This window comes from Muscardinus avellanarius (genome assembly GCF_963383645.1).
Source record: "Muscardinus avellanarius genome assembly, chromosome: 21".
In the NCBI taxonomy this organism is placed as follows: domain Eukaryota; kingdom Metazoa; phylum Chordata; class Mammalia; order Rodentia; family Gliridae; genus Muscardinus; species Muscardinus avellanarius.
In genome coordinates, this window is record NC_137807.1 from 14,276,608 (window position 1) to 14,418,646 (window position 142,039).

Genomic DNA, 142,039 nt, shown 5'->3' on the forward strand with positions numbered 1-142,039 from the left:
CAACCCCAGTACCACCAAATCAATCAATCAATCAATCAATCAATCAATCGAGCTGGGTGTGGTGGTGCACGCTTATAATCCCAGCATTGGGGAGGCTGAGACAGGAGGATCATGGTTCGCAGGCAGCCTCAGCTACGTAGTGAGGCCCTTTGCAACTCAGTGAGACCCTGTTTCAAAATAAAGAATAAAAAATAAGGCTGGGGGGTGTAGCTTAGAGGTAGAATGCCCCTGGGTTCCATCTCTAGTATCGCAGAATAAAATAGAATAAAGATAAATAAATAAAATAAAATGTTTGGAGGTATAGCTCAGAGGTGGAGTGCCCTAGTGGTTTAACTCCCAGTAGCGTGCGCGCACACACACACACAGAAGAAGTTGTAACTAACATTTTATGAAGATATTTTCCATGAAAGCCAGGCGTGGTGACGCATGCTTGTAATCCCAGCATTCGGGAGGCTGAGACTGGAGGATCATGGTTCACGGACAGCCTCAGCTACTACTTAGCGAGGCCCTCTGCAAGTTAGTGAGACCCTGTTTCAAAATAAAGAATAAAAAATAGGGCAGGGGTTGTAGCTCAGAGGTCGAATTCTCCTGGGTTCTATCCCCAGACCCGCAAAAAAAAAAAAAAAAGATATTGCCTATGGAAACAGATTACTGATCTCTCTTCTCTTCCCTTCTCCCTTTCTTCCTCCTTTCTTCTTGGTACTGGGGATTGAACAAAGGGGCATTCTACCTCTGTGCTACACCTCCAACCATATATATATATATATATATATATATATATATATATATATATATATATATATATATATATATAATTTTTTTATTTATTTTTGCAGTACTGGGGATGGAACCCGGGGCATTCTACCCCTGAGCGACACCCCCAGCCCTATTTTTTATTCTTTTTTTTTTTTTTTTTGGTGGTACTGGGGTTCCTGGAAACCCTTCTACCTCCGGGCTACACTCCCAGACCTATTTTTATACTTTTTATTTGGAAACAGGGTCTCTTAAGCCAGAGAGGCTGGCTTTGAACCTGCGCGATCCTCCTGTCTCTGCCTCCCAAGCGCGGGGATTACAAGCGTGCGCCACCACGCCCGGCCTCCCTAGACCTATTTTATACTTTATTTGGAAAAAGGGTCTCAGTAAGTTGCTGAGAGCCTAAGTAACTGAGGCTGGCTTCGAACCTACGCGATCCTCCTGTCTCAGCCTCCCAAGTGCTTGGGATTACAAGTGTGTGCCACCACACCCGGCTATTCTTTATCTTGAAACAGGGTCTCACTAAGTTGCAAAGGGCCTCACTAAGTAGCTGAGGCTGTTCTCGAAATGAGATCCTCCTGTCTCAGCCTCCGAAATCCTGGCATTTCAAGCGTGAGCCACCATGCCCGGCTTTATTTTTAGGGGTGTAGCTCAGAGGTAGACTGTCCCTGGTTTCAAGTCCCCAGCAGCACCAGTAATACCACCAAAAAAAAAAAAAAAAAAAAAAAAATTATAGCCTGGTGTGACGTATGTTAGTACTTGAGAAGCTGAGACAGGAGATCACAGGTTCTACACCAGCCTCAGCAAATTAGGGAGATTCACCAGCCTCAGCAAATTAGGGAGATTTGTAGCAACCTAGAGACTTTATTTACTTGTTTATTCCCTCAGAGCTATCTTAAATTTTATTTTGAAACAAGGTCTCACTAAGTTGCTGAGAGCCTCACCAAGTAGCTGAGGCTGGCCTCTAACCTGCGCAATCCTCTTGTCTTTTACCTCTCAAGTACTGGGATTACAAGCATTCGCCACCACGCCTGGTCATGTGACTCTATTTCAACACAAACAATAAAAAGGTCTTGGAGGTGTAGGTTGGAAAAACGCCCCTGGGTTCAATCCCCAATACTAAAAAAAAAAAAAAAAAAAAAAAGATTAAAAAATTTTTAAGAATAAAACAGCATAAATTTGTAATTCCAGAATTCAGGAGGCTGAGACTGGAGATCACGGTTTGTGGACAGCCTCAGCTACTTAGTGAGGACCTCTGCAACTTAGTGAAACCCTGTTTTGTTTTATTTTACTTTTTTGTGGTACTCAGGTTGGAACCCAGGGGCTGTTCTACCTCTGGGCTATCCTTCCAGACCTATTTTATACTTTATTTGGAAACAGGGTCTAAGTTGCTGAGAGCCTCACTAAGTAGCTGAGCTTGGCTTCGAATCTTGGGATCCTCCTGTCTCAGCCTCCCAAGCACTGTGATTACAAGAGTGCACCACCATGCCCGGCTTTGAGACACTGTTTTAAAATAAACAATGAAAAACAGGGCAGGGAATGTAGCTCGGAGGTCGAATTTTCCCCTGGGTTCCATCCCCAGACCGGCAAAAAAAAAAAAAAAAAAAAAAAGCAAGCAGAGGGCTGGGTTCAGATCTCCAGTCCAAAAGACAAAAAAAAAAAAAAAAAAAAAAAAAAGACAGCAGAACATTAAACCAAGTCCGAGGACCTCTCCTGTGCGGCTGCACTTGTGACTTCCCCAGTGAAGCCAGCTCTGTTTCAGAAATAACCTTTTTTTAGCACCGGGGAGGCCCCTTCGGTCAAAATCCGCAAAGACTTGGGGTGGGGGCGTGCGGTCCGTGGAGAGGTGGACGCCTAACTTTTTTTTTTTTTCCTAACTTCTTGAGATAGGCCTTGGGACAACCTCCGTGCATATACAATCACTTCTCTAGGTTCAGGTAGAAGTTCCCTAACCCTAAATCCTCCAGACAGTTGGGGGGAGTCCTCGCGACCCCGCCCCGGTTACACCTTCCCGGTGTGTGGGCCTTACCTCGCGTGGCGGCCCATTGCCCGGGCAACCGACGCCGTGAGCGGTGCATTGTGGTCTGCAACAAAATGCGGGAGAAAGATCCTGAGGGAACCATTCAGACCTCGGACCAATAGGAAAGCTCCTGGCGCCGCGGTAAGCCAATAGAGGCGCGCGGCGGGGGCGGGGCCGCGGAGCAGGGCGGGGCTTGGCCACTAGGCGGCGGCAGCTGGCGTGCGGCTGCTTAGATGCGCCACGGCTTCGGTAGCGACGGCAGCTGTCTGCGAGCTTGAGCCGCGCCAGCACCTCCCCCAGGAGACCGTTGCAGCCCCTGCCTCACGGTGAGGGGCTCGGGAGGCCCTGCTACCCGACTTCGCCCCCCTCCCCGGACTTTGTCCGCTCTGCGGTCCGTGCGACCCGTTCCCTCCCTAAGAAGCGGGGTGGGGGGCGGCGTCCGGCGTTGCGCGGGCCGGAGTGGGGAGCTGGTGTCTCGGAGGTGCCCCCACCCCAACGCCTCGCCCTTGTCCCTGCCTCGTCCCCTAGGTAAACATGTGCGACCGAAAGGCAGTGATTAAAAATGCGGATATGTCGGAGGAGATGCAACAGGACTCGGTGGAGTGCGCTACTCAGGCGTTGGAGAAATATAACATAGAAAAGGATATCGCGGCCCACATCAAGAAGGTAAGGACCCGGCGCGCGTCACAACCCGGCCCCTTCTCCCCATCCCGCTTCTGGGGGCACGCAAGCTTGTTCGGGGCTTAGAAATTTCTAGAAAGAACGCAAGTTGAATGTTGGGCTTTCTCGGTTAGACCAGACTTTTATTGCCTTAAGTTTTTTTTTTTTTTTTTTTTTTCCGTAATTACCCAGCACCTTGGGGGAAAGCGCCACCTAGCAACGGTTTCCAAGCTCAGGGAGCAGAGAGCTGTCCCCCTTCTGTAGGATTCCTGCGCTGAGGATCCATCTGGGTGTTCCGGAGGAGGGAGGGAGCTGCGTGGGTGTTTCCAGCCGGGCCAGAGGGTGATTTTGCCAGTCTTCCAGTGGGGAACCAGTCCGCAGTTAAGGGAAAGTGGGTGGTAGTAGTGCTGTAGGAGGTTGGGGTAGGGCGGGGGCTTGGTAGAAGGTAGTTGGTAGAAAGCTGACAGGAATGCCGGGATTCTCCAGCTCTGTGTGCAGGAAGGGAAGGAAGCTGTCAGCCAAAGCCGGGGGAGGGTTCCAGTGGAGAATGGGAGGATGAAAAGCCTTCAGATGGGGAACAGAAATCAATACCTTTTGTGACAAACGCAGCAGTGTGCGCATCTAGCTTGTAAAACACATATTCCCCTTAATGGACTTCTAAAAGGGGATTTCAGCCGGGCGCCTGTAATCACAATATCTGGAAGGCTGAAACGAGGATTGCAAGTTTGAGAGTGAAACTCGGCAACCTAGTGATGAGCCAGTTTCAAATTAAACCAAAAAGGTTGTGGCTTGGAGGTAGAATGCCTATGGGTTCAATTCCCAGTAACACGCACACACACATGCAAAAGAGGTTTTCACACTGCATGAAATATAAGAGTAGCCGATTTATTTACTTATTTTGGTGGTGCTGGGGATGGAGCCCAGGGGCCTTCTACCTCCGGGCTACACTCCCAGACCTATTTTATATTTTCATTTGGAAACAGGGTCTCTTAAGCCAGCAAGGCTCCTCCTGTTTCTGCCTCCCAAACGCGGGGATTACAAGCCTGCGCCACCACGTCCGGCCCCCAGACCTATTTTATATATATTTTGGAAATGGGGTCTCTTAAGCCAAGCCAGCTGAGGCTGGATTTGAACCTGTGCAGTCCTCCTGTCTCAGCCTCCCAAGTGTGGGGGATTACAAGTGTTCACCACCACGCCCGTTTGATTTATTTAATTTTTTATTGTGGTGGTGGGAATTTAACCCAGGGACATTCTACCATCAAGTCACATCTGCAGCCCTTTTATTTTTATTTTGAAACAAGATCTTGCTAGTTTGAGAGTCTCATTACTTGCAGAAGCTGTCCTCCAATCTTGGATCCTCCTGTCTCAGCCTCCCAAATACTGGGATTACAGGTGTGCACCTCCATGCCCAGTTAAAGTAGCCAAATTTGTATAGCTTGCTATAAAGAACTTTTAAGAATGTTATGGAGAGATTATCTTGGGTCCCTGCCTACCTATTCACCTAATGAAAACTAATAGAGGTTTTGTAGTCCTCTCATCTCCAACAGGGTTTTTCCTTGCTAACTTTGAGGACTAGGTAATACATTAGGACAGATGTGGAAAGGAGAATTATTTAAACTATAATTAAGTATAAAATCTGACAAGTTGTCTACAAATTCTGCTTCCACAATTCTTTTTATAGGAACAATGGTGTGTTTAAGTGTCTTGTCTCCTTAAATCCAAATTTTGATTTGCAGTTGTTTGGCTTAGATGTGAACTGAAGTTTTGTCCTTTGGAAGTCTTATAATAGTGCAGGAGTACTATTAAGGTCTTTACGATGTAGAACAGGCTAAATTTTTACCATTTTCTCGGGTTTTGAGAGTGTAGCAAATATGTGTTTACCCAGAATAATGAACTTTAACTGTTAATATCACCTGCTGTTAGTGAATAAGGAAAACATAGAAGGTAGGAAGGTAGGAAGTATGGTTACCATTATAACAGTGCCTGTCTCTGAGGCCTGACCTTTCTGTCTTGACCTCCTCAGCCCCCACTCCCATTCATACTGCAAGCATGTTTGCATTAATGCGCTGTGTGGGCGACTGGGAGCTGGAGTCCATTCTTTCAGAGAATTTACAGATGCCATTGTTCCTCCTCTCAGCTTATACAGGCTCTGGTTTAGCACTAAAATCCTAGTGTTTCGTTTTTTTCTTCTTTCCTAGGAGTTTGACAAGAAGTACAACCCTACCTGGCACTGCATTGTGGGGAGGAACTTCGGTAGTTACGTTACACATGAAACCAAACACTTCATCTACTTCTACCTGGGCCAGGTGGCCATTCTTCTGTTCAAATCTGGCTAAAAGCACAAACTGTGCCACACACCCAGTGATCCATCCAAAAATAAGGACTGCAGCCTAAATTCCAAATACCAGAGACTGAAATTTTCAGCCTTGCTGAGGGAACATCTCTGTCTGAACATTTATTGTGTTTCGTACAGGGCATTCTCTGTACTAGTTTGTTGTGGTTATAAAACAATTAGTAAACCAGCTTTACGTTTGTATTTATTTTCTATTCCATACTTCTGTGCCCCATGTTTTTTTTTCCCCCCTCTTAATCCATTCCTTTAAGAAATAAATCTGTTGGAGATGTATATGTGTATGAAGTATAATTTGTTCAAATAACAGGGTTGAAGGTGGCCGACCAATTGGGTTAGGTTAACTAAGGTGGTGGGAGTGAGTCAAAGTTTTCCTGGAAGTAGCAATTTTTCATTCTTGACTCAATTCTCACTTATCCTGCAAATGTTAGGCATATTAAATGCATGGCGGAGGCATTTTAGAAACTTAAACCTAATCTGGAAGAATAAAAAAGTATTGGATAGACAGGGGCTTCAGGGGCTTTTTAGGCCTCTAGAGGTGTTGGACATCTTGTAAGCAGACTTGAGATAGACAAGTTGCTGGGTTGGACACCACTCCCTCTTCCTGCCTTGTCCCAGAAGGCTACTCTTAAAGGTATTTGTGAGATCGGGCTTGGGGGTGGCGCACACTTGTAGTCCCAGCACTTGGGAGGCTGAGACAGGGGAATCACGCAGGTTCGAAGCCAGCCTCAGCTGAGTGAGGTTCTCAGCAACTTAGTGAGACCCCGTTTCCAAATAAAGTATAACATAGGTCTAGGAGTATAGCCCAGAGGTAGAAAAGCCCCTGGGTTCCACCCCTAGTACCACACACACACAAAGGCGGAGGGTGTAGCTCAGAGGTCAAATGTCCCTGGGTTCCTTCCTGACTCACAAAATAACAGGTAGAGTGGCATAGTTTGGAAGTAGAATGCCCTAGGTTCAATGCCCAGTATAAAAGTTTTTTTTTTTAATGGTTCTGAGGATTGAACCGAGGGCTCCCGTAAGTATATAAGTCACTTTCTTTACTACTGAGCTACATAGTGGCCTGGTAGAACACCTATGGGTTCAATCCCCAGTACCACAGATAAATGTGAATTGAAGCCTTTTTATTAAAGGACTCAAAGTTGTGGATAAATAGCCATCAAAGGGTTCCTGCTATCAATTTAAGGGAAGACTAGGCATAGAAGAAAGGCATGTATGGAAACAGCTTTTATAGGTAGAAAGTATTCTAGAGGTTGAAGCAACCCATACTCTTCTTGAGAAATTGCAAGGATCCTGTCTTATGGGTTCCCTATGGTATTTTCTTTATTTCTTTATTTTTTTTTTTTGGCAGTACTGGGGATGGAACCCAGGGGCATTCTACCTCCAAGCTATACCCCCAGCCCTATTTGTTATTCTTTGGTTTGAAACAGGGTGTCACTAAGTTGCAGAGGGCCTTACTAAGTAGCTGAGGCTGTCCATGAACCTGATCCTCCAGTCTCAGACTCCAGAATGCTGGGATTACAAGGGTGCACCACCACAACAGACTCCCCTGTGGTATTTTCAAAGGAGGGTAAAGCTTTTTGTTTTAAACCTGGGTCGATAAGATGCAATTCAGATTTCTGAGCAACCAGGATACTGCGACAGAGAGGGTGATGGATTTGAATTGATAGGTGATTACCCCACCTTAAGAAAAGCATTAGCTCAGTATCATCTTTGAAAGCCTAAAGATATAAGGCTGAGGCTGATCTCAAGCCTGAGTGCCGAGCCAGGTGTGGTGCCTCATGCCTGTAATCCCAGTACCCAGGAGGCTGAGACAGCAGGATCAGAGTTTCGAAGACGGCCTCAGCAAGCAGACGCTCATCGACCTAGTAAGACCGATTCAAAATAAAATCAAGTAGGGCTAGGTGTGTAGCCAAGGAAGAATGTCCATCCCCAGTAATACACATTCCTGTGATCCTCTTGTCTCAGCCTCCCAAGTACTGGGATTATTGGTATGTGCCAACACACTGCAAATTTATATTTCTCTTGAACTTGTGATTTTAGTGGTCCTAGTAAAATTGTACATCAGGACTGGGAGGGTTTCGGGGAAGGGGGTTCAAAAACCTATTATGGCAGTTACTAAGTGTTTTCCCCCCAAACCCCTGCTGTCTGCAGGAAAAAAATCAGGTATTGTGGAACAGGAGACTGTAATAAGGGTGATTTATATTTGTATTTATGTAAACAGACTGAAAATGTTCCCATGAATCATGTCTTTTCTATCCCTTTTCTTCTCAGGTGATCTGGCTGTGTCTATTTGCAGCTCAAAAGGAATTTGGCCTCTAAAGCTGTATCTTGTTTAGTCAGGTCTATTCCAGAGATGATCTGTCTTGACCTGGGCATGATGGTATAATGCCTTTGATCCCAGTACTTGGGAGGCCAAGACAGGAGGATTGCAGGTTTGATGCCAGCCAGCTTCAGTAACTTAGCAAGGACCTCAGCAACTTGGTGAGACCCTATTTCAAAATAAAAATAAAATAGGGCTGGAATGAGCCAGGCGTGGTGGTGCATACTTTTAATCCCAGCATTTGGGAGGCTGAGACCGTAGGATCGTGGTTAGCGAACAGTCTCAGCTACTTTGCAAGGCCCTTCGCAACTCAGTGAGACCCTGTTTCATAAAAATAGAGTCTATAGCCAGGCGTGGTGGCGCACGCTTGTAATCCCAGTACTTGGGAGGCTGACACAGAAAGATCGTGCAGGTTTGAAGCCAGACTCAACTACTTGGTGAGGCTCTCAGGAACTTAGTGAGACCATTTCCAAATAAAATATAAAATAGGAGCCTGGAGGTAGTAGAAGGCCCCTGTATTTCATCCCCAGCACCAAAAAAAAAAAAAAAAAAAAAAAAAAGCCCTGTCTTTAACAACACACCTTAGAGCTGACTAAAGACAATACAGTTGAACACTGGGTTCTCATCTAATTTGATCTGGCCCATATCTATTATCACAAAGTTCAGTCTTTTGTTTTTTGTATAAGAGATTGAACCCAGAGGCATTCTACTTGAGCCAGGACTCCAGGCCTATTTTTAAATTTCTATCTATCTATCTATCTATCTATCTATCTATCTATCTATTGATCCAAGGGGTATTTGACCTCTGGGCTACACCCCCTGCCCTAATTTTTATTCTTTATTTTGAAACAGGGTTTCACTGAGTTGCAGAGGGCCTAAGTAGCTGAGGCTGTCCATGAACCGCGATCCTCCCGTCTCAGCCTCCCAAATGCTGGGATTACAAGCGTGTGCCACCATGCCTGGCTTCAATTTTTTAATTTTATTTTAAAGCAGTGTGTCACTAAATTGCTGAGGCCGGCCTCTAACCTGGGATCCTCCTGTCTCAGCTTCTATACCACCATGCTGGCTCACCATTAAATAACACCCCTATTAGAATCTCCTGTCCCACAACAACTCAATCTTCTCAAATGCTTTTTCTTCTTTTTTGTGGTGCCGGGGGTGGAACCCAGGGGCTTTCTACCTCTGGGCTATACTCCCAGATCTATTTTGTATTTTATTTGGAAACAGGGTCTCACTAAGGTGCTGAGAGCCTCACTAAGTAGCTGAGGCTGGCTTCCAACCTGTGTGATCCTCCTGTCTCAGCCTCCAAGCGCGGGGATTATAAGCATGCGCCACCACGTCCGGCTTCAAATGCTTTTAAGCTGCTGTTCTTTGATAATATTTCTCCCTGTTTTGTGTGTATGTGTGCAGGGGCATTGTACCTTCAAGCTATACTTCTAGCCCTTTTTATTTAAAAAAGTTTTTGTGTGTGTGGTATTGGTGATTGAACCCAGGAGCGTTCTACTTCTGAGCCACACCCCCAGCCCTATATTTTTATTTACTTTGAAACAGGGTCTCACTGAGTTGCAGAGAACCTCACTAAGTAGCTGAGGCTGTCCATGAACCTGTGATCCTCTTGTCTCAGCCTCCCAAGTGCTGGGATTACAAGTGTATGCCCAAGTGCTGGGATTACAAGTGTATGCCACTATATCCAGCTACCTTTTTATTTATTTACTTTTCCTTTTTTGCGGTACTGGGGATAGAACCCAGGGGTATTCTACCTCTGAGCTACACTCCCAGCCCTATTTTTAGTCTTTAATTTTGAACCAGGGTCTCACTGAGTTGCAAAAGGCCTAAGTAGCTGAGGCTGTCTGCAAACCATGATCCTCCTGTCTCAGCCTCCCGAATGCTGGGATTACAAGAGTGTGCAATACCATGCACAGCTCTGAAGCCATTTCAAATAGCATGTTTTAATATTAAAAAAAAAAAAAAGAAAGAAAGAAAGAAAGCCGGGCATAGTGGTGCACGATTGTAATCCCAGCATTTGGGAGGCTGAGATCAGAGGTTCGCGGAAAGCCTCAGCTACTTAGGTGAGGCCCTCTACAACTCAGTGAGACCTGGTTTCAAAATAGGGAAGGGGGTGTAGCTGGGAGGTAGAATACCCCCTGGGTTTTACCCCCAGACCCACCAAAACAAACAAACAAACAAACACCAGGTGTTGTGGCGCACACTTGTAATCCTAGCATTTGAGAGGTGAAGACCTGAGGATTGCAGTTCCCTGACAGCCTCAGCTACTTAGTGAGGCTCTCTGCAACTTAGTAAGACCCTGTTTCAAAATAAAGAATAAAAAAATAGGGCAGGGGATGTAGCTCGGAGGTTGAATACCCCCGGGTTCCATTCCCAGACCCGCAAAAAAATTAAAAATTAAAAAAATAAAAATAAATTAAATTTTAAAAATGTGGAGGTATAGCTCAGTGGTAGAGGACCCCTCGGTTTAATCCTTATTATCACATATACACAAATAAACAGGGTCAGGCCGGGCGTGGTGGTGCAGGCTTGTAATCCCCGCGCTTGGGAGGCAGAGACAGGAGGATCGCGCAGGTTCGGAGCCAGTCTTGCTAGCTTAAGAGACCCTGTTTCCAAATAAAAAAATATAAAATAGGTCTGGGAGTGTAGCCCGGAGGTAGAAGGGCTTCCAGGAACCCCAGTACCACCAAAAAATAAACACACAAACAAGCAAACAAACAAACAAGGTCTCACTAAGTTCCCAGGCTGGCTTCACTTGCATTCCTCCTGCCTCAGCCTCCAGAGTAGCTGGAATTACAGGTATGTTACCACTGTACCTGGCTGTGAGTAGTTTCTTTCGGACAGAAACTGAGAACACAATAGTGGTTTTTGGTGTAAGTAAACTGAAAGAATGATGAAAAAGTTTTTTCCCCTTACCTCCCTTTCTCAAAAAAACAAACAAACAAAAAAAAACACCATGACAAATAACACCAAAATTGTAAACTTATTTACTGGTTCAGCCTACAGTTCTCATTTTTTTCTGTTGTTTGTTCTTGGAAGAGGCTGAGTATGGAGGCCAGGGCCTTGGGCACATTCAACCCCTGAGCTATACCTCCAGCCACAATCTAGCCTGACTGTTAGCCCTCTGATTTGGGCCTTGGCTTTTGGCCCTAGATTCATTCCGTGATGAAAGGCTAACTCAGGTACAGTTTTCTGGTTCAAATCTTCATCAGATTCAAATGATCCACTGTCCCTCTGGAAGGCAGCAGTTAGAGAAGCTAGAGATACTTCAAAATTGCACCAAGTACATATCCTTAAGAGGAGACGCTCAGCTGCTGCCTCCTCTGCCAGGCTGCCCTTCAGTTCCAGGTTTTGAACAGGATGTTTCCATGCTGCTCCAAGTCAAGAAAGGACTTAAAGTTTGAAGGCAGAATGAATGGCCACAATGCCGGAAGTTAGACTTTCATAAGTCACCTTCTGAAAACCCGCATCTTCTATCATCTCCTTGAACTCTTCCTAAAACACAAAGAAGGAATCAGGATGGACGGTCTAGATTTCCACCTCTGGTCTCTGTCGTATGCAACAGAGATACTGTACCTGCGATGGGAACTTTCGGATGCTTTCTACAAGGTACTGATAGGACTTCCAGTCTCCTGCAATGACCTCTCCCAGAACAGGAATGACCTGGAAACTATATAGATCATAAAGTCTAAGGAAACAAATAAAGGCAAAATATTAAGATTAGAACATGCCTTGGGTTCATTCCCTGGCCCTTCTTTTATTTTTATGTTTTGGTAGTGCTGAGGATTGAACTTAGAAGCATTCTTCCTATGAGCTATACCCCTAGTCCTATTTTATCTTATTTTCTTTATTTCTTTTTGTGGTATTGGGAATTGAACCCACAGGCATTCTACTTCTGAGCTATACCCCCAGGACTATTTTTTATTCTTTATTTTGAAACAGGGTCTCACTAAGTTGCAGAAGGCCTCACTAAGTAGCTGAGGCTGGCCAATAATGAACCTGTAATCCTCTTGTCTCAGCCTCCTAAGTACTGAGATTACAAGTTAGGCCATCATGGCCAGCTTATTTTTATTTTGAAACAGGGTCTCACTAAGTTATGGAGGGCCTTGCTAAGTTGCTGAGGCTGGCCACAAACCCGCGACCCTCCTGTCTCAGCCTCTCAAGTCCTGGGATTACAGGTGTGTGCCACCACGCCTGACTCTTCTTCCCCGGCACCACTCTCACCACCGCCATCACCACCACAACAAAAGCAACAACAAGAAGCCCTGAATTCTCACAATAAGAAGCAAGTCTAAGCCTGGGTCACGAATGCCTATGGAAACTTGAAATATGGGAAGTGGGCCAAGTCCAAGACCAAGAGATACGGTGCCAGGTACCATAAAAGCAAGAAGCACCAGTCCCTAATTAGTTCTGACTGTTGCATACGGCGGCACAGACCTCCCCAGGGTTGCATGGATGTCAGATTTCTACATAAAATGGATACACTTCTAAGATTTTTTCTTTTTTTGTGGTACTAGGAATTGAACCCAGGGGCATCCTACATCTGAGCTATACCCCCAGCCTTATTTCATTTTTTATTTTGAAACAGAGTTTCACTAAGTTGTGGAGGGCCTAAGTTGCTGAGGCTGGCCACCAACCTGTGATCCTTCTGTTTCAGCCTCCCACGTATTGGGATTATAGGCATGCCAAGTATTGGGATTATAGACATGTGTCACCATACCTGGCTAAATCAATTTGTTTGCTTTTTTTTTTTCAGTACTGGGAATGAAACCCAGGGGCATTCTACCTTTGAGCTATATCCCCAGCCCTATTTTTTATTCTTTATTTTGAAACATGGTCTCACTGAGTTGCAAAGCACCTCACTAAATACCTAAGGCTGTCCTCCAACTGCGATCCTCCTGTCTCAGCCTCCCAAATGCTGGGATTACAAGTGTGTGACACCACACCCGGCTAAATCAATTTCTTAAAATATCATGAGTTGCTGGGGCGTGGTGGCACATGCTTGTAATCCCAGCATTTGAGAGGCTGAGACAGGAGGATTGCTGTTTGAGAACAGCCTCAGCTACTACTTAGTGAGGCTCTTTGCAACTCAGTGAGACCGTGTTTCAAAAAATAAAGAATAAAAAATAGGCTGGGGGTGTAGCTTGGAGGTAGAATGGCCCTGGGTTCCAGTTCCAAGACCAAAAAAAAAAAAAGAGTTAAATAGAGCTGGGTGTGGTGGTGCACACTTGTAATCCCAGCATTTGGGAGGCTGAGACAGGAGGATCGTGGTTCGTGGACAGCATCAGTTACTTAGTGAGGCCCTCTGCAACTCAGTGAGACTCTGTTTCAAAATAAAGCATAAAAAAAATAGGGCAGGCCGGGTGTGGTGGCGCACGCTTGTAATCCCCATGCTTGGGAGGCGGAGACAGGAGGATCGCACAGGTTTGAAGCCAGCTTTGCTGGCTTAAGAGACCCTGTTTCCAAATAAAATATAAAAAATAGGTGCCTGGGAATGTAGCCCAGAGGTTGAAGGGTTTCCAGGAAACCCAGTACCATCAAAAAACAAAACAAAACAAAACAAAAAAAACTAGGGCTTGGGGTGTAGATCAGAGGTAGAATGCCCCTGCCCCTGGGTTTCATCCCCAGTACTGCTAAAAAAAAAAAACAAAAAACAAAAAAAACCAGCTGGGCGTGGTGGCGCACGCTTGTAATTCCCGCGCTTGGGAGGCGGAGACAGGAGGATCGCGCAAGTTCGAAGCCAGCCACGCTGGCTTAAGAGACCCTGTTTCAAAAATATAAAATAGGTCTGGGAGTGTAGCCCAGAGGTAGAAGGGCTTCCAGGAACCCCAGTACCACCAAAATAAAAATAAATAAGTAAATAAATAAATAAGTAAATAAATAAATGAATAAGTAAATAAAATACATACTTAATATGGGCCAACTTGAACCTCTGGTTACCAGTTTAAGACTTTTATGGAACCCAGGGGCATCCTGTATTTGAGCTACACCCCAGTCCTACTTTTTTTTTTTTTTTGGTGGTACTGAGGGTGGAACCCAGGGGCCTTCTACCTCCAGGCTATACTCCCAGACCTATTTTTTATACTTTATTTGGAAACAGGGTCTCACTAAGCTGCTGAGAGCCTCACTAAGTAGCTGAGGCTGGCTTTGAACCTGCGCAATCCTCCTGTCTCAGCCTCCCAAGCGCGTGCCACTACGCCCCTCTTACTTTTTTTTTTGTTTTCACTGATTGCAAAGGGCCTCACTAAGTAGCTGAGGCTGTCCACGAACCGCGATCCTCTTGTCTCAGTCTCCCGAATGCTGGGATTACAAGCGCGCGCCACCACGCCCGGCCAGTTTAAGACTTTCTAGCACAGGTATTGTCACTCAGAACTGGCTGATCTTTTTGTGAGTATGTGTGGTACTAGGGACCGACCCAAGGGGCATTCTACCTCTAAGCTACAACCCCAGCACTATGTTTTTTTATTTTTATTTTCAAACAGGGTCTTGCTAGGTTGATGAGAGTCTCACTACTTGCTGAGCCTGTCCTCAAACCTGTGATCCTCCTGTCTCAGCCTCCCAAGTACTGGGATTACAAATGCCACCACACCGGCTTCTGGCTGACCTCTTGAGGCAGCACATCCTTCAGGGCCTCTGGGAGTCTGGATACCTTAAGTTCACGCTTATAACTCACTGCCTAATTTCTCTCTATTCTGGATGGGAAGTTTGGGGCTAGACAATGAGGATGGGCTGTTATCAGTACTGACCTGGATATAAGGGGATTGTTCACTTGGCTAAACTCCAGACAGAGGAACCGTCCTCCTGGCTTCAGGACTCGATGGGCTTCCTGGAGCGCCTGAGAGAGACAAGGACAACAGGAAACACTCAGCCGATCTCACGCACTTCTCATGGCAGAGGCAGCATTAGCTTCTGTGGGGATCATAAATATTAACGCCTAAAAATCTGTTGTTTATTCTCAGTTGGGATTCTTTTTTTTTTTTTAACGGGTCTGGGGGCTGGAACCCGGGGCATTTGACCTTCAAGATACACCCCCTGCCCAAATTTTTATTCTTTATTTTGAAACAGGGTCTCACTAAGTTGAGAAGGGCCTCACTAAGTAGCTGAGGCTGTCCACAAACCACGATCCTTTGGTCTCCACCTTCCAAATGTTGGGATGACAAGCGTGCGCCACCACGCCTGGCTCAGTTGGGATTCTATAACTGCAGAAATAACTACATCTCTTCTCTTTTCTTGTCTACAATTCTTTCGCTTTCCTTCCCTTCCCTTCTCTTCTCTTTGTGGTGCTGGGGTTGAACTAACAAAACTAGACAATAGGCAGGCATGGTGGTGCATGCCTGTATCCCAGTACTTAGGAAGTTGAGACAGGAGGACCGCACAGGTTCGAAGCCAGCCTCAGCTACTTAGTGAGGCTCTCAGCAACTTATTGAGACCCTGTTTCCAAATAAAATAGAAAATAGGTCTGGGAGTATAGCCTGGAGGTAGAGAGCCCCTGGGTTCCACCCCCAGTACCACCAAAATAAGTAAATAAATAAATAAATGAAAAAGAAAAAGAATAAAAAATAAACTGGGCATTTTGGTGCAAGCTTGTAATCCCAGCATTCGGGAGGCTGAGATAGGAGGATTGTGGTTTGCAGCCAGCCTCAGCTACTTAGTGAGGCCCTTTGCAACTCAGTAAGACCTTGTTTCAAAATAAAGAATAAAAAATAGGGCTGGGGGTAGCTTGGAGGTAGAATGCCCCTGGGTTCCATCTCCAGTATTGCAAAATAAATAAATAAATAAATAAATAAATAAATAAATAAATAAATAGGGGTGTAGCTCAGAGGTGGAATGCCCCTGGGCTTAATCCCTAGTACCACAGACAGACAGACAGACAGACAGACAGACAGACAGACAGACACACACACACACACACACACACACACTAAAAAAAAAACCTCAACGCTTAAATATAGTCAATCCACTCAAGTGCTGGGACCAGAAAAGAATATCTTTGTTTACTCCAGGATCCACTCCAGGAGAACTGATATTCTGAGTCACAGGACCTGGAGATGCAGGCATTCATACCCGATCAACGTGGGTGACATTCCGGATACCAAAGGCAATGGTGTAAATGTCAAACTTGTCATCGTCAAAGGGCAGTTCTTCAGCATCTCCCAGTACCCATGAAAGTCCTAGAAGACAAAATCATTTCTGGACTTCAATCTGGAGAGCTGTCTCCCATGCCTGTGAATTAGTCAACCTGAAAAATTTCTAGTTAGCCAGGCAGGAGCAAAACCCAATTTTTTTTTAATATGTGTATGTGGTAGTGGCGATTAAACTCAGAAATGTTCTACTTCTAAGCTACATCGCCCTGGCCAGCCTGCTTTTCAGTTTAAAAAAAAATTTTTTTTTTTTTTGGTGGTATTGGATATTGACACAGGGTCTCACTAGCTGAGGTTGGCCGTGAACCTATAATCCTCCTGACTCAGCCTCCCTCTCAAGAACTGGGATTATGAGTGTGCACCAACATGCCTGGCTTGGATCTCACTAAGTTGCGGAGGACCTCACTAAGTAGCTGAGACTGGCCAAATCCTCCTGTCTTAGCCTCCCAAGTACTAGAATTACAACCGTGTGCCATCACACTCAACTCCGACCTTTTGTTTAGAATATAAGGTGTACCTAGTGGTGCGGGCCTGTAATCCCAGTATTTGGGAGGCTGAGACAGGAGAATTGCAGGTTTGAGGCCAGCTTTGGCAACTTAGCGAGACCTTCAGCAACTTAGTGAAACTCATATAAAATAAAAAATAAAATGGGCTGGGGGTCTAGTTCAGAAGTAGAACGCCCCTGGGTTCAATACCTAGTACAAAGAAAACAAAACAAATATATAAACTAGATTACTGGAGATTGATAAAGCAACAAGGAAAGAAGACTGTGCAGCAATAGTGGTCCCTAAGCAAGTGCGTCTGTCTTAGCTATTGGGAGAGCTTGAAGGGCAGGCCATGTTATGAAGAGATGATTCCAGAAAGGGAATGATACTTATTTCTTTTCTTTTTTTTCCCCTCTGTGGTACTGGAAATTGAATCCAGGGGCATTCTACCACTGAGCCACACACCCCCAGTCCTATTTAATTTAATTTATTTATTTATTTATTTATTTAGGTACTGAGGGTGGAACCCAGAGGCTTTCTACCTCCGGGCTATACTTCCAGACCCATTTATATTTTATTTGGAAACAGGGTCTCACTAAGTTGCTGAGAGCCTCACTAAGAAGCTGAGGCTGGCTTTGAACCCGTGCGATCCTCCTGTCTCAGCCTCCTAAGCGCGGGGATTACAAGCGTGCACCACCACGCCCGTTATATTTTTATTTGGAAACAGGGTTATACTACTAAGTTGTTGGCAACTTCACTAAATTGCTGAGGCTGCCTTTGAACTTGGATCCTCCTGTCTCAGCCCTAAAGTACAGGGATTACAAGATGTATAATCCCCACAACACCTGACACATACCTATCATTTCAATATCTTTGTTTTCCTTTTTTTTTTTTTTTTGGTACTGGGGATTGAATCCTCAGCCCAATTTATTTTCACTTGAAACAGGGTTTTGCTAGGTTGCTGAGATCCACACTACTTGCTGAGGCTGTCCTCGAACCTGTGATCCTGTCTCAGCCTCCCAAATACTGGGATTAGAGGTGTGTGCCTCCACCCCTGGCTTGTTCTCTATTCTTTATGGCTGAGCACCAGAGAGAAAGAAAATATGTCCGTCAGTAGGAGTAAAACATGTGCCTTTGTCTAAAAGTAGCAGTGACTGTCTGTCTTCTGATGGTTAACAAAAGAGCCTTTCATGGTGGGGCCAAGGGGACTGCAGTTCGTCTAGGAAGCTCCATATGGGGCAGAAAGAGGAGGAGGAAAAATTGGGCTAAAATAACCACAGACCCTCAGGCGGGGGAGGGGAGGGGGAAGCTGATGTTCTGAGGTGCTGTCTTCCTCCTACCGTCACCGCCCCTTGTGATGCCTGCAGTGCCTTTCCAGCTGCCAGGGAGGTGGCCCTGAAAAGCTAGGTACGTAAACAGGGTGCAACTTCAATTTGAAAAAATTGAGGTGAATGCATTTAAAAGTATAACTTAGTGAGGCCCTTTGCAACTCAGCGAGACCCTGTTTCAAAATAAAGTATAAAAAAATAGGGCTGGGGTTGTAGCTCAAAGGTAGAATGTCTCCCTGGATTCCCTCCCCAGTACCGAAAACAAAAAAAAAAGTCCTGGGGGTATAGCTCAGAGGTAGAATTCTCCTGGGTTAAATCCTGGGTACCAAAAAAAAAAAAAAAAAAAAAAAAAAAAAACCAAAGCCCCCCTCCCCACAAAGATAGGAACTGTTCCTTGATAATCATATGACTTCCTGGATAAGGTGATATGCATCAGTAATCCTAGTATTTGGGCAGTTGAGATAGGAGGTCCCAGATTCAGGGCAAGCCTCAGCAACTTAGTGAGACCCTAAGAACCTAGAGAGACCCTGTTTCCAAATAAACTATAAAATCAGCCCAGTGTGGTGGCACACGCTTGTAATTCCAGTACTTGGAAGGCTGAGACAGGAGGATTCTGGTTGAGGACAGCCTCAGCTACTTAGTGAGGCCTACCACAACTTTAGTGAAACCCTATTTCAAAATAAAGAATAAAAAATAGGGCTGGGGGTGTAGCTCAAAGGTAGAATGCCCCTGGGTTCCATTCCCAGTACCAAGAAAAAAAAAAAAAAAAAGCCGGGCATGGTGGCGCACCCTTGTAATCCCCGCTTGGGAGGCTGAGATAGGAGGATCGCACAGGTTCGAAGTCAGCCTCAGCTACTTAGTGAGGCTCTCAGCAACTTAGTGAGACCCTGTTTCCAAATAAAATAGAAAATTGGTCTGGGAGTATAGCCCGGAGGTAGAAAGTCTCTGGGTTCCGCCTCCAGTACCACAAAAAAAAAAAAAAAAAAAAAAAAGCAGAGCTGTGCGTGCTAGCCTACACTTATAATCCCAGTACTTGGGTGACTGAGACAGAAGGATCACAGGTTTGAGGAAAGACTCAGTAAGCAGTGAGACTCTCATCAACCTAGCAAGATCTTGTTTTAAAATAAAATAAAAATAAGCCGGCCGTGGTGGCGCACACTTGTAATCCCGCACTTGGGAGGGTAAGACAGGAGGATTGCGCAGCTTCGAAGCCAGTCAACTGCTGGCTTAAAGACCCTTGTTTCCAAATAAAAAATATAAAATGGGTCTGGGAGTGTAGCCCAGAGGTAGAAGGCCCCTGGGTTCCATCCCTAGTACCACCAAAATAAAATAGAATAAAATAAAAATAAAATAGGGCTGGGGATATAGCTCAGAGGTAGAATTCTTCTGGGTTCAATCCCCAGGGCCAAAAATTAAATTTAAAAAAGTGTTGTGTGACTTGAATAAGACCATCAACCTTTTTGGGCTGTATGTCTCTCCTCTGTCGTAGAGGTCATCTAGCTTAGTGATGAAATGAATGTATATAATTCCAGATAAGCTAACGAGGTCCTCAGCAACTTAGTGAGACCCTGTTTCAAAAATTTAAAAATTAGCCAGTGTGGTGGCACATGCTTATAATCCCAGTACTTGGGAGGCTGAGACAGGAGGATCACAGGTTCATTTTCGGCCAGCCTGAGCTATTTAATGAGGCCCTCCACAACTTAGTGAGACCCTGTTTCAAACTAAAAAATAAAAAATAGGGCAGGGGTGTAGCTCGGAAGTCAAATGCCCCTGGGTTCCAGTCCCAAACCTGCCAAAAAAAGAATAAAAAATTATTTGAATAAAATTTATTCAAAATAAATAAAAAAGAATAAAAAAGAATAAAAAAAGTTTGGCGGTAGAATGCCCCTAGGTTTAATCCCTAACACCACACACAAAAAAATTAAAAAAATTAAATAGTGTGGGGAGTGTAGTTCAGAGGAAGAATGGTCTTAAGTTCAATTCCCAATACCAGAAACACACAAAAAATTCAAGGCCAGCCTCAGCAAGCAGTGACAGTCTCATTAACCTAGCAAGACCCTGTTTCAAAATAAGAAAGAAAATAGAGATGGGCGTGTAGCTCAGAGGTAGACTACCCCTGAGTTCCATCCCCAGTACCATATACACACACACAATTTCCTCTGTGTAGGACTCACCAGCTTTGTACCCTCTGTCCAAGGCTTTTTGCTTTCCAACCTTTAGCATCTCCCTGTTGATGTCACAGACCATGACATGGGAGCCACCCAGGGAATCTTCTTCATCCTGGTACTTCTTGGCAATTTCTTCCCAGGATAAATTTTGTTGGGTCCTTACCTGCCTCTTCTGCTTTTGCTGATGCTGTCCCTGAATGTACTTAAGGAACCGGAATGCAATGTCACCTGTGGGAAGACAACAGGAAGAAAGATGCAAACCAAAGCCAAAGAATGAAAGAAAAAACAAAGAAACAAAAAACCCCAGGTACGCTCAGCCCTATTTTATTTTTATTTTGAAACAGGGTCTTACTAGGTTGATGAGGGGCTCACTACTTGCTGAGACTGTCCTCAAACCTGCAATCCTCCTGTCTCATCCTCCCAAATATTGGGATTACAGGTGTGTTGCTACCATGCCTGGCTTAAACAAAAAATTTATGAAATAACTGCTTAAGTAATACAAGGACACATTTTTATTATAAAAGATTAAGCTGGGTATAGTGGCGCATACCTATAATCTCAATACTAGGGAGACTGAGATAATAGGATTGCAGGTTTGAGAACAGCCTCATCACTGTTGTAGGACTCTTAGCAGACTACGGAGATCCTGTTTCAAAAATAAAAAGGGCTGGCCTGGCGTGGTAGCGCACGCTTGTAATCCCTGCATTTGGGAGGCAGAGACCAGAGGATTGCGGTTCGCTTACAGCCTCAGCTACTTAGCGAAGCCCTTCGCAACTCAGAGAGACCCTGTTTAATAACTAAAAAAGAGCCGGGGGTGGTGGCGCACGCTTGTAATCCCTGCGCTTGGGAGGCTGAGACAGGAGGATTGCACAGGTTCGAAGCCAGCCTCAGCTACTTAGTGAGGCTCTCGGTAACTTAGTGAGACCCTGTTTCCAAATAAAAATATAAAATAGGTCTGGGAGTATAGCCCAGAGGTAGAAAGCCCCTGGGTTCCACCCCCAGTACCACAAAAATAAATAAATAAATAAATAAATAAATAAATAAATAATAAAAAATAAAAAAGACTAAAAAACAGAGCTGGGGGGTGTAGCTCAGAGGTAGAAGGCTCCTGGGTTCAATCCCCGATGCCGCAAAATAAATAAATAAATAAATAAATAAATAAATAAATAAATATAAAAAGGGCTTGGGAAAACCGGGCATGGTGGTACACTTGTGATACCAATACTTGGGAGACAGAGACAGGAGGATCACAAGTTCGCAGTTAGCCTTAGCTACTTAGTGTGGTTCTCTGCAACTTAGTAAGACCCTGCTTCAAAATAACGAATAAAAAATAGGGCTGGGGGTGTAGCTTGGAGGTAGAATGTCCCTAGGTTCAATCCCCATTTCAGTATGGCAAATCTAAATAAATAAAACTAAATAAACAAATAAAATTTACATAGCTTTGTTTTTGTGTTTGGTGCTGGGGTGGAACCCAGAGGCATTCTACCTTAGCATTACACCCCCAGCCCAATTCTTTTTTTCTTATTTAGAAACAAGGTCTCACAAGGTTGATGAAAGTCTCACTACTAGCTGAGGCTGTCCTCAAACCTGCGATCTTCCTATTTCAGGCTCCCAAGTACTAGGATTATAGGTGTGCGCCACGATACATGGCTACATAGCATCCCCCTACCCCCCGGCCCGTACTAGGGGTGGAACCCAGGGGCATTTGACCTCTGAGCTACACCCCCTGCCCTATTTTTTATTCTTTATTTTGAAACTGGGTCTAAGTTGCAGAGGGCCTCACTGAGTAGCTGAGGCTGTCCATGAACCATGATCCTCCGGTCTCAGCCTCTTGAATGCTGGGATTAGAAGCATGCGCCACCATACCCAGACTATTTTTTATTCTTTATTTGGAAACAGGGTCTCACTGAGTTGGAAAGGGCCTCACTAAGTAGCTGGGGCTGTCTGAAAACTTCGATTCTCCTGTTTTAGCCTTTCAAATGCTGGGATTACAAGCATGTGCCACCACGCCCCGCTTAGGTTTATAATTTTTGTAGTACTGGGAATCAAACCCAGGGCCTTGTACATACTGTCAAATGATTTATTACCAAATATACCTCCAGCTCCTTTTTTTTTTTTTTTTGTGGTGATGGGGATTGAACTCAGGCATTCTACCTTTGAGCTATACCTCTAGTCAATTTTTTTTTTTTTTTTTGTGGTACTGGGGATGAAACCCAGAGGCATTCTACATCCAAGCTACAGCCCAAGCCCTGTTTTTTATTCTTTATTTTGTAACGGTCTCACTGAGTTGTAAAGGGTTCACTAAATAGCTGAGGCTGTCCTTGCACTGCAATATTCCTGTCTCAGCCTCCCAAATGCTGGGATTATAAGCATGTACCACTATGACCAGCTTCCCAGCCCTACTTTTTATTTATTTATTTACGTGTGTGTGTGTGTGTGTGTGTGTGTGTGTGTGTGTGTGTGTGTGTTATTAGGAGTGAAACCCAGGGGCTTTTCTACCTCCAGGCTATACTCCCAGACCTATTTTACACTTTATTTGGAAACAGGGTCTCACTAAGTTGCTGAGAGCCTTACTAAGTAGCTGAGGCTGCTTTGAACCTGTGTGATCCTCCTGTCTCAGCCTCCCAAGCGCTGGGATTACAAGCATGCGCCACCACGCCCGGCTACTTTTTATTCCTTACTTGAAACAGGGTCTCACTGAGTTGCAGAGTGCCTCATTAAGTAGTTGAGGCTGGCCACAAACTCAGATTCTCCTGTCTCAGCCTCCCAAGTACTGGGATTACAAGTATGCATCACTATGCCTGGCTCCACACTTTTATTTTTTTTTTATTTTGATTAATTTCTTTGTGGTGCTGAGGATAGAACCAGGGCCTTACCACATGCTAGGCACCAACATCTGTGTTAGAAACCGATGGCATTTCCCCCCCAAAGTCCCCAAAGTGCAAGTCATAAACCAGTGTGTAATAACAAAGGGCCATGCATAACAATTAAGATTTGATACTTGTTGTGACAGTGGATGTCATAAAAAATGTGATAAAAGATTCCCACTAATACAGAAGGAAAGTGGGTTAAAAGTGAAATAGAAGCCAGGCGTGGTAGCGCACGCTTATAATCCCAGCATTTGGGAGGTTGAGATAGGAGGATCGCGGTTTAAGAACAGCCTGAACTACTGAGTGAGGCCCTTTGCAACTCAGTGAGACCCTGTTTCAAAATAAAGAATAAAAATAGGACTGGGGGTTTAGCTCAGAGGTAGAATGCCCCTGGGTTCCATCTCTAGTACTGAAGAAAAAAAAAAGTGAAATAGAAAATAAGACAGATAGGCTGGGGTGGCTCCATGGTAGGGCCCTTGGCCAGCATGTGGGAAGCCCTGTTTCCATCCCTAGCTCCAGAGGGGGTAAAAAAACAAAGAGAGAGGTACAGCCGGGCGTGGTGGTGGCGCACGCTTGCAATCCCAGTGCTTGGGAGGCTGAGACAGGAGGATCCCACAAGCTCGAAGCCAGCCTCAGCTACTTAGTGAGCAACTTAGTGAGACCTTGTTTCCAAATAAAGCATTACACTGGGGTGGGAGTAGAGCCCAGAGGTAGAAAAGCCCCTAGGTTCCACCTCCAGTACCACAAAAAAAAAAAAAAAAAAAAAAAAAAAAAGAGAAAGAGAAAGAGAGAGGTACAATTTTTTTCTTTTCTTTACAGTGCTGGGGATGGAAAGCAGGGCCTCCAGCCTGGAAGCAAGCATTCTACCACCAGGCTATACAGCTAGCCTTATTTATTTATTTATTTATTTATTTATTTATTTATTTATTTATTTATTATTGGTGGTACTGGAGGTGGAATCCAGAGGCTTTCTATCTCCGGGCTACACTCCCAGACCTATTTTATACTTTATTTGGAAACAGGGTCTCACTAAGTTGCTGAAAGCCTCACTAAGTAGCTGAGGCTGACTTTGAACCTGTGCGATCCTCCTGTCTCAGCCTCCCAAGCGCGGGGATTACAAGCGTGCGCCACCACGCCCAGCCAGCCCTTTTTATTTTTATTTTGATGTGAGGTTTCAGTAAGTTACCCCTGTTGGGATTCAAACTTGTGATCCTAGCCGGGCATGGTGGAGCACGCTTGTAATCCTGCGCTTGGGAGACAGAGACAGGAGGATCGCGCAGGTTCGAAGCCAGCCCCGTGCGCTGGCTTAGGAGACCCTGTTTCCAAATAAAAATGTAAAAATAGGTCTGGGAGTATAGCCCGGAGGTTGAAGGGCTTCCAGGAACCCCAGTACCACCAAAAAACACCAGAAAAACAAAAAACAAAAAACTTGTGATCCTCCAGCCTCAGGCTCTCAAAACGGAATTACAGAAGTGTACCACCACTCCTGACTTAAAGGTACTCTTTTTTTGTTTTTTGTGGTACTGGGAATGGAATTCGGGGGCATTCTACCTCTGAGCTACACCCAGCCCTATTTTTTTTTTAATCTTTATTTTGAAACAGGGTCTCACAGAGTTGCAAAAAACCTCATTAAGTAGCTGAGGCTGTCTCTGAACCGCGATCCTCCCGTCTCAGCCTCCCCAAGGCTGGAATTACAAGGGTGCGCCACCAAGCCCAGCTTTTTTTGTTTGTTTGTTTGTTTTGTTTTTTGTTTGGTACTGGGGATAGAACCCAGAGGCATTCTTCCTCCAAGCTACACCCCCACCTTGATTTTATTTCTCATTGGGAAACAAGGTCTTGCTAGATTGCCGAGAGCCTTGCTAAGTTGCCAACACTGGATTTGAACCTATGATGCTCCTGTCTCAGCCCTCCCATGTACTGGAATTACAGGCATGTATCACTGAGCCTGGCTTTAAAGTTGTTTTTCTTTTTGTGTTTTTGCAGGTCTGGGGATAGAACCCAGGGGAATTCATCTCCAAGCTACACCCCCTGTCCTATTTTTTATTTTTTTCATTTTGAAACAGGGTCTCACTGAGTTGTGAAGGACCTCACTATGTAGCTGAGGCTGTCTGCAAACTGTGATCCTCCAGTCTCAGCCTCCCGAATGCTGGGATTACATGCCCGGCTAATGTTGCTTTTTTTTTCAAAATTTTTTTATTTTTGTGGGTTTGGGAATGGAACCCAGAGGCATTCAATCTCCGAGCTACGCCCCCTGCACTATTTTTTTTTTTAATCTTTATTTTTGGAAACAGGGTCTCACTAAGTTGCGGAGGGCCTCACTAAGTAGCTGAGGCTGTCCGCGAACTACAATCCTCTGGTCTCAGCCTCCCAAATGCTGTGATTACAAGCGTGCGCCACAACGCCCGGCTTCTAATGTTGCTTTTGATTGATATTTTTGCCAGCTTTCCTCACAAGTTATAACCTTTTCTGATTCTTCAGTCTAATGGTAGGTAAGCTACTTCATTCAAACAAGACACAGTGATTCTTGTAAAGGATGCTCAGTGGTACCCAAGGACTCGACATTACCTGTTCCTCCAGCAACGTCAAGCAGTTGGGTCCCAGGTAGTGGGTTCATCTTCCAGAGCAGCAAATCCTTCCAAACACGATGGATACCAAGACTCATCATATCATTCATTATATCATACTTCTTAGCCACACTTTCAAACACCTGATACACTGATATGGAAGAAATATATATAATTGTGCTATTAGCAGGATTAACTTACTTGGTATTAAATAAATACTTCTTGCTTGGTGTGGTGATGCATGCTTGTAATACCAGTACTTGGGAGACTGACAAGAGGATGGTAGGTTTTAGGACAGTCACAGCAAGTAGTAAGACTTTCAACAACCTAGCAAGACCTTATTTTCCAATAAAAATAAAATAGGAGCCAGGCGTGGTGGCACACGCTTGTAATCCCAGAATTTGAGAGGCTTAGACAAGAAGATTGTGGTTTGCAGCCAGCCTCAGCTACTTAGTTGCCCTTTCCAACTCAGTGAGACCCGTTTTAAAATAAAGAATAAAAAATAGAGCTGGGGCCGGGTGTGGTGGCACACACTTGTAATCCCCGCGCTTGGAGGCAGACACAGGAGGATCACGCAGGTTCGAAGCCAGCCTTGTTGGCTTAAGAGACCCTGTTTCCAAATAAAATATAAAATAGGTCTAGGACTGTAGCCCGCAGGTAGAAGGGTTCCATCCCCAGTACCACCAAAAAAGAAAAGAAAAAAAAATTGAGCTGAGGGTGTAACTGAGATGTAGAATGTTCCTGGGTTCAATCTCCAGTACCACAAAATAAATAAATAAAATGAATGAATGAATAAATAAATAAATAAATAAATAGGGTTGGGAGTATAGCTCAGAGCTTCAATCCCCAATACCCAAAATAAATAAATCTTTCTTTTTTTGTGGTACTGAGGTTTGAACAAAAGGTCTTTCTGCCTCTAAGGTACATCCTCATTCCTTAACCTTTATTTTTAATTTTTAAATATTAGTTTTGAAGCCGGGCGTGGTGGCACACGCTTGTAATCCCAGCATTCGGGAGGCTAGGACTAGAGAATCGTGGTTTGCGGACAGCCTCAGCTACTTAGTGAGGCCCTCTGCAACTCAGTAAGACTTGGTTTCAAAATAAAGAATAAAAAATAGGGCAGGGGTGTAGCTTGGAGGTAGAATGCCCCTGGGTTTCATCCCCAGACCCATAAAAAAAAATAAAAAAAAAAAATAAAAATTTAGTTTTGTGTGTGTGGGGGGGTGGCGCACGCTTGTAATCCCAGCATTTGGGAGGCTGAGACTGGATCACGGTTCGCAGACAGCCTCAGCTACTTAGTGAATCCTTTGCAACTCAGTGAGGCCCTGTTTCAAAAGAAAGAATAAAAAATAGGGCTGGGGGTGTTGCTTGAAGGTAGAATGCTCCTGGGTTCTATACCCAAACCCAAAAAAATTTTTTTTTTAGTTTTGAAACAGGGTCTCAAAAGTTGAGACTGGCCTCAAACCTGTGATTATCCTGTCTGTCTCCCAATATTGGAAGTACAGAGGTGAACCACCACCCAGACTGATATTTGTTTCTTAGAGGATGGGACTAGGGGAATGGGATCTCTTTTTTTCCTTTATTTGTTGTGCTGGGGTTTGAACTCAGGGCCTCACAAATGCTAAGCAAAAGCTTTACCATCCCTAGCACAGAAATTTGGAATTTTCTGTTTGTTTTTTTTTTAGTACTGAGGAATGAACCCATAAGAATATCAGCCAGCTCCCTACCTACCTGCCATAAGGCTGAACTAGCTGAAAAAGAGGAGATCCTTTGAGCTCCTCAAAGAAAACGTGCTGAAGACATGGAAAGCATTACTGTCCTCTGCTGAATCAGACCTATATAGTTCCTGCTGAACTGAATCTACAATGTTTATTCTCAACTCTGGGGTCTCTAAGCTTGCTGTTTGCATTAGAATATCTTTTGGGGTAACTAACAGACACTAAGATTCAATTCACAAAGTACAGCAATACTTGTTTGCATGGTTTCAATACGTATGAATTTCAGTTATTGTTGTTTAGTTAATACCAATCTCCCAGTACTACAAAAATTATAAACCTAAGCTGGGCATGGTGACGTACGCTTGTAATTCCAGTACTTGGGAGGCTGAGACAAGAGGATCACAGGTTCGTGGCCAGCTTCAGCAACTTGTGAGGCCTTCTACAACTTAGTGTGACCCTGTTTCAAAATAAAGAATAAAAAATAGGAAGCCGGTCATGGTGGCACATGCTTGTAACCCCGGTATTTGGGAGGCTGAGACAGGATTACGGTTCGTGGATAGCCTCAGCTACTTGGTGAGGCCCTTTGCAATTCGCGAAACCCTGTTTCAAAATAAAGAGGGCTGGGGGATGTAGTTCAGAGGTAGAATGCCTCTGGTTTCCATCCCCAGTACTGCAAAATAAAAAAAAAATTAAAATTTTAATTTTATTTGCAGGTCTGGGGATGGAACTCAGAGGCATTTGACCTCCGACCTACACCCTCCTGCCCTATTTTCTATTCTTTACTTTGAAACAGGGTGTCACTAAGTTGTGGAGGGCCTCACTAAGTAGCTGAGGCTGTCTGTGAACTGCGATCTTCCTGTCTCAGGCTCCCAAATGCTGGGATTACAAGCATGTGCCACCATGCCTGGCTTAAAAAATTAAAAAAAAAAGAAAAAAAAAGAAAAAAAAAAGGGGCTGGGGATAAAACTTGGAGGTAGAATGCCCATGGTCAGCAGTTGGGAGGCTAAGACAGAAGGATCACAGGTCAGCTTCCATTACCATAAAAAAATAAATAAAATAGGGCTGGGGGGTGTAGCTCAGAGGTAGAATTTCCCTGGGTTCAATCCCCATTTTCCCCACACACATTGGTTTATTAGCTGGGCATGGTGGTACACACCTGTAATCCCAGTCTTTGAGAGGCCGAGACAGGAAGATCACAGGTTCAAAAACAGCCTCAATAACTTAGTGAGACTCTCATCAACCTAGCGAAACTCTTGTTTCAAAATAAAAATAAAAAATAAGACCAGGGCATGGTGGCATATGCTTGACAGGAGGACCACAAGTTCAAAGCCAGCCTGGGCAACTTATCAAGGCTCTCAGCAATCTAGTGAGGACCCTATTTCAAAATAAGAAATCAACCCAGGTATGGTGGCCTATGCTTATAATCCCAACATTTGGGAAGTAGAGACAGGATAAGAATTAGGGTTTGAGAACAGCCTCAGCTACTTAATGAGACCCTTGCAACTCAGTGAGACCCTGTTTCAAAATAAAGAATATAAAATAGGGATGGGGGTATAGCTTTGGAGGTAGAATGCCCCTGGGTTCCATCCCCAATACCTCCAAAGAAAGAAAGAAAGAAAGAAAGAAAGAAAGAAAGAAAGAAGGAAAGAAAGAAAGAAAGAAAGAAAGAAAGTCAAATTGGGCTAGGGGTGTAGTTTGGAGGTAGAATGCCCCTGGGTTCCATCCCCAGACCCCCCACACACAAAAAAAAAAAAAAAAAGAAAAAGAAAAAAAAAAAGAAAAAGAAAAATAGAGCCGGGGGTGTAGTTCAGAGGCAGAACGTTCCTGGTTCAATCCCCAGCACCACAAAAACAAAAACAAAAAAGTCTCCCAACCTCGCCATTCAAATACAATAGTAAACTGGGCCTGGTGGCACATGCTTGTAATCCCAGTACTCCGGAGGCTGAGACAGGAGGACTGCAGATTTGTGGCCTGCCTCAGCTACTAAGTGAGGCCCTACACAATTTAGTGAGACCCTGTTTCAAAATAAAAAATAAATAGGGCTGGGGGTATAGCTTGGAGGTAGAATGCCTTTGGGTTCAAACCCCAGTACTGAAAAAAAGAAAAAAAGAAAAAAAAAGAAAGGGAAGTGTCAAAAATCTGTAAGGTCAGGCCAGTGAAGTACTTTTTTTTTTTTTTTTTTTTTTTTGGTGGTGGTACTGGGAGTGAAACCCGGGGGCTTTCTACCTCCAGGTTATGCTCTCAGATGTATTTTTATATTTTATTTGGAAACAGGGTCTCACTAAGTTACTGAGAGCCTCAGTAAATAGCTGAGGCTGGCTTCGAACCTGTGGAATCCTCCTGTCTCAGCCTCCCAAGCGCGGGGATTACAAGCGTTCCCCTCCCCGCCGAAGCTTTTTGTTTTTTGTACTGGGGATTGCACCAGAGGAATCCTACCTCTGAGCTAACTCCAGCTCTTTTTTAGCATTTATTTTTGGTACTGGCTATTAAACCCTGGTGCATTCTACCTTCAAACTATAATTCCAGCCCTATTTTAGTTTTTTGTAACAGGGTCTTGCAAAATTTTTGAGGCCGGCCTCGAACCTGTTATCCTTCTTTCTCTGCCTCCCAACTACTGAGATTACAGGAATGCACCATCACGCTGGATCCTTATTAGTTAATTGATTAACTTTTGTTTGTTACTGAGGATTGAACCCAGGGGTATTCTAGCTCTGAGCTACACCCCAGCCCTATTTTATTTTTTTATTTGGAAACAGTTAAGTCTCACTACTTGCTGTAGCTGTCCTATATCCTGTGACCTTTCTGTCTTAACCTTCCGTGTACTGGGATTACAAACGTGTGCCAGCACGCCCGGCTTGGTTTTTACTTGGAGACGTTGCTGAGGGTATCAATAAATTGCTGAGGGTGGCCCCAAACCTGTGACCCTCCGGTTTCAGCCTCCCAAGTACAGATATTACAGGAAAATACTTCTTGGAAGTGAGGACTACACAAACTGCAGCACTGGAACTAAAAGGAATTAAACCAACCCTCAGTTGTGCAGAAGAAACTAGATCGCGGCGGGGCAGATCCGCCACCGCCCTCTCGCCCCTTTCACCTTTGCCCCCCTTCTCCTCCTCCGACACAGTCTCAAACCCGAAGTGCGTTTCCGTCGCTCGCTTCTCTTGGGACAGGAGCCTCGCACTCAGCTGGCCCCCAGGCCAGGAGCCACGCAACCCCGGGAGCCCGCAGCTCCGCAACGCGCGCGTCCACCGGCGGCCGCAGCAGCCTGCGAGAACGCGGGGCCCGGGGGCAGCCATCTTGGCGGAGGGCGGGCGCCGGAGAGGACTTCCGGTGACGTCACCAGCAGGCGACGGAGGCCGACTGGAGTCAGGATTGGTCCAACGCGCCCTGCACCTGCTGTCGAGGAGCCAGGCTGATCCAGCGATGCGGGAACCCAGGCCACTTGGTTTTTTTTTTTTTTTTTTTTTCTTCCCAGTACTGGGGATTGAACTCAGGGGCATTCTACCTCCAATCTACGGGCCCCGTCCTGTTTTTAAAATTCTTGATTTGAAACAGGGTCTAACTAAATTGCGGAAGGTGTCACTAAGTAGCTGAGCTGGCCACAACCTTGTTATCCTCCTGTCTCAGCCTTCCAAGTTCCCCGGCTCTCCATCTGGGAGTACAAGCGAGCGCCACCATGCCTGGTTCCCCTTTTATTTTTTGTTTGAAAACAAGTACTAGAATTACAGGCATATGCCACCATGCCTCGTTTTACCAAAGAATTTTTTTTTTTTTTTGGTGGTGCCAGGGATTGAATTAAGGGCATTCTACCTCTGAGTTATACCTCCTAGCCCGATTTTTTATTCTTTATTTTGACACAGGGTCTCACTGAGCTGTGGAGGGCCTAAGTAGCTGAGGCTGGCGGAGAAAGAACCTGCGATCGGCCTGTTTCAGCCTCCCAAGTACATGCGGAGTTTACCAAAGACTTTGAATCAGTAAATCTGGTATGTATTCCTGAAGAGTGTGTGTGTGTGTGTGTGTGTGTGTGTGTGTGTGTGTGTGTGTGTGCGCACACACGCTTGCATTGGGAATAGAACTCAGGGTCTTGGAAGTGCTAGGTATGATTTTTTTTTTTTTGTACTGAGGATGGAATCCAGGGGCACTTTACCTCAGAGCTACACCCCAGCCCTATGTTTTTATTCTTTATTTTGAAACAAGGTCTCACCAAGGCCTCATTAAGTAGCTGAGGCTGTCTGCAAACCACAATCCTCCTGTCTCAGCCTCCCAAATGCTGGTATTATAAACATGTGTCACCACACCCAGGTAGGTATGGAATCTTTATTTTTGTGTTACTGGAGATTGACCCAGGGGCATACTACATCTGAGCTACACCCCCAGTCCTTATTTTTGATTCTTTACTTTGAAACAGGGTCTCACTTAGTTGTGGAGGACCTCACTACGTAGCTGAGGCTGTCGAGGAATCTACGATCCTCCTGTCTCAGCCTCTGAAGTACTGGGATTACAAGTTTGTTCCACCACAATCCAGGGGCATTCTATCTCTAAGCTACACCCCCAGCCCTTTTATTTTTGTTTGCTTTTTGGTACTAAGCATTGAACCCAACATCATTCTACCTCTAAATTCCACCTCCCACCCCAATTTATTTATCTATCTACTTATCTATTTTTTTTATTTATTGGGAATGGAACCCAGGGGTGTTCTACCTCAGAGCTATACCTCCAGCCCCTATTTCATTGTCTTTTTATTTTTTATTGGTATATTATATTCATACATCATATTGGGGTAAAAAAAAAAACTTGTGTGGACATACATGTACACATCACCCAATTAGCCCCTACCCAATTCCCACCCCATTGCCTCCCCATCCCTCCTTCCCTTGCTTGGCTTAGTGGTTGACTTCGATATGTTTAACTACATTGTGTGTTTTAGAGAATTTCCTTCTTCCCCCCTCCCATCCCATCATTTAGGTTGTCTTGTTTGCTCCTCTATAGGATTTCCTTTTTCATCTAGAGTTCCTCCTATGACCCATTTCTCCCTAACTCTCACATATTAGGGAAAGCATCCGATTTCTTATTTTTTGTGACTGACTAATCTCACTTAGCATAATGTCCTCCAGTTGCATCCATTTCCCTGAAAATGATGTAACGGAGTTGTTTTTGATGGCTGAGTAAAATTCCATTGTGCACATATCCCACAGTTTTGTAATCCATTCATCTCTTGATGGACATCTTGGCTGGTTCCATAGTTTGGCTATGGTGAATTGTGCAGCTATGAACATAGATACACATGCATTAGTTTGGTAGTTTGGTTTCCTTTCTTTTGGGTAGATACCCAGAAGTGGTATTGCTGGATCAAATGGTAGATTTGTTCCCATTCTTCTGAGGATTCTCCATACGGTTTTCCAAAGTATTTGTACTAATTTGCAATCCCACCAACAATGTTTTAGAGTTCCCACTTCTCCACATCCTTGCCAGCATCTGTTGTTTGTGTTTTGTCTTTTTATTTTGAAATGGTCTCACTGAGTTATGAAGGGCCTCATTATGTAGCCGAGGCTGTCCGCAAACTGCGATCCTCCAGTCTCAGCCTTCTGAATGCTGGGATTACAAGTGTGCACCACCATGCTTAGCCTCTTGGCCCTATTTTTAATTCTTTATTTTGAAACAGGGTCTCACTGAGTTGCAAAGGGCGTAAGTAGTAGCTGAGGCTGTCTGCGAACCGTGATCCTCCCATCTCAGCTTCCCAAATACTGGGATTACTCAGTGAGGCTCTCAGCAATTTAGTGAGACTCTGTTTCCAAATAAAGTATAAAGTATAAAATAGGTCTGGGAAAGCTGGGCATGGTTGCGCATGCTTGTAACCCCAGCATTTGGGTGGCTGAGACCGGAGGATTGCCTCAGCTACTTAGTGAGGCCCTCTGTAACTCAGTGAGACCTGGTTTCAAAATAAAGAATAAAAAATAGGGCAGGGGGTGTAGCTCGAAGGTCAAATGTCCCTGAGTTCCATCCCCAGGCCCGAATAAACAAATAAATAAATAAAATAGGTCTGGAAGTATATTCCAGAGGTAGGAAAGCCCCTGGATTACACCCCCAGTACCAAAAAATAAAAATTAAAAAATAAATTAAAAAAAGTAGTGAGACTGCTGCGCACGGTGGCAGACACTTGTAATCCCAGCATTTGGGAGGCTGAGACAGGAGGATCGCGGTTCAAGGACAGCCTCAGCTACTCAGTGAGGCCCTTTGCAACTCAGTGAGACCCGGTTTCAAAATAAAGAATTAGCCGGGCGTGGTGGCGCATGCTTGTAATCCCCGCGCTTGGGAGGCGGAGACAGGAGGATCGCGCAGGTTCGAAGCCAGCCGTGCTGGCTTAGGAGACCCTGTTTCCAAAAATAAAATAGGTCTGGGAGTGTAGTCCGGAGATAGACGGGCTTCCAGGAACCCCAGTACCACCAATAAATAAATAAATAAATAAATAAATAAATAATTAAAAAAAAAAACAGGCCTGGGGGTATAGCTCAGAGGTAGAATGCTCCTGAGTTCCATCCCCAATACAATAAAAAAAAAAAAAAAGTCGCGATACTCAGCAACCTAGGGAGACCCTGTTTCAGAAACAAAATCTACGCCGGGCGCGGTGGCGCGCGCTTGTAAGCCCCGCGCTTGGGAGGCGGAGACCGGAGGATCGTGCAGGTTCGAAGCCAGACGCGCTGGCTTCAGAGACCCTGTTTCTAGATAAAATATAAAATAAGTCTGGGAGAGTAGCCCAGAAGTAGAAGAGTTCCATCCCTAGTACCACCAAAAAAAATAAAGAGAGAGAGAAAGTGGAGGTTGTTGAGTTTTGCTTGAATTTCTGTATGTTTCTGCTTTAATTCCTTTTTAAAATGTATATTTTCTGTAAATATTTCACAAGGAAAAAGCGCCAAGGATTCAAAGCAACTATTTTGAAAAAGACGACTCTTCCTGGTTTAATATAGCCTGGCATATGGACACCTACTGCACTGGGGTTTCTCTTTCCCTCTCTTTTATTTTTATGAATGATGGGAAAAAAAGATTCATCCACATACTCAGAATTCTCTTGTCTTAGCTGGGCGTGGTGGTGCTCGCTTGTAATCCTAGTACTTGGGAGGCCGAGACAGGAGGATCACAGATTAGAGGCCAGCCTCAGCTACTTGTGAGGCCCTCCACAACTTAGTGAAACCCTGTTTCAAAATAAAAAATAGGGCAGGGAGTGTAGCTTGGAAGTAGATTGTCCAGTATTGCAAAAATAAAAGATTTTTACTATATTTTCCACATATAGTTATATATAAGAATATTCTCTACATATAGTTAAGAATACAACTCAGGATTTGGGGCTGTTCCTTCTGGATTAGTTCCCAGACTAATAGTATGTAGTTATTCTCTCTCTCTCTCTCTATCTCTCTCTCTCTCTCTCTCTCTCTCTCTCTCTCTCTCTCTCTCTTTTGTGGTACTGGGGTGGAACCCAAGGACTTTTCTACCTCCGGGATATATTGCCAGACCTATCTTTGGAAACAGGGTCTCACTAAGTTGCTGAGAGCCTCACTAAGTAGCTGAGGCTGGCTTCGAACCTGCGCGATCCTCCTGTCTCAGCCTCCCAAGCGCGGGGATTACAAGCGTGCGCCAGCTTAGTTATTCTCTATCTTCAGTATATTTACATAAAAGTTTTATATACCATATGCTGACTAGTAAGAAAGCAAGAAAATTTTAGAGAATAATTCATTTTTTGCCGGGCGTGGTGGCGCACGCTTGTAATCCCCGCGCTTGGGAGGCTGAGACAGGAGGATCGCGCAGGTTCGAAGCCAGCCTCAGCTACTTAGTGAGGCTCTCAGCAACTTAGTGAGACCCTGTTTCAAATAAAATATAAAATAGATCTGGGAGTATAGCCCGGAGGTAGAAAGCCTCTGGGTTCCACCCCCAGTACTACCAAAAAAAAAAAAAAAGAATAATTCATTTTTTTCTTAGTACTACAGATTGAATATAGGGCCTCTTAATTCATTGATAATTGATATACTACTGGCTATGTCCCTAGGCCTTTAAAAAAGTATTTCTTTAATTTTGAGAGAGGGTCTTCCTAAATTGCCCAAGCTGGCCTCAAACTTGTGATTCTCCTGTGTCAGTCTCCCAAGTAGCTGGAACTACAAGTGTAAACCACTATACTATGCCCAACCATTCATTCATTCTCCTTTGCTTTTTTTTTTCAGGTCTGGGGATGGAACTCAGGGGCATTTGACTCCTGAACTACACCCCCTGCCCTGTTCTTTTATTCTTTTATTATTTTTTTTAATTGAAACAGGGTCTTACTAAGTTGCGGAGGGCCTCAGTAAGTAGCTGAGGCTGTCCGCTAACTGCGATCCTCCGGTCTCAGCCTCCCAAATGCTGGGATTACAAGCGTGCGCCACCATGCCCGGTTGTATTTTTTAATCTTTATTTTGAAACAGGGTCTAAGTTGTGGAGGGCCTCACTAAGTAGCTGAGGCTGTCTGTGAACCGCGATCCTCGATCCTCAGGTCTCAGCCTCCCAAATGCTAGGATTAAATTGCTGAGGCTGGCAGTGAACCCCAAATCCTCCAGTCTCAGCTTCCCAAGTACTGGGATCATAGACATGTGCAACCATACCTGGCTCAAAATGTTTGAGGAAGCCAGGCATAGTGTCCCACATTTTTAATCCCACTACTTGGGAGACTAAGACAGAAGGACCACAGGTTGGAGGACAGGCTCAGCAAGTAGTGAGACTTACATCAACCTAGTAAGAGCCTATTTCTTTCTTTCTTTTTCTTTTTTTTGGGGGGGACTGGGGTTCCTGGAAGCCCTTCTACCCCCGGGCTACACTCCCAGACCTACTTTTACATTTTTATTTGGAAACAGGGTCTCCTAAGCCAGCACGCGTGGCTGGCTTCAAACCTGTGCGATCCTCCTGTCTCTGCCTCCCAAGAGCGGGGATTACAAGTGTGCGCCACCATGCCTGGTTTAAGCGCCTATTTCTAAATAAAAATAAAAGACAGGGCTGGGAGTGTAGCTCGGTGGTAGAATGCTCCTGTGCTCAATCCTCAGTACCCCACACACACAAAAAGAAAAAGTATGGAATATTGTTGTAAAACACCTATTGAGTTAGGTTAAATGTAAGAAATGTAAGGTACTGTATTTGTTACTACTTTTTTTTTTTCCCCGCGGGTCTTAGGATAGAACCCAGGGGCATTTGACCTCTGAGCTACACCCCCTGCCCTGTTTTTTATTCTTTATTTTGAAACAGGGTCTCACTAAGTTGTGGAGGACCTCACTAAATAGCTGAGGCTCTCTGACCACGATCCTCTGGTCTCAGCCTCCCAAATACTGGGATTACAAGCAGCGTGCGCCACCACGCCCGGCTTCATTGTTACAACAGAAAAATGGCATAGATTTATTGGTATTAAATACTAGGATAAAAACCATATCAAAGGAATTTATAAAATTATGAGTTCCACAAGTATTTCAATGTTTGGCTGCATTGTTATTAGTATCTATTATTATTACATATATTATAAGTATACTAAGAAGGTGTGGGGAGCTCCAGGCCTGTAATTCCAACTATAAAAAAATCTCAGAGCCGGGCGTGGTGGCACACGCTTGTAATCCCCGCGCTTGGGAGGCGGAGACAGGCGGATCGCGCAGGTTTGAAGCCAGCCGTGCTGGCGTAAGAGACCCTGTTTCAAAAATATAAAATAGGTCTGGGAGTATAGCCCGGAGGTAGAAGGGCTTCCAGGAACCCCAGTACCACCAAAAAAAAAAAAAAAAAAAAAAAAAAAAAATCTCAGAGCTGGGCCTGATGGCACTTGCTTGTAATCCCAGTATTCGGGAGGCTGAGACCGGAGGATCGTGGTTCATGGACAGCTTCAGCTATTTAGGCCCTCTGCAACTTAGAGAGACCCTGTTTCAAAATAAAGAATACAGCCGGACGTGGTGGTGCACACTTGTAATCCCAGCAACTGGGAGGCTGAGACCTGAGGATCGCGGTTTCGCAGACAGCCTCAGCTACTTAGTGAGACCCTGTTTCAAAATAAAGAATAAAAATAGGGCAGGGGATGTAGCTTGGAGGTCAAATGCCCCTGGATTTTATCTCCAGACGCGCAAAAATAAATAAATAAATAAATAAATAAATAAATAATACAAAATAGGGTCAGGCATGGTGGCGCACGCTTGTAATCCCAGCATTCAGGAGGTGGAGACCAGAAGATCATGGTTCTCAGACAGCCTCAGCTACTTAGTGAGGCCCTCCGCAACTTCAGTGAGACCCTGTTACAAAATAAAGAATAAAAAATAGGGCAGGGGGTGTAGCTCGGAGGTAAAATGCCCCTGGGTTCCATCCCCAGAACCGCAAAAATAAAATAAAATAAAATAAAATAAAATAAAAATACAAGATAGGGCGGGGAGCTGGCCATGGTGACACACGCTTGTAATCCTAGCATTTGGGAGGCTGAGACCAGAGGATCGCGGTTTGCCGACAGTCTCAGCTACTTAGTGAGGTCTGTTGCAACTCAGTGAGACCCTGTTTCAAAATAAATAATAAAAAATAGGGCAGGGGGGGTGTAGCCCAGAGGTTGAATGCCCTTGGGCTTCATCCCCGGACCCACGCCCACACATAAAAATAAATAAGTAAAGAAACAAAGAAAGAAAGAGAGAGAAAGAAAGAAAGAAACTTCCAGCAGGAGGATCACAAGTTTGAGGCCAGTTTGGGAATTCTGGGATACTCTGTTCTCAAAATAGAAAATAAAAGGATGCAGGTGTAGTTAAGTTTGTAGAGGGCCCCTAGGTTCAATACTTGGTACTATCACACACACAAAAAGAAATAAAAAAGATAACTGCAAGACAGATGTAATACCAGTACTTGAGAGGTTGAGACAGGAGGATCACAGGTTCAAAGCCAGCCTCAGCATCCTTATGAGGTCCTTTGCAACTCAATGAGACCCTGTTTCTTTTCTTTTCTTTTTCTTTATTTTTTTGTGGTATTAGGAATGGAACCCAGGGACATTCTACCTCCGAGCTACACCCCCCAGCCCTATTTTTTATTATTTATTTTGAAACTGGGTCTCATTGAGTTTCAACGGACCTAAGTAGCTGAGGCTGTCCGAGAATCCCGATCCTCAGGTCTCAGACTCCTGAATGCTGGGATTACAAGCGTGCACCACCACGCGCGGCTAGAGACTCTGTTTCAAAATAAAAAATAAACCAGGTGTGGTAGCGCACGCTTGTAATTCCAGTACTTGGGAGGCAGAGACGGGTGGGTCGCAGGTTGGAAGGCAGCCTCCGCAGTTTAGTGAGGCTCTCAGCAATTTGATGAGATCCTTTTTCCTTTTTCCAAATAAAATATAAAATAGGTCTGGGGGTATAGCCCAGAGGTAGAAGGCCTCTGGGTTCCATCCTCAGTATCACCAAAAAAAAAAAAAAAAAAAAAAAAAAAAAAAAAAAAATTAAACAGGGCTGGGGGTGTGGCTCCGGGCTAGAAGCTCCAGGGTGCAATCTGAAAGAAGGGAGGGAGGCTAGAAGGAAGGAAACTACAAGTCCCACAGCCCCACGCGCCTTTTCGGCGTGGCGGAGAAGCCACCGGACCCGGATGTAGGTAAAAAACTATAACTCCCAGAGTGCCTCGCTCCGGCGTCTGTGCTATATATATAGTCCATCCGGGTTCTTCGAGATGCTGTTTGGCGACTCGTCGCCATTCCCGGAGCTGCTCGGCCTCGGCCCGGAGGCGAGTGTCGGTCGCCGTGTCGGAGACACCTGTCCCCGACACCCAGACAGCCAGCCCTCTCTCCTGCCCCGCGGCGGGAGAGTGCGTCCGGCCGGCCGGCGGGGCCCGCTCACCCCTCGCCTCCCCTTCCCCGCAGCCTCCGCCCCGCCAGGCCCGGCCCGGACCCGAGCCCCGCCAGGCCTCCACCTCCTGTTGGGTCAGCGCCGCCGGGCCCCACAGCCCCGCCGACCGCTTCTCCGCCCAGTTTGAGAAGCCGAGGAAGGAAACAGGGAAAAATGTCGCCATGAAGGCCGAGAAACGCTGCCGCCGCCGACCCCCGCCGGCCCTGAACGCCATGAGCCTGGGTCCCCGCCGCGCCCGCTCCGCTCCGACCGCCGCCGCCGCCGAGGCCCCCGTTGATGCCGCAGAGCTCTCCCAGCGCCGCCGCCACCGCCTCCGACATGGACAAGAACAGCGGCCCCAACAGCTCCTCCGCCTCCTCGGGCAGCAGCAAAGGGCAGCAGCCGCCCCGCTCCGCCTCGGCCGGGCCGGCCGGCGAGTCTAAACCCAAGAGCGGTAAGCGCTCGCCCGGGTCACCCGGGGACCGGCCGACCGTGTCGGCCGCGGTGGTTCCTGACGCCCCCTTCCCGCGGCGCCCCTTACTTCCAGTTAAGTCCATTAGCACCGGGCCGCGAGCTCAACGGGAATCCTTGCGTTGATACTCGAAACAGCTGGTGAAATAGTTTTCTTATCCCCATTTTGCAGACAAGGGAGCTGAGGTTCAGGAAGGATAAGGTCATCCAGCCTGTTAAGTGCCTCGTAGTGGGCACGTACCTTGTTTGTCTGATCAGTCCACATGTTAGAACTCGGTTTGTTCTGGCCTTTAAATGTTGATCTAGCATTAGCTAGCGTTCGCGTTTAAACAAGAGAGGGTGGGGCCCAAGGGCTTTTCAGACTATTTAATAACCTGGCCTCGGATCTAGTCTTCTGTTGGGACTCATCTTTGAATGGGTTTGTTCTGTGCAATAGTAACTACAAGTGCCGACTCCGGATTCAGTCGTTTTAGGTCCAGACTTGAGTGAATGTCCGAGATTCCATATTTGGAAGGGTGGGACTAATATTAGACTTAAAAAAAAAGTGAACTAAGCTTAGAAGAGTAGCTGACAGCTGTTAATGCACCAAAAACATTACACCTATATTTCTTACACATTAGGCTCCATAGTGTGTGTGCTCGTGGGGTGACTGGGGGATTGAGCGTAGGCTTTCTACCCCTGAGCTCCATCCCCTGCCTCTTCTGAGTTCTATTTTGAGACAGGTTTTCAGTAAGTTGATCAAGCTGGCCTCAACGCTTTGTCTACTCCTGCCTCGGCCTCCTAAACAGCTGGGATTACCGGAGCAGGATTACAGATGTGAGGTATAATATTACTCTAACAGGGAAGATTTCCGCAATCATGCTTCTTAGTATTGTTTTTTCCATGATGAGAATAGCTGCCATTTATTGAGAGCTTACCACACATCAAGTACTGGGCAGAGCTTTTACTTATATTAACCTGCCTGGGTGAAATTGTTCATATTTAAAGAAGGAACAAACAGAGGGTGGAATGTTAAGAGTTGGCATTCTAGCCGGGCGTGGTGGCGCAGGTTTGTAATCTCCGCGCTTAGGAGGCTGAGACAGGAGGATCGCTTGGGTTCGAAGCCAGCCTCAGCTACTTAGTGAGACTCTCAGCAACTTAGTGAGACCCTGTTTCCAAATAAAATATTTAAAAAATAGGTCTGGGAGTATAGCCTGGGGGTAGAACGTCTCTGTGTTCCACCCCCAGTACCACCAAAAAAAAAAAAAAAAAGAGAGTTGACATTCTGGATTTCAAATGCGCTGTGTGTGTGTGTGTGTGTGTGTGTGTAGAGTGAAACCAGGGGCATTCTACCTCTGAGCTACACCACCAGGCCTATTTTATTTTTATTTGGAAGTGGCCTCACTAGGTTAATGAATCTCATTACTTGCTGAGACTGCCCTCAAACCTTTGATCCTCCTGTCTCAGCCTCCCAAGTACTAGGATTATAGACCTGCAAATTCTGTGTATTAATTTTGCTGTCTTTTGTATTTTCATTATGTTAACAGTGATAGGAAGGTGTTTTGGGGGTGTGGCAAAGGGAAACATTTGGGGTTTCTAAATGTAGAGATCCATTTGCTTAGTATTTAAGATGAAAAACTATGGCTAAATCGGGTGTGGTGGCGTAGAGTTTGTAATCCCAGTACTTGAGAGGCAGAGAAAGGAGGCTAGCAGGTTTGCAGCCAGCCTCAGCTGTTTAGTGAGGCACTTTGCAACTTAGACCCTGTTTCAAAAGAATAAAAAAAAGGGTTTGGGCTGAATCTCCGAAGTAGAATGCCCTGGCTTCAATCCCCACTATGACAAAAAACAAACAAACAAACAAACAAACAAACAAACAAAAAAACTACAGCTAAATTAAAAGCAAACTGTAAATCTTACTGACTTGAGTTCAGAGTTTACTATCTGGGTACAATAAAGCTTGTTTACAAGGTTGCCTGAGGACTTATAGTAATAGCTTATGGAACTCAGGTGGAGACTAGTTAGTTGTTTACATGATACACAAGTGCTTTAAATATCTAAGCAAGGATTAATGTGAACTCTTAGGCCAAGTCAGAAATGTAGACTAATTTTGGGGTTTTACACATGTATATCTTTATAGATCTTTTTTGTTTTTTGCGGTTCTGGGGATTGAAGGGGGGGGAGGGAATTCTACCTCTAAGATACACCCTCAGCCCTATTTTTTTTTTTTTTAATTTTTTTTTTTTTTTTTTTTTTTTTGGTGGTACTGGGGTTCCTGGAAGCCCTTCTTCCTCCGGGCTACACTCCCAGACCTATTTTATATTTTTGAAACAGGGTCTCTTACGCCAGCAAGGCTGGCTTCGAACCTGCGCGATCCTCCTGTCTCCGCCTCCCAAGCGCGGGGATTACAAGCGTGCGCCACCACGCCCGGCTTTTTTTTTAATTTTTAACAGTCTCATTAGTTGTAGAGGGCCTCACTGGTAGCTAAGGCTGGCTGCGAACCTGCCATCCTTCTGTCTCAGCCTACCAAGTACTAGATCCCTTTAAAGACAGAGAATAGTCAGTTCTCTTTGCTGGAGTTTGAATTGTTTTAGAGTGGTCTTAATATTTCTCAAGGCAGTTGATAAATAGCCTTACTTTTTTACACATTATTTTCAATTGTAAAGGTTTAGCTTTACAACTATCTGAATTCTCAGTTTTTCTAGGGACATTCTTTAAGCTGCTAATGTACATTCATGAGTCATCTGCAACAAATATCTTACGTTTATTCCGTAGTAAACTGGGTTAGAGCTTGTGACAAAGAAACTGAGGTGTTTAAGCCGGGCGCTTGTAATCCCAGTGTTCTGGAGGCTGAGACAGGAGGATCACACGGATTCGAAGCCAGCCTCAGCTATTTAGTGAGGCTCTTAGCAACTTAGTGAGGCCCAGTTTCTAAATAAAGTATAAAAAAAGGTCTGGGAAAGCCGGGCGTGGTGGCGCACGCTTGTAATCCCCGCACTTGGGAGGCTGAGACAGGAGGATCGCACGGGTTCGAAGCCAGCCTCAGCTACTTAGTGAGGCTCTCGGCAACTTAGTGAGACCCTGTTTCCAAATAAAATATAAAAAAGGTCTGGGAGTATAGCCCGGAGGTAGAAAGCCTCTGGGTTCCACCCCCAGTACCACCAAAAAAAAAAGGTCTGGGAATATAGCCCAGAGGTAGAAAAGCCCGTGGGAGGAAAAAAACTGAGGTGTTTTAAGACATTTTGCTTGTGTCCTTTACATTGAGTCTGCTGTTTAGGGGAACAGATTATTGATCAATATGTTACAGAATTCTGCTGTAGTTTGACCAAAAGCAAATAATTGTCCATGTTAACATTTTGGACTTTTTTTTATTATGGTACTGGGGATGGAACCCAGGGGCATTCTACCTCTGAGCTACCCCCAGCCCTATTTTTTTATTCTTTATTTTGCAACCGGGTCTCACTGAGTTGCAAAGGGCTTCACTTAAGTAGCTGAGGCTGTCTGTGAACTGCGATCCTCTCTGGTCTTAGCCTCCCAAATCCTGGGATTACAAGCATGTGCCATCATGCCCAGCTAGCATTTTGGACTTAGATAGAATATGGTTTAGTTTCTCTTTATTATTTTATTTATTTATTTATTTTTGCACTGCTGGAACCCAGGGGTTATTTTACCTCTGAACTACACCCCCAGCCCTATTTATTTATTTATTTATTTATTTATTTATTTATTTTGATACTGTGAATGGAGCACAGACATTCTACCTACAGCTACACCCCTAGCCCTATCTTTTTTTTTTTTTTTTTTTTTTTTTGCAGGTCTGGGGATGGAACCCAGGGGCATTCGACTTCCAAGCTACATCCCCTGCCCAATTTTTTATTCATATTTTGAAACCGGGTCTTACTGAGTTGCAGAGGGCCTCACTAAGTAGCTGAGGCTGTCCGCAAACTGTGATCCTGAGACCAGAGGTCTCAGCTTTTCCGAATACTGGTATTACAAACATGCGCCATCATGCCCGGCTCCTTGCCCTATTTTTTATTCTTTATTTTGAGACAGGGTCTCACTAAGTAGCTGAGGCTGTTCATGAACCCTGATCCTCCAGTCTCAGCCTCCCAATGCTGGGATTACAAGCCAGCACCACCACGCCTGGATTTTTTTTTTTTTAATTATTTATTTTGAAACAGGATCTCACTGAGTTGCAAAGGACCTCATTAAGTAGCTGAGGTTGTCCTTGAACTGTGATCCTCCTGTTTCAGCCTTCTGAATGCTGGAATTACAAGCATGGGCCACCATGACTGGCTTCCAGCCCTATATTTTATTCTTTATTTTGAAATGGTCTCAACGAGTTGCAAAGGGCTTCACTACGTTGCTGAGGCTGTCTTCAAACCGTGATCCTCCTATCTCAAGCATATGCCACAACGCCTGCCTTAGTTTCTCACTTTATAAAGTGACTTTATTTTTATATATTTGTTTATTTATGGTACTGTAGGTGGAAACAGGGGTATTCTATCTCTGAACTATACCCCCAGCCCTCTTTATTATTTATTTATTTAAGCTACAGCCCCTGCCCTATTTTTATTCTTTTTTTTTTTTTGTAGTACTGGGGGTGGAACCCAGGGGCTTTTCTACCTATCTCTGGGCTATACTCCCAGACCTATTTTTTTTTTTTTTTTTTTTTTTAATTTGGAAACAGGGTCCCTTAAGCCAGCGAGGCTGGCTTCGAACCTGTGCGATCCTCCTGTCTCAGCCTCCCAAGCATGGGGATTACAAGCATGCGCCACCTTGCCTGGCCCAGACCTATATTTTATATTTGGAAACACGGTCTCATTAAGTTGCTGAGAGCTTCACAAAGTAGTTAAGGCTGGCTTCAAATCTGTGCGATCCTCCTGTCTCAGTCTCCCAAGTGCTGGGATTACAATATTCTTTATTTTTTGAAATAGGGTCTCACTAAGTTATGGAGTATCTCACTAAATAGCTGTGGCGATCCGTGAACCGCGATAGACTGGTCTCAGCCTCCCAAATGCTGGGATTACAAGTGTGCGCCTTCATGCCTGGCTTATTCCTTATTTTGAAATAGGATCTCACTGAGTTGCAGAGGGCCTCACTAAGTGGCTAAGGCTGTCTGCGAACTGTAATCCTCCTGTTTCAGCCTCCCAAATGCTGGTATTACAAGTGTGTGCCACCACGCCTGGCTGAGTGATTTTTTAAAATATGGTTAAATAGTATAAAGTGCACTTAGAATACTTTATTTTTTCCCTATTTATTTATATGTTCGGTACTGGGATGGAACCCAGGGGCATTCTACCTCCAAGCTACACCCCTAGCCCTAGTTTCAATTATTTATTTTGAAACAGGGTCTCACTGAGTTGTGGAGGGCCTCACTAAGTAGCTGAGGCTGTCCTCGAACCGCAGTCTTCCTGTCTCAGCCTCCGAAATGCTGGGATTACAGGTCTGTGCCACCATGCCCGATTTGGATAATTTTTATTTATTTTTGTGTATCACTGGGGGCATTGAACCCAGGGGCATTCTACCTCTGAGCTACACCCTCAGTTCGATTTTTTTTTCTTTATTATTATTTTTTGGTGGTACTGGGGTTCCTGGAAACCCCTCTACCTCCGGGATACACTCCCAGACCTATTTTATATTTTTTAATTTGGAAACAGGGTCTCTTAAGCCAGTGAGGCTGGCTTTGAACAGTGCGATCCTCCTGTCTCCGCCTCCCAAGCGCGGGGATTACAAGCGTGCGCCACCACGCCCGGCTTATTCTTTATTTTGAAACAGGATTTCACTAAATTTCAGAGGGGCTTGCAAGTTGCTGAGGCTGACCACGAACCTTAGATCCTCCTGTCTCAGCCTCCCAAGTACTTGGATTACAAGGGTGTGCTGGCATGCCCAGCTGGCTAATTTTTAAAGTTGAACTAAATGCCTTAACATGTGGGGCCAACAAGGAGGTGTCTGTAATCTCAGCAGCTTGGGAGGCAGAGGCAGTGGGCTAACAAGTTTGAGGCCAACTTGGGCACAGCAAGATCCTGTCTCAATAGCTGAGTACTGTGGCTCATAGGGAATTACCACCAGTACTGCCCCCCAGAAGACCCTGTCTCAAAAAAAATGGGATTGAAGGCATGGCTTGGAGTAGAATGCCTGTGGAATCACTTCCAATCACCAGACCCCCCCCACACACACACAAAAAAAAATTGCAGCTAAAACCATTGCTGCTACAACAATATTCAGGACTTCTCATACAGTGACTCTTGATGTGGTTGTGTATGGGATTCCGCATAATTTTGCAAGAGTTTCTGGGAAGCTGTCAACACCTGGTGTAGTTGTTTCTGCTAGAAATTGTTGAAGCCAGGTGAGGTGCGCTTGCTTGCTTATAATTCCAGCATTTGGGAGGCCGAGACAGGATTGTGGTTTGCTGATGGACTCAGCTACTTTAGTGAGTTCCTTTGCAACTCAGTGAGACCCTGTTACCAAATAAAAATAAAAAATAAGACTGGGGTGTCCTTGGGTTCCATCCTCAGTATTGCCAAAAAAAAGAAAGTGTTGAAAGGATTTTGAATTTCAGACTGACTTGAAGAACGGGAAGGGTAAAGTGAAAATATATAGCTTGCCATTCTTTTTATCAAGGTAAAAGGAACAAGTTTTGCCAGGTGTGGTGGTGGCCTCTTGTAATGCCAGCATTTGGGAGGCTGAGACAGGATCGCACAGGTTCGAAGCCAGCCTCAGCTACTTAGGGTCTCAGCAACTTAGTGAGACCCTGTATCCAAATAAATTATAAAATAGGGCTGGGGGTGTAGCCCAGAGGTAGCCCCTGGGTTCCACCCTCCAGTACCACCCAAAAAAAAAAAAAAAAAAGGGCTAGGGATGTAGCTTGGAAGTAGAATGCCCCTAGGTTCAATTCCTAATACCACAAAACAAGTTAAGTGCTTAAATATTTAATTTTCTTCTCTCCCTTTCCTACCTCATGTGAGGAAAAACTCTGGTTTCTATGCTCTAAACTGTCTTAAGACTTAAATGGTCATTTGCTTCCTGGCTACCTGATTTAATACACTTGAGTCTTTGTTTCTGTGGCTGGCTTGTCTTCATTTGTACACAGGAAACATGTAAATTTACCTAGTGGGATTTTCTTGATCTTTCCAGCCATCTGTGGCATGCCATAGTTTCTTTACCTTGGCTAATTACTTCAGACATTTACCTGGATGTGTTCCTACAGCTTTATTTTAATAGGACTTAGATGCAGTTTTTAGAACAATTTAATGGTGAAGAGCTCATGAATATAGCCCAAAAGAGAGATGATATGGGGGGGGGATCATTAGGAAAAGTAGAGCCAGGCGTGGTGGCGCAGGCTTGTAATCCAGCATTTGGGAGGCTGAGACCAGGGATCGCGGTTTGTGGACAGCCTCAGGTACTTAGTGAGGCCCTCCGCAACTTAGACCCTGTTTCAAAATAAAGGAAACAAAATAGGGCAGGAGGTGTAACTCAGAGGTCAAATGCCCCTGTGTTCCATCCCCAGACCCACAAAGAAAAAAAAAAAATGGAGAAAGTAAGATGAGGCAAAAGGGAGGCTAGGTAATTTATAGGAAAACAGTTGACCGTGCCTAGGAACTAGGCTCTTACCCCATCTCCTGGACAGATGATACCACCACGGAGGTTAAGGGAAGGTCAGGTATTATGAAGCAGTTATTTTGGGGTTGGTGACATGAAGCACTGTCTTGACACTTCCTGTTATTCCAGTATCAGAAGTTAGGTTACTAGGTAATCTGCTCTGAAGAACGCCTTTGAACTGTAATGGGCCTGGAGGTGTAGGTGTAGGTGTGTGTGTGTGTGTGTGTGTGTGTGTGTGTGTGTGTGTGTTACTGGGGATTAAATTCAGGGACACTATTTTTTGCAGTACTGGTGTTTGAACCCAGGGGCATTCTACCTCTGAGCTACACCCGCAATCCTGTTTTTTTTTTTCCCCCCACCAGTACTGGGAACGGAATCCAGGGGCATTTTACCTCCAAGCTATACCCCCAGCTCCATTTTTTTTATTATCTATTTTGAACCCGTCTCACTGAGTTGCAAAGGGCCCCATTAAGTAGCGGAGGCTCTTCGTGAACTACAATCATCCTGCCTCATCATCCCAAATGCTGGGATTATAAGTGTGTGCCACCACACCCAGTTTATTTTTATTTTTGAAACAGTGTCTTGCTAGGTTGATGAGTCTCGGAAATTGCTGAGGCTGTCCTTGAACCTACAGTCCTTTTTTTCTCAGCCATTCTAAGTAATGGGATTATAGGCCTGCCTGTGCCACCATTCCTGGCACTGGATCTGGAGGTTGTTTTATTTTATTTTTGGTACTGGGGATGGAACCCAAGGATGTTCTTCCGAGCTACATCCCCAGTCTTTTTTTAAATTATTATTATTATGATGATTTTTTTTGTGTGGTACTGGGTATGGAACCCCAGGGCATTCTACCACTAAGCTACACCCCCAGTCCTATTTTTTATTTTTATTTTTGAAACAGGGTCTCACTGAGTTGCAAAGCACCTTGCTAAGTAGCTGAGGCTGTCATTGAACCGTGATCCTCCTGTCTCAGCCTCGCAAATGCCAGGATTACAAGCATGCACCATGACGCCTGGCCTTTTTTTGGGGTGGGTTGGAATTGGGAATGGAACCCAAGAGTGCTGCACGTGCAAGGAGGTGCTTTGCCACTGAGTTACAATCTAGCCCTCAAGGATCTGGAGGTTTAATGGCCCTGAAAGTTGAGGTGATTTGAAGCCTTCAGTAAAACCACTTAAGAGAAGTTACAAGAATTTTAGGATCTAATGGTTGAAGTTTGGTTTATTATGTGGCTTAGCATGTTGGTAGTTTAGTGGGTGTTTTTATTTGTGTATGTGTGTGGTACTGGGAATTGACCCAAGGGCATTCTACCTCTGAGCTGTACCCCAATTCTATTTTATTTTTTTTGTGTGGTTACACTGGTGGTTGAACTCAGAGCACTCTACCTCTGAGCTACATCCTTAGCCCAATTTATTCTATTTTATTTATTTATCTATTATTTATTTATTGTACTAGGGATGAAACCCAGGGGCAGGGGTTTCTTTTTTTTTTGCCGGTCTGGGGATGGAACCCAGGGGCATTTGACCTCTGAGCTACACCCCCTGCCCTAGTTTTTATTCTTTAATTTGAAACAGGGTCTCACTGAGTTGTAGAGGGCCTCACTAAGTAGCTGAGGCTGTCCGCGAACCGCGATCCTCCAGTCTCAGCCTCCCGAATTCTGGGTTTACAAGCGTGCGCCACCATGCCCGGCACAGTTTGTACTTTTTTTTTTTTTTTTTGGTGGTGGTACTGGGGTTCCTGGAAGCCCTTCTATCTCTGGGCTACACTCCCAGACCTATTTTATACATTTTTGTTTGGAAACAGGGTCTCTTAAGCCAGCATGGCTGGCTTCGAACCTGCGCGGTCCTCTTGTCTCTGCTTCCCAAGCGCGGGGATTACAAGTGTGCACCACCACACCCAGCTTTTATTCTTTATTTTGAAACAGGGTTTCACTGAGTTGCAGGGGGCGTCACTAAGTAGCTGAGGCTGTCTGAGAACTGCTATCCTCCTGTCTCAGCCTCCTGACTGCTGGGATTACAAGTGAGCCACCATACCTGGCTATTTTATTCTTTATTTTATTTTTTATTATTTTTTTTTGGTGGTACTAGGGGTGGAACCCAGGGGCTTTCTACCTCCAGGCTATACTCCCAGCCCTATTTTATATTTCATTTGAAAACAGAGTCTCACTAAGTTGCTGAGAGCCTCACTAAGTAGCTGAGGCTGGCTTCAAACATGTGTGATCCTCCTGTCTCAGCCTCCCAAGCACTGGGATACAAGCTTGTGCCACCACGCCTGGTTTATTCTTTATTTTGAAACCTGGTCTTAATAAGTTGCAGAGGCTAGTGGATTCTCTTGACAGGAGTAATGTATTTATTAATAATATGCTTTCAAACCAAAGCAACTTTGTGCTAGTCACTATCATAGGCATTTTCCAGAAGTTTTCTCTTAATTCTAATTATTGTATGAGGAAAGAGCTTAGAATATTAGCCTTGTTTTACTGATAGTCAAGCCCAGGCTTAGAGGTGTTAAGATATTTTGAAGTAATTCTTAGGAAGTCTTAGGTTAATATGCTTTGTATAATAAACTCACTTAGCAGCAGGTAACTTATTGGCACAAGTACCTTCTTCCTTTCATCCAGAATTACTAATCTGAGGTAAGGCCAGTTGTTGCTCCTGTGGAGGTGCTTGTCATCCACTCTGGGTGATGAGTAAGCAGTTTGCTTGTGATTACAGCATGAATCAGCAGCAGAAACTTCCTGGCTGGTATTCTGACCTCTAGGTTGTGCCACCCTTTAGAACTAGAGCTGGAAATGTTGATGCTAAATAATTAAACTAAAGAACTTGCCGGGAGTGGTGGCGCACGCTTGTAATCTCAGCATTTGGGAGGCTGAGGCCGGAGGATCATGGTTCGCAGACAGCCTCACCTTAGTGAGACCCTGTTTTTTTTTTTTTTTTTTTTTTTTTTTTTTTTTTTGTGGTACTGGAGGCGGAACCCAGAGGCTTTCTACCTCCGGGCTATACTCCCAGACCAATTTTCTATTTTATTTGGAAACAGGGTCTCACTAAGTTGCTGAGAGCCTCAGTAAGTAGCTAAGGCTGGCTTCGAACCTGTGCGATCCTCCTGTCTCAGCCTCCCAAGCGCAGGGATTACAAGTGTGCACCACCACGCCCGGCGAGACCCTGTTTTGAAATAAAGAATTAAAAAATATGGCTGGGGATATTGCTCTGAGGTACAATGCCCCTGGGTTCCTAACTCAGTACCGCAGAAAACCAAAAGACAAAACTTGTGGCCCTTAATTTGGAAATGGGGGAGGAGACTGAACCATGCCTACTATTACTTGGCAGAGACTTTCCTATTGGGGAAATGCAGAATAACTAAGATACTGGATTAAGATTTTTTTCTTTTTTGGTGGTACTGGGGTTCCTAGAAACCCTTCTACCTCTGGGCTACACTCCCAGACCTATTTTATATTTTATTTGGAAACCGGGTATCACTAAGTTGCTGAGAGCCTCACTAAGTAGCTGAGGCTGGCTTCGAATCTGCGTAATCCTCCTGTCTCAGCCTCCCAAGCGTAGGGATTACATGCGTGTGCCACCACGCCTGGCATTATTTTTTGTTTTTTGAAACAGGATCTCACTCAGTTCCAAAGGGCCTCACTAAGTAGTAGCTGAGGCTGTCCGCGAGCCCTGATCCTTCTGTCTCTACCTCCCAAATGCTGGGATTACAAGCGTGTGCCACCACACCCAGCTCCTATTTCTTTTTTTTTGAAACAGGGTCTCACTGAGTTGCAGAGGGCCTCACTAGATAGCTGAGGTTGGCAGTGAACCTGTGATCCTTGTGTCTCAGCCTTCTAGTATTGGGATTACAAGTGTGCACCACCACTCTGGACTAGATTACGGCTGGATGTGATGACACACACTTGGGATCCCAGTACTTTGCTTGGTAATTTCAGTACTTCAGATTCTGAGATGGGAGAATCCCAGATTCAAGGCCAGCTGCAGCAATTTAGCAAGATCTTGTTTCAAAATAAATTGGGCTGGGGGTGTAGCTCAGAGGTAGAATGCCTTTTAGTTCAATTCCCAATACCACAAACAAAAGTACCTGGGAATTATAGGCATGTGCCATTGCACCTGGCTTGAGGACTTTTTTTCTTTTCTTTTTTCTTTTTTTCTTTTTGTGGTATGGAGGGGGTTTGAACCCAGAGGAATTCTACCTTCGAGGTGTACCCCTAGCCTGATTATATTTCTTATTTGGAAGTAGGGTCTCACTAAGTAGCTGAGGCTGGCTTCAAACCTGGAATACTCCTGTCTCAGCTTCCCAAGTACTGGGATTATATAAGCACGTGCCACCACGCCTGGCTTCTTTTTGGTTTTTAAAGTCTGGATTGGGCCCTTGGGTCCTGGGCATTCATCATCTTAAAACTGTGAAAGTGACTGATGTACAGCCAGGATTGAGACCATTATGCTGAGACCTCAGACTTCATTATAGCCAAGTGTGATGGTGCATACTTGAACACTTGAGACGAGAGGAGCACAGGTTTGGGGACAGCCTCAGCAAATACTGAAATTCTCATTAAACTAGCAAGACCCTGTTAAAAAATAGAAATAAAAGAAATAAAACAGGATTGGGAGTGTATCTTGGAGGTAGAATGCTCCTGGGTTCAATCCTCAGTACCACGATTAAAAAAAAAAAAACAAAAAAACTTTAAAAGAAACAAAGACCAGAGAGAAACAAAACTTGATCATAGATGTTTTTCTCAGGACCCCCTCTCCAATTTAAAATAGATCATTTTAGCTTGTTCCCGTGGCTCGTGCCTATAATCCCAGTACTTGGGAGCTGAGACAGGATTGCAGATTCTAGACCAGGCTCAGTTATTTAGCAAGGCCAGTAACTTAGAATCTGTAAATACAAAAAAAACCTCAGGTTTGGTGGCACTCACCTGTAATTTCAGTACTTAGACTGAGGCAGGAGGATCACAGGTACAGCTTTAGTGAGACTCTCAGCAACCTAGTAAGACCCTGTTTCAAAATAAAATTACAAATAAAATAGGGCTGGAAGTATAGCCCAGAGGTAGAAGCCTCTGGGTTCAATCCGATGCTCACGCACACACATATGAAATAGTTTGTTTCACTGCTCCTATCAGAGGTTGAAGGTTGAATTCTGTCCCCAAGTTATTCACATATATATCATGGCATGTTGTCTATAAAACATCCCCCAAAATAGTAGTTTTATCTCTGGGTCCCAGGCGGGACAGTTCCTTCAATCCTTAGCTGCCTGGATTTGGAGATAAGAGCCAGTCTGTCTTGAGAGGTCAGGCCTGCACTCTTAGGTAAGTGGAGAGGAGAGAGTTGACTTTTTTTTTTGGTCCTGGGGTGGAACCCAGGGGCTTTCTACCTCCGGCTCTCCTCCCGGACCTATTTTATACTTTATTTGGAAACAGGGTCTCACTAAGTTGCTGAGAGCCTCACTAAGTAGCTGAGGCTGGCTTCGAACCTGCGTGATCCTCCTGTGTCAGCCTCCCAAGCGCGGAGATTATAAGCGTGTGCTACCACACCCGGCTTTATTCTTTATTTTGAAACAGGATCTCACTGAGTTGCAAAAGTCTCACTAAGTGGCTGAGGCTGTCCGCAAACTGAGATCCTCCTGTCTCCGCCTCCCAAATGCTAGGATTGCAAGCATACACCACCATGCCCAGCTGAGAGTTGATTTTAACAACTAAAACCATCCATTATATGGTTAGGTGTTGTAATCAGATTTAGAAATGACCAGCTCACTGTTGACCAGAGAGCAGTTCTGTAAGCATTATGAAATAAATGGTTACCTTGCCAGTTTGGTAATAAGTGAAGAAATAGAAAACAGCCCTCTTGCTGAGTGTTAGTTTATTTTCATAAGCCCTTGCAGTATAGAATATGACTTTACCTTATACAAAGCATAAGGTACCTCTCTTGAGGACACCCCCCCCCCTTTGTTTTGGTACTAGGAATTGAACCCAGGGCCATTCTACCACTGAGCTATACCCCCCAACCTTTTTTTTGAAACGGGGTCTTGCTAAGTTGAGGCTGGGTTTGAACCTACAGTCCTCCTGTCTTAGCCTCCAAAGAGGTGGATGCTCTGCCCCCATCCACCTTTTTCTTTTTTTTTTTAAATGGTGCTAGGAATCAAATCTAGGGCCTCAACTATACCAGTCAAGTGCTCTACTGCTTGAGCTACATCCACAGAAAGGTGACTTTCTTAAAAACAAGTCAGGCCGGGCGTGGTGGCGCATGTTTGTCATCCTAGCATTCAGAAAGCTAAGACCAGAGGATCGTGGTTCTCAGACAGCCTCAGTGACTCAGTGAGGCCCTCCTCAATTTAGTAAGACCTCCTTGTTTCAGAATAAAGAATACGAAATAGGGCAGGAGGTGTAGCTTGAAGGTCAAATGCCCCTGGGTTCCATTTCCAGACTTGGGGGAAAAATACAAGAGTCAGAGGCAAGATCATTCTGAAATAGCCCTGGATAATAAGATTTGGAGCTATATTTTTTTTTTTTTTTTTTTTTTTTGGCAGGTTTGGGGATGGAACCCAGAGGCATTTGACCTCCGAGCTACACCCCCTGCCCAATTTTTTATTCTTTATTTTGAAACCGGGTCTCACTGAGTTGCAGAGGGCCTCACTATGTAGCTGAGACTGTCCGAGAACTGTGATCCTCGGGCCTCAGCCTCCCAAATGCTGGGATTACAAGTGTGTGCCACCATGCCCAGCTATATTTTCTTTTTATTTCTTTGTTTTCTTTTTCTATGCTGGGAATTGAACTCAAGGCTTTCTGCATGCCAGACTGCTACCACTGACCTATACCAGCTTCTTTTTGTGTGTGTGCTACTAGGGATTGAACCCAGGGGCATTCTACCTCTGAGATACACCCTCAGCCCTTTTTTTTTTTTTTTTTTTTTGTGGTACTGGGGATGGAACCCCAGGGGTATTCTACCTCTGAGCTACCTACCCTGCCCTATTTTTTTATTCTTTATTTTGAAACAGTATTAGTGAGTTACAAAGGGCCTCACTAGCCGGGCGTGGTGGCGCATGCTTGTAATCCCAGCGCTTGGGAGGCTGAGACAGGAGGATCGCACAGGTTCGAAGCCAGCCTCAGCTACTTAGTGAGGCTTTCAGTAACTTAGTCTGGGAGTATAGCCTGGAGGTAGAAAGCCTCTGGGTTCCACCCCCAGTACCACCAAAAAAACAAAAACAAAAACAAACAAAAAAACAAAGGGCCTCACTTAGTAACTGAGGCTGTCCTTGAACCATGATCCTCCTGTCTCAGCCTCCCAAATATGCTGGGATGATTATAAGTGTGTTCCACCACACCTGGCTTTTTTTTTTTTTTTTTTTTTTTTTTAAAAAGAGGGTCTCGCTAAGTTGTGGAAGGCCTTACTAAGCTGAGACTGGCCAGGAACCTGCGATTCTCCTGTCTCAGCCTCCCAAATACTGGGATTATAAGCATTTGCCACCATACCCAGCTCATACTTTGAAACGGTCCTGCTACATTGCAGAGGCTGCCTTGAACCTGAAATTCTTCTTTCTCAGCCTCCCAGGTACTTGAATTCCATGCACCACCATGCCTGGTTCTGGCTCGTGTTCTTAGAGCACAGCTTTTGTCAGTTGAGTAGCTCCTCAGAAACCTTGTTTTGTTTTAAGTTAGGGTGTGACTCAGTGATAGAATGCCTGTGTAGTGTGTGAGAGGTCTTGGGTTCACTCTGGCACTACACACACACACACACACACACACACACACACACACACACACACGGCATACTTAACTAGGTGTGGTGGCATGTGCCTATATTCTTAACTGTGTGGGAGAATTGCTTGAATCTAGGAGTTTGAGGCTAGCCTAGGCAACATTGCAAGACTTGCCTCAAGGAAACTAAAACAAAACATTATTTTCTCTGAATACATTCTATAGCTTCAGCCAACTCCTTGCAGTACAGGAGTTCTGACTCTGCTGTAGTCTTCTGTCCTGCCTGCAGTTAAAACGCTTTTTCTTAATGTAGAATGGCTGTACCCTTTCCTATTACTGTATCTGAATTTATTTTTACAAGAGCAGTGCTTATGTTTGTAAAAAGATATTGTAAACTAAGAATATTTGTGGTTTGATGTATAATGTATTTTTCTTTAGCAAGGGGCCCCTTAGGCTTCATCAGTAAAAAACAGCAAAAAACCAAAACCTTCCTTTTTGTGGATTGTCTTGCTTGAAGCACTAACGCCAGCCTAAACCTAGATTTCTTGGAGGTCATGAAAAGACCTATTTTCCCTTTTTATTTATTTATTTTTGCGGTACTGGGGATGGAACCCAGGGGCATTCTACCCTCTTGAGCTACACCCCCAGCCCTATTTTTTATTCTTTATTTTTTTGAGGGTCTAAGGATGGAACCCAGGGGCACTCGCCCTCCAAGCTACACCCCCTGCCCTATTTTTTATTTATTTTGAAACCGGTCTCAGTGAGTTGCAGAGGGCCTCACTTAAGTATCTGAGGCTGTCCGCGAACCTCTGGTCTCAGCCTCCCGAAGGCTGGGATTACAAATGTGAGCTACCACGCCCGGCTCTTTATTCTTTACTTTGAGACTGGGTCCCACTGAGTTGCAAAGGGCCTCACTAAGTAGCTGAGGCTGTCTGAACAATGATCCTCCTGTCTCAGCCTCCCGAATGCTGGGATTACAAGTGTGCGCCACCACGCTTGGCTCCATTTTTTCCTTATTTAATCAGTTTTTCTTTTTTCTTTCTTTCTTTTTTTTTTTTTTTTTGGTGGTACTGGGGTTCCTGGAAGCCCTTCTACCTCCGGGCTACACTCCCAGACCTATTTTTACATTTTTATTTGGAAACAGGGTCTCCTAAGCCAGCGCACGCGGCTGGATTCGAACCTGCGCGATCCTCCTGTCTCTGCCTCCCAAGCGCAGGGATTACAAGCATGCGCCACCACGCCCGGCTTTAATCAGTTTTTCTGAGAGATAGAAACAAATTGGCCAAGTTATATTGTTTTAACTAATTATCTTGTTTTTCTTGTTTCAGATGGAAAGAACTCAAGTGGATCCAAGCGTTATAATCGCAAGCGTGAACCTTCCTACCCCAAAAATGAAAATTTTAGCAACCAGTCCCGTCGCTCCAATTCACAGAAAAGCAAAACTTTTAATAAGATGCCTCCTCAAAGGGGCGGCGGCAGCAGCAAACTCTTTAGCTCTTCTTTTAATGGTGGAAGACGAGATGAGGTATGGAATTGGAAGATGTCCTTTCTAGAACATAAACTGGCATTGGATTTTTTACTTTGCAGTTTCGTAGCTGAGGAAGGGGGAACAAAAGGTAGCAGAATGGATAACTAAAACTATCTCGAGTAATTAGGTTAACTAGTTTTGTTTCTCTTTTGGTACTGGGGTTCCTGGAAACCCCTTCTACCTACGTCTGGGCTATACTCACAGACCTATTTTTTATATTTTTATTTGGAAACAGGGTCTCTTAAGCCAGCATGGCTGGCTTTGAACCTGCGCGATCAACCTGTCTCCGGCTCCCAAGCGTGGGGATTACAAGCGTGTGCCACCATGCCCGGCTTGTTTTTATTTTCTTTCCTCTGAAGGTTATGAAAAATTTTTTGGAGGAAGATATCATGGGTTGTGAGAAATTATCACTATTTTGCGTAATTATATTTCTTTTTTGTTGTTGTTGTTTTGTTTTTTTTGGTGGTACTAGGGGTGGAACCCAGAGGCTTTCTACCTCCAGGCTATACTCCCAGACCTTTTTATATTTTATTTGGAAACAGGGTCTCACTAAGTTGCTGAGAGCCCCACTAAGTAGCTGAGGCTGGCTTCAAACCTGTGCGATCCTCCTGTCTCAGCCTCCCAAGCGCGGGGATGACAAGCGTGCACCACCATGCTCGGCTTGCGTAATTATATTTCTATAGTCCATTTATTCTCATTCTTTTTCTTTCTTTCTTTTCTTTTCTTTGCGCAGTACTGGGGATTGAACCCAGGGGCATTACACCTCCGAGCTACACTTCCATCTCTATTTTTTATATTTATTTTGAAACAGGGTTTCACTAAGTTGTGGAGGCCTCACTAAGTAGCTGGCCACGAACCTGTGATTGTCCTGTGTCACCCTCCCGAGTACTAGAATTAGAAGTGTGCGCCACCACACCCAGCCCCTTTATTCTCATTCTTGAGTTTTAGGTACCCTTTGGAGCATTAATAAAATGACATTAATTAGTGATGTTTGCCATTATAGTATCTAGCGAAATATAAGATGCTTATATTTTTAGTCTTGAGTATCTTACTTTTTAGGAGTTTCTTTTTTTTTTATTTTTTATTTTTGCAGTACTGGGGATGGAACCCAGGGACATTCTACCTCCGAGTGACACCCCCAGCCTATTTTTTAATCTTTGTTTTGAAACTGGGTCTCACTGAGTGCAAAGGACCTCATTAAGTAGCCGAGGCTGGCCACGAACCACGATCCTCCTGTCTTAGCCTCCCAAATGCCAGGGTTACAGCTTGTGCCACCATATCCGACTAGGAGTTTCTTAATAACTGCATTAAAAACTTACTTATGATCTGGGTATGGGGGCACTCACCTGTAATCCCAGTACTTGGGATGCTGAGACAGGATCTTAGGTTTGATACCAGCCTCAGAAACTTGTCGAGACTCTCAGCAACTTAGTGAGCCCCCCCCCCTTTTTTTTTTGGCAGTGCTAGGGATGGAACCCAGGGACATCCAAGCTACACCCTCACCCTATTTTTTATTATTCATTTTGAAACAGGGCCTCACTGAGTTGCAAAGGGCCTCCCAAGTGCTAGGATTACAAGCGTGTGCCACCATACTCGGCTGAGTAAAGCACACACATACCTATATACCCCCAACAATTTATGTACAAGGGTGTTAACTAATTGTTGGTAGACATAACTTTTAGGAAACAACCTGAATATGCTTATCAACAATACTGGCAAAATTTATTATTCTGCTGTTTGAATCTCTTAATGTAACCATTATAGAATAAGATTTAGTGGATATACTCATGGGAATTTTCTTATTCAAAGCCCATGTGGGGGTGTGGTAGCACATGCTTGTAATTCCAGTATTTGGGAGGCTGAGACAGAAGTATTGTGGGTTCTCGGCTAGCCTAGGCTACTTAGTGAGGTCCTCCACAATTTAGTGAGACTCTGTTTCAAAAAAGAATAAAAAATAGGGCTGGGGTGTAGCTTGGAGGTAGAATGCCCCTGGATTTAATCCCCAATACTGCAAAAAATGAAAACTCTCATTCATCAAAAATGTAGTCCTAAACCGGGCGTGGTGGCGCACGCTTGTAATCCCAGCATTTGGGAGGCTGAGACCGGAGGATCGCGGTTCACGGACAGCCTCGGCTACTTAGTGAGGCCCTCTGCAACTCAGTGAGACCCTGTTTCAAAATAAAGAATAAAATTTGGGCAGGGGGTATAGCTTGGAGGTCAAATGCCTCTGGGTTCCATCCCCAGACAGGCAAAAAAAAAAAGAAAAAAAGAAAAAAAATGTAGTCCTTACCTACTTTGCACCAAATACCATTTAGGAGTTTGAAATACAGCATTAAACAGAACATTGTCTTTGTTTTTTAGGAGCTTATATTTTCACTTGGAGAGACAATATACCAGTATATAGTCTGATGATAAGTACTTACTGGATTAAAAATGCAGATCCAGAGAAGAAATGATGAGCAACAAGTAGTACAGTATTAGAAGGTGGCTAATGGGGTTGGGCGTGCTGGATACTATGATACCAGTACTTGGGAGACTGAGGATTTAGCTCAGCAGTAGAAGACTTGCTTGGCATGAATGAGGCCCTGTCAAAAAGAAAGAAAAATAGTTGTAGGTGCCCAAATATTTGTGCATAAAGATATACCCACAGTTTTTATCAGAACATCATCACTTTTTTTCTGCATAGTTTCTCCTTAGTTATCGACCTTAGACTGTAGAAGTTGTAGGACTTTGCAGGGTCAGACAGGAAGCCTAGATTCATCTCCAAGTTGTACTTGGAAAGGGACTCTATGTCACAGGATGGGGCCCTATGCTCCCTGTGCCTCTTGAACAGAGCCCACAGAGCTCAAGGAGACTAGCCTACAGGGTGTCCATGTTAGAGTGTTATTTTGTTACAGTAAAAAGTTAAAATCTGTGTCATTACTGTAGACAGTATGATATGCACATATTTTGTAATGGTACATTACCATTTAAAGTGATGGCATATAGCCGGGCATGGTGGCGCACACTTGTAATCCCCGCGCTTGGGAGGCTGAGACAGGAGGATCAAAGCCAGCCTCAGGTACTTAGTGAGGCTCTCAGCAACTTAGTGAGACCCTGTTTCCAAATAAAATATAAAAAAGGTCTGGGAGTATAGCCCGGAGGTAGAAAGCCCCTGGGTTCCAACCCCAGTACCACCAAAAACAAACAAAAAAATAAATAAATAAAGTGATGGCATAAACTGGGCATGTTGGCACAAGTCCGTAATCTTAGTTATGGAAGGCTGACACAGGAGGATCACAGGTTTGAGGACAGTCTCGGCAAATAGACTTGTCAACCTAGCGAGACCCTATTTCAAAATAAAATGAAAAGGTTTGAGGATAAGCTGGGTGTGGTGGCGCATGTTTGTAATCCCTTTACTTGGGAGGCTGAGACTGGACGATCACACAGGTTTGAAGCCAGGCTCAGCTACTGAGTAAGGTTCTCAGCAACTTCGTGAGACCCTGTTTCCAAACAAAAAATATAAAATAGGTCTGGGAGTGTAGCCTGGAGGTAGAAAAAAAATTCATTCCCATTAACACACACACACACACACACACACACACACACACATTTGAGGATAGTCTCAGCAATTTAGTGGGACAGACCCTTGTTTCAAAATAAAAATTAAAGGGCTGGAGGGTGTAGCTTAGAGGTAGAATGCCCCCTGGGTTTAATCCCCAGTACTCCTACACACACACACACACACACACACACACACACACACACACACGGTTTAATCCCTAGTACTCTATACACACACACACACACACACACACACACACACGGTTTAATCCCCAGTACTCTACACACACACACACACACACACACACACACACACACACACACACGGTTTAATCCCCAGTACTCTATACACACACACACACACACACAGAGTGTGATGTCATTAATCCGGTGTGGCACTTGGGAGTCTGAGACAGGAAGAGGATCATAGGTTCGAAGATAGCTTCAGCAACATAGCAAGATTCTCAGTAGCTCAAAGGTTGAATGTCAGTTCAATCCCTAGTATCCAAAGTAAATAGATGGCGTACTAACATTTAGTGAGATGGAAAAGTGTTTCTAGCATTAAATGGGAAAGTGGGACTAGGAAATATGCTAGCTGACTTAGAGCACATGTTGTCTTTTTTTTTTTTTGGTGGTACTGGGGTTCCAGGAAACCCTTCTACTTCCGGGCTATACTCCCAGACCTATTTATTTATTTATTTATTTATTTATTTATTTATTTGGTGGTACTGGGGTTCCTGGAAGCCCTTCTACCTCCGGGCTACACTCCCAGACCTATTTTATATTTTTTATTTGGAAACAGGGTCTCTTAAGCCAGCGCGGCTGGCTCCAAAGATCCTCCTGTCTCTGCCTCCCAAGCGCGAGGATTACAAGTGTGCGCCACCATGCCTGGCTATATTTTTATTTAGAAACAGGGTCTCAAGCAAGGCTGGCTTCGAACCTGCGCGATCCTCCTGTCTCCGCCTCCCAAGTGCGGGGATTACAAGTGTGCGCCACCCACCTGGTCTGTTGTCTTATTCTTAATCTTATTCTTGGTACTGGGGATTAAAACCAGGAGCATTCTACCTCTAAGCTACACCCCCAGCCTTTTTTATTTTTTGTGTTTTTTTTTTTGTGTGTGTGTGTGTGTGTGTGTGTGTGTGTGTGTGTGTGGTAGTGGGGATGGAACCCAGGGTCTTCGACATCTGGGCTATACTCCTCCCCCACAGACCTCTTTTTTATTTGCATACAGGGTCTCACTAAGTTACAGAGAGTTCACCAAGTTGCTGAAGCTGCCTTTGAATCTGTGATTCTTCTGTCTCAGCCTCCTGAGTATTGGGATTACAAGTGTGTACTACCACACCCTGTTATTTGTTTTTGTGTGTGGAAACTGGAGGTAGAATCCAGGGACCCTCTACGACTATACTTCCAGCCTATTTTATTTTTTATTTGAAAACAGTATTGCTAAATTGCTGAGGCTGACTTCAAACTTGTGATCCTCCTGTCTCAGCCTCCCAGGTACTGGGATTGCAGTGTGTACCACTATACCACGCCCGGTTACTGTTTTATTTTTATAGTCTTTTAAGTTGCTGAAGGTCTCTCAGTTGCTGAGATTTCTCTGAAACCTGAGATCCTCTTGTCGCAGCCTCCCAAGTACTGGGAGTACAGGCTTGTGCCACCACACAGGCATATAGTACATATCTTGACCAATTTGGGATTGTTGAAGACTGAAATAATTCCTGGTTTGATTTTTTTTCTTTAGTCTTTGGATACAGTATTATATCTCAACTATGCTTTATTGCTACTTTCTAAGATACTTCTGACTCTGGTGATTGGGTTTATTTCTGGACACAGAGCCAGGCTGCCTACATGTTCTAATTCAGTTCGTTTTAATTAGCCATGAATTACAGTATGTGTCTTAGACGGCAAGTCTCAGGCAGGATCCAGAAATCTATTGCAGTTAGCAGCTGCTGTCTACAGGCTGCCTTCAAAGATGACTCCACAGACCTCCTTCACTAGAAAGCCAAAATAAAATAAAATAATAATAACAATGGAGGTGTGCACCTGAGGATTTAGTTAAGAGGTAGAGGCTTAACCTGGGCGTGGTGGTGCATGCTTGTAATCCCAGCATTTGGGATACTGAGACAGGAGGATCGCGCTTTGAAGCCAGCCTCAGCCACTTGGTGAGGCCCTTTGCAACTCAGTGAGACCCTGTTTCAAATTAAAGAATAAGCCAGGCGTGGTGGCGCGCACTTGGGAGGCTGAGACAGGAGGATCACACGGGTTCGAAGCTACTTAGTGAGGCTTTCAGCAACTTAGTGAGACCCTGTTTCCAAAAAAAAAAAAAAAAAAGGTCTGGGAGTATAGCCCAGAGGTAGAAAACCTCTGGGTTTCACCCCTAGTACCACCAAATTAAAGAATAAAACATAGGGCTGGGGGTGTCACTCAGAGGTAGAATGCCCCTGGGTTCCATCCCAGTACAGAAAAAAAAAAAAAAAGGTAGAGGCTGGCCTAATAATGTGCATGAAGTCCTTGATTCAATTCCCAGCACCACAGAAAAGACACAAAAAAATGAGAGTTTAGGCTTCTTTTGGGACGGTGGAAAGATCAAATAGTAAGTACACCTTTGTTTTATAAAGTTAGAGGAGTTTGTGCTGGGTTTTGTCTTTTTTTTTGTTTTGTTTTTTGTGATACTGGGGATGGAACCCAGGGGCTCTCTACCTCTGGGCTATACTCCCAGACCTTTTTTTTTAAATATTTTATTTGGAAACAGGGTATAACTAAGTTGCTGAGAGCTTCACTAAGTGGTTGAGGCTGGTTTTGAACTTGTGCAGTCCTCCTGTCTCAGCCTCCCAAGCGTGGGGATTACAGGCATGCGCCACCATGCCTGGCTTCAGCTTTGTCATTTAATGGTTGCCATTTAGTAGGGCAATTTAAACAGTTTAACTAATGGGATATTACGGCTCCTCTCTCCTCTTCACTCCACTCTGAGCATTGGGTAGGCTTTTGCATGACTTCTTCCTAGGAACTTGGTTAATATTTTCAGCTGTATCCGAAGAGGGTTTCTGCTGGTTTCTCCTGTAATTTGCTGCGTGATATCCTAATGTAAGTCACTTCATTCTCTCTAGGTAGCAGAGGCTCAACGGGCAGAGTTTAGCCCTGCCCAGTTCTCTGGTCCTAAGAAGATCAACTTGAACCACTTGTTGAATTTCACTTTTGAACCCCGTGGCCAGACAGGTCACTTTGAAGGCAGTGGACACAGTGGACATGGCAGCTGGGGAAAAAGGAACAAGTGGGGACATAAGCCTTTTAACAAGGAACTCTTTTTACAGGCCAAGTGAGTATTGCTACTTTTAGGGGAAAGTTGGAATTGAGCATCTCTGGGTAGTTTGAGTGCTGTGAGAAGGCTTGCTTGAAACTATTATGGTAGAGAGGCAGAAAGGGAATTTCTTTTTCTCTCTTCCCCCCTTTCACTCACTGTCCAAATGGATGTTCTTGATACTTAAAAGAATATGATGTGCCAGATGTGGCAGCACATGCCTATAATCCCAGTACTTGAGAGGCTGAGATAGGATTGCAGGTTTGAGGTCAGCTACTTAGGCCTTCCGCAACTTAGCAAGACCTAGTTTCAAAATAAAAAATAAAATTGGGCTGGGAGTGTAGCTCAGAGGTAAAATGACCCTGGATTCAATCCCCAGTACCCCCCCACACAAAAGAATATGATGGTAAAATAAATGTCCTTAATCATATAATGAGTTAGGAAAAGTGGACTTGGACCTAGATTTGAATCTTGTTTTGACTTGACCACTTTGAGATTAAGCTTCTCTGTAAAGAAGAGGAAATTTCTTGAGCAATTGAATAACAAGTCAGAACATTTGGCATCCATTTGCTTAAATACTGATTCTGTTTCCTTTTTTTTAATTTATTTAATTTTTATAAATTTGGGTGCATATGTGTGGTGGGTGCGTGTTTGTGTCTGTATGTGACTGGGGATATATGGAACCCCAGGGGCATTTTACCTCTGAGCCCTATTTTATTTATTTAATTAATTTTTTACAGTACTGGGGGTGGAACCCAGGGGCATTCTACCTCCAGGAGGCACCCCCAGTCCTGTTTTTTATTTTGAAACAGGGTCTCGCTGCGTTGCAAAGGGCCTCACTAAGTAGCTGAGGCTGCCCATGAACCACGATCGTCCTATCTCAGCCTTATAAATGCTGGGATTACAAGTGTGTGTCACCGTGCCCAGCTTCCTATTTTATCTTATTTTTATTTACTTATTTATATTTTGGTGGTACTGGGGGTGGAACACAGGGACCTTTTTTTTTTTCCTCCTACAGGCTATACTCCCAGATCTAATTTTTTTTTAATATACTTTATTTGGAAACAGGGTCTCACTAAGTTGCTGAGAGCCACACTTAGTAGCTGAGGCTGGCTTCGAACCTGTGCAGTCATCCTATCTCAGCCTCCCAAGCACTGGGATTACAAGCGTGCACCACTATGCCTGGCTTATTTTTATTTTGAAACAGGGTCTCATTAAGTTCTGGGGGGGGCATCACATCTCTAAATAGCTGAGGCTGGCCACGAACTTGAGATCCTCCTGTCTCAGCCTCCTAAGTACTGGGTTTACAAGCATGTGCCACCACACTCAGCACTGACTTTGGATCTAGACCAAAATAACCATTTTGTAACTTTTTATTTTTATTTTTTTGTGGCACCAGGGATTGAACCCAGAGGAACTCCACCTTTGAGCTATACCCCTGGCCCTATTTTTTATATTTTGAAACAGGGCCTCACTAAGTAGTTGAGGCTGGCTGAGAACCTACAATCCTCCTGTCTCAGCCTCCCAAGTACTGAGATTATAAGCATGTACCACCATGCCCGGCTTGCCTTTTTATTTTTGGTGGTACTGGGGATTGGGCCTGTACTACCTCTGAATTAAACCCTCAGCTTTTCTTGTTTTTCTTTTTATTGTGGGGCTGGGAACTGAACCCAGGGGCATTTTACTTCTGAGCTAAATACTCAGCCCTATTTTATTTTTTATTTGGAAGTAGGGTTTTGCTAAATTGCAAAGGGCCTTGCTAAGTTGTTGAGGCTGGCTTTGTCTTGTTTTTGTGGTGCTGCAGATGAACAAGGGTTATTTCTACCTCTGAGCTACGCCAGCCCCATTTAACTTGTCTGGAAACAGGATCTCTCTAGGTTGCTGAGAGCCTTGCCAAATTGCTGAGGCTGGCTTTGAACTTGATTCTTCTGTCTCAGCCTCTCAAGTATACTAGGATTATAGGTGTGCACCACCACACCCTGTACACCCAGCCCTTTAAAAAAATTTTATTTGGTAGGCCAAGGCAGAAGGATCACAAGTTTTTGGCCAGCCTTAGCTTGGTGAGGCCCTCAGCAGCTTAATGAGATATTTTTCAAAATAAAAAATAAAGCAGGGTGTGGGGACACATGCTTGTAATCCCAGTACTTCGGAGGCCGAGACAGGAAAATCGCAGGTTGGAGGACAGTCTCAGCAAATTATGAGACTCACCAACCTAGTGAGACCCTGTTCCAAAATAAAATTTTGGGAGGCTAAGACAGGAGGATCACAGTTTGTGCATAGCCTCAGCTACTTGCGAGGCCCTTTGCAACTCAGTGAGACCCTGATTCAAAACAAAGAAAAAAATGAGGTAGGCGTGTAGCTCAGAGGTAGAAGGCCCCTGGGTTTGATTCCCAGCACCGCAAAATAAAAATAAAATTGGGTTGCCGGGTGTGGTTATGCACGCTTGTAATCTCAGTGCTTGGGAGGCTGAGACAGGATTGCACAGGTTCAAAGCCAGCCTCAGCTACTTAGTGAGGTTCTCAGCAATTTAGTAAGACCCTGTTTCCAAATGAAGTATAAAAATAGGTCTGGGAGTATGGCCTGGAGGTAGAAAAGCCTCTGGCTTCCACCCCCAGTACCAAAAAAATCGGGTTGGATATAACTTGGAGTAGAATGCCCCTGGGTATAATCCCCATTGCCAAAAAAAAAAAAGAGAAAAAAGAAAAATACACACACACACACACACACACACATATATGTATATACATTTACATACATATGCACATATATATATATATATAATAGGCCTGAGGTAGCTCAAATGTAGAATACCTGTGTTCAACCACTAGTACCACAAAAAAAATTTTTTTTAATAGAGTCTTGATAAGTTACTACAAGTTGCTGTCCTTGTACCCGTGATCCTCATCCTCATGTCTCTGCCTACCAAATACTGGGATTACAGGTGTGTGCCACCATGTCCAGTGTCATTATGTACTTTATATACACTGGTCTCAAATGATTGAGAGCCATTTTCTACTTCCTTAAAGACTAGCCATGTTCTTCTGAACATTGAGGGAGGAAATCTGTTTACTGCTGGCTGAGGGAGCAGTAGTCTGGGCTAATTTTAGTTTAAGGGAGACCAACGGGAACTTGGCTGGACTTGGAAGCAGAAGAAATAGTTGATGGGTTTGGACTTTACCCACTGAGTCTGGATTCCTTAAAGCCAGGGCTCAGCTGAAGCACCAGTCCTATGACAGTGCTTCAGGAACCATGGCTCTTAACAGTTTGCTTTTTTTTTTTTTTTTTTTTCTCTCTCCTGTACAGTACATGGGACAGTTTGCTTTTTAATTCCTTTTTATTTTTTGTACTGGGGATGGAACCCAGGGGCATTCTACCTCTTAGTACACTCCTAGCCCTATTTTTTTATTCTTTATTTTGAAAGCGTCTCACTGAGTTGCAAAGGCCTCACTAAGTAGCTGAGGCTGTGCATGAACCGCGATCCTCTTGTCTCAGCTTCCCAAATGCTGGGATTACAAGCGTGGTCAGCATGCCCAGCTTCTGCTTTTTAATTTTAAGTGAAGAGATGATAAATTTCTACTGAGGGCTTGATGGTTCCTGTGTGTGTATGTGCGTGCGTGTGTGTGTGTGTGTGTGTGTGTGTGTGTGTGTGTTACTGGGGATTGAACCCAGGGACACTCTACCTATGAACTACACCCCTAGCCTTTTTTTTAGGTACTGGGGATGGAACACAGGGGCATTCTACCTCCGAGCGACCTCCCTGACCCTATTTTTTTTTAATTATTTATTTTTAAATGGGGTCTCACTGAGTTGCAAAGGGCCTCACTATGTAATTGAGGCTGTCCCCAAACCAGGATTCTCCTGTTTCAGCTTCCCAAGTGCTATGATTACAGCCGTGTGCCATCGTGCCCAGCGGTAGCCCTATTTTTTATTCATTTTGAAACAGCATCTCACTAAGTAGCTGAGGGCCTCACTAAACTGAGGCTGGCTGCAAACCTGCAGTCATCCTTTCTCAGCCTCCCAAACCCAATGATTCTGACAATTGGCCTTTCTCTGTCTTCCTTCTATTTCTAGCTGCCAATTTGTAGTATCTGAAGACCAAGACTACACCGCTCATTTTGCTGATCCTGATACCTTAGTCAACTGGGACTTTGTGGAACAAGTGGTGAGTAGCTCAGCCAAACTTCTAAGATATTAATGGGGGAAAAACTAAAGAAAGGGACAGTAGTAGCTGGGTATGTGGTAGCCAATGCCTACCTACAGTCCCAGTACTTAGGAGTCTGAGATGGGAGGGACACAGTTTGAGGCCAGCTTTGGTAATTTAGGCCCTGTCTCACAATAAAAAAGGTAAGCTAAGCATGGTGGTGCACGCTATAATCCCATTACTTGAGAGGCTGAGACAGGAAGAATCTCAGGTTCACAGCTTCAACTACTTAGTAAGGCACTCTGCAACTTAGATCCTGTTTCAAAAATAAAGAAAAATAGGGCTGCGGGTATAGCTCAGAAGTAGAATGTCCCTGGGTTCAATTCCTAGTATTGCAAACAATAAAAAAAATAAAAATAAAAAAGGTAGCATGTAACCCAGGTGTGGTGGCGCAGACCTGTAATCCTATGACTTTGAAGGCTAAGACCAGAGGTTTGGAGGTTCCTGTAAGTGAAACTTTCAAAATATAAAATAAGCTGGGCATGGTGGCTAATGCTTGTAATCCCAGTACTTGGGAGGCTGAGACAGGAGGATCATGCAGGTTTAAAACCAGCCTCAACTACTTAGTGAGGCTCTCAACAACTTTGTGAGACCCTGTTTCCAAGTAAAATATAAAAAATAGGTCTAGGAGTGTAGAAAGCTCCTGGTTCCATCCTAGTACCACAAAAAAAAAAAAAAAAAAAAAAAAAGAGAGAAAAAAAATATAAAATATAGCTGGGCATGGTGGTACACTAATCCCAGTACTTGAGGATCGCAGGTTCAAGGATAGCCTCAACAACTTAAACCCTCTACAACTTAGGCCCTGTTTCAAAATAAAAGAATAGCTGGGCGTGGTGGCTCACGCTTACAATCCCAGTGCTTGGGAGGCTGAGACAGGAGGATCACACAGGTTCAAAGCCAGCCTCAGCTACTTAGTGAGGCTCTCAGCAACTTAGTGAGACCCTGTTTCCAAATAAAGTATAAAATAGGTCTGGGAATATAGCCCAGAGGTAGAAAGCCTCAGTACCACCAAGAAAAATAAATAAAAATGAAAGAATAAAGACCTGGGCATGGTGGTACATACTTGTAATCCCAGCATTTGAGAGGCTAGACAGGAGAATCATGGTTCTTAGAAAGTCTCAGCTACTTAGTGAGGCCTTTCACAACTCAGACCCTGTTTCAAAAGTAAAAAAGACTAAAAAATAGGGCTGGGCGTGTAACTCGGAGGTACAATGCTCCTCCTGGGTTCCATCCCTATTGCCGCTGGGGGGGGGGGGAAGGCTGGGAGTATCACTGAGGGATAAATAAAACCCCTCCTGGATTCAGTTCTAAGTATTCTCCACCACACACACTTATTTAGCTGGGTGTGATGGCACACGCTTGTAATCACAGTATTTGGGAGACTGAGACAGGAGGTTTGAGGCCAGCCTCAGCAACTTAATGAGACTTTGCAACCTAGTGAGACTCTGTTTCAAAACAAAACAAAAGCTGGGTATGGTGGTGCATGCTTGTAATCCCAGCTCTTGGGAGGCTGAGACAGGAGGATTCCGCAGGTTAAAAGACAGCCTCAGCTACTTAGGCTCTCAGCAACTTAGTGAACCCTGTTTCTAAAAAAAATATAAAAATAAGCCGGGCGTGGTGGCGCACGCTTGTAATCCCAGCATTCGGGAGGCTGAGACCTGGAGGATCGCGGTTCGCGGACAGCCTCAGCTACTTAGTGAGGCCCTCTGCAACTCAGTGAGACCCGGTTTCAAAATAAAGAATAAAAAATAGGGCAGGGGGTGTAGCCCGGAGGTCAAATGCCCCTGGGTTCCATCCCCAGACCCGCAAAAAAAAAAAAAAAAAAAAATATATATATATATATATAAATAGGTCTGGGAGTTTAGCCCAGAGGTAGAAAGCCCCTGGGTTTCATCCCCAGTACCAAAACCCCCCAAAAAACAAAACAACAACAACAAAAATGCTGGGCATGATGGCATAAACCTGTAATCACAGTACTTCGGAGGCTGAAACAGGATTGCAGGCTCAAGGACAGCAACTTAGATCCTATTTCCAAATAAACAATAAAATGGGGCTGGAGGTATAGCTTAGAGATGGAATGCCCCTTGGTTCAATTCCCAGCACCATGAATGAATGGATGAATGGATGGATGGATGGATGGATGGATGGATGGATGGATGGGTATGGGTGTAGATCAGAGGTAGAATGCCCTGAGTTCAATCCCCAGCACCATATATACATGCACGCACACAAAAAGACAAAAAGGGACAGTGGTGACACTGTAGCTACTGGCTGTGTTTGCTGCTGGTTGATTTTCTATTTTGCTTGACCTCAGACTTATCCCACAGGTCAATCCCTGGTTCCCCCTGGAGTTCATTTTGTGATTATAGTTGACAGTGGCCTGCAGAGATGTCAGATGTCAGGAAGTCTCTGATCTGAAAGAACTCCTCTCTTCCCATCTCTCTTCTGGGAACTAGTGGCCAGGGATTCTAAGGTGCTCTAGTTTTCCTCTTTACCCATATGGGCTTGATTCTTGAACTCAAATTGATTTGATTTTTTTTAATTTTGTGGTACTAGGTATTGAACCCAGGGACATTATACCTCTGAGCTACACCCCAGCCCTATTTTATTCTTTATTTTGAAACAGGTCTCAGTAAGTTGTGGAGGGCCTAATTGCTGAGGCTGGCCTTGAACCTGCAGTCCTCTTGTCTCAACTTTCCAAGTAGTGGGATTACAAGTGTACACTACCATGCTTGGCTAAAAACTTAAGTTTTATACGTATTGGTTACACAGTATGAATAGCTTAGTGTATTGGTGCATGCCATAATCCCAGCTACTTCTGAGGTAGAAGTAGTAGGCCTGGCCCTGTCTTAAAAGAAAAAATAATAAAAAGGGCTACACAGATATGGTGGCACAGGTTTGTAATCCCAGTATTTGACAAGCTGAGACAAGAGGATGGCAGGTTTAAGACCAGCCTCAGCAACTTAAGACCTTTTTTCAAAATAAAATTGGAGCCTGGCATGGTTGCACATGCTTGTAATCCCAGCATTTGGGAGACTGATACCAGAGGATCGCAGTTCGCGGACAGTCTCAGCTACTTAGTGAGGCTCTTTGCAATTCAGTGAGACCTGTTTCAAAATAAAGAATAAGCTGGGTGTGGTGATGTACACTTGTAATCCCAGCATTCGGGAGGCTGAGACTGGAGGATCGTGGTTCGTGGACAGCCTCAGCTACTTAGGCCCTCTGCAACTCAGTGAGACCCTGTTTCAAAATAAACAATTAAAAAAAAATAGGGCAGGGGGTGTAGCGTTAGGTTGAATGCCCCTGGGTTCCATCTCCAGACCCGCAAATAAATAAATAAATAAATAAATAAATAAATAAATAAGTAAATAAATAATAGGGGGTGTAGCTCAGAGGTAGAATGCCCCTGAGTCCCATCCCCAGTACCGCAAAAATAAGTAAAAAATTGGGCTGGGGGTGTAGATCAGAGAAAGAGTGCCCCTGAGTTTAATTCCCCAGTATCATCAAAAAATAAAAAAATGGTTGCAGATATAACTCAGTGGTAGAGCACTTGCTTAGGCCCTGGATTCAGTTCCTAAGTACTAGGAATGGATACACATGTATGTTCACACATATGTGTATACACACACAGATAAAATGAAATTCGTAATTCTGTTGGAAATTACTGGTAAATTACTCTTGGCCTTTTCTATGCCTTTCTTTTTTTTTTTTTTGTGGTACTGGGGTTCCTGGAAGCCCTTCTACCTCTGGTATACACTCCCACGGGCTACACTCCCAGACCTATTTTTTAACATTTTTATGTGGAAACAGAGCCTCTTAAGCCAGCGAGGCTGGCTCCGAACCAGCGCGATCCTCCTGTCTCCACCTCCCAAGCGCGGGGATTACAAGCGTGCGCCACCACGCCCGGCTTTTCTATGCCTTTCTGCATGCTTACTTTTTTTTTTTTTTTTTTTTTTTTTAGTACTGGGGATTCAATCAAGGGGCATTCTACCTCTGAGCTACACCCCCAGACCTGTTTTTTGTTCTTTATTTTGAAACAGGGTTTCACTGAGTTGTGGAGGGCCTCACTAGATAGGTGAGGCTGACCTCGAATCTGATCCTCCTGTCTCATTCTCCATGTACTAGGATTACAAGTATGTGCCACCACGCCTGGCTTTATTTTCTTTTTGGTACTGGTTTTTGAGCCCAGAAAAGCTCTTCCACTGAGCTTACATCTCCAAGCCTTTTTATTTTTTGAAACAAGGTCTTACTAAGTTGCTCAGGCTGGCCTCAAACTTTTCAATCCTTCTGCCTCAGCCTACTGAATAATTGGGATTACAGGAGTGAGCCACTGCACCTGGCTGTGTATTTGTTTTATTATGTTATTATTATGGTTTTCTTAATGATTTGTTTAGTGCTATTATGTGCATTGTTAGAATTTTATGACGATATGTTGAGTAATCAGAGAAGAGAACTTTTTTTGTTGTTGTTTTTGTGGTCCTAGAGATTGAACCCAGGGGCATTCTATCTCTGTGCTATATCCTCAGGCCTGTTTTATTCTTTATTTTGAAACAGGGCCTAAGTTGTGGAGGGCCTTACTAGATGCTGAGGTTGGTTGCGAACCCGCGATTCCCTGTCTCAGCCTCCCTAGTACTGCAGTTACAAGTGTGCGCCATCATGCCGCTTGTGGAGAAGCTTTTAACTTTGAAAACCCCTAGTTGACTACAAAAGCAACTAAATTTTTGTGTCATTTTGTTTCAGCGCATCTGTAGCCATGAAGTGCCATCTTGCCCAATATGCCTCTATCCACCTACTGCAGCCAAGATAACCCGTTGTGGACACATCTTCTGTTGGGCATGCATCCTTCACTACCTCTCACTGAGTGAGAAGACCTGGAGTAAATGTCCCATCTGTTACAGTTCTGTGCATAAGAAAGATCTCAAGAGGTGAGGTGGAGTTGTTTACTGGGGTAGACCCCAATCTACTTCTTTGTTCTGCTTTATCTCAATGTCCGTGTTACAGTGTTGTTGCCACAGAGTCACGTCAGTATGTTGTTGGTGATACCATTACGATGCAGCTGATGAAGAGGGAGAAGGGAGTATTGGTAGCCTTGCCCAAGTCCAAGTGGATGAATGTAGACCATCCTATTCATTTAGGAGGTGAGTTCCATTAATTTGGGGGGCAAATAATTCTGGGCACACTCTTTAAGACTATTGAAGCTGGGCGTGGTGGTACACACTTATAATCCCAGTACATGGGAAGATCAAAGTTTCGTGGCCAGTCTCTGCTACTTAGGCACTTTGCAATTAGTGAGATCCTGTTTCAAAATAAAAAATAGGAGGTATAGCTTGGAGGTGGAATGCCTTTGGGTTTCATCCCCAGACCCACAAAAAAAAGAATAAAAAATAGGGCTGGAGTTGTAACTCAGAGGTAGAATGCCCTTGGGGTTAAATCCCCAGTTCCCCCCAACCCCCCCAAAATAAAATGCAAATAAAATAGGGATGAGGATGTAGCTCGAGGGGGTAGAATGCCCCTGGGTTCAGTCCCTATTACTGCAACAACAACAAAAAAGATACTGACTGTATCTTTGTAGTGTCAGAAATTTTGGCATTTGGGCAAGCTGGTTCAAGCATCCCCATAATAATAATTGGGTTCCAGTAGGTTAGAGTTGAGTTTATAGAATAATTTAACTTTTGTTTCAGGTATGGTTCAGTTATATATGTATCTTTAATTTTTATTTAATTAAAGTTTTTTTTTTTTTTTTTTTTTGCGGGTCTGGGGCTGGAACCCAGGGGCATTCGACCTCCGAGCTACACCCCCCTGCCCTATATTTTATTCTTTATTTTGAAACTGGGTCTTACTGAGTTGCGGAGGGCCTCACTAAGTAGCTGAGGCTGTCTGCTAACTGCTATCCTCCGGGCTCAGCCTCTCGAATGCTGGGATTACAAGCGTGCGCTACCATGCCTGGCCTTTTAATTTTTAATTTAATCAGATTTTATTTGCAGTATTGGGAATTAAACCCCGAGCTTCACACATACTAGGTAAATGGTCTAAAATTGAGCCACTTTCACAACTCTTTTTATTTTATTTTGAAATTGGGTCTTGCTGTGTTGCCTGGGCTTTCCTGAATTTACGGTCCACCTGCTTCATTCTCTTGTGTAGCTGGGCTTCCAAGCATATTCTACTACACCCTGATTTTTATTTATTTATTAATTTTAATTTTTTTGGTACTGGGGATTATTTGACCTTTGAGCTACATTCCCAGCCCTATCTTTTTTGTATTTTTTTTGGGGGGGATGGGGATTGAACCCCAGGGGCATTCATTCTACCTCTGAATTACACCCCTAGCCCTGTTTTTTTATTATTATTATTTATTATTATTATTATTATTATTATTATTATTATTATTTTATTTTGGTGGCACTGGGGTTCCTGGAAGCCCTTCTACCTCTGGGCTACACTCCCAGATCTATTTTATATTTTTATTTAGAAACAGGGTCTCCTAAGCCAGCGCGCGCGGCTGGCTTCGAACCTGCGCGATCCTCCTGTCTCTGCCTCCCAAGTGCGGGGATTACAAGCGTGTGCCACCACGCCCGGCCTATTATTATTTTTCTTGGTGGGTATGGGGATGGAACCCAAGGGCCTTCCACCTCTGAGCTATTCCCCCTGCCCTATTTTTTATTCTTTATTTTGAAACAGGGTCTCACTAAGTTGGAGAGGGCCTCACTAAGTAGCTGAGGCTGTCTGCAAACTGAGATCCTCTGGTCTCAGCCTCCCGAATGCTGGGATTACCAGTGTGCACCACCATCCTGGCTCTATTTTTTATTCTTTTTTTTTTTGGTGGTACTGGGATTCCTGGAAACCCTTCTACTTCCAGGTTACACTCCCAGACCTATTTTATATTTTTATTTGTAAACAGGGTCTCTTAAGCCAGCAAAGCTGGCTTTGAACCTGCGCGATCTCCCTGTCTCTGCCTCCCAAGAGCGGGGATTATAAGTGTGCGTCACCATGCCTGACTTTATTCTTTATTTTGAAACGGGATCTTATTAAGTTGTGGGGGGGCCTCATTCGGTAGCTAAGGCTGGCTGGGAAAACTGCAATCCTCCTGTCTCAGCTTCTCAAGTACTAGGATTACAAGTGTATACCACCATGCTGTTTTTCTTCTTTTTTTACACCTAAATTTTATGTTTATTTTGAAACAGGGTCTCACTATGTGGATGAGAATCTCACTACTTGCTGAGTCTGTCTTCAAACCTGTGATCTTCCTATCTCAGCTTCCCAAGTACTGGGATTATAGACATGTGCCACCATACCCAGCACACACCCCGATTTTTTGGCTTATTAAACAGTGTTTGGCATTGTGCCTACAGTTATTCAGTCTTGGCACCTGTCATCAAGGAACTCAGTATTCTCATAAAAGAGACAGATGGTAGACACATGAAACCCATCAGGATAAGACATGAAGAGATTGTGATAAGTGCTTAAGTGGGAGAAGTTGTATTTTCCATATTTCTTTCAGAAGTGAGCTTTTGATTACAAAGTGGCATTTCAATTTTTGATGTGAAGACAGATTTCTCAATAAGTAGTTTTGAGCCGGGTGTGGTGGCGCACGCTTGTAATCCTCAAGCTTGGGAGGCGGAGACAGGAGGATCGTTCAGGTTCGAAGCCAGTTGTGCTGGCTTAAGAAACCCTTGTGTCCAAATAAAAAAGTATAAAATAGGTCTGAAAGTGTAGCCCAGAGGTAGAAGTGTTTCCAGGAACCCAGTACCACCAAAAACAAAAACAAAAAAAGTAGTTTTGAAACAGTTGATCTTATGGGGAAAATGTAAATTAGATGATATCTGTTACCATTCATAAAAGCTGGGCTGGGCGGGTGGTACTCCTATAACCTCAGGACTTGGGAGGCCAGGAGAGCAGGATTGTAGGTTCAGGGAAAGCCTCATCAACTTAAGGCCCTCAGCCAGCTTAGACTCTGCTTCAAAATAAAATAGGACTGGGAGCCAGGTGTGGTGGCGCACGCTTGTAATCCCAGCATTTGGAAGGGTGAGACCAGTGGTTCGCGGTTTGAGGATAGCCTCAGCTGTTTAATGAGAGGCCCTCTGCAACTCAGTGAGACCCTGTTTCAAAATAAATAATAAAATATAGGGCTGGGGGTGTAGCTCGTAGGTAGAATGCCCCTGGGTTCCATCCCCAGTACCACAAAAAATAAAAAATAAAATAGGTCTGGCGGTATATTTCAGAGGTAGACTGCCCCTGGGTTCAATCCTCAGTACTAATAAATAAATAAATAAATAAATAAATAAATAAATAAATAATTCAGATAGCTTGAAGAACTCAATGTAAGATAGTCTAAACTTTTTTTGTGTGTGTGTGGTACTGGGGTTCCTGGAAGCCCTTCTACCTCTGGGCTACACTCCCAGACCTATTTTTACATTTTTATTTGGAAACAGGGTCTCCTAAGCCAGCGCGCGCAGCTGGCTTCAAACCTGTGCGATCCTCCTGTCTCTGCCTCCCAAGCGTGGGAATTACAGGCGTGCGCCACCACGCCCGGCGATAGTTTAAACTTTTAAACGTTACTTTTGTTTTGTTCTTGTAACTGGGGATTGAACCTAGGAGCAGTCTACCTCCAAGCCATGCCCTCAGCCCTTTATATTTTTTATTTTGAAATGGTGTCACTAAGTTGCTGAGGCTGACCTTGAACCTGCAATGCTTCTGTCTTAGCCTCTCAAGTACTAGAATTACAGGTGTGTACCACTACGCAGAGCTACTGTCACAACTTTGAGCTTGTGTTTTATGATCTTGCTGGCTTTCTTGTAGATGAACAGCACAGCCAGTACTCCAAGTTGCTGCTGGCCTCTAAGGAGCAGGTGCTGCACCGGGTTGTTCTGGAAGAGAAAGTAGCACTGGAACAGCAACTGGCAGAGGAGAAGCACACTCCCGAGTCTTGCTTTATTGAGGCGGCTATCCAGGAGCTAAAGGTGAAGATGCACTGGAAACTGGAAGCTGGAGAGGCTGTGCCTCTTTACTGCATGGCGGGGAGGGGATGGATGGTGGGACAAGCTATTTCAGTTTCACACTGAAACTACTAAGCAGGGAATAACTGAAAGCCAATCTGCTCTGGGCTTTGTGTAGTTATGGAAGGGAAGGGCTGAATGACAAATTTCAGGTTCTTCATAGAGCTGAAAGGAACGGCAGGTCAAAATGCTTTTATGACTAATTGTGACAATGAAGATTGTGACGAGTTTATTAGTTTAGCTATGTTCTTAAGGTAGGTTTTTAGATTTATTTTTAGAGATATTTTGTGAGACATGTGGAAAAAGTATTATGGCCTGCCCAGAAGTCCTTATCAGTAACACAGAAAGCTAGAGCAGTGGTGCATGCCTATCACTGGTAATCCCAGTGACTTTGGAGGCTGAATCTCAAGTTTAAGATCTTAGCCGCCTATGGTGGTGCACGCTTGTAATCCCAATACTTGGGAGGCTGAGACAAGAGGATCACAGGTTCAAAGCCAGCCTCAGAAACTTGGGCAACTTACTGAAATCCTGTCTCAAAAAGGGGAAGGATGATAGCTCAGTGGTAGAGCACCTCTGGGTCCAGTCCCCAGTACTCTGGGAGGTTGGAAAAGAATAGCAAGTAAAGAATTCCCTAGACTGGGTGTGGTGGGGCATGCTTGTAATCCAGTGTTTGGAAAGCTGAGATAGGAGGATTGCAGGTGCATAGCCAGCCTCAGCATCTTGTGAGGCCCTTTTTGAAAATAAAATAAAAATAGGGTTAAGGGTGAAGCCAGTTCCTCAAAACAAAACAAAAAACTAGAAGTTTAGTTTTATATTCTTGGATTTCTCTCCAAGAAGTTTTTTTGTGTTTTTCAGTCAGCATTCTCACTGCTATGACCCCAGATACCCATCTGCATTCTCTGACCTATAGAGGTCAGAGAATGGCAGCAGGAAGTAAAGAGGGGAGGGCACATGTATAATCCCCAAGGCCACACCTCCACCCACATCCTCTTGCCACACCCCACCTGCTCACTGAGCCACCCGATAAATCATTGATGCATTAATGGATTTATCCACTGAGATCATAATCTTTATGACTCAGTTATGCCACCTGAACATTTTGTATTGCCATACCTGTGCTTTTCCGGGGTACATTCTATATCTACACTATGATGGTAATGCCAGGGCAGAGTCTGAGCAGTATCTTCCTTTATGGATCCAGATATTTTTTGCTACCTGATTTCCTTACATAACTAAGTTGGGCCTTTCCTTATTGAGTCTTTTTTTTCTGTATGTGTGGTACTGGGGATTGATCCCAGAGACATTCTGCTTCTGAGCTACACCCCAGCCCTATTTTTTATTTGGAAACGGGGTCTTATTTTCAGAGGGCTTTACTTAGGTGCTGAGGTTGGCTGCAAAACTTGGGCTGATCCTCCTGTCTCAGCCCAAGTCCTGGGATTATGGGTACGTGCCACCACACCCAGCAGTACTCTGTGTGTGTGTGTGTGTGTGTGTGTGTGTGTGTGTGTGTGTGTGTGTGTGTGTGTCTGTGTGTCTGTCTGTCTGTCTCACACTGGGGATTGGTCCCGGGAACATGCTACTTCCAAGCTACACTCCTAGCCCTATTTTATTATTTATTTATTTATTTATTTTATGGTCTGGGGATTGAACCCAGGGGCATTCTACCTCTGAGCTTCAGCCCTTCCTCCAGCCCTATTTTTATTCTTTATTTTGAAATGGTGTCCCACTAAGTTGTAGGGGGCCTCACTTAAGTAGGTGAGGCTGGCCAGGAACCTGCCATCCTCCTGTCTCAGCCTCCCGAGTACTGGGATTATAAGTATGTGTCACTACGCCTGGCTATTTATTTTTTTGTAGCTATTCTACCTTTAAGCTATACTTCCAGCCCTATTTTATTCTTTTAATTTGAAACGGGCCTCACTAAGGTGCAGATGGCCTCGTTAACTTGCTGAGGCTGGCCTTCAACCTGCAATTGGGACTACAAGAGTGGCCACCATGACTGGCTTTATTTTTACTTTGAAACAAGGTCTCATTAGGTTGATGATTCTCACTATTTGCTGAGGCTGTTCTTGAACATATAATCCACCTGTCTCAGCCTCCTAAGTACGGGAATTACAGGCGTGCACCACCAAGCCCTGCTCTCTATTTAAATAGTCTTTTTTTAAGATAGTTTCTCACTAACTTGTCTGGGCTGTCCTTCAACTTGGAATTCTCTTGTGTATCAGTCTTGAGAGTAGCTGGGGCTATGCGCTACTGTGCCTGGCTTCTTATTCCTGCTTCCTTTTTCTCTTATTCTAACTCCTTGGCTCTCCCCTATCCTGCATACTCCTTTATTTTTATTTTTATTTTTATTTTATACTGGAGTTTGAACTCAGAGATATTCTACCTCCAAACTATACCCCCAACTTGTTTTTTTTTTTTTTTAAAAATTTGAGCTGGGCGTGGTGGCGCACACTTGTAATCCCCGCGCTTGGGAGGCTGAGAAAGGAGGATCACGCAGGCTCGAAGCCAGCCTCAGCTACTTAGTGAGGCTCTCAGCAACTTCGTGAGACCCTGTTTCCAAACAAAATATAAAATGGGTCTGGGAGTATAGCCTGGAAGTAGAAAGCCTCTGGGTTCCACCCCCAGTACCACCAAATAAAAAAAAAAAAATTTGCCAGTGCCGGGCGTGGTGGTGCACGCTTGTAATCCCCGCGCTTGGGAGGTGGAGACAGGATTGCGCAGGTTCGAAGCCAGCCCACTGGCTTAAGAGACCCTGTTTCCAAAAATAAAAATGTATAAAATAGGTCTGGGAGTGTAGCCTGGAGGTAGGTCTGGGAGTGTAGCCTGGAGGTAGAAGGGCTTCCAGGAACCCCAGTACCACCAAAAAAAAAAAAAATTTGCTGGGCGTGGTGGCACACGCTTGGGAGGCTGAGACAGGAGGACCGCGCAGGTTTGAAGCTAGCCTTAGCAACTTAGACCCTGTTTCCAAATAAAATATAAAATAGGTCTGAGAGTATAGCCCAGAGGTAGAAGGCCCCTGGGTTCCATCCCCAGTACCTCAAAGAAAAAGAAAAAGAAAGAAAAGGAAAAAAGAAACACGGTCTCACTGAGTTTCTGAGGGTCTTGCTAAATTGCTCAGACTGGCCCTGAACTTGTGGTCTTCCAGGCTCAGCTCCCAAGTATTGAGATTATAGGTATGTGTCACCATACCCTACAGTCTGCAGTCTTAGTCTTTTTTTTTTTTTTTTTTTTTTTGAGGGGAGGGAGAGGAGTAGGGATTGAACCCAGAGGCTTTCTACTCCTAAACTACATTCTAGCCCTATTTTATTTTTATTTTGAAACAGAATCTCACTAGGTTGATGAGAGCCTCACTACTTGCTGAGGCTGTCCTGGGAACTGCTATCCTCTATCTCAGCCTCCTAGGGACTAGGATTACGGGCGTGCGCCGCCACATCTATCTTTCATTTTTTTGGTGGTACTGGGGGTGGAACCCAGAGGCTTTCTACCTCCGGGCTATACTCCCAGACCTTTTTTTTTTTTTAAATATATTTTATTTGGAAACAGGGTCTCACTAAGTTGCTGAAAGCCTCACTAAGTAGCTGAGGCTGGCTTTGAACCTGTGTGATCCTCCTGTCTCAGCCTCCCAAGCGCGAGGATTACAAGCGTGCGCCACCACACCCGGCCTCTATCTTTCATTTTTAATTTATTTTCTATTTTTATCTTTTAGCAGTACTGGGAGTTGAACCCAGGGACATTTACCTCTAAGCTATACCTCCAGACCCATTTTCTTAATTCTTTTATTTTGAAACAGGGTCTAAGTTGCGGAGGGGCCCCACTAAGTAGCTGAGGCTGTCCACTAACCTATGATCTTCCTGTCTAGCCGCCTAACTACTGGGATTACAAGCATGTGCCACCATACTCAACTTTCATTTTCATTTGAAAACAAGGTCTTGCCAAATTGCTGATTGTCTCACAAAGTTGCTGAGGCTGGTCTCAAACCTGAGATACTAGTTGGGTCAGTGGGACATATCTATAATCCCAGTACTTGGGAGGCTGAAACAGGAGGATCATAGATCAGCTTAGCAAAACTCAGCAACCTAATGAGAGCCTGTCTTCAACAAAAAATGAAAGGGGCTGGGGGTGTAGTTTGGAGGTAGAATGTTCCAGGGTTCACTTCCTAGTACCCCCCACCCCCGGGATCCTCCTGTCTCAGTCTCCCAAGTACTGCGATCATATGCATGTGCCACTACAGCCAGCTTATGTTCTTCCCCTTTATACTGTGTGTTTCTGGAAATTTAGCTTTCTCTGGTTTTCTCTGATGGCCTTAGGCTCGGGAAGAGGCTCTGTCAGGATTGGCTGAAGGTAGTGGGGAGGTCACCGGTGTCGTGGCTGCTCTGGAACAACTGGTGCTGATGGCTCCCTTGGCGAAGGAGTCCATTTTTCAACCCAGGAAGGTTAGTGTGCCTTGTCACCCACTGAGTGGCTGCCATTCCTCACCGCTGTTGAGCTGGTTCGCACTGCCGTAAGAACTGAACTGTCTTGGGAGGAGGCTGGGACTGTTTCCTTGGTCCTTATTACTTTTTCCTGGGGGTGTTAAACAGTGAACAGGAGAGCACAGGTGAAAATCCAGGGAGCTCCTTTTCTGCCTTTGTCATGTAGCTTCTTGAAACAGGACATGTGCTTTCTGTTGACCTACAGTTTGTTCCAACAGGATGTGCTAGAGTACCTGTCTGCTTTTGATGAAGAAACTGCAGAAGTTTGTTCTCTAGACTCCCCTCATCCTCACGCCCTCCCTCTGGTAGAGGAAGAGGAAGCAGCATCTGAACCAGAGCCTGAGGGATTGTCAGAGGCCTGTGAGGACTTGGAGTTAGCAGATGACAATCTTGGGCAGGGGACCATTTGTACTGAGTCCAGCCAGCAGGAACCTTCTGTCACCAAGCCAGGCTTCACACACCTGAGCAGCTCTCCTTGCTACTACTTTTACCAAGGTGAGTTTCCCTGAGGAGGAGCGCTGAGTTGCCATAGAGATGTGTGGAGAGGGATGACCTGGCTTTCCAGGCAAGAGGTGTCCCTACTGGGGCCTTGGGGTTGGGTGGCCAGAGAGGGCAAGGTGAGCCTAGCTGTGATGTCTGTGCTGGGGACTGGACAAGACTGTGGTGTGATAAGCTTTTGTCTTCAGCGGAAGATGGGCAGCACATGTTCCTGCATCCTGTGAATGTGCGCTGCCTTGTGCGGGAGTATGGCAGCCTAGAGAAGAGCCCGGAGAAGATCTCGGCCACCGTGGTGGAGATCGCTGGGTACTCCGTGTCTGAGGTAAGGGCCTGCCTTTAGAGGAGCAGAAGGAGATTGGGGAGCAAAATTAACCTAACTTATTTGGGGTGGGCCTAGCCAGACTAAGTCTATCCAGGACCCTTGAACGTGCTAGGCACTCTACCCTTGAGTAATATCCCAGGCCTGTGTATTTTTCATTCTGTTTGTTGATGGTGGTGTGGTGAATTCTTCTAGAAGTTAGGTGATTCTTCATAACTGTTCCAGGGTTCTGTTAAGTCAGTTTCCACTGCCCTCTGCTTCTGAGGTTCATTTGTTATGGTTGGGGAGATATAGATGTCTCTCTCTCTCTTTTTTTTTTTTTTTTTGGTAGTTTTCTACCTCTGGGTATACTCCCAGACCTGTTTTATACTTTATTTGGAAACAGGGTCGTTCACTAAGTAGCTGAGGCTGGCTTCAAACCTGTGTGATCCTCCTGTCTCAGCCTCCCAAGCGCTGGGATTACAAGCAAGTGCCACCATGCCCAGCTCTAGATGTGTCTTTTTTTATTCAAGGTTGAGTTTGGAAGCCAGGCATGGTGGCACACATGTAATCTCAGTACTTGGGAGGTTGAGACAGGAGGATTGCAGGTTCATGGCCACCTCAGAAACTTAAGTGAGACCTTGAGAGACCCCGTCTCAAGATAAAAAAAAAAAAAAATACAGTGTAGCTTGGAGGTAGAATACCCAAGGGTTCAATCTCTAGTACCCCCCACACACACACACACACAAAAAGAGCAGTGTGTTTTTGTTTTTCTTTATCACTTGAGTGAGATGTCTTTTTTTTTTTTTTTGAGATGTCTTAAAGCAAAAAGTTGGGCTCGGGATCGTTCAAAGGCTTAAGCTAGATCATACAGGCTTAAAGTATGGTTTTAGATTAGCAGATAATGAGTTAAAGGTCTTATACATATGTGAATACATGTGTGAATTTTTGCCCTTTGGAAAGCATCCCTGTATTTGTTAATGTACTGTCAATTTTCCATCAAATATATGCAAAAAAGAATAGAAAAAAATTGATGGGCTTCAGTATTTATTGTTTCAAGCTGGGCTTCATTAAGTGGAGAAATCTGTTTTATCTTCCTCGTTGTCGTTAGTTCTGTCAGTTGGTTCCCACTGAGCTACACCCTCAGCCCTTTTTTAATTTTGAAACAGGATCTCATTAAGTTGGTGAGACTCTCATAAGTTGCTTGGGTTGGCCTTGAACCTGTGATCCTCCTGGAATTACAGGCATACACCTTGTGCTGCCTGGCTTTTCTTTGTTAGTAACTATTGCTGTGTGTGTGTGTGACTAACCCTAACCCAGAGGCATTCTACCTCTGAGCTGCTCTCCAAGCCCTATTTTCATTTTTTTTTTTTTAAACAGGGTTTCACTAAGTTGCAGAAGGCCTCAGTAAATTGCTGAGGCTGGTTGGGAACCTGTAATCCTCCTGTCTCAGCCTCTCAAGTACTGGGCTACAAGCATGTGCCACCATGCCCAACTTTTTTCCTGCCCTATTTTTTACTCTTTATTTTGAAACTGGGTCTCACTGGGTTGCAGAGGGCCTCACTAAGTAGCTGAGGCTGGCCGCGAACCGCGATCCTCCGGTCTCAGCCTCCCGAATGCTGGGATTACAAGTGTGCGCCACCACGCCTGGGTTTTTTTTTTTTTTTTTTTGTGGTGGTGGTGGTGGTGGTGGTACTGGAGATTGAACCTAGGGGTTCAGTTCTACCTTCTGAGCTCCCCCCCAGCCCAATTCTTTATTCTCAATAAAAAATTAATTCTTAATTTTGAAACAGGGTCTCACTAAGTTATGGAGGGCCTCAAGTTGATGAGGCCAGCCAAGAACCTGCAATCCTCCTGTCTCAGCTTCCCAAATACTGGGATTAAAAGTGTGTACCAGGCTGGGCGTGGTGGTGCATGCTTGTAAATCTAATACATGGGAAGCTGAGACAGGATTGCAGATTCATGGCCAGCCTCAGCAATTTGTGATGCCATCTGCAATTTAGACCCTGTTTCAAAATAAAAAGTAGGGCTGGGATATATATAGCTCAGAGGTAGAGTACCCTTGGGTTCCATCCCCAGTAACACACACACATACACACACGTACGGCACCATGCCGGCTTTAAAATACTATTTTTTTCTTCGAGTACTGGGGATGGGATTTAGGGCTATTCTAAGCCTTATTTATTTATTTATTTATTTATTTATTTATTTATTTTGGTGGTGGTACTGGGGGTGGAACCCAGGGGCTTTCTACTTCTGGGCCATACTCCCAGACCTATTTTATATTTTATTTGGAAACAGGGTCTCACTAAGTTACTGAGAGCCTCACTAAGTATTTGAGGCTGGCTTCAAACCTGTGTGATCCTTTTATCTCAGCCTCCCAAGCACAGGGACAACAAGCGTGCGCCACCACATCCGGCTTTTTTATTCTTTAATTTGAAACACGATTTACTAAGGAGTTGAGGCTGGCTGTGAACCGTGATTCTCCTATCTCAGCCTTCCAAATACTGGGGTTACAAGTGTGTGCCAACATGCCCGGTAGTAAATATTATTCTTATCTTCCCTATCTTCTCTCAATTGACCCTGGAAAATAAAACAGCTGGTTAGCTATAGATTTTTGTGTGTGTTTGGTGCTAAGGATTGAACCCCAGGGGTAGTCTACCTTTGAGTTACATCACCAGCCCTATTTTATTTTTTATTTAGAAACAGGGTCTCAGTAAATTGCTGAGGTTGGCTTTGAACTTGTCCCAGCCTCCCAAGTGCTGGGATTACAAATGTGCACCATCACACCCAGAAGCTATTGATTATTTAATAATTACCTGGTTCAGTTTATTCATAGTACACACTTACTTGCACAAAAAACCCCCAGGACTTTGTTGGTTAGGTTGTCTTCCATCCCAAGTACTGCAAAAAAAAAAAAAAGAAAAAAAAATAGTGATAACTTGAGCATTGCCCTTTTGAGTCCCAGAGCTATCTTGTATGCTGTTGGAAATCTGGACCTCGTGCTCTCGAGATGTGGCCTGGTCTTAGTATTGGTGCTTTTTCCAATGCAGGACGTTCGACAGCGTCACAGATATCTCTCTCACTTGCCGCTCACCTGTGAGTTCAGCATTTGTGAACTGGCTCTGCAGCCTCCTGTGGTCTCTAAGGAAACCCTGGAGATGTTCTCAGGTGAGAAAGCCTCTGCTTTGCTTCTCTTTAGAGTGGAGATTGGGAACTCTGGTGCCTAGAAAACCAGTGTGGGAGGAGGCTGAAGGAGCTGTATCCAGAGTCAGTACTCCCAGCCAGGTGTGGTGGCGCATGCTTGTAATCCCAGAATTTGGGAGGCTGAAACAGGAAGACTTGGCAGTTTGAAGACAGCCTCAGTTACTACTTAGGCCCTTTGCAACTTAGCGAGACCCTTTTTCAAAATAAAAAAAGTAGGACTGGGGTTGTAGCTAGGGGGTAGAATGCCCTTGGGTTTCATCCCCAGTACTGCCAAAAAAAAAAGTGTCAGTACTCCCCAAATGCTCCATCCGTTCATCTAGTTGAGCTGGGCCACTGGTCATTGCTGCTTGCCAGATGGGCAGAGCTCATGGCAGGTGGCCCAGGATCTGCCCTCTAATGGCCTAACCAATCCATAGATGACATCGAGAAGAGGAAGCGCCAGCGCCAGAAGAAGGCACGGGAGGAGCGCCGCCGAGAGCGCAGGATTGAAATGGAGGAGAACAAGAGACAGGGCAAGTGTAAGTAGAGGGCTTCTAACTTGCCTAGTCCTGCTGTGGGTCATTCATTGTGTGGTGTCTCTGTGCCCAGCAGCCAGACTGCTTGGGTCCATCTCTCTGCCCGTCGTTGTTTCCTTTGACTCCTACATGTGAGTCAGGAGAGGACCTCCTCTGTGGGCTCAAGAACGTGGCTCAGAGTCAAGAAGATGAAATTCACCATGGTGTAGCAGGTGGCAAAATCGTCTTCCAGGAAGGGAATTGCGGCTCAGTCGAGAACGCTGGGGCTGGTGTCCCATGTGCTCTGTGGATTCCCTGTGACTCTTAAAAGGGGGCAGTGCTACACAGCGAGTGCCAGGAATGTCTGATAAAAGTAGAAATTTTGAAAAAATAGGAAATATATGCTGGAAGTTGGGTTTGAGAGCTTTTATATCTTCTGATCTGGTTGTCCAGTGTAAATTTCCTTGAATCCAGTGGATTAGTGGTACCTATAAAACAAAGACGTGGGTGTTTGGCCAAGGAAAGGACTTAGCTGTTATGATTCCATGCAGCATGGAAAACACTAAATTTTACTTCTCAGCCAGGCGTGGTGGCGCACACTTGTAATCCCCACGCTTCAGAGGCTGAGACGGGAGGATCGCGCAGGTTCGAAGCCAGCCTCGCTGGCTTAAGAGACCCTGTTTCCAAATAAAAATATAAAATAGGTCTGGGAGTGTAGCCTGGAAAAGGGTTTCATCCCCAGTACCATCCCCCCAAAAAATTTACTTCTCAAACTGGCAAAGCCAGAGATTCAATGGATGCAGGGAGTAAGGAGCTTCTGTTGCAGCAGCAGCTGGACAGTTGTGTGACCAAGTGTGTGTGGATGATCACATGCACCTCATCCCATCTGTGACCAAGAAGATGAAGGAATCTCTCTCATCCATTGGGAAATAAAGTCTTTTCCCGTGGCCATCGGGGCTCACAGCAGGAATCTATTTAAAAAGAGGAAAGGGAGCAGTTGGGAGTATTGCAGTTTACAGACAACCTCAGCTACTTAGTGAGGCCCTTAGCAACTCAGTGAGACCCTGTTTCAAAATAAAGAATAAAAAATAGGGCTGGGGTGTAGCTCCCCAGATAGAATGTCCGTGGGTTCCATCGGCAGTACTGCAAAAAAAGAGGAAAGAAGCTGGGTGCGGTGGTGTGTGCTTGTAATTCCAGCATTTGGGAGGCTGAGACTGTAGGATCACGGTTCGCGGACAGCCTCAGCTACTTAGTGAGGCCCTCTGCAACTCAGTGAGACTCTGTTTCAAAATAAAGAATAAAAAAAAAAAGGGCAGGAGGTGTAGCTTGGAGGTCAAATGCCTCTGGGTTTCATCCCCAGACCTGCAAAAAAAAAAAAAAAAAAAAAAAAAAGGAAAGGAGATTTTAATCTTTTAAGCAGTTTTATATATGAAGGAACTAAGGATGGCAACAAGTTGAGGACATATGTCCCTTGCCTCTAGACACTGGTTCCTTTGTGCTTTGGTCCTAGAAAGTAAAATGGAAAAAATTGGTACTAAAAACAAAATCCAGGCAGACACTCATTTAGGAGGGGAAGAATTATTTTTAGGTCTTTATTTTCTTGGAGTAGATTTAAGATGTGAGTTGGAAGAGAGAATAATTGAATAAGAACTTTGAAAGATTCTTTGTCTTTTAGGGGCAATCAAGATGTGGATTCTTAATGCATTTCAGCCTGGAGACCATGGCAAAAACAAGATAAACAATGTCACAGTGAATAGCAGAGCCTTCTTAGCTGGTGTATGGGCAGAGTGACAGGGCGAGCTTACTGACACTTCCTCTCAAAAGGGCTTTAGATTGTGATTTATATACACCAGTGTCTGGGAATAAACAATGAAGTAGGAACTGCTGGCTAGTTAAGAGACCTATGAATTACTGGATGTTGAAAACTCTGGGTTTTTTTTTTTGGAACATACTGGAATAAAAGCCTAAACCTAGCATGGGTTACTTGGCCCTCTTGAGTTAACAGGGCCTTATTGAGATAATATATCCAGAAGGTCAAGCAGCTTGAGCTGAGACAACCTGACTCCTTTAGAGAAGAGGGAAGGGCACACACACACACCCCCCACCCTTTACCAATTACCATTTTTGCCTGGGGCTTTTGCAACATGGTGTGTTCCTGCCCCAGCTTGCATCCTTATCTTTTGGATAAGGACCATGTTTCCTTTTTTTTTTTTTTTTGGCGGGTCTGGTGATGGAACCCAGGGCATTTGACCTCCAAGTTACACCCCCTGCCCTATTTTTTATTCTTTATTTTGAAACAGGGTCGCACTAAGTTGAGGAAGGCCTCACTAAGTAGCTGGGGCTGTCCACGGACCGCAATCCCCTCTTCTCAGCCTCCCGAATGCTGGGATTACAAGTGTGCGCCACCACGCCCGGCTCCACATTGTCCTTTTACCAACTACTTATTATTTGAAATAATAATAGCCTGTCAAGGCTGTGATATATTTTCCTAGTGGTTTGGTTTTAAAGTTTCATAGTCTCCCCACTATTGTGTGCTTTCCTTGTAACTGAGCAGTGAATATATCATTTTCTCAGTATGCTTCTCCTTGTTATGTGTGAAATAAATTTCTTAAGATGTCAAAAAAAACTTTCTGTATAATGGTGGCCCTCAGCTATTGGAAATTTTTGTGTGTGTGTTACTAGAGATTGAACCCAGGGACATTCTGCCACTGAGCTCCACTCCCAGACTTTTTTTGTGTGTGTGTGTGTGGTGCTGAGGATGAAATCCAGGGGCCTTCTATCTCCAGGCTACACTCCCAGATCTGTTTTTTATATTTTATTTGGAAACAGGGTCTCACTAAGTTGCTGAGAGCCTCACTAAGTAGCTTAGGCTGGCTTCCAACCTGTGTGATCCTTTTGTCTCAGCCTCCCAAGTACTGGGATTAAGCATGCGCCACCACGCCCGGCTGACCTTTTATTTTTTAAACAGGGTCTTGTTAGGTTGATGAGTCTTAGTACTTGCTGAGGCTGTCCTTGAACCTCCAGTCCTCCTATCTTAGCCTCCCAAGTACTGGGATTACTGGCATGTGCCACTATGCATGGCTCTGGAAAAATTCTTTTAACAAAGTCTATGGTTTGGCTTGCCATTGTTGTCTTTCCTTTCAGACCCAGAAGTTCACATTCCCTTGGAGAATCTACAACAGTTTCCTGCCTTCAATTCCTATACCTGCTCCTCTGATTCTGCTTTGGGTCCTACCAGCACGGAGGTCCATGGGGCCCTGTCCTTTTCTCCTCTCAGCAGAAGTCCAGGTTCTCATACAGGTAAGTGGTTGAGTTTTAATTAATTTAGCCACTGGCCAGACTTTAAGGAAAACACTGGTGTCTGGATTTACTGCCCTGACCTATGCAGTATGGTGTGGTCTTTAGGCAAATAAGTTACTTGGGTAGTCCTAAATTTTTGTCCTTGGAGTTCCCTTTCCATTGGCTGTGCTCACACTTCACCAGCTTATGAAAACCTCAGCGTAGCTCATTAGATGGGATAGTTAAACCTGGAATTTTTCCCCCTGTGATTGAACTGGTTTATTTCTGGTTTTTACATTTGAGGTACTCCCTCACAAAGATACTGGAGCATCTGTGTATCTATCTCTTCATTGTGTTATGGTAGTGAAAAAGAAATGGCCTCTAAAACCTACAGTAGGGAAATGGTAAATTATACTACTAATGCTGTGAAATACTTCAGACTTTTTTTTTCTTCTGTGGTACTGGGGATTTAACTCAGGGGCATTCTACCTCTGAGCTATACTCCCTTCCTATTTTATTTTATATTTTGAAACAGGGTCTCTTGCTAAGTTGTTGAGGGCCTCACCAAGTTGCTGAGGCTGGCTTTGAACTTGAAATTCTCTCATCTCAGCCTCTGAAATACTGGGATTTAGAAGTGTGTGCCATGGCCAGGCATGGTGGCGCACGCTTGTAATCCCCGTGCTTGGGAGGCTGAGACAGGAGGATTGCACAGGTTCGAAGTCAGCCTCAGTTACTTAGGCTCTCAGCAACTTAGTGAGACCCTGTTTCTAAATAAAATATAAAATAGGTCTGGGAGTATAGCCCAGAGGTAGAAAGCCTCTGGGTTCCACCCCCAGTACCATTAAAAAAAAAAAAAAAAGTGTGTGCCATGACACCTGGCTTCCTTCATACCTCTTGAAGGTTATAGTTAGCTGGGCGTGGTGGCACAAGCTTATAATCCAGCATTTGGGAGGCTGAGACAGGAGGATGGAAGTTCACAGACAGCCTCAGCTACTTAGTGAGGCCCTTTGCAACTCAGACCCTGTTTTAAAAATATAAAAAATAAAAAATAAGGCTGGGGTTTAGCTCAGAGGTACCGTCCCTGCGTTCCATCCCTAGTATTGCCAAAAAAAAAAAAAAAGTTGTCTTCATGAACTCATGGAAAGATAAAAGGAAATTGTAGCACAAAAATAACCATCATTTGTGGGGTTAAAGAAAAACAAATCCACCACCACAAAAAGCATTTTACTGTCCACTTATGATTTTTGTTTTTAACTGTAACAGAAGAATACTGGGATAGATATGTTCCAGACTGGTGGTAATATTCCACTCTAGGTTTATATAAGGAGTGAGAGGTTATTTAAAGACTCCTTTGGCCTTTAAAGTTTTATACACATACGCATATGCACACACACACACATATTTATATATAAAACCATACTATATAATATATATAGTATTTTAATTATAAAATTATATGTAATATAATTTCTATTTAAATTTAATTTTATATATATTTTTTCAGGATGGTAGTACATGTATATAATCCCCGCAACTTGCAAGGGCTAAAGTAGGAGGATCACAGTTTCAAGGTCAATATTGGCATCTTAATGAGACCATGTCTCAAAAAGAGTTGGGAGCCATTGTGGTAGTGCACACCTGTAATCCTAGTACTGGGGAGACTGAGACAGATCACAGGTTCAAGGCAAGTGTGTGGTAACTTAGTAAGACCCTGTTTCAAAATGGAAAAAAAATAAAAGGGCTGGGAGTATAGCTCAGTGATAGAACACTACTGGATTCAACCCCAAGTGTGCATATTCACACTTGTTTTTCTTATGAAGAGAATGTCTTATAGTGTTAGGAAATGCAATGTGTAGAAGTTATTGACCAGAAAAGAAAGTGCTCTTTTCTAACCTGCAGTTATCTGGCTTTATTTTATTTTTTTGTGGTGCTGGGGATGGAACCCAGGGGGATTCTGCTTCCAAGATATACCCCTAGCCTTATTTTTTATTCTTTATTTTTTGAAACAAGGTCTCACTGAGTTGCAGAGGGCCTCACTTAAGTAGCTGAGGCTGTCTGTGAACCATGATCCTCCTGTCTCAGGCTCCCAGATGTTGGGATTATAAGCGTGAGCCACCATGCCTTTGCTGGCAGATAATATGTATGTATGTATTTATTGCGGTACTGGGGATGGAACCCAGGGTCAGTCTACCTCTGATCTACACCCAAGCCTTATATTTTATTATTTATTTTTTTAAACAGGGTCTTGCTCCATGCGTGGTGGTGCACGCTTGTAACCCCTGGGCTTGAGAGGTGGAAAAAGGAGGATCATGCAGGTTCAAAGCTAGCCTTGCTGTCTTAGGAGACCCTGTTTCTGAATAAAATATAAAATAGGTCTGAGAGTATAGCCTGGAGCCCCAAGGTAGAAGGGTTCCATCCCCAGTACCACAAAAAAAAAAAAAAAAAAAAAAATCACAAACCAGGGTCTTGCTGAGTTGCAAAGGGCCTCCCTAAATAGCTTGCCAGCCATGATCCTCCAGCCTCTCAAATGCTGGGATTACAAGTGTGCAAAACTTTTTTGTCAGTCGGACATGGTGGCACATGTTTATGTAATCCCAGACTGAGACAAAATGATCACAGGTTGGTGACCAGCCTGCTTAGGTTCTCTGCAACTTAGTGAAACCTTGTTTCAGAAAATAAAAGAAATAGGGCAGGAAGTATAGTTTAGAGGTAGAATGCTTCTGGGTTACATCCCCAGTATCCAAAAAAAAAAAAAAAAAAAGAAAGAAAAAAAAACCAGAAACAACTTCATTAGACTTTTTTCCCCGGTACTGGGGATGGAGCCCAGGGGCATTGTACATTCAAGCTACAGTCCCCAGCCCTATTTTGTAGTCTTTTTAGTTTTTTTTTTTTTTTTTTAATTTTTTTTATTTGGAAACAGGGTCTCTTAAGCCAGCGAGGCTGTCTTCGAACCCATGCAATTTTTCTGTCTCTGCCTCCCAAGTGCGGGGATTACAGGTGTGCACCACCACACCCGGATTTTAGTTTTTTTAGTTTTGAAACAGGGTTTCACTGAGTTGCAAAGGGCCTTGCTAAGTAGTTGAGGCTATATCCGCAAACCGTGATCCTCCGGTCTCAGCTTCCCAAATTCTGGGATTACAAGTGTGTGCCTCCATGTCTGGCTTGTCAGACATTTTTAATAAAATGTGCAGCTGGGCGTGGTGGCGCACGCTTGTAATCCCTGCGCTTGGGAGGCAGAGACAGGAGGATCGCGCAGGTTCAAAGCCAGCCGCGCGCGCTGGCTGAGGAGGCCCTGTTTCCAAATAAAAATGTAAAAATAGGTCTGGGAGTATAGCCCAGAGGTAGAAGGGCTTCCAGGAACCCCAGTACCACCAAAAAAAAAAAAAAAAAAAAAAAGAAATGTTTAAGCTCTTAAAAACTTGTTTATTTTTTTTCCTTTTAGAGTACTAGAGATAGAACCCACCGGTATTCAAGCTACACCCCCAGCCCTATTTTTTTATTCTTTATTATTATATTTCTTTTTATGTGTGGTACTGGGTATGGAACCTAGGGACTTTCTACCTCTGGGCAATACTCCCAGACCTATTTTTTATAGTTTATTTGGAAACAGGATTTCACTAAGTTGCTGAGAGCCTCACTAAGTAGCTGAGGCTGGCTTCGAACCTGTGCGATCCTCCTGTCTCAGCCTCCCAAGCGCTGGGATTACAAGCGTGCACCACCACGCCCAGCTATTCTTTTCTTTTTTTTAATTTTGGTGGTACTGGGGTTCCTGGAAGCCCTTCTACCTCTGGGCTACACTCCCAGACCTTTTTTTTTTTTTTTTTTTTTTTAATTTGGAAACAGGGTCTCTTAAGCCATCGTGACTGGCTTAAGAGACCTCCTTGTCTCCGCCTCCCAAGTGTGTGGATTAAAAGTGTGCGCCACCACACCTGGCTCCCCATACCTATTTTATACTTTATTTGGTGGTACTAGGGATGAAACCCAGAGGCTTTCTACCTCCGGGCTATACTCCCAGACCTTTTTTTTTAATATGTATTTTATTTGGAAACAGGGTCTAAGTTGCTAAGAGCCTCACTAAGTAGCTGAGGCTGGCTTTGAACCTGTGCAATCCTCCTGTCTCAGCCTCCCAAGCGCAGAGATTACAAGCATGTGCCACCACACCCGGCTATTTTATACTTTATTTGGAAACAGAGTCTCACCAAGTTGCTGAGAGCCTCACTACGTAGCTGAGGCTGGCTTTGAACCTGCGCGATCCTCCTGTCTCCGCCTCCCAAGCGCGGGGATTACAAGTGTGCGCCACCATGCCCAGCTTCAGCTATTCTTTATTATGAAACAGGGTCTCACTGAATTGCAAAGGGTCTCACTAAGTAGCTGAGGCTGTCTGTGAACTGCAGTCCTCCTTTCTCAGCCTCTGGAATGCTGGGATTACAAGCGTGTGCCACCATGCCCAGCTAAGACTAGAATATTTAAAAGTCTTGGCAGCCCTTGTGATAATATGCCACATCACTCACATATTGCAGACCTAAAACTAAGGCAGGGACTTAGTGGCAGGAATTGAGACTAGAACTGGTTCTTGAGTACTACACAACCATGAGGTTCTTCTACTGAACTGGGAAGGGAGCTGCTTTATGAAGGGGAGACAGCAGATCATTGGAGAGCCAGGCATGGTAGCCCACGCTTTGTAGTCTCAGTACTTGGGAGCCTGAGACAGGAGGATCTCAGGTTTGCCGCCAGCCCCAGCTATTTAGTGGGGCCCTCTGCCACTTAGATCCTGTTTCAAAATTAAAAATGGGACTGGGGTTATAGTAACTCAGAAGTAGATGCCCCAGGGTTCAATCCCCAGTTCTAGGGAGCAGGTATTAGACATTGGATACATTACCTGCAGTGTAAAGATTGTGTTTTTCACCTACTAGCTCTTTTGAAAGTGGGTTTCTGATAGATATAGGTAAGAGAGTTGGGCTGGGTGTAGTGGCATGTGCCTGTAATGGGGAAGGCTGAGACAGGAGGATCACAGGTTCAAAGCCAGGCTTAGTTGTTTATTTATTTATTTATTTTTGGTGGTACTAGGGGTGGAACCCAGAGGCTTTCTACCTCCGGGCTATACTCCCAGACCTTTTTTTTATATTTTATTTGGAAACAGGGTCTCACTAAGTTGCTGAGAGCCGCACTAAGTAGCTGAGGCTGGCTTTGAACCCGTGCGATCCTCCTGTCTCAGCCTCCCAAGCGTGGGGATTACAAGCGTGCGCCACCACGCCCGGCTGGCTTAGTTGTTTAGAACAACCCTCAGCAACTTTGTAAGACTGCATTTCAAAATGAAAAAGGCTGAGAGTGTAGAGCTAAGAGGTAGAACGCCCCTGGGTTCAATCCCCAATCCAAAAGAAAAAGGAAAGAGCAGTTTGGATGGTTCTAAGAATAAAAGTATTAAAGCCGGGTGTGGTGGCGCACGCTTGTAATCTCAGTACTTGGAAGATGAGACAGGAGGATCAGAGGTTCGAAGCCAGACTCAGCAGTTTAGTGAGGCTCTCAGCAACTTAGACCCTGTTTCCAAATAAAACATAAATAGGTTTGGGAGGATAGTCTGGATATAGAAGGCCTCTGGGTTCCTCTTTAGTACCACACACACACACACAAATAAAAGTATTAAGCAGCCTTAGATGATTATAGAAGGGCCTGTTACTGGGGGAAACTTGTCTCATGTAGCAGTGCGTGAGGTATTGAATAGACTAATATGTAGAAAGTGCTCAATTCTAGGTCAGGGTGGATAGAGAAAAATATCTAGGGAATACTGGGAAAAAGTTGGCATCTTCCTGCTACCTCTTGTGTGTGTATCTTGAATCCTAATTGAATACTCCCAAATCTTGGCTAGAACATCAAGGGCTCCCCCAATTGCCAAAAAAAAAAAAAATTATCTTTTTCTTGGAGCTGTTTCATCCATGTAAAACCAGTTTGACAGATTATCTAGGTGTTGAGTCAGCCTTTGTGGAAAATGTAGCATTTAATAAGAAAAGGGTTATTCTTGCTGTGGGAATAGATTCCACCATGACTCCTTAGTGTTACTGTAACCACGAAGCTTTGTCTCTCCCTCCACTGATGACTGATGGGTGTAAAATCGATGTGCTTTGCTTTATAAGAACAAGGCAAAGCCGGGCGTGGTGGCGCACGCTTGTAATCCCCACGCTTGGGAGGCTGAGACAGGAGGATCACACAGGTTCGAAGCCAGCCTCAGCTACTTAGTGAGGCTCTCGGCAACTTAGTGAGACCCTGTTTCCAAATAAAGTACAAAAAATAGGTCTGGGAATATAGCCCAGAAGTGGAATGTCCCTGGATTTCATCCCCCAGTACCACCAAAAAAAAAAAAAAAAGAGTTGAAGGTTGGATTAACTGGGGGCGGGGGGGTTTTGCTGATTATTCAGACATGACATAGGGTTCATCTCTCTTGTTAATAGACACCAGCTCTTTGGACTTTACTCATATAATCAGGTTTCTGGTTCCCTTTCAGACTTTCTGCTGACCCCTCTGTCACCCACTGCCAGTCAGGGCAGTCCCTCATTCTGCGTTGGGAGTCTGGAAGAAGACTCTCCCTTCCCTTCCTTTGCCCAGGTAAATTCTTTGCTTGTGAAGCAGCCTAAGGGTATTTAACAAGAATTCGGCTGCTTGTTGCCCCTTGTTCTACTACAGCAGGACAAAATAAATGCTTCATCTGATGAATATGAGGGAAATTGAGCTTCAGGCAGCCAGGAATGGCTGTGGAAATTCCTCTGTTGGAGAAGGAGACTTACAAGCTGCTGTTGCATTGACTAATATGTAGCCATGGGATGCTTTCTTAAAAGAGAAGCACATGGGCTTAGTCTCAGATATGATATAGACTTGCAAAAAAGTAGCAAAGAAAACTCCAAGTTTTAATTATTTTTTAAAATCACTAATGCCAGGCATGGTGGCGCAGGCTTGTAATTCCAACATCTGGGAGGCTGAGATAGGATCATGGTTCGCAGACAGCCTCAGCTACTTAGGCCCTTTGCAACTCAGTGAGACCCTGTTTCAAAATAAAGAATAAGAAATTGGGCTGAGGGTATAGCTTGGAGGTAGAATCCCCCTGGGTTCCATCCCTACTACCACAAAAAAATAAAAAAATAAAAATAAACTGTGTGTGGTGGCTCACGTCTGTAATCCTAGTGTTTGGGAGGCTGAGACAGGAGGATTGCTAGTTTGAGACAAGTCTCGGCAACTTACTGAAATCCTATTTCAAAAAATAAATAAATAGTGCTGGAAATGTAGCTCATAGGTAGAACATTCCTAGGCTTAGTCCCTGGGATAACACACACACACACACACACACACACACACACTCACTCACTCACTCACTCACTCACTCACTCACTCACTCACTCACTCACATTAGATTCCTGTAAACCAGGCACTCTTCTAAGGAGCTGGGGATACATGAATTAATTTTAACTGTTCCTTGGTTCTAGGACCTCTGGTTCAGGTGTCCTTTATCTGTTAACATGGAATAAATCATTCCAGCCAGGAATGGTGGGGCATGCTGCAATCCCAGTACTTGGGAGCCTGAGACTAGAGGATTACAGGTTCGAGGACAGCCTCAGCAAGTAGTAAAACCCCATCAACCTAGTGAGACCCTGTTTCAAAATAAAAACAAAATAGAGCTGGAGATGTAGCTCGTAGGTAGAATGCCCCTGGGCTCAATCCAGTACCACACATACACACAAAAATAATCATTCCCTCTTGACTTTGGGAAGAGAAAGGATGTCTTGGTTGTCATAACTAATCAAAGTAGCATCTTTGGGGAGCAAGGGAGAGGAAACATTAAACTAGAGAGATTTTTTTATTCATTTATTTTTGTGGTGCTGGGGATGAAATCCAGGGACCCTCTACTTCCAGGCTACACTCCCAGACCTATTATGTTTTACTTGGAAACAGGGTCTCACTAAGTTGCTGAGAGCCTCAAATGGTAGCTGAGGCTGACTTCAAACCTGTGTCCCTCTAAGAAGTCAATATTAAGCTAGGTGTGGTGGTGCACTCCTGTAATCCTAGTACTTGGGTGGCTCAGACAGGAGGATCCCAGGTTCAAGGACGGCAAGTAGTAAGACTCTCATCAACCTAGTGAAACCATTTCAAAATAAAACTAGGGCTGGGTGTGTGTAGCTTGGAGGTAGAATGCCCCTGAGTTCAATCCTCAGTGCCGCATACAAAAAAAAAAAAAAAAAAAAGTCAGTGTTAACTTCTGAGGGGCTAGTTTGGAATCATTACTTTTCTGGGGTTTTTTTAGAGAACTCAACTCAAAATGGGATTATGTAGATAAACCCAACATAAGTGGAAATATTAGATCAAAAATGTATTTGATATTCTTAGCCTACTGAGTATCCTAGCCTACTTTAAATATGTTCAGAACAGTTAGCAACTGGGCAGCAGCTTTTTCATCTAATGAAAAGCCTCTTTTGTAATAACATTGACTGTCATTCCGCTTACTGACGGCTATACTGAAAGTGAAAAACGGAAGCAAACACTTGTGGACCATTGTAGAGTTGAAAAGGCCTGAGTTGAACTATTCTGTCATGCCAAGAACTACTGCCATCTGTGGTTGGTAGGGATTTTCTGTCACTTAAAAGTGGCAGTCTGCCAGGCTTGGTGGGGCATACTTTGTAATCCCAGTAATCTCAGGTTCACAGCCAACCTCAGATACCTAAGCCCCTGCAACTTAGACCTTGTTTCAAAAATACAGAATAAAAATAGGACTTTGGGTATAGCTTACAGGTAGAAGGACCCCCTGGGCTCACTCCTCAGTACCACACACACAAACTTGGGTAAGGAAGGCTCTAAAGTCAAGGAGGGTAACATAATTTGAGAGCAGTTCTGAAGATTAAGTACTGAACTTCAAAGGTGAAAAACTAGAGACACCTGGGAATTATGCCAAATGAAATGGTTAAGCTTTGAAGCTAGAGTTTATTGCCATTGCATTTTTCTTTCAGCTTTATTTTGAAAAACTTAAGACCTAGAGTTGAAAGAATAGTATTATGAACATATACCTTTCACCTAGATTCACCAATAATTTTTAAGTTTTTTGCTATATTTGCTTTCTCTGTGTACAAAATGTTGAGACATGATTATACTTCACTACTAAATACTTAGGAGATACATGTCAAATAAAATTACATTCTCCTACAAACCAGTTAACACATCCAAGAAATTCAGCTGCTATAGTAGTATCTGTTATAGTATATAATTCTGCCTCTCCATTGCTCTCAGCAGCCTTTATTTTTCAGTTAGGGTGCAATAAGATTTGCTCATCACATTTGGTTGTGAAGTCTCTTTAGCCTCCGTTGCTCCATAGCCGTTTCCCTGGCCTCCCTCCCCTCCTCAGATTCTTGAAGCGCTAGGCCTGTTGCTTTGTATAATGTACAATTTGGATTTGTCTGATTGCTTCTTTTGGAGTGGATTCAGGTTAAAATCTTAAAGCTTTTTTTCTTTTTTTGTGGTACTGGAGATGGAACTTATATTTTTATTTGGAAAGAGGATCTCTTAAGCCAGCACGGCTGGCTTCGAACCTGTGCGATCCTCCTGTCTCCGCCTCCCAAGCGTGGGGATTACAAGTGTACGCCACCACACCCGGCCCAACTTTATTTTATTTTGAAACAGGGTCTCACTGAGTTGTAGAGGGCCTCACTAAGTAGCTGAGGCTGTCCACAAAAACCACGATCCTCCTGTCTCAGCCTCCCAAATGCTGGGATTACAAGCATGTGCCACCACACTCAATTTAAAGCATTAAAAACACATTTTTTATAAGAATGAAGTATAGTTTTCTTTTGGTTTTTGTTTTTGGTGGTACTGGGGATTGAACCCAGGGACATTCTACCTCTGAGCTCCACCCTCAGCCTGATTTTGTTTTGAAACAAGGTCTCAGTAAGTTCTGGAGGGCCCCACAAGTTGCTGAGGCTGGCCTTGAACCTGCAATCCTCTTGTCTCAGCCTTCTAAGTACTGGGATTCCAAGTATGTACCACCATGCTAAGTTTAGTTGGTACATTTTAATCACCTTTTAATAAGATGATCAAATTGAAATAGTTAACTCATCAGAAATTGAAATATTGTTAAGTGAAAAATGCATTTGAGCCAAGCCTGGTGGCACACACCTGTAATCCACAGTACTTGGGAGACTGAGATGGAGGATTGCAGGTTCCAGGACAGCCTCAGCAATGGACTGAGACTCCTGGTAACCTAGTGAGACCCTGTTTCAAAACAAAAAAAGGCTGGGGTTGTAGCTCAGAGGTAGAATGCTCCTGGGTTTAGTCTCCAGTACCCTGTCCCCTCAAAAAAATGCATTTGATGCTGGGCGTGGTGGCGCATGCTTGTAATCCCAGCACTTGGGAGGCTGAGACAGGAGGATTGCACAGGTTTGAAGTCAGTCTCAGCTACTTAGGTTCTCAGTAACTTAGACCCTGTTTCCAAATAAAGTATAAAATAGGTCTGGGAATATAGCCCAGAGGTAGAAAAGTCCCTGGGTTCCACTCTAAGTACCACCACCAAAAAAAAAAAAGCATTTGCTATTACTAACCTGTGAGTATCAGACACACATCTGTAATCCCAGCTAGTTTAGGAGGCTGAGGCAAGAGGATGGCAAGTTTATGGCTAGCCTGTGCAGCTTAGTGAGAGGACCACTCATGGTCTAAGTGGCACCAAGCTGAGTGTGGTGGCCCATGCCTATAATCCCAGTACTTGGGAGGCTGAGGCCTGTCTCAAAAAATATAAAAGGTACTGGGCATAGTGGTACATGCCTGTAGTCCTGGTACTTTTGAGGCTGAGACAGGAAGATTGCAGGTTCGTGGCCAGCCTCAGGAACTTGTAGGGCCCTCCGCAACTTGCACCTTGTTTCCGGATAAAACATAAAAATAGGACTGGGAATATAGCTTAGAGGTAGAATGCCCCTGGTTTCACCTCCCAGTACCGCCAAAATAAGCTTAGTGGTAGAGCACCCCTGAGGTCAATCCCAGTACTGTAGAAAATGATTCAGATGTGCTGTTTGAACCCACACTCTGAAGGCCAAAAGGAGATCACCAGAGTGATACATGATAAAGCTTATTTAATGAAACCAACATTAGCCTAACTCACCTAAAAAATGATATGCATGAGCCAGGTGTGGTGGTGCACGCTCGTAATCCCCGCGCTTGGGAGGCAGAGACAGGAGGATTGCGCAGGTTCGAAGCCAGCCGCGCTGGCTTAAGAGATCCTCTTTCCAAATAAAATATAAAGTAGGTCTGGGAGTGTAGCCCGGAGGTAGAAGGCCTCCTGGGTTCTATCCCCATATCCCCAGTACCACCAAAAAAAAAAAAAAAAAGATATGCATGTCTCACTTTGGGATGCATAACTTTAAGGACAGGGCATTCCTGCTTGAATCCTGCAGGGCTGGTCTCTTGATACTTCTCCAGGAATAGAATGTACCTGCTTCCAGCTGCATGGCGTGTTTGGCAGATGGGACTCAGTGGCCCTTCACATTAGAAAGCTGGCCTTGACCACCTGATATGAAGATGGTTCCTCAAGGGCAGGACTGCACTGATTTCCTGTATTTGCAGGAATTTTACTGGTCTATGGCTAGATCTAAAAGTTAATGATTAAGCCGGGCAGGGTGGCGCACGCTTGTAATCCCAGCATTTGGGAGGCTGAGACAGAGGATCGCGATTCGCCGGCAGCCACAGCTACTTAGTGAGGCCCTCTGCAACTTAGACCCTGTTTAAAAATAAAGAAAAAGCCGGGCGTGGTGGCGCACGCTTGTAATCCCCGCGCTTGGGAGGCAGAGACAGGAGGATCGCGCAGGTTCGAAGCCAGCTGCGCGCGCTGGCTTAGGAGACCCTGTTTCCAAATATAAAATGTAAAAAGAGGTCTGGGAGTGTATCCCGGAGGTAGAAGGGCTTCCAGGAACCCCAGTACCACCAAAAAAAAAAAAAAAAAAAAAAAGAGTGCTGGGGGGCCGGGCATGGTGGCACACGCTTGTAATCCCCACACTTGGGAGGCGGAGACAGGAGGATCGTGCTGGTTCGGAGCCGGCCTCGCTGTCTTAAGAGACCCTATTTCCAAATAAAACAAATATAAAATAGGTCTGGGAGTGTAGCCCGGAGGTAGAAGGGCTTCCAGGAACCCCAGTACCACACACACACACAAAAAAAAAAAAAAAAAAATTAAAAAAAATAGTGCTTGGGGTGTAACTCAGAGGTAGAATGCCCCTGGGATCCATCTCCAGTACCCAAACAAAAACTATTGGAAAAGCAAGGACCAAAAGGTAATGGGTGCTGTTTCAGAATAAAATTATCTTCATGGCCTAAAGTAACTGAATTTCATTGGCCCATGCTTTGTTTTAAAACCAGCAGGTATTGCCCTGCTTGTTCTAACAGGTAGATGATTTTAGGAGTTTCCAGAAGGACAAGCAAATTTATCAGAAAAAGTATTCCCAGCTCATGAGTCTAAGAACCTCTTGTTCTTTTTTTTTTTTTGTGTGTGTGGGGGGGGTGCTGGGGGTGAACCCAGGGGCTTCTCTACCTCCGGGCTGTACTCCCAGGCCTATCTTATACTTTATTTGGAAACAGGGTTTCATATTTTGCGACCCTCCTGTCTCAGCCTCCCAAATGCTGTTCTTGTATCTTCTATGCAGTGTTTACCTATTTTCTAAGGAATTAACCAGCCTGGATTTACCATTTGTGGCTTGTGCTGCCTTTTGCACTGGTTAGGCTATAGAAGACATGACTTACACTGTATTAAGGAGATCTAGCAGATCTTTTGAAAGCTGATAGTTGATCATGGTGGCATATGCTTGTAATCCCAGTACTTGGGAGGCTGACATAGGAGGAGCAAAGGTTTGAGGTCAGTCTTAGCAACTTAGCAAGACCTTATTTCAAAATTTAAAAAATGAAAAGGGCTGAGGATATAGCTCAGATGTAGAATATCCCTGGGTTCAATCCTGAGCACAAAAAAAGTGGTTAGTTCTCTCCAGCCCAGTTAGTGTTAAAGTGGGCATCTGAAAAGTTGGACCAGAAACTTAAAATTCTTCCTTCTCCCTTCCCGCTTCCGCAGATGCTGAGGGTTGGAAAAGCAAAAGCAGATGTGTGGCCCAAAACTACTCCAAAGAAAGGTGAGAGGGCCCACTGGTGAAGAGCGGGTCGAGCCCCTTTGGTTAGGCCCTGGTTGTTTCTGGAATTGTAAAACTGGTGTTCTTTTAGATGAAAACAGCTTAGTTCTTCCTGCCCCTGTGGACAGCGATGGGGAAAGTGATAACTCGGATCGTGTTCCTGTGCCCAGTTTCCAGAATTCCTTCAGCCAAGCTATCGAAGCAGCCTTCATGAAATTGGACACACCAGCTACTTCAGACCCCCTCTCTGGTAAGAAGAGCAAGGGAGCTAGTGTTGAGCAGAGCCACATTTCTGCCTGCTCTAGCCAGATCGGTCAGGCTCTCTCCCTGAGCCTCTAGGTCTCCATCTTGAGCATGTCCTGGTATGGTTAATGTTCCATTTGGCATGTAACATAGAGCCTGTTTATCACCCCAGAAAAATTCAATCCTGAAAGTGAAATTCTGGGGAACTCTTGTGTTTTTCTTCTTCCAAGACAGTGGGATAGATCCACCTACACTTACGAATCTTGAGTTGGTAAAGGGTAGCTTACAGATGCAGTCAGGTCTGGAGCTGGGTGTGATGGCGCTTATAATCCTAGTATTTGGGAGGCTGGGACAGGATTGGGTTTGAACCCAGCCTCAGCAACTTAAAAACAAAATAGGGCTAGGGGTGTAGCTCAGAGGTAGAACCCCTACAACATCAGGTCAGTGCCCAGTGGTACAGAATGATATATTGAAGATGTGCTTTTATATGTGTTTAGCATTGTACTATTTTTCTTAGCAAATGTATTAAGCAGGTGCAACTTTGGTGTTCCACTTGAGGAACCTGAGGTCATGTGACCAGCATGTGCTAGGACTGTCATTTGAATCCAGCCAGCCCAGTTCCAGAACCTGCGTTTCTTGTGCCACTGTGAATGAATGACTTGGGAATGAAAAGGTCAGGGGATAAGGAGATGGCATTGTAAGCTAAGTGACCTCTCTGTCTTTCCCTGTAGAAGAGAAAGGAGGAAAGAAAAGGAAAAAACAGAAACAGAAGCTCCTATTCAGCACCTCAGTTGTCCACACCAAGTGACACTACTGGCCCAGGCTACCTTCTCCATCTGGTTTTCTTTTTTCTGTGCTTTTGTTTTGCTGCTGTAATTTTTAAGTATTTGAGTTTGAACAGATTAGCTTGGGGTGGGGGGAGGGGTTTCCACAAAGTGAAGGGGAACCAAGAAAATTTTAAATACAGTGTATTTTCCAGCTTCCCGTCTTTACACCAAAATAAAGTATTGACACTCACAAGAGATCTCTTCCTGCCAAAGTTTTGAGTTTGTTGCCAAGTTTTGACCTCATGTGTAATGTTCTCATCCCAAACAAGTGCAGATCTCTAGGCATCCTGTGGGTCAGTGCAGACCAATGGCTCAGTAATTGCTTGCTGTGGTGCCAGGCACCAGGCTGCCTGGCCTCTTGCACACCTGTCAATTTGTCTTTTAAAAATAGTTAAATCTTTACTGCCTGTTCAGTTCTCTTTAAAGAAACAGATAGGAATAAAATGGATTTAGGATACTTGGCTTGAACTGAATTTTTTCTTCTGATACATGGTCAGGGTATGGTGCCTTGATGTCCTTGGTACTTTCCTCTTGTACTGGGTTTTGTTGGGTAAGGAAAGCCCTGGGACCTGCCACTCCTCTAATGAAGCTCTAAGTGACAGCGGTCAGTGGAGCATGTCTGGAAAGCAGGCTGGCAGCGATAGTGTTGCCTACTGTCTCCCTTCTGGTGTGGTAGTATGGAACCCAGGCTCTCACAAACATGACTAATATTCTGCCACTAAGATACAACTCCAGCCCTCTTTTTAAATTTGGAGACAGGGTTTCACTAAGGTGCCTGTGCTGACCTTGAACTTTGGTTCCTCCTGCCTTAGTCTCCCCCAAATTGGCTGGGATTACAGGCATGTGCCCCTAGCCCAGCCCCTAAAAACAGTTTTTTTATGCTTTGGTTTCAGCTAGAAGGAAAATAAAAACAAACAAACAAACAAACAAAAAAACAAAATTGTGTTATGCCCCTAGTTCTCTGAAATAAGGTCTCATTAAGTTGCAGAGGCTGGGTTTGAACCTGTGATCCTTATGTTTCAACTTCCCAAGTGCTCAGAATATAGGCGTGCACCCAGCTATATCTTAGTATTAAATGTACAAGGGAGCTGGGTGTGGTGGTGCACGGATCACATGCACATTAGACAACCTTTCAAAATAAAGGGCTGGGGATGTAGCTCAGAGGTAGAATGCCCCTGGGTTCAATCCCTAGCACCCCCCCCCCAAAAAAAAAAGGACTCTTGACACCTTTTCATGAAGAAAATGGATCCTAAAGATGTCGGTAGGAGGCAGCAGGCCAAACCAGCCGACCAGCTCCCCACATTCCCTAACCTCGTGGGCGTGGCAGCTCCCAGCTCTAGGGAAAAGGGAAGAGTAGAAGGTCCCGCCCCCAAGCACAAAAGCTGCTTTTGTAGTTGCCAAATTAAATACTGGCAAGGAATCTGTATTTGTGAAGCCCAGGTTAGACTGGATATAAATCTGGGCAAGGTTTAATCGCCTCACTAACACTTCAACTCCAGGTGACCTGGTTTGTTTAAAGTCCGTCTTGAAGGTTAGGGGTGCAGAGCCTTCAAGTACAAGCTGCTTTTCTTCTCAAATCTGCAGTATCAGGGATTGAACTCAGCTTCGTGTACTGCGAGGCTCTAGCACTGCGCTGTGCCCTGTCCCTTCGTCTAGTACTACACAGGATGCCAGTCTTCCCTCCAGCGTCAAGGCTGTTGATGGAAAGACTTACCCAAACATGAATTCTATAAGCCCTTGTAATTTAGGCTATATAAATGCTATAAAAGAAAAAAACAAATTTAACTTACTCTCAACAAAGCAAGTAGATATAAAAATGTAAACTACAGTCTTCACAATCTGCAGAACCACCTCCGGGGGAGGTCAAGGCAACTCAGTTTAAGCCCTCTGGCAGTCATCCGTTGGGAGAACCAGATGCTGCTGTGGCTCCCGTGCGTGTCCTGTTCCCACCGCGGGGCTCAGGTGGACTCGGGACAGGACAGCCTTCTACGACAGGCCCAGGGTCACTCCGTTGCTTCATGCATGTCCTCGTCACCGCTGTCTGAAAGCTCCTCGCCGGACTCCTCCTGCAGTAAGCAGCTTCTTGTGACAGACTTCTGGATCGCTTCCCGCTCTCCTGGAGAAAGGCACAGGCGTGAAAGGCGCCTCTGGAGGCACGCTCGCCAGCTGCCGTGCAGTCAGCCCCTAGCTGGCTGGGTGGTGCGCTTACCTTCGTCAGTGCAGTTCTGCAACAGGACCAACAGCTGCCTCCTGTTGTACCGAATCAGGAACTTCTGACACGTCCTGATTGTACCTGGCACATAAAACGGTTTTTGTGGCCAACAGCTTGTGAACAGGTCTCTGAAAGACTTTGAGAGCTGGGGGAAAGTATCTTGTTCTTAGCGGGCTGTTGGGAAGACCCATCCACCTACCATGATTGATCTCTGAACCTGTCATTGAAAACCAGAGCCTCTATGCCACCTACCTCCCACATGGAGCGTGTTGAAAAAACAAGGGTAGCGGTGTCCTTTGCTCTCTAGGTATGTGATGAAGGGAAGAGCCGACCATATGAGCTGATAGAACTCCTTCCGGCATCGCAGCAACACTATTCCCGTGTAAGCATTGAGGTATCGGACTGTAGTAGAGAGAACACACGTTTGGAAAACTGTGGACTCACAGCCGGTTAATAACCTTAGGGGAGAAGCCTGCTCTGTGCCAGAGACAGTTCTAGGCGAGTGGCACTTGGGAGGGTGCATCTGTGCATGAAAACAAAGATGCCCAAAGAAAAGCCTTTGGAACAAACCACTCATGGAGATTTACATGCCGCACAGAACTGTTGAACGGACTTACCTGTGATCCTAGTACTTGGGAGGCTGAGACATGAGGATCATAGGTTCTAGGACGGCCTCAGCAAAAATCTTCATCAATCTAGCAAGACTTTTTTTTGCAGAAGTAGGGGTTGGATCCTGGGGCATTCTACCTCTGAGATACACCTCCATCCCTATTTTTATTTACTTTGAAACAGGTTCTCAATAAGTTGTGGAGGGCCTAAGTAGCTGAGGCTAGCAGAGAATCTGTGATCCTCCTGTCCCAGCCTCTCCCAAGTACTGGGATTATAAGTGTGCACCCCCATGCCCAGCTGTGAGAATCTGTTAAAAAAAAAAATGGGTATAGCTCAGGTAGAATCAATTCCTAGTACCACAAAAGAGAAAAATATTTTAGCTGGGCGTGGTGATGCATGCTTGTAATCCCTGCGCTTGGGAGGTGGAGACAGGAGGATCACGCAGGTTTGAAGCCAGCAGCGCTGGATTAAGAGACCTTGTTTTCAAATAAAAAGTATGAAATAGGTCTGGGAGTGTAGCCCGGAGGGGAGTCCAGGAACCCCAATACCACCAAAAAAAAAAAGAGAAAAATATATATATTTATTTTTTGCGGTAATGGGGGTGGAACCCAGGAGGATTCTACCTGCTAGCTACATCTGCAGCCCCTAACCGCCCCCCCCACACCCTTTACTTTGTAGTACTGGGGATGGAACCCAGGGGCATTCTATCTCTGAGCTACACCCCCAGCCCTATTTTTTATTTATTTTGAAATGGTCTCACTGAGTTGCAAAGGACCTTGCTAAGTAGCTGAGGCTATTCGCGAGCTTTGATCCTCCTGTCTCAGCCTCCCAAATGCTGGGATTACAAACATGCGCCACCATACCCGGCTTAGAAAAATATATATTTTAGGCATTGACTAGTTCAATAAATGGGGTGGGAGAGGAAGTGCATCTTCATTCAGAAATAAATTTTGCCTGAAAACAGGTTTTACTGCAAGTAGGCTCTAGGTTCTTTTAGCATCCAGCTGAGTATCACCAGATCTAAGAAAGTTATGCCTGCCTTTAATTCTCCAAGACTCAAGTTTGAATTTAGGGTAAAAGAAGGAATTTTAAGCCAAATGTGGCAGCCATGCCTGAAGTCCCAGTACTTGTGAAGCTGAGACAGGAGGATCTTGGGTTTGAGGAGAGCCTCAGTAAGTAGTGAAACCAACCTACTGCGATCCGGATTCAGGATAAAAATTTAAACCGGGCTAGCGATGCAGCTCAGAGGTAGAATACCCCTGGGTTCAATCTTTAATACCAAAAAAAAAAAAAAAATAGAGTATACTGTTGCTTGTAATTTCAGTAGAATTTAGGAGACTGCAACAGGAAAACAGGTTGGAGGCCAGCTTCAGCAATTTAGTGAGACCTTGTTTCAAAATAAAATTATGTCAGGCATAAGTGGTGCTTGCCTGTAATCCCAGAAGGTAGCCTGGGGAAGAAAGGCTTCTGAATCTCATCCTGCATGAGACCCAGCATGAACTTAATGAAAGGACTTAAAAAAATAATAGGCCTAGGGTAGTTCAGAGGTAGAATGCCCCTGAGTTCCATCCCCAGTACCGCAAATAAGAATAAAGAATAATGCTGGGCGTGGTGGTTTGCGCTTGTAATCCCAGTACTTGGGAGGCTGAGACAGGATCGCGCAGGTTCGAAGCCAGCCTCAGCTACTTAGTGAAGCGCTCAGCAATTTAGTGAGACCTTGTTTCCAATAGGTTGGGGGGATAGCCCGGAGGTAGAAGGCCCCTGGGTTCCATACCTAGTAACACACAGTTTCACTAAGAAGCTGAGGCTGGCTGCGAACCTTCCTCCTGTCTCCGTCTCCCAAATACTAGGATTATGAGCACGTGTCACCACGCCCGTCTTCAGGGTGTAATTCTGACTACGTATTTTCTGTGTGATGGCAACAAAACACCAAACAGTAACTCTTACTAGGAACTCGAGGCTTCTCTCACTTATCCCTCCCAACTCAATCACGACGCGCAATTAACCGATGTCTGCCGGGTACGGTTAAGATTCTTGTCCAAAGAACCCAAAGGGTTCCTGCTCTTAGCTCTCGGCCGGCTAAGCACTCCCCTTCGTACTCGGATGGCGCCCGCCCGGCCTCCCCCTCCCAGCCGCCTCCCCGCCAGTCCCCGAGCGCCGCACCCGCGAAGCCGATGGAGCCGGCGGCCGCGCCGAACGTGCCGTGCACCCGGGCGACGGTGTCCCGCAAGAGGCCGCCAAGCACTCGGTCCTCCAGACTCAGGCGGCAGCGGGGGTCGTCGGACACCACCTCGCAGAGCAGGTACCTGCGGCAGAGAGCACGGTGAGCGAGCCCGGGCAGGGGGCCGGCGCGGCCCGCGGCCCGGGAGCCACCGCTTACCGGTGCTTGAAGCGCACCATGGCGGCTTCCACGCAGCAGTTCGACGTGCGCTCCGGACGTAGGCCCGCCCGCGGCTCCGCCCGCGGCCAATGGGAGCTAACCTCCGCAGCCTCGCAGCCACTCAGAGAGGGAGGCGGGACAGGGCGGAGCCAGACAGTCGAGAGGCCGAGCCCCTTGTCAGTCTTCTGTTAGCCCCGCCTCCCCAGCGCCGGTCTGGACCCAGTCCTCCCGAGAGCCCTACTTTTGTTTGGGGGCGGGACTCTGCGAACGAGCAGCACGTGGCTGTGAGTTTACTAGTGTGTGGGCTGTAGCCGCTGCATTTGGCGCCCCCGGGGTTTTGCGACACACTTATGTGTGCACTTATGCTCTCTCCCAAAGATGGATGGTGGAATTTTTAGATCAGGACCATGCATTTGAGGTCCAGGAATCGCCATATGGGCATTCGGACTCTTATTTTCAGGTTAGAGCTTGGATTTCCTTACTTACAGCCAAAATGCTATTACTATTTGGACTTTAAGCAGTATTATGGAGGTGAGTGCCTTGCCTTTTTTTATTTTCCGGTACTGAGGATGGAGCCCAGGGGCATTCTACCTCCGAACTACACTTCCAGCCCTACTTTTTATTCTGTTATTATTATTATTTCGCTAATGGGAATGGAACCCAGGGGAGTTTCTACCCCCGAACGACACCCCCAGCCCTATCTTTATTTTGTAACAGGGTCTCGCTAAGTTGCAAAGGGCCTCACTAAGTAGTAGCTGAGGCAGTCTGCGAACCGTGATCCTCCTGTCTCAGCCTCTCAAATGCTGGGATTACAAGCCTGGGCCACCACGCCCGGCTGCCTTGTCAGTTCTTTCTTTGCAAAGCATGTGGTCATTGTATTTGATGGAGATTGAGCCTGTATTGGTTGCTAATAAGGGCAGTATTAATTGCTAATAAGAATAAGCTTTCAAGCCGGGCGTGGTGGCGCACGCTTGTAATCCCAGCATTAGGGAGGCTGAGACCCGAGGATCGCGGTTCGCGGACAGCCTCAGTTATTTAGTGAGGCCCTTCTCAACACAGTGAGACCCTGTTTCAAAATAAAGACTAAAAAATTGGGCAGGGGGTGTATGTAGCTCGGAGGTCAAATGCATCTGGGTTCCAGACCCAGGGCGGGGCGGGCGGGGGTGGGGGGATAAGCTTTCATACTTAAGCAGAACAATAAAATCCTTTTCTCTGTCTCTAAGCTGTCATCCAAAAGCTCTGGTCAAGGTTGACCTTGGTCAGCTAAAGACTGGCTATTAGGTTGGCCAAGAGAGCCAAACATTGAATGCTGAGTTTATAGACACCTGCAGTTAGAAAAGAATTACGCAGACTCTCAGAAGTTTAGGTTAAAAAAGGAAAAAGCAAGTGTATTGACCCAATATTAACTTAATTATACCAAAATAGTTAAACCCCTAAAAGCCTCTATACTTTATTTATTTATTTATTTTTGCGGGTCTGGGGATGGAACCCAGGGGCATTCGATCTCCAAGCTACAGCCTCTACCCTATTTTTTATTCTTTATTTTGAAACCGGTCTCACTGAGTTGCGGAGGGCCTCACTAAGTAGCTGAGGCTGTCCGCGAACCGCTATCCTCTGGTCTCAGCCTCCCGAATGCTGGGATTATAAGCATGTGCCACCACGCCCGGCTGCCTCTATACTTTAAAAGAGTATATTTCTGTGTCTTTATTTTCTTTATTAGAAGACAAACTTCTAGCAGATATAAGAGGATGCTGATAACTTACTAAGGACACAGGTGAACAATACAAGCTTTAAACTTTAAGAGTAAAAATAAACAAAGAACCAAGTGGGCTTCTACCATGCAACTGCTGACCTTGCTAACTAAGTAACACATTTTGGTCAGTGATGTCAGACCTGTCCTTGTTAGGATGAACAAAGAAAGCTAACAAAAAGAGACTTATACAAGCTGGGTGTGGTGGTGCACACTTTTAATCCCAGCATTTGGGAGGCTGAGATGGGAGGATCATGGTTCGGGGACAGCCTCAGCTACTTACTGAGGCCCTCTGCAACTCAGTGAGACCCTGTTTCAAAATAAAGAATAAAAATTCGGGCTGGGGGTATAGCTTGGAGGTAGAATGCCCCGAGTTCCATCCCCAGTACCACACACACACACAAAAAAAAAAGATTTATACAGCAGTGATAACTAGTGGACCAAGCATCTGCTTGTGGTGGGTAAAGAAGACTATTGGTGAGAAGGACAGAAGGGACAAGGTAATTAATTCCTAAAAATGACTGCATTCTTGAGGGCATCAGTGTCTCTTTAGAGGCACTCTGTCAAGTCTCTCTCTAATATGGTGCTTTCATTGCTCTGTCCCCCCTCCCGCCCCCCATAGTAATAAAATCTTGCTTAAGCTTGCAACAGTTCTGGTTTTTTTTTCTAAACTAGCTAACAAGAATCCACATAGTTCCAAACTGTAACAATATTTTCCAGGGGTGTGTGTGTGTGTGTGTGTGTGTGTGTGTGTGTGTTACTAGGGATTTAATCCAAGAGCATTCTACCTCTGAATTATACCCAGCTCTATTTTTTATTCTTTTATTCTTTTTTTTTTTTTTTTGGTGGTACTGGGGATGGAACGCTTCTACCTCCGGGCTACACTCCCAAACCCATTTTTGTATTTTTATTTGGAAACAGGGTCTTTTAAGCCAGCGCGGCTGGCTTCGAACCTGCGCGATCCTCCTGTCTCCGCCTCCCAAACGCGGGGATTACAAGCGTGCCCACCACGCCCGGCTTTATTGGCCCTTTTAATTTTCTCAGAGTAGACAGTTTTCCAGAGGCTGGAAACGTGTGATGACACCAGGGCTCTGACAACTGATGAAATTCACATATACTTTGTGTGTGTGTGTGTGTGTGTGTGATGTTCTCTTTTGAGGTAGTAGAGATTGGACTTAGGGGTATTCTACCTCCAAGCCAACCCCCCACTCCTATTTTATTTTTTCATTTTGAAACAGAGTCTCACTAAGTTGATGAGGGCCTGGAAGTTGCTGAGGCTGACCATGAACCTGTGATCCTCCTGTCTCAGCCTCCTAAGTTCTGGGGTTATAAGCCTGTGCCATCACGCCTGGCTTTTATTTTTTGAGTCAGGGTCTAATAGTTGCTAAAAGTGTTGCTAAGTTGCTGAGGCTGGCCTTGAACCTGTGATCCTTCTGTCTCAGTCTCCCAAGCACCAGGATTTACAGGTGTGCAGAACAAGATCGGGCTCTGCAGCATATTCCTTTTGTGTCTGTCTTATTCCACACAACGTAATTGTAAGACTCACTCGTGTTTGGCTATACTTTCACCTCATTTCTGCCACAATATTACTTCTTGCTGGTGCAGTGCTGCATTGTTTGGGTGTACCACTGTTAGGTTGGCCAGTAGACTCTCGGTGGACATTTAAATAATTTTCAAAGTCGGGCGTGGTGGCACACGCTTGTAATCCACGCTTGTAATCCCCGCGTTTGGGAGGCTGAGACAGGAGGATCACGCAGGTTCGAAGCCAGCCTCAGCTACTTAGTGAGGCTCTCAGCAACTCAGTGAGACCCTGTTTCCAAATAAAATATAAAATAGGTCTGGAAGTGTAGCCCGGAGGTAGAAAGCCCCTGGGTTCCACCCTCAGTACCACCAAAATAATAATAATAATAATAATAATAATAATAATAATAATAATAATAATAAAAAATAATGAAATAAATAATTTTCAGATTTTCTTGTTACTCGGAGCCGAGTCTTCCTGCCCATCCCTATTGTCATGGCGTTGACTGCCCCTGTGCGGTCCCTGAACAGAGGCATTTTTCACAACTAACAATTTTCCAGATTTGGAAGGAGTTCTCAGCGTTCCCATCTCCCATCTTTTTGGCCATCCCAAGGGAAGAGGGTGGGAGGCAGCGCAGCTCCTCCACCACCTTTGTGCAGAACCCGCCGCCGTGTCCTGCGATGGTCGGCGGGGGGCGCCCGCGGCCCGCGATGCTCCAGCCCGGCCTCCGACCTCCCTAAGAACGACGCCGACCTCGCTGGCCCCCAGCACCGCGCCCGCCGACCCGCTGGCCGCAGGCGTGTGTTCAGTAAGGAGCGGGCCCGGCATCCCGACCCAGGCCGTCCGACTCCAGCGCCCGGTGTCCCGGCGGCAGATTTGGTCGGACCCACCTCCATCACTTCCCAGCCAGGTACCTTGGAGAGGTGCGATCTCGTCTCCAGGCCGGTCTCCCCGTCCGTGCCCCAGGCGGAGGCTCCCGAGGTTAGTTAGTTAGCAGTCCCTAGGATGGAGGTGGAGCACCCCAGGCGGAGGCTCCCGAGGTTAGTTAGCAGTCCCTAGGATGGAGGTGGAGCATCCCAGTCTGGGGGCTCCCGAGGTTAGTTAGCAGTCCCTAGGACGGAGGTGGAGCATCCCAGTCTGGGGGCTCCCGAGGTTAGTTAGCAGTCCCTAGGATGGAGGTGGAGCACCCCAGGCGGAGGCTCCCGAGGTTAGTTAGTTAGCAGTCCCTAGGACGGAGGTGGAGCACCCCAGGCAGAGGCTCCCGAGGTTAGTTAGTTAGCAGTCCCTAGGACGGAGGTGGAGCACCCCAGGCGGAGGCTCCCGAGGTTAGTTAGTTAGCAGTCCCTAGGACGGAGGTGGAGCACCCCAGGCGGAGGCTCCCGAGGTTAGTTAGTTAGCAGTCCCTAGGATGGAGGTGGAGCATCCCAGTCTGGGGGCTCCCGAGGTTAGTTAGCAGTCCCTAGGACGGAGGTAGAGCACCCCGGGCGGAGGCTCCCGAGGTTAGTTAGCAGTCCCTAGGACGGAGGTGGAGCACCCCAGGCGGAGGCTCCCGAGGTTAGTTAGTTAGCAGTCCCTAGGATGGAGGTGGAGCATCCCAGGCGGAGGCTCCCGAGGTTAGTTAGCAGTCCTCAGGATGGAGGTGGAGCACCCCAGGCGGAGGCTCCCGAGGTTAGTTAGTTAGCAGTCCCTAGGACGGAGGTGGAGCATCCCAGTCTGGGGGCTCCCGAGGTTAGTTAGCAGTCCCTAGGATGGAGGTGGAGCACCCCAGGCGGAGGCTCCCGAGGTTAGTTAGTTAGCAGTCCCTAGGACGGAGGTGGAGCACCCCAGGCGGAGGCTCCCGAGGTTAGTTAGTTAGCAGTCCCTAGGATGGAGGTGGAGCATCCCAGTCTGGGGGCTCCCGAGGTTAGTTAGCAGTCCCTAGGACGGAGGTAGAGCACCCCGGGCGGAGGCTCCCGAGGTTAGTTAGCAGTCCTCAGGATGGAGGTGGAGCACCCCAGGCGGAGGCTCCCGAGGTTAGTTAGCAGTCCCTAGGATGGAGGTGGAGCACCCCAGTCTGGGGGCTCCCGAGGTTAGTTAGTTAGCAGTCCCTAGGATGGAGGTGGAGCACCCCAGGCGGAGGCTCCCGAGGTTAGTTAGCAGTCCCTAGGATGAAGGTGGAGCACCCCAGGCGGAGGCTCCCGAGGTTAGTTAGTTAGCAGTCCCTAGGATGGAGGTGGAGCACCCCGGGCGGAGGCTCCCGAGGTTAGTTAGCAGTCCCTAGGACGGAGGTGGAGCACCCCAGGCGGAGGCTCCCGAGGTTAGTTAGCAGTCCCTGGGATGGAGGTGGAGCATCCCAGTCTGGGGGCTCCCGAGGTTAGTTAGCAGTCCCTAGGATGGAGGTGGAGCACCCCAGGCGGAGGCTCCCGAGGTTAGTTAGTTAGCAGTCCCTAGGACGGAGGTGGAGCACCCCAGGCAGAGGCTCCCGAGGTTAGTTAGTTAGCAGTCCCTAGGATGGAGGTGGAGCATCCCAGTCTGGGGGCTCCCGAGGTTAGTTAGCAGTCCCTAGGATGGAGGTGGAGCACCCCAGGCGGAGGCTCCCGAGGTTAGTTAGCAGTCCCTAGGATGGAGGTGGAGCACCCCAGTCTGGGGGCTCCCGAGGTTAGTTAGTTAGCAGTCCCTAGGATGGAGGTGGAGCACCCCAGGCGGAGGCTCCCGAGGTTAGTTAGCAGTCCCTAGGATGAAGGTGGAGCACCCCAGGCGGAGGCTCCCGAGGTTAGTTAGTTAGCAGTCCCTAGGATGGAGGTGGAGCACCCCATGCGGAGGCTCCCGAGGTTAGTTAGTTAGCAGTCCCTAGGATGGAGGTGGAGCATCCCAGGCGGAGGCTCCCGAGGTTAGTTAGCAGTCCTCAGGAAGGAGGTGGAGCACCCCAGGCGGAGGCTCCCGAGGTTAGTTAGTTAGCAGTCCCTAGGACGGAGGTGGAGCATCCCAGTCTGGGGGCTCCCGAGGTTAGTTAGCAGTCCCTAGGATGGAGGTGGAGCACCCCAGGCGGAGGCTCCCGAGGTTAGTTAGTTAGCAGTCCCTAGGACGGAGGTGGAGCACCCCAGGCGGAGGCTCCCGAGGTTAGTTAGTTAGCAGTCCCTAGGACGGAGGTGGAGCATCCCAGTCTGGGGGCTCCCGAGGTTAGTTAGCAGTCCCTAGGATGGAGGTGGAGCACCCCAGGCGGAGGCTCCCGAGGTTAGTTAGTTAGCAGTCCCTAGGACGGAGGTGGAGCACCCCAGGCGGAGGCTCCCGAGGTTAGTTAGTTAGCAGTCCCTAGGACGGAGGTGGAGCACCCCAGGCAGAGGCTCCCGAGGTTAGTTAGCAGTCCCTAGGATGGAGGTGGAGCACCCCAGGCGGAGGCTCCCGAGGTTAGTTAGTTAGCAGTCCCTAGGACGGAGGTGGAGCATCCCAGTCTGGGGGCTCCCGAGGTTAGTTAGCAGTCCCTAGGATGGAGGTGGAGCACCCCAGGCGGAGGCTCCCGAGGTTAGTTAGTTAGCAGTCCCTAGGACGGAGGTGGAGCACCCCAGGCAGAGGCTCCCGAGGTTAGTTAGTTAGCAGTCCCTAGGATGGAGGTGGAGCACCCCAGGCGGAGGCTCCCGAGGTTAGTTAGTTAGCAGTCCCTAGGACGGAGGTGGAGCACCCCAGGCGGAGGCTCCCGAGGTTAGTTAGTTAGCAGTCCCTAGGACGGAGGTGGAGCACCCCAGGCGGAGGCTCCCGAGGTTAGTTAGTTAGCAGTCCCTAGGATGGAGGTGGAGCATCCCAGTCTGGGGGCTCCCGAGGTTAGTTAGCAGTCCCTAGGACGGAGGTAGAGCACCCCGGGCGGAGGCTCCCGAGGTTAGTTAGCAGTCCCTAGGACGGAGGTGGAGCACCCCAGGCGGAGGCTCCCGAGGTTAGTTAGTTAGCAGTCCCTAGGATGGAGGTGGAGCATCCCAGGCGGAGGCTCCCGAGGTTAGTTAGCAGTCCTCAGGATGGAGGTGGAGCACCCCAGGCGGAGGCTCCCGAGGTTAGTTAGTTAGCAGTCCCTAGGACGGAGGTGGAGCATCCCAGTCTGGGGGCTCCCGAGGTTAGTTAGCAGTCCCTAGGATGGAGGTGGAGCACCCCAGGCGGAGGCTCCCGAGGTTAGTTAGTTAGCAGTCCCTAGGACGGAGGTGGAGCACCCCAGGCGGAGGCTCCCGAGGTTAGTTAGTTAGCAGTCCCTAGGACGGAGGTGGAGCACCCCAGGCGGAGGCTCCCGAGGTTAGTTAGTTAGCAGTCCCTAGGATGGAGGTGGAGCATCCCAGTCTGGGGGCTCCCGAGGTTAGTTAGCAGTCCCTAGGACGGAGGTAGAGCACCCCGGGCGGAGGCTCCCGAGGTTAGTTAGCAGTCCCTAGGACGGAGGTGGAGCACCCCAGGCAGAGGCTCCCGAGGTTAGTTAGTTAGCAGTCCCTAGGATGGAGGTGGAGCATCCCAGTCTGGGGGCTCCCGAGGTTAGTTAGCAGTCCTCAGGATGGAGGTGGAGCACCCCAGGCGGAGGCTCCCGAGGTTAGTTAGTTAGCAGTCCCTAGGATGGAGGTGGAGCATCCCAGTCTGGGGGCTCCCGAGGTTAGTTAGCAGTCCTCAGGATGGAGGTGGAGCACCCCAGGCGGAGGCTCCCGAGGTTAGTTAGTTAGCAGTCCCTAGGATGGAGGTGGAGCACCCCGGGCGGAGGCTCCCGAGGTTAGTTAGCAGTCCCTAGGACGGAGGTGGAGCACCCCAGGCGGAGGCTCCCGAGGTTAGTTAGCAGTCCCTGGGATGGAGGTGGAGCATCCCAGTCTGGGGGCTCCCGAGGTTAGTTAGCAGTCCCTAGGATGGAGGTGGAGCACCCCAGGCGGAGGCTCCCGAGGTTAGTTAGTTAGCAGTCCCTAGGACGGAGGTGGAGCACCCCAGGCAGAGGCTCCCGAGGTTAGTTAGTTAGCAGTCCCTAGGATGGAGGTGGAGCATCCCAGTCTGGGGGCTCCCGAGGTTAGTTAGCAGTCCCTAGGATGGAGGTGGAGCACCCCAGGCGGAGGCTCCCGAGGTTAGTTAGCAGTCCCTAGGATGGAGGTGGAGCACCCCAGTCTGGGGGCTCCCGAGGTTAGTTAGTTAGCAGTCCCTAGGATGGAGGTGGAGCACCCCAGGCGGAGGCTCCCGAGGTTAGTTAGCAGTCCCTAGGATGAAGGTGGAGCACCCCAGGCGGAGTTCCCGAGGTTAGTTAGTTAGCAGTCCCTAGGATGAAGGTGGAGCACCCCAGGCGGAGTTCCCGAGTTTAGTTAGTTAGCAGTCCCTAGGATGGAGGTGGAGCACCCCATGCGGAGGCTCCCGAGGTTAGTTAGTTAGCAGTCCCTAGGATGGAGGTGGAGCATCCCAGGCGGAGGCTCCCGAGGTTAGTTAGCAGTCCTCAGGATGGAGGTGGAGCACCCCAGGCGGAGGCTCCCGAGGTTAGTTAGTTAGCAGTCCCTAGGACGGAGGTGGAGCATCCCAGTCTAGGGGCTCCCGAGGTTAGTTAGCAGTCCCTAGGATGGAGGTGGAGCACCCCAGGCGGAGGCTCCCGAGGTTAGTTAGTTAGCAGTCCCTAGGACGGAGGTGGAGCACCCCAGGCGGAGGCTCCCGAGGTTAGTTAGTTAGCAGTCCCTAGGACGGAGGTGGAGCACCCCAGGCGGAGGCTCCCGAGGTTAGTTAGTTAGCAGTCCCTAGGATGGAGGTGGAGCATCCCAGTCTGGGGGCTCCCGAGGTTAGTTAGCAATCCCTAGGACGGAGGTAGAGCACCCCGGGCGGAGGCTCCCGAGGTTAGTTAGCAGTCCCTAGGACGGAGGTGGAGCACCCCAGGCAGAGGCTCCCGAGGTTAGTTAGTTAGCAGTCCCTAGGATGGAGGTGGAGCATCCCAGTCTGGGGGCTCCCGAGGTTAGTTAGCAGTCCTCAGGATGGAGGTGGAGCACCCCAGGCGGAGGCTCCCGAGGTTAGTTAGTTAGCAGTCCCTAGGATGGAGGTGGAGCATCCCAGTCTGGGGGCTCCCGAGGTTAGTTAGCAGTCCTCAGGATGGAGGTGGAGCACCCCAGGCGGAGGCTCCCGAGGTTAGTTAGTTAGCAGTCCCTAGGATGGAGGTGGAGCACCCCGGGCGGAGGCTCCCGAGGTTAGTTAGCAGTCCCTAGGACGGAGGTGGAGCACCCCAGGCAGAGGCTCCCGAGGTTAGTTAGCAGTCCCTGGGATGGAGGTGGAGCATCCCAGTCTGGGGGCTCCCGAGGTTAGTTAGCAGTCCCTAGGATGGAGGTGGAGCACCCCAGGCGGAGGCTCCCGAGGTTAGTTAGTTAGCAGTCCCTAGGACGGAGGTGGAGCACCCCAGGCGGAGGCTCCCGAGGTTAGTTAGTTAGCAGTCCCTAGGACGGAGGTGGAGCACCCCAGGCGGAGGCTCCCGAGGTTAGTTAGTTAGCAGTCCCTAGGACGGAGGTGGAGCACCCCAGGCGGAGGCTCCCGAGGTTAGTTAGTTAGCAGTCCCTAGGATGGAGGTGGAGCATCCCAGTCTGGGGGCTCCCGAGGTTAGTTAGCAGTCCCTAGGACGGAGGTAGAGCACCCCGGGCGGAGGCTCCCGAGGTTAGTTAGCAGTCCCTAGGACGGAGGTGGAGCACCCCAGGCAGAGGCTCCCGAGGTTAGTTAGTTAGCAGTCCCTAGGATGGAGGTGGAGCATCCCAGTCTGGGGGCTCCCGAGGTTAGTTAGCAGTCCTCAGGATGGAGGTGGAGCACCCCAGGCGGAGGCTCCCGAGGTTAGTTAGTTAGCAGTCCCTAGGATGGAGGTGGCGCACCCCGGGCGGAGGCTCCCGAGGTTAGTTAGCAGTCCCTAGGACGGAGGTGGAGCACCCTAGGCGGAGGCTCCCGAGGTTAGTTAGCAGTCCCTGGGATGGAGGTGGAGCATCCCAGTCTGGGGGCTCCCGAGGTTAGTTAGCAGTCCCTAGGATGGAGGTGGAGCACCCCAGGCGGAGGCTCCCGAGGTTAGTTAGTTAGCAGTCCCTAGGACGGAGGTGGAGCACCCCAGGCAGAGGCTCCCGAGGTTAGTTAGTTAGCAGTCCCTAGGATGGAGGTGGAGCATCCCAGTCTGGGGGCTCCCGAGGTTAGTTAGCAGTCCCTAGGATGGAGGTGGAGCACCCCAGGCGGAGGCTCCCGAGGTTAGTTAGCAGTCCCTAGGATGGAGGTGGAGCACCCCAGTCTGGGGGCTCCCGAGGTTAGTTAGTTAGCAGTCCCTAGGATGGAGGTGGAGCACCCCAGGCGGAGGCTCCCGAGGTTAGTTAGCAGTCCCTAGGATGGAGGTGGAGCACCCCAGGCGGAGGCTCCCGAGGTTAGTTAGTTAGCAGTCCCTAGGATGGAGGTGGAGCACCCCTTGCGGAGGCTCCCGAGGTTAGTTAGTTAGCAGTCCCTAGGATGGAGGTGGAGCACCCCAGGCGGAGGCTCCCGAGGTTAGTTAGCAGTCCTCAGGATGGAGGTGGAGCACCCCAGGCGGAGGCTCCCGAGGTTAGTTAGTTAGCAGTCCCTAGGACGGAGGTGGAGCACCCCAGGCGGAGGCTCCCGAGGTTAGTTAGTTAGCAGTCCCTAGGATGGAGGTGGAGCACCCCAGGCGGAGGCTCCCGAGGTTAGTTAGTTAGCAGTCCCTAGGATGGAGGTGGAGCACCCCAGGCGGAGGCTCCCGAGGTTAGTTAGTTAGCAGTCCCTAGGATGGAGGTGGAGCATCCCAGTCTGGGGGCTCCCGAGGTTAGTTAGCAGTCCCTAGGATGGAGGTGGAGCACCCCAGTCTGGGGGCTCCCGAGGTTAGTTAGTTAGCAGTCCCTAGGATGGAGGTGGAGCACCCCAGGCGGAGGCTCCCGAGGTTAGTTAGCAGTCCCTAGGATGGAGGTGGAGCACCCCAGGCAGAGGCTCCCGAGGTTAGTTAGTTAGCAGTCCCTAGGATGGAGGTGGAGCACCCCAGGCGGAGGCTCCCGAGGTTAGTTAGTTAGCAGTCCCTAGGATGGAGGTGGAGCACCCCAGGCGGAGGCTCCCGAGGTTAGTTAGCAGTCCCTAGGATGGAGGTGGAGCACCCCAGGCGGAGGCTCCCGAGGTTAGTTAGTTAGCAGTCCTCAGGATGGAGGTGGAGCCGCAGGGAGCGGGGCGCGTGTGAAGAGCCGACGGGCGGAGGTGGCGCAGCCTCGGGGTAATTAGCCCGCCCGCTCCCGCTCCCAGCAGCTAATTACAAGGCTCCTAATGAGGCCGGCGGCTGTTTGCAATCACCCGCCGCGCCGCGCCGCCCAGAGCGGGGGCCTGGGAGGGACCACCCACCACGCGGGGGCCCCAGGGTGCGCTCCAGCCGCAGAGCCGCCCGCAGAGCAGCGCCCACCGCCTGGAGGTTACTGCGGTCTGCCCCCGAGTTACTACTCCGCCTGTTTTTTTTTTTTTTTAAATTAGTTTTTGCCGTACTGGGATGGAGCTACACCCCCAGCCCTATTTTTTATTCTTTATTTTGAAATACGGTCTCACTGAGTTGCAAGGGGGCCTCATTAAGTAGCTGAGGCTGTTTATTGAAACAGGGTGTCTGCCTGGTTGCTGAGAACCTTGCTAAATTGCTGAGGCTGGCCTTGAACCCGTGACCCACCCTGCTGTCTCAGCCTCTCAAGTAAATACTGGAATCCGACAAAGAACTGAATATTAGCCCCAGGAAGGGACGTACAGTGTGCTTGGAAACAGTTCCTTATTTTTATTTTTTATTTTATCCAGCAGGCTGGTGAGCTAGAGCGCCCCCAGGAGGTGGGGCGGCTGAAACGCTCAGTTGCGGGCGGGAGGTGACGGACCATCTCCCTTCCCGGTTCTTCTGGGCTGGATGGAGAGGAGCTGTTATTCTCCATCCTTATCTCCTGCTCGAGCCTCGTTGGGTTCTGGCTGTGCACTGGCGCCGCGCGAAGCTCTCTGGCTTGCCTTCCTTTGGTCTTCACAACAAGCCCACTAGGATAGGTCCCATTATTGTCTGAGGCTCAGAAAGGAAAATGACTTGCCAAGGTCACATTAATGGGGTCCCACCTGTGCTCTTACCCCGTATTCCCTGCGCCCTGCCCCAGGACAGGGCAACTCGAAAGATGTTCAGGGCAGGAGCAGCGGATTGAGGCCCTATTGGGAGGTGCCTTTGGCGTCTGGGCGCAGCCCATGATCCGCGGAGGGTGGTGGCAAAGGGGACTTGTATCAGCACTTCGTAAAGCGCCGCCTGCTGCCCATTAGGGTCTCCTAATCATCCAATCCTAGCAGCTATTTCCCTGTAAAAACTCATATGGGAACAATCTAGATAAAGTTAAGTCCTCCAGCCAGGCACAGTGGCACATGCCTATAATCCCAGTACTTGGGAGGCTGAGACAGGAGGGACACAGGTTTGAGGACAGCGTCACAGTGAGATTCAGCAACCTAGCAAGATCCTGTTTCTAGACAAAAAAATCGGCCCGGCGTGGTGGCGCACGCTTGTAATCCCCGCGCTTGGGAGGCAGAAACAGGAGGATCGCACAGGTTCGAAGCCAGCCGCGCGCGCTGGTTTAGGAGACCCTGTTTCCAAATAAAAATGTAAAAATAGGTCTGGGAGTGTAGCCCGGAGGTAGAAGGGCTTCCAGGAACCCCAGTACCACCAAAAATAAATAAATAAATAAATAAATAAATAAATAAATAAATAAAATAAAAAGGGCCGGGGGTGTAACTCAGAGGTAGAAGGCCCCTGGCTTCAATCCCCAGTACAGAGGGGGAAAAAAATTAAACCCTCCAGCCAGGCATTGCAGCACATGCTGAGATGGGTAACTCATTTCCGTGCTCCAGGCCCCTTTAAGAAATGAGTACAAAGGCACCTGGAAACTCACTCACAAACCCAACCAGGGCAACAGCCCTAACTAAATGGGGCCATTCTGATCAATCAACAACGAAGCCTGTACATGTTTTTGTTGCCCCAGCGACTGCAGGTTAAAACTTTACACTGCAAGATGTAATGTAACCTTCACCTTTTCAGCTAGCCAATCAACAAGTTACAAGTCTTTGCTATAGGTTTCCGCCTCCTGCGGGGGGTATAAAACTAGCCCAGGCCTTTTGTCCTCACAGCTGTGTCTGTGGGGACCTTAATAAAGCTTCTTTCAAATTCACTATTGGCTACTTGGTGTTTCTCTCCTGGAGGCCACCCATAACAATGCCTGTAATCTAAATATTTTGGAGGCTGAGACAAAAGGATTATAGATTCAAAGCCAGCCTCAGTAATTTAGAGCGATCTCATTTCAAAAAAAAAAAATGAGAGGATGTAGTTCACAGGTGGAGTGCTTGCCTAGCATTTGTGAAGCCCTGGGTTCAATTCTTAGTAGAGCAAAAAATAAAAAAATAAAAAGGGCTGAGGGTGTAGCTTGGAGACTGCCCCTGGGTTCAATCCCCGGTACAAATAAAATAAGTAATAAAGACTGCTGTGCATGTAGCTTGAAGGTACATGTAGTTTTTAGTACTGGGTCCAATCCCAGTACTAAAAACAAAAATAAGCCCTCTATGTGTTTGGCCAGGGGTAGCTGGGGCAACGCAGCCCTCCCCAACCCAGACACAGAAAGCTGCCCCTGGCCTTGTGGACCCCCTGCTCTGCTGCTGTGAGGATTCGGGCGTGGTGGTCCTTGCTTGTAATCCAGCATTTGGGAGGCTGAGACAGGAGGATCACAGTTCGTGGACAGTCTCAGCTATTTAATGAGGCCCTTTGCAGCTCAGTGAGACCCTATTTCAAAATAAAGAATAAAAAATAGGATTGGGGTGTAGTTTGGAGGTAGAATGCCCGTGGGTTCCATCCCCAGTACCACACACACACACACAAAAGATCCTCTAAGACTGACAACCCCAGGGCACTGCTGTCTGACCCAGGAGTTACCCACCAGGAATTCATGCCACTGAGAGGCGAGTGCTTATGGCCTGAGGACAGGGGAATGAGGAAGGACCCGTCCTTTGTGATGGTTAAAGGCCACCTCAGTGTCTGTCACAAAGGCCCCATTATGTTACTACTGGACAACTTGTGTGCCAGAGAATAGTCTAGACACTGCACAGCGTGGCTTGTTTAAGCACACAGCTACCCTATAAAGTATGGCCTTAATTTGGCTGTGTGTTTGGCACTGGCATTGAAACCCAGAGGCATTCTTTTTTTTTTTTTTTTTCTTCAGGTCTGGGTAGGTAACCCGGAGGCATTTGACCTCCGAGCTACACCCCCTGCCCAATTTTTTATTCTTTTTGTATTTTGAAACCGGGTCTCACTGAGTTGCAGAGGGCCTCACTAAGTAGTCGAGGCTGTCCGCGGACCGTGATCCTCCAGGTCTCAGCCTCCCGAATGCTGGGATTACAAGTGTGCGCCACCACGCCCGGCTACCCAGAGGCATTCTGTCTCCAAGTTTCACCCCCAGCCAGATTTTTTCTTATTTGGAACCTTGCTATATTGCTGAGGCTGGTGTCTTTTGGACCTGAAATATTTCTGTCTCAGCTTCCCAATATGTTTTTCCACTACTGGGAATTGAACCCAGGAGTATTCTACCTCCAAGCTATACCTCCAGCCCTTTTTTTTTTTTTTTTTTTTTTTTTTGGTGGTACTGGGAATGGAACCCAGGGGCATTCTATCTCTGAGCCACACCCCCAGTCCTATTTTTTATTATCTATTTTGAAACAAGGTCTTAATAAGTTACAGAGGGCCTCACTAAATAGCTGAGGCTGTTTGTGAATCATGATCCTCCTGTCTCAGCCTCCCAAGTACTGGGATTACAAGCATGCACTACCACACCCGGCTCTTATTCTTTATTTTGAAACAGGGTCTCACTGAGTTGCTAAGGTCTCCAAGTTGCTGAGGCTGGCCTCAAACCTATGATCTTCTTATCTCAGCCTCCCAAATACTGGGATTACAGAGATGTGACAATATGCCCAGCTTGTCCTTAAATTTATTAATCCCGCTGGGTGTGGTGGCGCACACTTGTAATCCCAGTACTTGGGAGGCTGAGACAGAGGATGGCTCAGGTTCGAAGCCAGCCTCCCCTACTTAGACTCTCAGCAACTTAGACCCTGTTTCCAAATAAAATATAAAAAATAGGTCAGGGGTGTGGCTCAGAGGTAGAAGGCCCCTGGGTTCTGTAACGTTGAAATTGAGTTGGGGAGTCGCGAAGGAGGTAAACACCAGCCAAGTTATCAGAAAAAGCTGCTTTAATCAAACCTGGCCCCTTGCGACGTTATCTCTGGACTGTGGGGGAAGGAACCCATGAGCCACAGTGGTCTGCAGAGTCACACAGCGGAGCGGAAGTACCGATGTTTAAAGCGGGAGGTTTGAGGAGGGGCTGGCAGTATGGGAATGCAGATTCTCTCACGACACCCATAACCTCACGACCTCTGGGGTCTGCCTGGCGATGCCTGGAGTCTTGAGGCACCTGGATTCTCGCAATATCTCCATTTCTGGCTTCCTGGATTCTGCCTCCTGTCCCTGCTGCGGGGTCCCGTGGGGGAAGGGAGGAACCCAACCTATCAGGTTCCATCCCTAGTGCCCTGCCCCACAAATCATATTTATTTATTTATTTATTTATTTATTGGTGGTACTGAGGTTCCTGGAAGCCCTTCTACCTCCGGGCTACGCTCCCAGACCTATTTTATATTTTTATTTGAAAACAGGGTCTCTTAAGCCAGCGAGACTGGCTTCGAACCAGCGCGATCCTCCTGTCTCCGCCTCCCAAGCATGGGGATTACAACCGTGCGCCACCACGCCCTTCTCCCCACAAATTATTAATCTCATTTTACAAATAAGAAAACAGGCTCAGAAAGAATAAGTAACTTGTCCAAGCTTCATATTGGTAGATGCTCAGTGCCAGGATTTGAACCAGGTAGTCTGTATTTTTTTTGGGGGGGGTTGAACCCAGGGTCATTCTACTTCCAAGCTACACTCCCAGCCGTGTGTGTGTGTGTGTGTGTGTGTGTGTGTGTGTGTGTGTGTGTGAATGAGTTTTGAACCCAGGGACATTCTCCCTCTGAGCTACACCACAGCCCCTTTTCTGAACATTTGAAACAGGGTCTTGCTAAATTGCAGAGCCTCACTAAGTTGCCAAGGCTAGCCTGAGATCCTCCTGTCTCAGCCTCCCTAGTACTGGGATTACAGTTGTGTGCCAACATGTCTAACCCCTGGCCCTGTTTTTATTTATTTATTATTTATTTATTTATTACGGTACTAGGGATGGAACCCAGGGGCATTCTACCTCCGAGCAACACCCATAGCCCAATTTTTCATTCTTTATTTTGAAACAGGGTCTCACTGAGTTGCAGAGGGCCTCATTAAGTAGCTGAGGCTGTCCGCAAATGGAGATCCTCCTGTCTCAGCCTCCCGAATGCTGGGAGTCCAAGCCTGCGCCGCCACGCCCGGCTCTTTTTTTTTTTTTTTTAATTTTGAAACAGGGTCTCACTACTTGTGGAGGAACTTACTAAGTTACCTGGCTGGCTGTGAACCTTGTGATCCTTCTGTCTCAGTCTCTCAAGTGCTGAGATTACAGACTTGCGCCACCACACCCCACCCATATTTTTTTTTTTTTTTTTTGGTGGTACTGGGAGTGCAACCCAGGGGCATTTCTACCTCTGGGCTTCACTCCCAGACCTATTTTATATTTTATTTGGAAAGAGGGTCTCACTAAGTTTCTGAGAGCCTCCCTAAGTAGCTGAGGCTGACTTCGAACCTGTGCAATCCTCCTGTCTCAGCCTCCCAAGCGTGGGGATTACAAGCGTGCGCCCCATCCCCGACCTGCCATATTCTTAATTATTATCCTCTATAGCTCCTCTGGATTAATTGTGTGGAAAATTTCCAAAAGGTGGCACTGAAGATGTAGATGGTGATTTTTCACTGGGGAGAGAAATCCTCAGTAGGAAGAGGACCTGGACCTTACTGTGCCCTGTTGTATTGTTTTATCTTGTTGTTATGCCCTGAACGTCTGTGCCCCTCCCCAGTCTCTGTGTTGACCTCCCAAACCCCAGCATGATATAGCAGGAGGTGGGGCCCTAGGAAGCCAGCCCTCATGAACGGGGCCAATGCCCTTAAGAAAGAGACCCTGAGAGCTTGCCCACCCTTCCTGCCATGTGAGCACACAGCAAGACCAGGTCCTCATCAGACACCATCTGCCAGCACCTTGATTTTGCACTGTCCAGAACTGCGAACAATAAATGTTAGTTGATTAAGTCCCACAGTTTATGGTCAGTTTTGTTTTTGAAACTGGTGATTGCACCCAAAGGCTATCTATCTCCGAGTTCTACCACCAGCCCTTTTTATTTTTTACTTTGAAACAGGGTCTCACTGAGTTACTGAGGGTCTTGCTAAGTTGCTGAGGCTGGCCTCGAACCTGTGACCTTCCCATCTCAGCTTTCCCAGTACTATGATAACAGGCATGTGCCACCGTGTGTGTTTTGTTTTGTGGCTTTTTGGTTATTTTGTGGTACTGGAGATTGAACACAGGGGCGTTATACCTCTGAGCTAACCCTCCCCTGGCCCTTTTAATTTTTCTATTTTGAAACAGAGTCTTGCTAGATTGTCGAGCCTCGCTACTGATGCTTGTCTGGAACCCGCAATCTTCCTGTTTCAGCTTTCTACATACTAGGAGTACAAGCGTGCACCCCACCCCTGTAGTTTGTGGGATTTTTGTTATAATGTCCTGGACAGAGGGACATGTACATATGTTAGTTTCATTTTTTAAAGATGTTACTGAGCCTCAGTCCCCAAAGTATGTTATTACTAATGTTTACCTCCACTCTCTAAGTTGGAAGTACTATTACCCCCATTTTTTTTTTTTTTTTTTGTACTGGGGATGGAACCCAGGGGTGTTCTACCTCTGAGCTATACCTCCAGCCCTATTTTATTTTATTTTATTTTATTTTGAAATAGGGTCTCACTAGATTCATAAGAGTCTCACTACTTTCTAAGGCTGTGCTTGAAACTGTGGTCCTCCTGTCTCAGCCTCCCAGATACTGGGATTACAAATGAGTGCCATCATGCCCAACTTCTTTTTTTGGGGGAGGGTCTGGGGATGGAACCCAGGGGCATTCGACCTCCAAGCGCTACACCCCCTGCCCTATTTTTTATTCTTTAGTTTGAAACAGGGTCTCACTGAGTTGCAGAGGGCCTCACTAAGTAGCTGAGGCTGTCCGCGAGCCGCGATCTTCCGGTCTCAGCCTTCCAAGTGCTGAGATTACAAGCATGGGCCACCATGCCCGGCTCTTTTTTTTTTTTTTTTTAACACAGGGTCTCAACCGTACCTGGCACGACCTTGCCTCTCTTTACCCCATTTTACAGGTGAGGGAGCTGAGTCAGAGAGGAGGTCGGGCTGGGCAGAGGGGAACTGACTCTCTAGCCAGTTCTCATTCCTAAAGCAGATCAACCCTGGGTCTGGAAGGCTCAAGAGGAAAAAGAGGTTATGAGCATGGACTCTGGGGCCAGCTTGCCTGGGTTCAAGTCCTGACCCAGCCAGTACCAGCTGCATGATCTCAGAGCAGTCAGCTGCCCTGTCTGAACCAATCTCTGTGGGATTAAATGGCATATCTCCATGTCAGGTGTTTGGAACAGAGCGTGTTTCATCTGGAGAGCTCAAGAAATGTCAGGTATTTTTATTACAATTGTTCTGATAATTATCTTTCCCAATTCCTTTTTGTTTTAATTTTTTTTTTTTTAATACTGAGATTGAGCCCAGGGTTGTTCTGCCACTGAGCTACACCCCAATCTACACCCTTTTTACTTTTTTTTTTTTTTAACTTTGAGATAGGATCTCGCTAAGTTGCCAGGGCTGGCCTCAAACCTGCAACCCTCCTGTCTCAGCCTCGCAAGTCCTGGGACTGCAGGTATGCTGCGGGTTTGAAGCACCGGGCGCCGCCCTCTCTCAGCCGGTGAGTCCAGCTGTGGCCGCTGCTCCCCAAAGGGCCAGGCGAAGTCACCCTGTGCTCCCTCGGAGTCGGCCCCCCTCGTTATCCCAGTGTGGCGGCCGCGATCAGCCTCCGCGGGAAACTGAGGCAGAGCCAGGGAGGCCTGTGGTGGCTGAGATCCAGGGCGGGGCTGCGGCGAGGGAGTGGGCGGCCTCCGGCTCGGGATGTTCCCGGCGCCTTCGCACCCCTCAGCTTGGAGGGAGAAGGGCCTCAAAATAGCTGTCGCTTCCCCAGTGCGGCGCGGGGCCAGGGCCAGGAATAGACATCTGGGGGTGGCTGCCTCAGCCTCCCTCAGGGACTTTGGGGGGCTAGGAATAGGCAGAGACGGACCGCCCCCAGTGTGTGATGGGGTAGCAGGATGGGAGTAGGGCGACCGCGGCGACGTCCGCCTGGGGGTGCGGGTCAGTGGGCCACTGGCAACAGCAGTGGCCCCAGGGCCAGGCCCGTAGGAAGTGCCTTGTGCACTGCCTGCTGGGAACCTGCCCAGGGACGAACTGGTTAAGATCACACAGGGGTCAGAGGCCAGACTGCCCCAGAGGCAACGCAGGGAGGGGCTAAAGAGCTAAGGCCTGGGGCTGCCTGGTTTATACCCCCTGGGGGTGCAGCACGGAGGTGGAATGCGCCTGGGTTCCACCCCAGTGCTGAATGTGTGTGTGTGTGTGTGTGTGTGTGTGTGTGTGTGTGTGTGTGTGTATGTATATAAAATTGGGATTGGGGTGCAGCTCAGAGGTAGAATGCCCCTGGGTTCAATCTCCAGTGCTACAAAAAGAAGAAGAAGAAGAAGAAGAAGAAGGAGGAGGAGGAGGAGGAGGAGGAGGAGGAGGAGGAGGAGGAGGAGGAGGAGGAAAGAAAAAAGAAAGCAGGCCGGTCTGCCTACATAGCCTCCACATGATATATATATATATTTTTTCATCTTTTTTTCTTGAGATTGAACCCAGAGACATTCTACCTCCAAGCTACACTCGAGCCCGTTTTGGATTTTTTGTTTTGAAACAAGATGCTCTCGCTAGGTTGCTGAGTGAGAGTCTTGCTACTTGCTGAGGTTGGCCTAAAACCTCCAGTCGTCCGGTCTCAACCTCCCAAATTCTGGGATTAAGATAGGCATTCGCTGCCAGGCGTGGTGGCGCACGCTTGTAATCCCAGCATTCGGGAGGCTGAGACTGGAGAATCGCGGTTCGAGGACAGCCTCAGCTACTTAGGCCCTCTACAACTGAGACCGTGTTTTAAATTAAAAAGAATAAAGCCGGGCGTGGTGGCGCACGCTTGTTAATCCCCGCACTTGGGAGGCGGAGACAGGAGGATCATGCAGGTTCGAAGCCAGCCCTGCGCACTGGTTTAGGAGACCCTGTTTCCAAATAAAAATATAAAATAGTTCTGGGAGTGTAGCCCGGAGGTAGAAGGGCTTCCAGAAACTCCAGTACCACCAAAAAACAAAACAAAACAAAAGACTAAAAAACAGGGCTGGGGGTGTAGCTCAGAGGTAGACTGCCCCTGGATTCCATCCCCAGTACTGGAAAATAAATAAATAAATTAATTAAAAAGAATGAAAAAATAGGGCAGGGGGTGTAGCTCGGAGTTCGAATGCCCCTGGGTTCCATCTCCAGACCTGCAAAAAAAAAAAAAAAAAAAAAAAAAAAAAGATAGCGTTCGCCTCCGTGCCCAGCAGCCCTTTTGATATCTAAGCCAGGCCTTGCTTAGTTGCTGAGGCTGGGCTTGAATTTGCAACCTTCCTGTCTAGGTCTCCTAAGCACTGGGATTGCAGGCATGTGCCCCTGTGCCCAGCTTCTCAGCCCTTTTTATTATGTATTTTGAGACAAGGTTTTGCTACATTGCCCGGGCTGGCCTCACACCAGCCATCTCCTGCCGCAGCCTCCCGAGTGGCTTGGGGTTCGGGCGCGCAGACCTTGCAGACCTCGCTTCTCCTTTCTGGGCTGAGGGCGGGGTGGCCAGCCTGCCATCTATCCCGGCGCCAAATATTCCGCTCTCGGTAGGACGCTGCGTCCTGCACACCCCTCTGTCCTGTGATGGAGACGGGTCGCTGCAGCTGTCCAGACTTGGGAAGCAGAAGACGACGCTATCGCGCAGGTGCACGCCCGAGGGTCCTGGTGTGTGCCGGTGTGCTGGCTTCTCAGCAGGCTCGTCTTTATGTTTTTGTCCTTGGAGAGTCGGGGAGGGGCCTGGCTGTAAGGATGCCCCGTGTTCCTGAGGCCAGAAGACCTGTGGAGAGGGAGCCAGCGGGCAGGGAGCGGCCTGCTCCAGCTCCCCTGGCCAGCGCCAGGTCTTATGGTGCCAGTGTGACGGCCGGGCTGAGGGCACTGGGGGCGGCGGGGATGAGCAGGGACAGCCTACCTCGTTTATTATGGTGAGCCTTCTATGTGTATTTTATTTTATTTAATTATAATTTTATTTTATTTTATTTTATTTGTGGTACTAGGGATGGAACCCAGAGACATTTGACCTCCGAGCTACACCCCAGCCCTATTTTTTAATTCCTTATTTTTAAACAGGGTCTCACTGAGTTGCAAAGGGCCTAAGTAGCGGAGGCTGTCCGCAAACCATGGTCCTCCAGTCTCAGCCTCCCGAATACTGGGATTACAAGCGTGCGCCACCACGCCCGGCTCTCTGTGTTTATTATTACGTGTACCACATAGTGCCATGTAGTGCATTGCCAAGGCTGTATAACCACCACATCTTCCCAGTTCTGAAGTGTGTGTGTGTGTGTGTGTGTGTGTGTGTGTGTGTTGCTAAGGATGGAACCCAGGGGCATTCCACCTCTAAGCTACATCCCCAGCTCCCAGCCCTATTTTATTTTTTGTTTTGGAACAGGGTTTTGCTAGGTTGCTAGGTTGTCCTCCAACCTGCGATCGTCCTGTCTCAGCCCCCGATCCTGGGATCGCAGGCGTGCGCCAGTCAGAGCAGTCTGTTCTTGCAAACCCTTCAAGCAGTTGTTCTCCATTTCCCGTCCTCTCAGCCCTGACAACCACTAATCTACTTTCTGTCCATAGATTCACTGATTCTGGGCATTTTCTACAAGAGGAATCACAGAGTGTATGACTTTTTGTGTCTGGCTCCTTCACATGGTCAGGGTGCATCCGTGCTGTAGGGCGGATCAGCACTTCGTGCCTCTTGATGGCTGAGGAGTATTCCACCGTGCACACACACGCCATCCTTACCCATCTGCAGGTGGACATTTGGGCTGCTGCCACCTTTTGGCGTTGTGACCTGTGCTGCTGTGAACATGGGTGAACCAGTGTCTGTTCGAATCCCTGTCTTCAGTTCTTTTAGGAATGGAATTACTGTGCCATACGGCAACTCTATGTTTAACTTTTTGAGGAACTGCCAAGCTGTTTTTCACAGAGGCTGCAGCATGTCACACCCCCTACCAGCAATGTACAAACTCAGATGTTGGAACCCCAGTCCCCAGTGTGATGCCATCGAGGCTTGGGGGAGCTGACTAGGCATGAGGGGAGCCCTCACGAATGGGGCGAGTTCCCCTATCACGGGGGCCCCAGCGGGCGCTCTGCCCCTCTGCCAAGTGGGCACAGTGAGAAGCGGGCCATCTCAGCCCAGGAGCCAGCCTCCCCGGAGCCTGACCCTGCTGGCGTTTCCATCTTGGACACCCAGCCTCTGCACTGGCTCAGATCCGTTCCTGTTGTTATCGGTGTGTGGTGCAGAGTATTGAAGGCCGGGCAGTCGACCTCTGCGCACACCCCAGCCTGACTCAGGTAGCTGGGATTGCAAGTGTGCACCACTGTGCCCAGCCGGTACTTTGTGAAAGCAGCCCTAACATCCTAAGACAACAAACGCGCATGCGTGCGTGTGTGCGTGCGTGCGTGTGTGTGTTACCAAGGACTGAACCCAGAGATAGTCGACCTCCAAGCTACATCCCCAGCCCTATTTTTTATTACTCTTTATTTTGAAACAGGGCCTCACTAAGTAGCTGAGGCTGGCCGGGAACCTGTTATCCTCCTGTCTCCGCCTTGGGATGACAAGTGTGCACCACCACGCCCAGAAAACGCTCTTATTTTTCCACCTCTTTGCCAACATTATTTGCCCCTCCCCCCTCTTTTTATGGTACTGGTACTGAGGATTGAACCAGGGGCATTCTACCTCCTAGCTACTTAGTTCTTTTTATTTTTATATTTATTTGTTTATTCATTATTTATTGGTGGCACTGGGGGTGGAACCCAGGGGCTTTTCTACCTCCGGGCTATACTCCCAGATCTATTTTCTATTTTATTTAGAAACAGGCTCTCACTAAGTTGCTGAGAGCCTCACTCAGTAGCTGAGGCTGGCTTCGAACCTGTGCGATCCTCCTGTCTCAGCCTCCTAAGTGCAGGGATTACAAGCATGCGCCACCACACCCAGCTCTTTGTTTTTTTATTTTGAAACAATGTGTCATTAGGCTCCTTAGAGTTTTGCTATGTTGCTGAGGCTGGCCTCGAACCTGCAATCCTCCTGTCAAGCCTATACATTTTGTTGTTGTTGTTTGGCAGTACTGGGGATTGAACTCGGGAACATTCTACCTCTGAGCTCTAACTCCAGCCCTATTTTATTCTTTATTTAGAAACAGGGTCTTGCTGAGTTGCAGAGGGCCTCACAAGTTGCTGAGGCTGGCCTCGAACCTGTGATCCTCCTGTCTCCGCCTCCCAAGTACCGGGATTCCAAGCGTGCGCCACCACGCCCGGCTGAGCCATAAATGTATATAGTGAAATTCCCACATCTAAACTATAGAGCCCATTGCATTTTATATACCAGCCCTCAGATAGAGGTCTAGAACATCTGAGCCCCAGAAAGCTCCTTCTCAGGAAGCTTGATGTTCAGCGACTTTATGAGGTCATATTATTATACCCATTTCCAGATGAGGAAACAGATGTATCGAGGTGCAGCCACGTTCTCGCATGGGAGGGGGCAATCTGGAACCTGGTGCAGGTCTGCTGTTGGGAACCGGAGGGCCTTGCTATGCCCCTGATATTTCTCCCTTGAGCCCTCTGAGACCAGGCGGGGGACTGGCTCCCCCACCCGGGGACTGGGCAGGAGTGAGGCCGCGCAGTCTCTGCTGCAGGACCGCGGGCCTCCTGGTGAGGAGTGGCGAATGCAGGAGCCCTCCCCGGGCCACATGGGGTGCACAGGCAGCTGCTGGGGCGCTGAGGCTAAGCGGGGTGGGGGGCAGCCCAGCTGGGGCCATTTACCCCACTAGACCCCAGGGCTGGAGATCAGCTTTGCCTGAGTGGCCTGGTTCCTGTCAGAACTGTTCTAGGCCACACTTCCCCAGCGTCCCTGGGACCAGAGGGGGCCGGGACCTGAAGGACAAAGGGGGGCTTCTTCTCACCCCTCAGGTCTGAGCTGCTCATGCTTCTCCTCTCTGTCCTCCCCGCTGGCCACAGCTAGCGTCCTGCTCTTCCCACTGTCAAGCCTCCACCCGCCTCAAGGCCTTTGCACATGATGTTCCCTCCTTCTGGAACCTTCTGCCTCCTGGACTGCCCATGTCTTTTCTTTGTGTCTCAGCTGAACTGTCACCTCTTTAGAGGTCTCTTCCCTGGACAAATTGCCCTACTTAACCCTGCCCCGCAGCCAGCACAGAGCAGCCAGATGGCCTGGGCATGAATCTCAGCTCTGCCCCTTACTAGCGGCTTGGCATGGGGCAAGCTACTTAAGCTGTCTGTGCCACAGGCCCCTGGCTGTAAATTAGGACTGTGGAAAGCAGCAAACACCGAACAGAGTGGTGGTCAGGATTAAATTAACTTCACATCTTTTAGCAGTGCCCACAGTAGGTGCTTCATAAAGACTGGGGGCTGGGCATGGTGGCGAAGCTTGTAATCCTAGTACTTGGGAGGCGGAGACAGGAGGATCAGGGTTCAAGGACAGCAAGTAGTGAGACTCCCGTGAACTAGGGAGACCCTGTTTCAAAATAAAAATAAAAAATAATAAAAGCCGGGTATGGTGGCGCATGCTTGTAATCCCTGCGCTTGGGAGGCGGAGACAGGAGGATCACGCTGGTTCAGAGCCAGCCATGCTGGCTTAAGAGACCCTGTTTCCAAATAAAAAAATATAAAAAATAGGTCTGGGAGTGTAGCCCAGAGGTAGAAGGGCTTCCAGGAACCCCAGTACCACAAAAAAAAAAAAAAAAAAGGCTCAGGGTGTAGCTCAGAGGTAGAACGCCCCTCAGTTCACTCCCCAGTAACCGCCACCACCAGAACAACAAAAAGAAACAGGGCCTTGCTAAGTTCCTGAAGCTGGTCTGGAACCTGTGCTCTTGCTGTCTCAGCCTGCCAGGCACTGGGATTGCCAGCGTGCGCCTTGGCTTCTGGCAAGACTGTTTTCTTTTTGGTACTGGGGAGTGAACTCAGGGGCAAACTATCTCTGAACTACACTCCCAGCCCTATTTTATTTATTTATTTATTTATTTATTTATTTATTTATTTATTTATTTATTTATATTTTTATTTTGCGGGTCTGGGGATGGAACCCAGGGGCATTTGACCTCCAAGCTACACCCACTGCCCTGTTTTTTAGTCTTTATTTTGAAACAGGGTGTCACTAAGTTGCGGAGGACCTCACTAAGTAGCTGAGGCCACGAACCCTGATCCTCCAGTCTCAGCCTCCCCAGTGCTGGGATTACAAGCGTGCGTCACCACGCCCGGCTCCCTATTTTATTTTTTATTTTGAACAGAGTCTCACTAAATTGCAGGGCACCTCGCTAAGTGGCTGAGGCTGGCTGCAAACTTGCAGGCCTCCTGCCTCGCCCTCCCAGGTTGCGGGATGGCTGGTGTGGCCAGGTCTTCCTTGTATCTTCTTCTGGGACAGCCACAGGACAGCCAGTGAGCAAGAACCTAGGCGTCCAGGTCTGCAAACGCCTGCACCTCCTCATTCTACAGCTGGGAAAGCGGCCCTGCGAGGGGGAAAGAATTCGCCAAGGTCTCATAGCAGGCCCAGGGACAATGCTCTCCCTGTTGGGCTCCACGTGTCCTACCCAGAGGCCATTTCCAAAGTCCATACTGGGCCTGGTGCTCCCCATAGGGTCTTGGAGAAGGCTGGTGGGTGAGGACTAGGTCCTGCCCACCAGAGGGGCCAGGCAGCCTGGCCCGGCAAAGGGACTTGTTTCTCACCTGGACTCACCACATGGCTTTGGGCATTTCATGCCTCAGTTTACCCCCTGTAAGACAGTGTTCCAGTCAGTATTCTTGCAGATATAATCTAAAAGATTGACCACATAACATAGAAAAGATTTATTTTCCTACATTTTTGGGCTTAGAAGCCGGATGTGGTGGCACACACTTGTAATCCCAGTACTTGGGAGGCTGAGACAGGAGGATCGCAGGTTCACAACCAGCCTCATCTACTTAGTGAGGCCCTCTGCAACTTAGTGAGACCCTGTTTCAAAATAAAGAATAAGCCGGACATGGTGGCGCACGCTTGTAATCCCAGCATTTGGGAGGCTGAGACCGGAAGATCGAGGTTGTGGACAGCCTCAGCTACTTAGTGAGGCCCTTTGCAACTCAGTGAGGCCCGGTTTCAAAATAAAGAATAAAAAGCTGATGCCGGGCGTGGTGGCGCATGCTTATAATCCCTGCTCTTGGGAGGCTGAGACAAGAGGATCACACAGGTTCAAAGCCAGCCTCTGCTACTTAGGCTCTCAGCAATTTAGTGAGACCCTGTTTCCAAATAAAGTATAAAATAGGTCTGGCAGTGTAGCCCAGAGGTAGAAAGCCCCTGGGTTCTACCCCCAGTACCACACAAAAAAAAAAAAAAAAAAAAAAAAAAAGCCGAGCGTGGTGGCGCACGCTTGTAATCCCCGCGCTTGGGAGGTGGAGACAAGAGGATGGCACAGGTTCAAAGCCAGCCTCACTGGCTTAAGAGACCCTGTTTCCAAATAAAAATATAAAATAGGTCTGGGAGTGTAGCCCGGAGGTAGAAGTGTTTCCAGGAACCCCAGTACCACACACACACACACACAAAAAAAAAAAATAAATAAAAAATAAAAAACAAAACAAAATAAAGAATAACAAATAGGGCAGGGGGTATAGCTTGGAGGTTGAATGCCCCTGGGTTCCATCCCCAGACCCACCCTCCCCCACACAAATAAATAAATAAATAAAAAGAATAAAAAATTGGGCTGGGAGCGTAACTTGGAGGTAGAATGCTCTTGGATTCAATCCCAAGTACTTCCAGAAAAACAAACAAACAAACAAACAAAAAAAACCCAGCTCAGGTTTAGTGCAAGTGAGGCGAGGACCCTGGCTCTCAGGGCACAGGGCAGGGCGTTGAAGCTGAGGGGGCCAGGGGAGGAGGAAGCACACGCAGCCCAAGGCTGCGCCCCTCGGGAGCCTCCTCCACAGCCCCGCCGTGCGCCTGCTGGTACCACCCAGGTAAGTCCATTGCAATGGACGTCTCCACTGCTGGGATCCCAACCCTCGGGACTCAGTTATTCAACTCCAACGGCCACCTTGTGAGCACTTCACGGGGCCATCCCATTTCTAAGCATCGCACACATGCCCCCCAAGAGCTCCCGCCAGCTCAGAATGCAGACCACGCTTAGTGATCTCAAAAAGTCCCCAGATCTTAATAGTTCTAGCATTGCCGAAAAACCCCGAAGTCCGGAGTCTCCTCTGAGACTCAGGGTGGTGAGCACTCTCTTGTGAACTTCCGTAAAAGATGAAGATCAAAATGAAAAGCAGGGGGAAAAAAAATGAAAAGAAGGTTCCAAAGCAAAATGCAATGGTGAAGCGTACACATTTGCATTTCCCCAGGGAGGGACAGGGCCTAAGAAAGAAGAGGGCCAAAACAGGCAGACGGAAACCAGCCTGGGCTGCCGGGAAGATTCCTGAAAACGTTCTTGTCCGCTGAGCTCTCGATCACAACTTCTCTGAGGGGGTAGGTATGGATTTTATCCCCATTTTCCAGGCAAAGAAACTGAGGTTCAAAGAGGAAAAGTGACTTGGCCAGGAACCCACAAGGAGTCAGGAGTCAGGAGTCAGGCGTGGTGGTGCCTGCCTGTAATCCTAGTACTTGGGAGGCTGAGACAGGAGGGCCACAAGTTCGAGTTCGAAGCCAGCCTCAGCGATTTAAGAAGGCTCTCGGTGAGGAGGTAGAAGGAAACAGGCAGATAGGGAAGAGGCCTCGGTAGAAAAAAAGTCAATTTCCTGAGGGGTGAGGAATACTAACTTCCAAGGCTTTTGAGATCAGCTATACCAAGGTTCAGAGATAAGAAGGACCAAAGCTTCACAAAGCCATCGGTTTACTAATCAACAAACCCAGGAGCCATCACCAGAGCAAGTCTGACACTTTACTGAGAGGAGACTCCTCAAAGGACATGCAAATTCTGAGAGCTGCTTCCCAGAATTCCCCAAATCCCAAACTCACCACAACCAAAAGAGGACCCACAGACATCTGGCAAAACCTCAGGCCAGGTACCAAATTGGGTTTTTCCCTCTTGGGGACCCCCTCCCCTTTTGGGGAGCTTTTCTCTCTCTTGCAGGTTGTTAGCCCTGAGAGAAGGCAGAGTACAATTGAGGGCACGTGGCCCGCGCTGCTCTCAGGTAGTGACCTGAAGGCCTCTGCTGGACATCCAGGCTGACCAGGGCCCCTACAGGTGACCTGCTCCTCTTTTCTGGCAGATCGCGTGGAGTCTAGAAGAAAGCCGCCTGTAATTGAAGGCATTCGGCTCGGGCTACTCCCAAGTAATGTCCTGAAGGCAGCAGCTGGACACTAGAGACCCGACAGCCCTAGAGGTGTTCTGCCACTTTCCCTCTGCCACTTTCCCTATTCCTTTCTCGCAGATCGTGTGGACTCTGGAAGAAAGCAGCCTGTAATTGAAGGCATTCGGCTTGGGCTACTCCCAAGTAATGCCTGAAGGCAGCTGCTGGACCCCAAAGTTCCGACAGCCCCTTTGGGGTGTTCAGCCATCTTTCCTTATTCCCTGCTGCTTCCAATAAACCATTTACTCCCCTTCCTGAGGTCTGCGGGTGTCATTCTTCACTCACCGTAGACAAGAACCCGGTAAGGAAACGCCCCGTTTCATCTTTGATGAAGCTCCAGGTTTCTTCTCAAGAAACCCCCGCTTCATCTTGGGGGCTCAGAAGAAACCCCCGTTTTATCAGCAACTTAGCAAGACCCTATTTCCAAATAAAAAAGAAAAACCTGGGGGTGTAGCTTGGAGGTAGAATGCTCCTGGGTTCAATCCCTAGTGTCACAAAAAAAGGGAGAAAAAAAGAGAGAAAGAAAGAAAGGATTCAAACCCAAGCCGGCTGACTGCAGAGCCCACGCACCCACCTCCCCGCTGTAGCCCAGGGTGCACAGCAGGCTCCTGTAGATGTTGGCTGCCAATGCTGTCTAAGGCCCCAGGAAGACCTTGCTTTCCCTTGGCACCATTTTCCAGGCCAGCAGCCCCTTGGAGCTGCAAACCGCATCTTTCGTTTGTCTGCCTTTCCTGCAGTCCTGGCTGAGAGACACAGCCTCTCTGCTGGATTTTCGGATTATTCCCAACCTGATTAGTTCTGGCCTCTCCTGAGGGAGCAGGAGTTATTTTGGGGACTTGATGGCTCCCTCTGCTGTCTCTGACCCCCCTGCCCAGTTGCCAACACCTCTCCCTCCTACTTGGGCTCATCAGGCTGCCCGCCTGCTGCCCCTGCAGCTCTGGGTTCCAACTGGAGCCTAGCACCTGCTCCCCTGCCCGCCCCCCGCCCCGCAGCCACTCCACCTTCCACCTTCCGTTATTTTGTAGAGATGAAGGAGGTCCAGTGTTTTCCCTCATCCCCAGCCCCCGCCGTGCCCCAGCGCAGCGGCTCTCCCTCCGGAGTCGGGCATTTCCCTGCCGAGGGCAAAACCCCACATGTCACTTGGGGACCAGTATTTTTGTATGGTGTTCCCACACCCGAGTTCTGCAGGAAACTCAGCTCTCAATGTCATTCAGCCTGGAGAGGGAGCGTCTAAAAATGCCCAAGGGTGAATTTTATATCATGCATATTTTACTGCAACTCAGAAAAGTTCCCAAGGGAGTGCAGGATGTCTCCCCCATCCGCCACCATGCTACCTCACAGCGCGTGGGGGACGTCACGGGACGCGTAGGTCCTGCTGTGGCTCTTTGCTCCGGGCTTGCGCATCTCCCAGCTCTGCGGTCTGCGCTCTGCCAGGGCCGCCTGCAGGCCTTGCTTGATTTTTAAAAATAGCTCTTGAGTCTCTCGCTGAGGTTGGGGGCTGCTTTCTGGGTGTCCTGGGCTGTGGGTTAAAACTTCCTGGAAGTGTCGGCACCGGCCTGGGCTGGGAAGCTGGTCAGCGGTGCCCGGCTGGAGTAGGTCAGGTGCGGACCCTGCACGGAGGCGGGACAAGCGGGTCTCCATGGTACCCACTAGGTCACACTTCATCCCACCAAAAAGCATCCATTCCTGCTCATTGCCTGCAGGGATGATTTCCATTTGCTTCAAAGTTACCTCCCTGTTCCTGTCTGAAGTGTGTGTGTGTGTGTGTCACTGGGGTAGAACCCAGGAGCTTCTACCTCTGAGCTACACCCCCAGCCCTATTTTATTTTTATTTTGAAGCAGGTTCTCACTAGGTTGATGACAGTCTCACTACTTGCTGAGGCTGGCCTAGAACCTGCGATCCTCCTGTTTCAGCTTCCCAAGGACTGGGATGACGAGTGTGTGCCACCACACCCAGTCCTCTTTGAATGTTTACCTCCTGTAAAGTAGGGGATCCAGTGTGTGTGTGTGTGTGTGTGTGTGTGTGTGTGTGTGTGTGTGTGTGTTGCTGGGGATTGATCTCAGGCCTCACGTTTTTATTTTGTATTTTGAGAAAGGGCCTTAAGCTTGTGGTCTTCCTGCTTTAGCCTCCGCAGTTCAGATTACTGAACTATGCCCAGTGTGTAGTGGTACTATGCCACTGTGCCCGCCTTAGAGTAGGGGTTCTTTTTTGGTGTGGTGTTGGGGCTTTGCGCATGCTAGACAAGTGTTCTACACTGAGCTACATCCCCAGCCCAAGAGTAGGGGTGTTTGTTTGTTTGTTTTTGGATGCCAGGAATTGAACCCAACAGCATTCTATCTTTGAGCTACACCCCCAGCCATATTTTATTTATTTATTTATTTATTTATTTATTTATTTATTTATTTATTTAATTTTGCAAGTCTGGGGGTGGAACCCAGGGGCATTCAACCTCCGAGCTACACCCCCTGCCCTACTTTTTATTCTTTATTTTTGAATCAGGGTCTCACTGAGTTGCAAAGGGCCTCACTAAGTAGCTGAGGCTGTCTGTGAATCACTATCCTCCTGTCTCAGCCTCCCAAATGCTGGGATTACAAGCGTGTGTCACCACGTCCAGCTATTTATTTATTTATTTATTTATTTATTTATTTATTTATGTGGTACTGGGGATGGAACCCAGAGGTATTCGACCTCCGAGCTACATCCCCAGCCCTATTTTTTATTCTTTATTTTGTTTTATTTTTATTTTTTATGGTACTGGGGTTCCTGGAAACCCTTCTATCTCCGGGCTACACTCCCAGACCTATTTTTATATTTTTATTTGGAAACAGGGTCTCTTAAGCCAGCGCGCGTGGCTGGCTTTGAACCTGCGCAATCCTCCTGTCTCTGCCTCCCAAGCGCGGGGATTACAAGCGTGCACCACCACGCTTGGCTATTTTTTAATTCTTTATTTTGAAACAGGGTCTCACTGAGTTGTAAAGGGCCTCAGTAAGTAACTGAGGCTGTCTACAAACCACTATCCTCCTGTTTCAGCCTCCCAAATGCTGGGATTACAAATGTACGCCACCATGCCCAACACTTACTTACTTACTTACTTATATGCAATACTGGGGATTGAACCCAAGGGCATTCTACCTCCAAGCTACACCCCCAGCCCTATTTTTTATTCTTTATTTATTTATTTTTGTGGTACTGGTGATGGAAACCAGAGGCCTTCTACCTTTGAGAAATACCCCGCCCTATTTTTTATTCTTTATTTTGAAACAGGGTCTCACTGAGGTGCAGAGGGCCTCACTAAGTAGCTGAGGCTGTCCGCGAACCTAGATCCTCCTGTCTCAGCCTCCTAAGTACTGAGATTACAAGTGTGCACCACCACGCCCGGCTATTCTTTATTACTTGAAACAGGGTTTCACTGAGTTGCAAAGGGCCTCACTAAGTAGGAGCTGAGGCTGTCTTCGAACTGATATCCTTCTGTCTCAGCCTCCCAAATGCTGGGATTACAAGTGTGTGCCACCATGCCCGGCTAAAGTAGGGGTTCTTAAAGTAGAGTGTCTGGTCAATCTCAGAAGGAAAGAGATGGCAGGTTAAAATTGGGTAAGTGGAGTCAGGAACTTCTTATGTATTTTTATTTTTAATTTTTGTGCTCCTGGGGAAGGAACCCAGGGCATTCTACCTTTGAGTTACACCCCCACCCCCATTTATTTTTTGTGGTACTGGGAACGGAACCTAGAGCATTCTACCTCCTGGCTACACCTCAGCCCTAGTTTTTAGTCTTTTTAAAATTTTATTTATTTATTTATTTATTTATTTATTTATTTATTTATTTATTTATTTTGGTGGTACTGGGGTTCCTGGAATCCCTTTACCTCCGGACTATACTCCCAGACCTATTTTTATATTTTTTATTTGGAAACAGGATCTCTTAAGTCAGCGAGGCTGGCTTCAAACCAGAGCGATCCTCCTGTCTCCGCCTCCCAAGCGCAGGAGTTACAAGTGTGCGCCACCATGCCCGGCTAGTCTTTTTTTATTTTTTGAAACAGAGTCTCAATGAGTTGCAAAGGACCTTGATAAGTACCTGAGGCTGTCCGCGAACCACGATCCTTCTGTCTCAGCTTCCCATTGCTGGGACCACAAGCGTGTAGGAAGGGACTTTTAAAGTGTGGGAGTATGTGTGGGGTCCCCAGGGACAGAGCGGGGTGGTGCTAGTTGTAGCAGGCCAGTGCTGACCTACGGAGCCCTACAGTCACACCTGCCCAGAGAGAGACCCTGTGACCTGCTGTGAGGGGCACAGCCAGCCCGGGGTGCCCTGAAGAGGAGCAGAGCAAGCCTGGCCAGGTAGCGCACCCTGTCATCCCAGGACCTGTGAGCCTGAAACTGGAGGCAGGTTCGAAGCCAGCCTCGAAGCCAGCTGAGCAACTTAGTGAGGATCTCAGCAACTTAGCCAGGCCAGGCCTGGGAGTGTAACTCAGAGGTAGAATGCCCCTGAGCTCAGTCTCCAGCATCACACGCACACACACAGACAAAGAGTGCGCAGAGCAGTCTACATCCTAAGCCATCTTCCTTCTGCCAGGTTCCCTCAAAACCTGGTTAGAAGCTAGAGGACAGGGAGACAGCTGATCTGAGCAGGTCAGTGTTGGGGGACACGGAGCCAGGGGAAAGTGTGGAGAGAGGTTCAAGACAGGCAAACGCAGCTTAGCCAACTTACTGCCTACCGATAGTAAGATAAACGCAATGACCATTAGTAGGGCTGATATTATTACTGCTGGATGGGATTGAATGCAGGGGCATTCTACCTCCATGCTATATTCCCGGCCCTTTTAAAAAAAAATGTATGTAGTGTGTGTGTGTGTGTGTGTGTGTGTGTGTGTGTGTGTGTGTGTGTGCCTGCCCACCCTTGTGCGCATACGTGTGTGTGGTGCTGGGGATTGAACCCAGGAGCATTCTACCTCTGAGATCTACCCCATTT

The 142,039-nt window shown here is 46.6% G+C and overlaps 4 protein-coding genes across 8 annotated transcripts; 2 read left to right on the plus strand and 2 right to left on the minus strand.

Moving 5' to 3' along the window:
• The first annotated feature begins 3,015 nt into the window (after positions 1-3,015).
• On the plus strand, positions 3,016-5,921 carry DYNLL1 (dynein light chain LC8-type 1). Its single transcript, XM_080717687.1, has 3 exons — positions 3,016-3,099; positions 3,302-3,439; positions 5,632-5,921. The coding sequence occupies exons 2-3, from the start codon at positions 3,308-3,310 to the stop codon at positions 5,767-5,769; spliced, it is 270 nt and encodes an 89-aa protein (XP_080573813.1). The 5' UTR covers positions 3,016-3,099; positions 3,302-3,307; the 3' UTR covers positions 5,770-5,921.
• A 5,584-nt stretch (positions 5,922-11,505) lies between these two features.
• COQ5 (coenzyme Q5, methyltransferase) lies at positions 11,506-30,682 on the minus strand (the record flags this gene model as incomplete). The annotated part of the gene is made up of 7 exons (XM_080717441.1): positions 11,506-11,607; positions 11,689-11,800; positions 14,859-14,947; positions 16,177-16,283; positions 20,241-20,462; positions 25,670-25,819; positions 30,481-30,682. 7 exons carry the CDS (start codon positions 30,680-30,682, stop codon positions 11,506-11,508), a joined length of 984 nt encoding a protein of 327 aa, XP_080573567.1.
• An 8,832-nt stretch (positions 30,683-39,514) lies between these two features.
• On the plus strand, positions 39,515-102,949 carry RNF10 (ring finger protein 10; the record flags this gene model as incomplete). 5 transcript variants are annotated; one of them, XM_080717614.1, is made up of 17 exons in its annotated part: positions 39,515-39,671; positions 56,285-56,481; positions 63,135-63,343; positions 67,397-67,487; positions 72,267-72,451; positions 72,528-72,664; positions 76,323-76,483; positions 80,827-80,958; positions 81,210-81,486; positions 81,678-81,811; positions 84,842-84,959; positions 85,412-85,513; positions 88,634-88,789; positions 95,268-95,368; positions 101,844-101,901; positions 101,990-102,148; positions 102,873-102,949. In XM_080717614.1, 17 exons carry the CDS (start codon positions 39,515-39,517, stop codon positions 102,947-102,949), a joined length of 2,451 nt encoding a protein of 816 aa, XP_080573740.1. The 5 variants fall into 5 exon arrangements, with proteins under 5 accessions (XP_080573740.1, XP_080573741.1, XP_080573739.1 ...); XM_080717615.1 differs by having other exon boundaries at positions 102,876-102,949; XM_080717613.1 differs by having other exon boundaries at positions 80,827-80,952; positions 81,195-81,486.
• Positions 102,950-104,971: 2,022 nt separating this feature from the next.
• POP5 (POP5 homolog, ribonuclease P/MRP subunit) lies at positions 104,972-108,189 on the minus strand (the record flags this gene model as incomplete). Its single annotated transcript, XM_080717520.1, has 5 exons — positions 104,972-105,084; positions 105,178-105,261; positions 105,433-105,582; positions 107,953-108,095; positions 108,170-108,189. The coding sequence occupies 5 exons, from the start codon at positions 108,187-108,189 to the stop codon at positions 104,972-104,974; spliced, it is 510 nt and encodes a 169-aa protein (XP_080573646.1).
• Between the last annotated feature and the right edge of the window lie 33,850 nt (positions 108,190-142,039).

Excerpts from the sequence above, each read along its gene's own strand:
- DYNLL1 (XM_080717687.1), top strand. The coding sequence starts at position 3,308 with ATGTGCGACCGAAAGGCAGTGATTAAAAATGCGGATATGTCGGAGGAG. Across the intron at positions 3,440-5,631 it reads TCGCGGCCCACATCAAGAAG|GAGTTTGACAAGAAGTACAA; the intron begins GTAAGGACCCGG and ends CTTCTTTCCTAG.